The 121,896-nt window shown below is 38.7% G+C and overlaps 2 protein-coding genes and 1 long non-coding RNA gene across 4 annotated transcripts; 1 reads left to right on the plus strand and 2 right to left on the minus strand.

Moving 5' to 3' along the window:
* Window positions 1-68,972: 68,972 nt before the first annotated feature.
* Window positions 68,973-94,283, minus strand: LOC124163740. The gene is made up of 7 exons (XM_046540816.1): window positions 94,079-94,283; window positions 93,065-93,908; window positions 90,882-91,390; window positions 89,470-89,721; window positions 83,464-83,839; window positions 81,401-81,793; window positions 68,973-70,364 (listed from the first exon to the last, which is right to left on the minus strand). Exons 2-7 carry the CDS (start codon window positions 93,879-93,881, stop codon window positions 69,916-69,918), a joined length of 2,796 nt encoding a protein of 931 aa, XP_046396772.1. The 5' UTR covers window positions 93,882-93,908; window positions 94,079-94,283; the 3' UTR covers window positions 68,973-69,915.
* Window positions 94,284-106,306: 12,023 nt separating this feature from the next.
* LOC124163747 (protein tamozhennic) lies at window positions 106,307-115,882 on the minus strand. 2 transcript variants are annotated; one of them, XM_046540828.1, is made up of 6 exons: window positions 115,651-115,882; window positions 115,174-115,385; window positions 111,715-111,974; window positions 111,366-111,545; window positions 110,978-111,262; window positions 106,307-110,181 (listed from the first exon to the last, which is right to left on the minus strand). In XM_046540828.1, exons 1-6 carry the CDS (start codon window positions 115,671-115,673, stop codon window positions 108,706-108,708), a joined length of 2,436 nt encoding a protein of 811 aa, XP_046396784.1. In that variant the 5' UTR covers window positions 115,674-115,882; the 3' UTR covers window positions 106,307-108,705. The 2 variants fall into 2 exon arrangements, with proteins under 2 accessions (XP_046396784.1, XP_046396790.1); XM_046540834.1 differs by having other exon boundaries at window positions 115,605-115,882.
* Window positions 115,883-115,952: 70 nt separating this feature from the next.
* LOC124163758 lies at window positions 115,953-118,281 on the plus strand. Its single transcript, XR_006865837.1, has 4 exons — window positions 115,953-116,207; window positions 116,327-116,522; window positions 116,637-116,718; window positions 116,987-118,281. It is a non-coding gene; the product is annotated as an uncharacterized LOC124163758 (long non-coding RNA).
* The last annotated feature ends 3,615 nt before the right edge of the window (window positions 118,282-121,896 follow it).

A 121,896-nucleotide genomic window follows, 5' to 3' on the forward strand; every position in this document is an offset into this window, starting at 1 on the left:
GAGAAAAAATCTGAAAATGCCAAAAAGTGCGATACTTTTCGAGATATATCGATTAACTTTAACATGGGCTCTTATGGAAAAAAAATAAATTTGCGATATGACCCACTTTACATCGCCGGACCCACCAGCTCCAACACATCGAAGTTCTTCGTATCTCTCCCACATTCTAACTTCGTACTTCGGGTCTTGTTTTGAGTACGAGTTTTGAGTAGCCCTCAACATATTTTAGGAAGTCGACGTGGTGGAACTATTCCATAAATGCATACGGTGAATAAAATGTACTTTTTCACTTCCTACGAAAAATTTTCCGAAAGCCTCATAAAACCCTTAGAAAAAATTGGTTATTTCATTCAATTTATTAGTGAAAGATATTAACATATTAACCTATTAAGCATCAAGCACTCGACACAAATTTCTGTTATTTATTGAAGTGCCCTATCGATTAAGGTACGATAACGTATAGAATTTTGTTAATTATATGGACCTGACTCCACTCACAAATTGGACACTCTATTTCAATCACTTCCCTGAACAAGGAGCAAATTTCAATAAATAAAAAAAACTTCTTTTCCCCCACAAACGAATCTCGAAAATCACCCTCCGAAACATCTCCTGCATATTTCACTTCCTCGTTTGCTATGCAGCCCCCTTTTTCTCCTCCTGCTTTGCTCCTCCGAATAAGCCAATATCCACAATAGCTGAAGTTGCGACCGAAGGAAGCCGAGAGTACCGCCGATGAGGCCCGCTAGTCAATCACTCCGCACGAGAGACCTCGTGTTTACAGGGATACAGAGGAAGAGGCGGGAACGTGGGGCGGTGATAGGGGGGGGGGGGGAGACCGTGCTTGACGTTTGAAGTCAAGGAAGATTGAGAGAAGAGGATAACAAGGGGAATATCTCCAAACGATAACATCCTCCATGCCTTCAACCCCTTAGCACCACAATCTCTACTCCATAAAAAAACTCGACTCAAGCCACCTCCAGATGCCAAAACCCTGCTGTCAATCTCAAGGTTAGCAGCACGTACGCATAGTGGAAGAGTATTTTGTCAACCTATGGCGTTTGTAATTCTCTGTTTCTAATTCTGCCAGTGCGCATTAGATATTTACATAGTATTCTGTAGTATTAGACATGTATATAGCATAGAACCCTATTTAGGAAAATTTCCTCTTCAGGGCTTGTCATAGTGGCATTTCAAGTTAACATATGTTTATGATCATGTATCAGCAATTTTTATGCAAATTTTCTGCAACTCTTTTCCTCTGGGATGCTTATTGGTCCGACATTCGTCCAAGGCGTGAGGGAAATCGGTAAAACCCCACGCAAAGGACGGCCCAAACGATAATTTATAGTATTGTGCGAAAATTCCACAGGGAAAAAATCATTCGCCTTAACTAGGAATCGAATCTCCCAATTTCCGGTCGAGTGCTTTAGTCACTTAAGCTACCGAGGCCCTGTGGAAATTTGAGGACTATACCGGATAAGGTAGTGTGGACCGCTGAGCATATTATGCAATTAGCAGTCCAAATCATGCGCACTGCGCCACAGCCAGAGAGCCGAATTTTGGACACAGAGAGGTGTTCGCTCTTGACTAATTTGAGTATACCACGGTGATAAATTTATGAAGTCACCCGAAAAATTCTTTCAAAAATTTTCGAATTCAATGCATTCTTTAATTTTGCGTCTACGGTACAAAATGTAACATAGCAATATATAAAAGCCTTTCTTAAATTTCAAACCGTTCGGGTATGGAATGTGAGGCTCATGATAACAATAGGTGGGCACAAACTTAAGCTGGTAGAATAATTTAAATATTTGGGCAGCGCACTACAGAAAAAAAAGATATAACAATAAGGAAATGAGAAAGAGGATTGCGCGAGCAAAGTAGGCGCTCATGAACAGGAAAGAGCTGGTGAGAGGATTATCATGTCAGCATTTTAGATAATGAAGATTCTGTGTGATTGGAGTGTAGCGATTTGCAATGTGGAAACATAGACGTTGAGTAAGGAGGACTAAAAGACAATAAATTAGTTTGAAATGTGGATGTAGAGGGGAAAGTAGAAAGTGAAGTGGATGGATAGGAATAAGAATGAGAAAGTGCTAGACATGGTGGGTGAGGAGAGTCAGCGTCTATATGAGGTACGGAAGAGACAGAAGGTTTGGTTGGAGCAGCGCGCAGTGGATGTTGAAAACAGTGTTAGAGGGAGAATTGTTGGGTAAGGGAGGGAGGGGAGGGAAAATAATAGGATTTTTATATAAAATCAAAAGGGATGGTCGTATTGTTAATTAAGGTTACGGGCATATCATGTTCTAATTAACTCTTAGCACACATTATTCATCCAGCCCTAATCCAGAGCACAGCTGGTTCCGTATACACATCTTAACCCCAGGAAAATTTCCGCGACCTTTCTAGTGTAGCAATGCTCGCAAAACATCCCGATGACGAATAGGCGCCTCATATAAACCGGCGGGGGAGACTGGTGACGTCATTGGGGGAGGGGAATATTTCGGAACGAGCTCTAGAAGTTAGGGCAATGGGGAGCGTCCGTCTCTGTTTATTCACCGCGCGACGGAAGAGTCGAAACCTTTGCAACAGCGAGTCTGCTGCGGCGGCTCCTATCCTCCCTGATTAGCCCCCTACCCTTACAAATCACTCCCCTCCTCACAACCTCCCCTTCTGCCCACTCTGGAATAGCTTCTTACCTGTCCGAAGCTTCCCCCCTCCACAGTTCCGAATTCGCGCCGCGGACGCCGCGCCAATGGGTCCGTCCACGTCACGGCGGGGAAGTTCTCCCTAACTTCGTCCCCAAACCATTAATCCCTTTTCCTTTCCTCTATAAATCATTTAATAACTATTTATATATAATTGTTTGTTTACTGTTTTTGTAGACTGTTTTTTGTTAAGTACACAGTTTTTGATAGTTTTTTTTGGAACTAACTAGTAGTTATGCATGGTATCATGATAGTATCATTAGTACTGCCCTAGTTTCTTGTCTGACCATGTGTCGTTGTCCTGTGTGCTTGGCATGTGCCCGGCAAGCGAGCCTATTTCTGATTAAGGCTAGGATGAGTGCTGTATGCCTGGTGTGGAATCAGCTCGTGCAACACACCCTAGCGGTAGCTTGGACGATACCTCGTAGATGTAGATACTATCCACTCTCAAATTATGTTCTAACATTTGGACCCTTATGCACTTAAACAATTAAATTATTTCAAGACATTTGGAAAATCAACCCAAATAACAAGTAAATAAGTAGCGCTAACTACTGAATTAAGTTTTCGTGCATTGTTATTCAAGGTTTCTTGCAAAACATAAATTAATGAAATATTCAGCTATAGCTTTTACGGCTGCATCTATTCGAGGAAACATATTACTTTTCGATAGATACGGCACCTCATACAATAAATAACGCAACTGTTTCTCAACTGTATCACCTGGTAAACATACACATGTCACGCCCGTTCAAGTGGCAACAACGTCTAGCTACCATATAGCTGAGAAACCAAGTTCTCTCAAGGCGAAAACAATTTGTCTCCCGCCCATACATTCCCTTTCCTATCCTAAAAATATTCAAAAGACCTGATAAACTAACTCCTCACGGATCGGGAATATTTTAAGTGAAACAGACAAGCGTTTGGCAGAGATTATCAAACCCCACTCCGCGCGAATGATCGTTTCAATAAAGGATTTCGCGCGGTAAGGTTTCTAGCTATTGAAACAGGTTAGCACTCAAAGAATAAAGTAATTCGGATTAAAAATTACTTCCAGACTAAACTAGACGGAATCATATATTTCTACCAGCAGAAGAAAAGAAATTTCAACTTCCACACAAATATATCACTCACAGTTATTTAGAAAATGTATGCGAATATTTAAGAAAATATAGATCCTGTTAGGATTAACGCTGTTTAAATGAAACTTAGGTAGTTGCACTTTTCCACAATTATAATGGGCCTGATATATGTTTGTTTACCAGGAAACAGTGGCGTGAATTATTATGAAGAGGTGCTTTATCTATCGAAATGGAATATGTTTCATCCGATAGGTGTAGTGAAAAAAACTAGAGCTGAATATTTCATTCATTTAATGTTGCGTAAGAAATCTTGAATATCAATGCACGAAAACTAAATTTAGTAGTTGGCGCTACTAAATTACTTGTTATTAGAGGTGATTTTCCAAATGTCTTGAAATAACTTAATCGCTTAAGTGTATTAGGTTCAAATTATAATTGTGGAAATGTGCAACTACCTTTAATTTCAATATGTCGAACTTCCACTATATCACTCCTGCAGGAGCAATTTCCACAATTTTAAATTAATCGATACTACCGGTTTCGCTCTGATACTACCGAAATCAGCAGGTACCTGCTGATGCTGTAAGCGAAACCGGTAGTTTCGATTAATTTAAAATTGTGGAAATTGCTCCTGCTTCTTCATTATGATCCGTTTCCACTCCATCTCGCCTGAAACCTCAGATTATACTCCTGAATCGGTTGAACTTATTTGGATAAACGCTGCTTTAAATCATCTCTATTCGATCGATACACTTAGAATAACAAACAAAACGATGACCTTCTTTATCTGCGAAGCCCGAAGCTTCTCTAGTCTCTCGGCCCGTCTCCCGCGAAAATGTCGCGTGATGCACAGAAAAGCGGATGCGGATTGCCATTTGTGCGCGAGATATCTCGAATTGCATGCGGCTGGTGAGACAGAGAGAGAGGGAAGGGGTGTCGAAGGCTCTCCCGGCCACACGTGCGATAAAGCCCGAGGACGAACACGTTGGATGCACGGTGATAGAGAGCGGATTTCTCGAAGGGAAACGGGGGGGGGGCGGAGGAGAACGATTCCGCAATTGCGAAACGGTCCGAGGGCGTCTTCCCCATAGCGCAAACCGAACGTCGCCACTAGGCGGCTCTTTGAGAGCACTTCAAAAGGACCGTGACGATAATGGAGACAAGATGGTGGGCTGGAGGGTGGGGGATTGGGGGGGGAAGACGAATAAAATGGATGGGAGAATATTTCACGCCGATTTATTTTGAGAAATCCTCCGCACTCCACGACCATACCATTTCCTATGCAGGCGCTTCGATGTGAGGCGAGAATCAAAACATTTGAAGAGGTCCCATCGCGACAGCTACATTCAAAACATATAACTTATTCCAACTTTATACATAAATTGATCGAATAATAATTCTCTCGCGGATGACGTTTTTAATGATGAAAAATAATACTTTGGGTATTTAGCACCGAAACAAGGATTGAGTCAGTGAATGAATTTCTATATACCAATATATTTTCTAGCCATTCAAGTTAACACTGTGGCTTTAATTTAATCAATTTATTTCAAATTTAAGTATGATGATAAGATCAAAGATCCCAACACGCAATTTAATATTATTCCGGATCATATCGTCACGAATATCATGTCAGTATTTTTTCAGTTTACACCCACTTTTAAAATAATATGTTCAAGCATTCTACACATTGTCAAACATTACCAAAAGAGCCGTTAGAAATTTTAAATAAGAGGGATTTTCAAAAAATATAACTGACAATTCTCAACTTTTTGAATATATTAGGTAAAAACAACGTTTTTGGTGGGAATTTTTTTGTAATTTTCACAAAAATTACGAACTCCGCTTCGCTTGTGGAATCCATATGAGATATGATTGGAAGAGATGACTCAAAACCAGTTACGCAGAATGTGAATTCGCGTAAACTTGCTTGTAATTTTCGTACCTATAGCTATAACTTTTATTTTAACATTTTCGGCGAAGAACCCTTTGTGTAAGGGGAGACAGAGTACGCGTAAAAAGTTGAAATTTTAAAAAAATCGTGACTTTCTCTGTGCACGCAGTATGAATTTAAATAAAGTTTAATGGCAATTTCAATACAGCATTGAAAATTTTAATTCGAAAAATGTTTTTCGCGAAAAATCCGAATCGCTAAACGTGTCAATATAATTTTTTCCGCGCTTTTCTCCTGAGATAACCATATTAGGACCAAGTATCAATGGAGGGATATTACCATTACCTATTTTAAATTATTTTCAGTGGCGGAAATTTCAAACGGGAAATTATTTAAATGGCTACACAGGAAACGGAAGAGTCGACTGTTTTGGAGGGAGCATTGCTCAAAGATCTCTCTCGTTCATTAAACCTTTCTAACCCAGAGCTGCCTCTGGGAGAAACTGAATTTCAAGACTTCTCATTTAAAAATATGTGAAAATTTTCTACTCAATCATACATAATTATTGTGACAGCTACATATTTCACCATTAAACTTTACAGCACAAAAGAACCTGTATTTCAAATCTTTCCTGAATAGAGCTGACAATGTATCAAAATTTGATGTTGCTTAGAAGGAACATTGGGCTATAATTGGTTAATAGCAATATCATTAGGCCAATACGCAACCACCGCGTCGGTTGAAGTCAGCGGAAACAGAACCCTAGGCGAGCCCGCAGGCCAGGCCACCCCTAAAGCCATGCCATTAAGTCAAAAACTTTTATTCCCGGGAACCCAGGAAGATGGAGACGAAAGGAAGAAAAAAATTATAAAGCCGCCGCCGCGATAAGGAACCCGCAGCCCCCTCCGGGGATAGGGCAGGAAGCGGAGGAGAAACGATGAAGAATCTGAGGCAATAAGGCGACTCGGGCTGCCAATAGCCAAGGGCGGATCTTGGATTTTTCTCGGGGGGGAACCAGGGTCTGATAAGCAAACGGTTCTCTCGTATTTTGGATTAAACACCAAATGCAACAATTAATCCACGAAATATACTCTTAAATTTAATATAAAAGTCATTAATATGTATATATTTTTGACTTTCACATTAAAATATAATATTTATTAATATTTGTACAAAAAATCTCGTCTATCTTTTGAGCGTCTGGGGGAGGTACGTGCCCCTGTGCCCTTCCCCTCTAAATCCGCCCATGCCACTGGCAAAACCGAATTTACTGTTCCTAGAGAAAAGACTGAACATTTTATTAGAAGAAAATTTTTAAAAATTTTCTTTGCATCGTATGGTGAAGAAAATACAATAATTAGTTGTTTATTAATTACGTAGGTCAAACCTTTCATGAAAGCGTTTTAGATCAACATTTCAAATAAAAGATTGTCCCACCATCAATTTTCAGTTATAAAAAAGGTTTATACGTTGCAGATAATTTTTCACAGATTATGAAAGTAAGGTGAAACCTCTGTTCACGGGCACCTCTGACTTAAGGACAGTATTCAATTCCCCGGCAGAAGGATATGCATTTGTGTAAGGATAGAACCTCTAGTACACGTATTCTCCCACTTACGGACACGGACAATTTTTAGGCACAACTGTACTATTTTACGGACACCATCGCCGTGAGTTTTCTGACTGACCTGTCAAAAATTAAGCTTTTATAAATAAAAGTATTTCATTCAGCTGGCATAAATTCCTACACTATAATACTTTCGGGGTAATACTAATTGTAAGCGTGGAAATGAGGTTTTCTTTAGGTCACCTCCGACTTTCGGACATCTCTCTCTTACGGACAGATTTTCGAAGACCGTTAGAGTCCGTAAATGAGAGGTTTCACTGTATTACAAATTAAAATATCGTCACCTTAAATTTAAAACCTCGTAAATAAAAAATTTCATGAAAATTAAATTTTTATGCTACTCGCTGTAAAACCTCGTATTTCGCATAATACAGCTAAAAAATTTATTTACATTGAATTTATTAATTTTAAAAACCAAAACAGTTATTTAAATTTTGTATGACAAGAAAAATAAATTGTTCGTCAGTGGCGCAGCGGGGGGGGGGGGGATTTTGGGGATAAAACCCCCCCAGAGCTCCAAGAAATTTTTAATTTTAATCAATTTTTACTTAATTGTATTTATATTAGTAATATAATAGTGTGAGGATTAATAAAATATCCCTCAGAAAGCCGTAAAACTCACCGTTTTGAGCTATTTATCTTTAACTTCCGCAATTTATTAATCTCGCACCTAACACTTATCCTGGTGGGTATAACATACCCCCACACAACCCGGTATTAATTGCACCTAAACCCCCCCAAGCCTTCATTCCTAGCTGCGCCCCAGTTGGTCGTTGTACAATTGTTAATACTGTACATTTTGATATTTTCGATTTAAGAGGTTTAACATTTAAGGTGATGAAATGGTCTTACATGTCCTGCTCCAGTATCGAATTGATGTACTTGAATATCCATTTCCAACTCTCTCCATTCAATTCATTCCGCATGCCGGATGTGTCTGGTGAGCACGCTGCGATCCAGTTAAACCGTTTAAACTTTCACTCGCCACAAGGGGATGAAGCAACAGGTGATGGCGTAACATTCGTGTGCCAGAGAGGGATCGAACACGTGACCGTGATATCAGTGGGCGGGCAGCCAACTCCGTCACAAAGCGAGAATACATTTTTTAAGTAACCGCCACGGAATAATAAAAAGATTATCTTCAATATCGGAGAGAAATTCTGGAAAAAAATATGGAAATCCCCTGAAGGACAGAAATTTCAGCCCATCGGAAAGGTTTCCAAATACTCTAAAAGTTAATCACGCAGGAAATAAGGTGAAAAATAATCGCATCGGCGCCTGGGCCTTACACAATCATCTGTCCTACCTAATAGCCGATTAATTAATGGAATATTCAATAAAACTATCAATTAAAGGAAGAAAAAACATTTTGAGCAATAGATTAAAAAAACGCAAGCCCAGGAAAAATATGTAGCAGGGCGGAAATATTTAAAGTATTACCTTTTCCCTAATGCATCAACGAATATATGCGCAGCATTCAACGATATCGGCCACTCGCAAGGGGAATTTAACTTTTTCAAAACTTTCGCTGCCAATTTTACAATGGAAAAACAGCCTTATAAACATGCGTTACTTGGAGGCTGAGGGTATCACATACAGATGAGGGCACTCGGAGGGCGCAACCCGTTTAATAAGTAACTCTTAACACTCTCCACCTTTCCTATGGGGTACAGCCTCGTGGTGAAAAAATTTTTGCGTCCCATTGACCGCGCTGGCGGGAGTTATTTCAAATTAATCCCCGTAGGGCCAGCCGGACAATATAAGCCGGAGGGTTGGAGCTAGACGGAAGTTAGTCCTCGTGATGGGACCATGAAAAAAATCACTGTTATAATAGACGCTGGAAACCCCACCAACTATTTCTTCCCTTAAAACATGGAATAGAATCAAATGAGTCTCGGAAACTCATCCAATAGTATCAGACCCGACTGATAAAAGCCTCGTAGTATCGAAAGCGAGTACATTACGAGAAAAATTGTAATGTAAGACAGATTCAATTATAATGCAACCAAAGCCTCACCAAATATAGTGCAGGCGTTAATCAAAATTCCCGCTCTCTTTTCCACTCACTTTTTGGCTCCATGCGAGTGAAAATATTAATCGACCGGATAATTTATTCACCAATATGGTTATTTGTTGCCTAAAATCACGTGCAAAATATTTTATTTCCAATGTATTCCATATGTTTACACCAAACGGAACCGGCATAACGAAAGGAGTGAACACTGCCTACGGAATGAGATTAATATCATCTTATCAATTTATTTATATTTAAAGCATCACTCAGTAACTACAATCATGGCCAAGCTTTTTTACGAGGTAAGCGTATAACTGTTGAAAAAGTCGAACTTGTTCTGATGAAGTTCACATCGGATTCCGTAAAGTTGGAGTGATGCACCGAACTATGCTAAAGGTTTCTAAAAATATAAAATTTTATTCAAATTAGGATTCCTAGTTATAAAAAATTTTGCATAGCTCATCACTGTTACCTTTTATGTATCAATGTAATACAGCAAATCACAAGAATTTGGATGATAGGTACTCTCCTTAGCGGTGAAATTTCGTTCACCCGGACTGAGCGATGCAACAAAACCACTTCGCCAGTATATTGAGCCCACTCTGCTGATGTTGATACGCGGAGGCTTTACTTACAAACCCCATTCGAACTACTGCTGTTGCACACACCATGTACGAAGCGGATATGAGTACGTCATGAAAGAAGGACGAGAAAAGACTGGAGGCGTTCGAGATTTGGGTGTGGAGGAAGGTGGAAAACATGAGACGGACGCAGTGGAAGAGGGACGAAGAGGAGATGAAGATAGGGGGAGAAGAGCAGAACCATTTAGAAGCGATGATAAGGATACGGAAGTTCTGGATACAGCGGATATTATGCGGAGAGGAGATTTATAAAACCGTGTTGGAGGGAAGAAAGTTACGTTAGCGGGGAAGGGGAGAGAAAGAACAGGGTTTATAGACAGAATAAAAGTTAATACTTAGGGTAAGAAATTAAAAAGAATTTAAATCTGGTAGGTGATTCTGTCAACCTACCTTCATCAGAAATAATGCTGGAGAAGGGGGAGATGTGCGAAGAAGAGTAAGGATTATGGATGGAATGAAAGGTAATAGGCCCAATGGCGAACTAAAGAGGGAAGCTCTATAAGGAAAGGGAGCAGACAGGGATGATTAGTCACAATTCCCAAGTAAACCTAAATTAATGGTAGAATACCTGTAATTATAATATCGTGCACAAGGCAGCCTAGTCTTCAAGTTCTCCACTGAATCATGAGAAAGGTAACTGTGGGCTTTAATTGGTTGCAATATCCAGGCGGAAAGCGGAACAATCGAAAAGTAATAACAGTGCATAAATTTGTAGTCCTTTTTCGCATGAAAATTCTCGGCGACTCTGCATTTGTAATGTCAATATAAAATACTTAATATACTAGCTCATATTTAGATTTTAGTCGATTGCACCGTACGAACGTCAGTGAAAAACATCGTAATTTCCTTTAGCATTTCCATCAATTATTCATGCAAGTAATTATTTTTTCATTGATGAAATAAGACATACTGCTTAAAATTGGAGAACTAATACTTGCAGCTACCCGCTGTATCTTCATTTTTGGGGTCGAAACACTCTTATTTTAATATGGAAAACTGATGGAAAACGTTAATTGCCATACTAATTCACCTCAATTTCAACGTTAAAATTAACAATGTCTCGTTATTATTGCATAAATTATTTTATGCCTTAACATATGCTAAATAATATATTTGCGAAAACCTTAATAAGAAGACGGAACAGCTTTGTAGGCCACATCTTGAGACATGATGGCCTGATGAAGACAATCGTCGAGGGAAAAGTGTATCGCCAGAAAGGAAAAGGAAGGCTTAGAACAAAATATATGGAACTGCTAAAGAATGGTGCGAAAGAGAAGACATGTAAAAAGATTAGCTGATAGGAGAATTGAGTGGAGACTTGCGTCAAACCAATCTGCTGACCAGTGATGATGATGATGACTTTAAGTGCACTATGGCTTAGGTGAAGCGACTAGATGTGAAGCTGTGACGGTCTGCAGCGACGCTTTTTTCCAAGGTAGTGAGCTCCCTTAAATGCGAGGAAGGGACAGAGTAGAGGAGGGGTGGGGGAAGGGAGATAGTGAGAGGGAAGCGATTCGCTGGGAGGGGGATGAGACGAGGCGGAAGGAGAGGGGAGATGGCGGGGGGGGGAGGGGAGGAATGGGTTGAAGGCTTTATCTGACGCGAGACCTCTTGGCGCAAAGTGCCTGTTTCGACGGCGCCAAAAAGACTTCCGCCAGTATTTTTTCTACATCTTTCTCCAGTGCGAGTAGGTGAGGTGCGTATTCGGCGACCTCGAATGCGGATAACGCGAATATTGCAGAGGAGGAGGGGTCCTCAAGTAGCCGCCCTAAATGCGTTGTCTCCCACCGCGCATTTAAATGGGTTTACAAGAGTCGCAACTCGCGTCTCTGATGGACAAATCCATCCGAATTTCACGGGAAAATACGGTATAATTATGGATATTTACCCATATTCATACACATGATGATGTGATCTATCACATTATCAATAACTTTTCAATGCTATTTATAGCAATTGCAAAACGCTATACTGCAAAATATTGGAAAAAAGTGGATCGCATTGCACTCATCACCGTGCCGTGGACATTTTTTAGAGTCGACTAAAATGCGACCGAAGTGGCAACAGAAATCGGCCTTATATGGGATGAAATTGGGCCTCTTCTATTGCAATCCCCTAGCAGAGAATTCATCAGTAGATGGATTATCAAGTCCCTAGATATGATGTCAACCACCATTTTTGAAAGCCGATTAAAATGCGACGGAAATGGCAAAAGAAATCAGTCATCTACGGGATGGAATATCGCCTCCTCTATACTGTCCCCTAGACTAAACACATTATATATCTGTATATATCCGTTCGCATATATATATAATATGCGAACATATCCTTATTACATATGCTTTATATATATCCTATATATGCAAAGTGGCAACAGAAATCATCCTTCGATGGGATGAAATTGGACCCCTCTATGCAGTCCTATTGGCGGATAAGTTGAGTGGAGACGCGAAAGACGATATCTTGGGGAGCATGAGGGGAAAAAGTCGCATATATGAGAGGAAGGGATCCAGCAGCAAGGGTGACAGCGTGATGGATCGCGTCTGTGTAGTCCGGCTTCTGTCTCGTGTACCTTATAGGTACCACACCCCACAAACAAGGAATCAAGCGCGATACACGCATCTTCAAAGCATATTATAGGGCGATATAGCTTCTTGCTCCGTTGAGAACACACAAACAGACGTCCAGACTTCCGTGGGTAGATTGGGTACTAAGCATGAAAAATTAGTGAAATTTACTTTTAAACGGAAACGTTTAAGAATTCATATGTCAACCGATCAACAAAACAGAGGAGATATAAACAAGTTCGCTCACAGGCTTCTGCGCACGGGTCAAAAATGGAAATGGCAAAACCTATAGACATGACGGATCTAATTGGGTGACTAAGACGATCAAGTTTTCTTTATACAGTTTATTACGACTGGAAATTTTATATCAATTAAATTTTATGTTCATGAAGAAGGAGAAGTACCAGAATTTAAAATCTATCAAAAATAATTTTTCTGTTTTCATTTGCCATTGAAATAATACGGAAGTTAGGGTTCCAAAGTTGACATCGGGTTTTAGCTACAGTGGGCACTACGCAGCCATCAAGTGCGGCCTTCTTTATATTTCCTCTGAAATCAACAATGGCGATTATTTAGATTTCAACACGACCCAATTGCTGTTAATGAGGTATCAAATTATGCCGCCTATAATATTGCGAAGCAATTTATTTGATTTCGTCTTGAGATATTCCTAGCATTGCCAGAAACACCGAGAAAATGGTTCTCATAAAAACATCTGACTCCTTTTTTTTAATAAAAATACACACTCCTCGGTTTAAAATTATTTTAGCGCATGAAAAATTAATTTTTTTAATAGCTCGCCCGGTCACAAGAAAGAATACATTATCAATGGAGAAGCTTCAAGAGCATGATACCCTGAAATGCATCTTAGAAAGGTGAAAAATCACCCAGCGCAAAGGACTCTCACAAGGATTTTGAGGTGAACGGTTAATAAAGCAGAGAATAATACAAAACGCTATCTCAATACAATAACCGTCCAGTTAAGCTTCAAAATTATCGGTGTAAAAATAATTTCTTGGGTGTTTTCTACGTATTTCACCACCTGTCTTTAAGAAATTGGAGAATGGGACAACGATTGCTAATTAGATAACCCACAGTAAATTAGAAAATAAAAAAAACAAGATTCATCAGTATTAATAAGCTTTTGGAGCTTATCCTGAAAATTTCTATCCAAATGAGAGCTCAAGAGGTATTACTATCGCTGATGTTAAAGAGAAATACGTTTCAGCTTTCTCTTTAATCTGCTTGGCCTGTGACCGAGCTGCTCCTGTGTGACATTTTTTTAACCCAGCAAACATCTACCCGCATCAAAAATGGTCACCAAGTTGAGTCCTTTCACTTGTGATATAGTTCACACTAATCTGGAATTCTAATCACTTAAAGGAAAGCGCAAAGACCATTCCATCTCGCAATTATATAAGGACTTTCATGGCCGAAGGGGATACGGCCCCCAGAATAAATTACGAGAAGACTTAGAAATGAAGGACAACCTTCGGTATTGACGACTCTTTGTCTAAATCTAATTTTCCAGCTAGGAGAGGAAGTGATGCAGCAACTTTGGCATTTTTAATAAAACATGTGTCACCACAAAGTTCGAGACATACATCATAAACATGATATTTTCACAGACTTTCCCCAATTCGGGCAGAAATGCTTCATGAAGACGCACAGTTAGATATTTTTTTTAAAACATCAGCAAGCAGGATAATAATGATATCTTGGAATAACTGTAATTGGAATCAGGACAACGTAATATGGAAATTACAATCAGTAACAAAATCAATCATTTGAGATATTATTACGGTGGAAGAAGATGGCCTGATTGAATTCAATCCAGGTGAAAAGGAATGGCGAAACACTTGCACCGATATCTTTCATTTAAGGTACTGAAAGGAAATGCTAAAGTATTGTCAGCCTCGGTGGCGCCGGGGTAAAGTCCTCGCCGGCTAAAAAGGAGGTCGCGGGTTCGAGTCCCGCCTGGGTAAGTTACCCCTATCCAGGAAATTGTTGTTTGCCCACGTTACAACTGTTAACATGATAATTACCCCGATGTAACAGGCTGTATAAAGCTGTTTTCGGCGGTATGTAAATGAATAAATATATAAAAATAAAGTTCCACGACTTATAATAAAACAAACGACCAATAAAATAGCACATATTTCACCAGATAAAATAAAACGGGACATCGTAAGAAAATTTCAAGGAGTAATCTTATAAAAGTGAGAAATAACTTTTATAACGGTTGATTTTTAGTTATTGATTCAGCATGAAATAAATCTTGCTCTCTTTCACACTTCCACAATCCACATGTCACAACAACTTAACTGCTGGGGGTTGCTCACTAAATTATGAAGGAAAGGCAATAATTCCTTACACTTTACCCTTGCTTTCCGAAAGTTTCCGTCGACGGTTTTTTTTCGGAGAACTCAAACCGAGAAGTTACCTTTAAAATATCTCCTGATCCACGAATTGCAGAAAAATAAACACATTGTGGGAAAAATGACCCATTTTTACGCATTTATGACGTGACAAGACTTGTGCGTCGACTTTTTCCTTGAGACGAGCCACGCGGGGCCCTCAATTCAATTTTTCTCTTTTTCTTCGCTCACGACCGAGATGAAGGCAGTCAATTCTCCGCTGACAAAAGAACCCCGTTGGCACAGAAGTTTCTTTATTGTTCCCGCTCACTATTACTCCCACTCTACCAGACGAGACATCAAAACACATCCCCCTCTTGGCGGCAATAACATATGGAAGCCTGCCCTTGGCAACGAGGTTAATACCTCGCGGAGTTAGGTAAAGAGGAAAAGGGGAGTGAGGAACATCCCAGCGGAACCAAAGGCGTGAACAAAGGCGTTCAAAATACGTTTCCTGGTAGAAAAACATACGGGAGAGAACATGGTCAACATAATCTGTGTGAAATGAAGCAGGATTTGCAATTTCCGAGAAATATTTTGCACTTCAATGTTGCTTCTATGTAATATAAAATATCTATACATTTTCAGCTCTATTCAGGAAAGATTTAAACTGAGTGTTCTTTTGTGCTGTATAGTTTAATGGGGAAATAAGCGATTGCCAAAAAATTATGATTCAGAAGAAAAATTTCACATTTTAAAAATGAGAAGTCTTGAAATTTTATTTCTCCCAGAAGCAGCTCTGGGTTAGAAAGGGTCAAAAAGTCCAATGAGATGACATTGAGGCTTTAAGTCGGCCAAAAATAAACTTTAAATCATAACATTTATGATATAGTTCTACTTCCACTCACACTTCATTGGAGCTTTAAGTACCATGAATAAAATTATACTTCACAGTGAGCAAGCAAACGAATATTAGCTTAAACATTCAACAAAAACTCCCCTCTATTTGTGGTTTAACTATTCTGGTCGAGGCATGATTGGATTGTATATAATATCTAATCTACCTTAGATCTATGTATTTTTTAACAATGGAGCTAGCAGATAGGTACATTCCTGTCACGCTTTTCAAGCTAACCAAATACTGATGAAACCAAAACACCAAATCGTATGTCTTTTAGATGCGATCCAGTTTATTACTCGTAATATATTCATGTGTCCACATCATTTTTGATCAATTTTCGTTCACCCTGTCACGCAATTGATTATCATGGTTATATTAATAAATGATTTTTCCGTTATTCCTTTATTTTACATGTTTTTGATCAAATGTTCCCCTTTTTCTTAGCACATACCCCTCAAACAAAATAAAGTTTGACGCAATAATTTTTATACTTGGAGCCTCCATGATGAATGAAGTTTGGATTCTACCAAATCGATACAACAACCAACAGAGTGATATACAATTCATCTTCAAACTATTTCTTATAGAACGAAGCCGAAGATTTACTGTTATTTTCTCAGACCTATTATAAATAGCACCGGAGGGCAATGACGATCTGAGTTACCCCATCCATTCTCGTCCGCGCAAGTATCCCTCTTCTGTCATCCAACATAAAAATTCTCACTGACAGAGTAAAAATATTACCCCGAAAAAGTCTTAATATCTCTTTAAACAAAATCTATTATTACATTTTCATGAGACTGCTGGTTTTTTGGTACTACGTACCCGCGTTATTACAAGCATAAATGAGGAACACTGGGATCCCACGTTTAGCATTTGCGCTCATGGAAATGGAGAAGATATTTGGTCACTCCTGACTAGGTAGAAAATCAGGCCATCGCATTCGGAATAAGTAAGTCAAATGGGCTCTAATGCCTGTATTCAATGAGACAAGAAATCGTACAGAATGATGCAGAAACCAACGTGCAATGCAAAATGTATCGTGCAAATCCGTGAAAAAAACAAATGCACGAAAAAATAGGGCCTGTTTCAATTCTAAAATGACTGCACGCCCGAGTGGGGAAAAGATCACCACTTAGATTAAAGAGGTGAAATTTCATGATTTGTGCTGAGCTGCAATAAGGAGAATCGGCAATACGGAAAAGTAGGAAGGTATTTTATTAGTTCTCTCCGCTCGGCGCGAGTCATGAAGTAACCAACAACTCATGTTCGTAAACCTGAATAACTACCTTTCCATTCACGTTGCGCATTAATTACTGCTGGTCGCTGCTGGTTTCATGAAATATCTTAGTTATGTTTTTTTCATAATAAGAATACTCGCTTAGGGAGATTTTCGAATATTCGAGTAATTCATCACAACGGTCACCCCATATATTTAAAGAATTCCCGTCGAAAATATACGGAGTACGACTGCATTGCGGTACCCAGTATCATTGTAGTGAGTAGAAACCAACAAATACCAGACGCATTCGCCAAAGAGATAAGAAATTGGGTACTTGCATAAATAATACCTTGAGCATTCTTCTACGAACGTTTTTCCTCGATGCCAATCTACTTCGCCCTTGTTTACTTCTTTCACGACGGTATTTTTCAGAATTTTATGTAAATGAATGGCTTTCCTGGGACATAGCACATTTAGTTGGGCACGACGAAGTCAAAACAAGGTAGGTATCCATAGAATCATCTAGCTTATAGCCCTTCCCTTAATATCAAAAATTTGAAATATGCTTAAGAGTAATTTCACTTTTTCTCGATTCAAATAGAAGTCTTATACAATACAAAATACATTTTGCCAGATTAAAATCGAGTAAACACTAATATTTGATGACGAAGAAAGGCGAACTTATGCGGCAGATGAAGGCTTCCTCGACGAATTGAGTGATACATACCATATAGCTATCTAAAATTGACCGAAGTCTCTATTCTCTATAAAACCTGAAATACTCTACGCAAAGGTAAATACTATCAAATATTTGTACAAAAATACAAAACGGATTAAAGGGGTTTTGACCATTTTTTTACTCTCTATTGCGATAGTGTTTTAAAAAGAAGAATGAGACTTCCGTATTTTCCCCGTTTCTCGTTCCGTGCCTCACTTATCGAGGCATGAGCGTCAAAAAATCGCCTGCCTCAACCCTTTCGAAGAGAAGTTGGTGACGTCACCAGCTCATGCCGAGTGGGTCACCGCTACTCTGCTATTCCTCGGCCTTGCGCATGATATCGTGCGGTTCGCTTTGAGTGCCGGCCGCTAATTTCAAAGCCGTACTGAAAAATCCAGTCATTTTAACTAAATTCGCAGTTTTTTTAAACATTAGCATCAAAAATATATTTATATCGATGTGTATTTCAATAAAATTGGACTTTGCTCTTCTTTATGAATGAGTTGAACAACATTTCTTGCTAACTTTTAAATATATATTTTAATAATGAAAACCTAATGATTTTGAAAAATAAAACAGTTGCAACAAATGACGTACCGCTATAAAATGCATAATACTTTTTATTACGCTCAATTTGAACTATATGGAAATCATACAAAAGCATTGTCCCAAGCAAATCATTCAAAATCCTGGATGACAAAAAGGGTCACTGCACCCTCAACGAACGGTTCTTTCCTCCAAAGAATTTTCACACAACGTAGGCTGAGAAAAAGGTTCCGGTAGCTACAGAGGACTTTTCGTCCTCAAGACATTAAAAGAACCCTGTTTCCATCGAGCAGTTGATTTTTGAAGTAACAGAACCGCTAAGCAGTAAACTGGAAAAGTACCATGGGCGAAATATTACAGCTTCACGCAAACAAAGTCAATAAAATAGAAAGACGTAACATTACGTCCAAGGCAATCTTCAGAAAGATTAACAGGACGTAATATTACGCCCATGGCACGCAAAGTGTTAAACTTTCGAGAGAATGGTTCAATGAAGGAGGTTTAAAGATTAATCGTAACTTATCTTTCCTTTCCGTCGACCGAAATTTTTATATGAAGTGCGATTTTGGATCTGAGTGAACGACCCCCAACTGCCAACCTACATACACCATTGAACATGAGAGTTTGCGTTCATCAACATAGGCTGAGCTTATTTTACTGTTGAGACGAATAGGGTGAGTTATAGCTGATAAAATTTGCTTTTATTACAGATAGATGTAGTACCATGCCTTTCAATCGGTAGTCAATCAGTGGTTGAAATTTACAGAGCAAAACGTACTTGACACCGAAATAATAACGGCGTCTCCCGCAGTTAAACCCGGAAATATTCCGTAGCTCTCAGCACGAATATTAAAGTACTCGATCCTCAAGTTGGCCGCCACTAATTATTTGTTGCCTCCCACCGCAAATTTAAATGGTTTAACCAAAGTCGCCATTCCGACGGACAGATTCATCCGAGTTTCACGGGGAAACCAGGTGTAGTGATCCGGAAATGTAAGATTTCCATTTCCAAAATATGCATAAATATGTTCTTGTGTGATGTCTCAGCATAGCCAACTATGACAAACTATGCCTCGGGATTTGTACCTTTTCACTTTGAAGAATGCCTAATCTTCCTTTTCCCCTTCCTCTTTGACGAAAACATCCTGGTTCCACTTCGCTATATAACGGTGCGGTGGAGACGCTATTAAGGGACTCACACTCGCTTACGGGACTCTGTAACTCATACTCAGTCACTGGTCACTCGTTTCTCGTCAGTCACTATGTAGCAGTCAGTTCCAGTCGAAGCGTGGGCCGCATGGCCCGTGCGACCTAAGCGCCTCCCTATCCACCCCTGCAATCACCAGCAGCTCCTTTCCTTCCCGAGACTTTGGTAATATCTTAACTTTTGGCTATTCTAGACGCACAAGTTCATTATTATTTAGTGTCTTTTCATTGAATTGATTTGGAAACTGGGGTTTTAAATGGGAAATAAACTTTGGGTTAAAACTTAAAACATTTCCGCGTGGCGGGTCGCACCCTTACAAAGGTATAATTAGTGATATTAACCCAAATTTATGATGTGATCAATCAAATTCATAACTTTTCAGCGCATTTCTCGCAATTACAACCATTTTACTGCCAAATATTGGAACAAATTGGATCGCTTAGCACTCATCACCGCATCGTGGACATTTCTGAAAACCGATTAAAATGCGACCGCAGTGGCAACAGAAACCAGCCTTCTATGGGGTGGAATTGGGCGTCCTCTATGCAATCCCATTGGCTCGCAGCTTCATCCGAAGCACCTATAGCATAATATCCTTCACACCACCACCGGCCACGAAGCCCGAAACACATTGTTTAAATGGGTGAGGAGTAAGCTCCCCAGATCTTTAGCCTCTCGGCGTACTTCAAATCCCAGCATTGCGTCCGGAGCCCTTCCCTAAGTCACCTATGGTTTCCCACAGACACTCGATACCCAGCATGTCACAGCGCAAGGGAGGACGACCCTAAAAGGGCTTCGAAAGGATCAGAACCCGGATGACATTTCCGAATTTCAAAGTGAGAAGCGAGAACGATACGCCCAGAAGATAAACTTATGTGTTACGATAGAGGACTAAACAAATGCAAAAATCTAGAAAGCCATGATAACAAGCATAAAACGAAATTTGCATGACATTACGTAGAATACGAAGTATCAAGGATTTCAATGAGTTTTTATGGACAAGGAAGATTTGATCACCAGCATCCGTTTTCAAAGATGGCCGGATAATCAAATTACGAGAATAATAGAACCAATTGTAAGGGTAAAATAACGATTTGGAGTAAGACCTGCTCCCTCGTTTGTTTTATTCTTTGGCTTTTTTATTATTATCATCATAAATTAAATTTTTTAAATAGAAAAAAACTAGTCAATGTGACACGACAAGGGAATATAAGCTTCGTGATAAGTGCTCACCAAAATGTATCATGAGAGAGAATAAATATTTCGGCAGTCGCTCTCGTGCGATGCAATCGTCGGAAACGATTTAAACTGTGAACAGGCGCCAAAATATCATAGGATACTTGATAAACCACTTCTATAGGAGCAATAACGAAAATGTGATTGAACTCGATATTATAGTATTCATTCCATAGCTTGAAAATACGCTGATAGTTCCCTTTCTTAATTCAGAGCCAAAAATTGATCGAATTGAAGCATAGAGTTTGTGATGGTGCTTTGTGTCTTTCAATTTTAGTATCAATAATTCGTAGACGTGGTAGTGATCAATTTGTAAATCTTAGCATCGTACAATGTAAACAATTTATTTTTTTTTTTCTTTTTATGACCCCTACCTGTTTTTTTTATTATTGATTTTTTTGCTTTCCTTTTATTATTATTTACATTTTTTCTATTTGGTCTGCTGAAAGACGTTGAACATTTCACAGAGCTCCGAAAGAATTTCCTCTCTACCAAAATAATCCCAATCATAATATCCACCAACTAATGAACACGGCATTGGATAATTACTTTTATTTAACTGTCAGCATTAACTTCTTCTTTGCAGACAAAGAAATAGGTCTACACTAACCACGTTCTACAACCGTTTTAAGTTGTTGCCGACGTTTCCAAAAGTAAAATATATTTGAATGCATAAGTAAAGCAAGAAGAACGAAACTCATATGATTCTATACTTTCTTTCACAGCTACTTTCTTTCGCAGGTCGATAAAAAATTATTTGATTAAATTTAACGTCTAAATACTGAAATTCCGCATCAAATTTATTAACTTAAGAAATAGCAAGACTCTTTCATAATTTATACCATTCTTTACTGCTACTAAGTGATATGAAAACGAATGCGGTGGAAGTTAATTAAGCCTAAAAGGCAAAGCAGAAAAACGGATTTTATATCATACTACTAATATATTCGGTAACGATAAGAGGTTTGAGCAAGAAAGGATTAAGTTTCCTCATTAAAAGGCAGCTCTTTCCCGGAGGATGGAATCGTTCTGCTTTCCCACGATTTATTTAAGTGGACAAAACATTGCAGCTCATTTAAAAAAAAACACATTTCATCCACTATCGTAGTTTAACAGATTGGCGGAAATAGGTCTCTCGGAAAATTCACACGATGCGACTTTCAATTCCAGGTAATGGGAAGAACAAAAGATAATCCTAGTCGAGACAACATCCAAGCGCGGGGAAAAACTGTGCACGGAGACGAACATCAGGATTTCGTATTCGTTATTTCGTGCCGTGCATGCATGCTTTTACGCAGGGAAGAAAATAAAGAGCTTGCACCAAGCGAAGAAGAAAGAATTTTTATTGATGGGATAGGCTGGAAATATAAGAATACATAGTCCGATTATGCCAAGCCCGTAAGTACCTCCAACCGGCCATCAATTTTTTTCATTCTGAACGCCAACTAGTGGATCGCCTCAGCGCACATATTCGCCAACCACATTTATAGCCCATCACAATTTATCACCTTAATCACCTGCCAAGCAGCTCCGCCCTTTGGGGATACAGCGGCGCCCTTGGGTGTCTTCAAAGATCTCACTTTAGGTTAGGCACCGTCCAAACCCTTTAAGAATGTAAACACTCATAAGTTACACCAACGTATGCACATTTCATCAAATTATTCCACCGATTTAAGTAGGCGTAGATACCCTAACGACCTCAAATCCCATATGATTCCTTCGCAGAAATTGTTAGACGCAAGCACAACGATATAATTATTTGTGATAGGAAAATCTCATTCTCATGACGCGACGTATGCATGCACATCAAAATATGAAAAATTAATTTATTAGTGGAAATTATTAAGCTTGAACATCTTTTTATGTAATAATTTGCTTGTGTGCAGGAGTAAACCCATCGATTTCAAACCCGAACACTTTCATCAGTATCAATGATTTTTATACAATAATTTCCGTATGCTTTGATGACTGCAGTTATAGCAGCAGTTAAGGTTAAAATTATAAGAAAAAATATTATTTAGTCGTCCGAAGGCTAAAATTATATATAATTTCGTCAGAGCGAGGCGACATAATACGTCACCATGAAATGAAACGTAAAACATTACTTTTTCACATCCTTCAACTACAGCTAATATTTCTAAGAATTATGTTAAACCTAACATAATATTTGACTTTTGGTTATGTCTTCCATAATCATGCACTTCAAAACCCTTCAAAAATGATGTAAAAGCTATTTTACAATGCCTAGAAGAAATCCCTGGCCAGAAAATTTCATAAATAATGAGGCAACAGTAACTTTAATAACAGCTGGAAATTATTTGTTTAGGTTAGCACAAATACTTTATCGCGCATTTTAGTGTCATTTATACCACTTTCAATTGCCTAAACACAGTAAATAAACAATAAACATACGAATATTACAAAAGGGGATCTTCAATTCGGCCTCTAAATGTGTTCTCACCCACCGCGCATTCAAATGGGTTTACAAAAGTCGCCACTAGTGGCGCCCACGTACAAATTGATCCGAGTTTCACGGGGAAATAAGGTACGGCCAGGGGTATTAAGCGAAATGCATGCACATGATGATGTGATCTATCAAATTCATAACTTTTCAATGCTATTTCGAGCAATTACAAAATACTATACTGCAAAATATTTGAAAAAAGTGGATCGCATTGCACTCATCATCTCGCCGCGGACATTTTTGAAAGCCCATTAAAATGCGACCGAAGTGTTAACAGAAATCAGCCTTATCTGGGATGGAATTGGGCCTCCTCTATGCAATCCCCTAGCAGAGAGTTCATCAGTAGGTCTCTAGATGTGATGTCGACCACCATTTTTGAAAGCCGATTAAAATACGACCGAAGTGGCAACAGAAATCAGTCTTCTATGGGATGGAATTTGGTCTCCTCCATGCAGTCCCTTTGACTACACACATTAAATATCCTTTAGAAAATCACAACTCCGTTAGTACCTACCGAGCATGGCAACGGAAAGAGCAGCACTTCGGTTACGCCGAAACTATGATGAGGAGAGGATAAAGTGCGATTTTGAGGGGAGCAGGGGACGTGTAATGGCCTACTTATCCACCCTGAAGAGGAAGAGAGATGCAGCCTTAGAAGCTCGCTCGACCAAGTTTGAAATGGGATAGAGATGATATGGATGCAAAAACGTGTGTCAGAAAAAAAGGAACAGGAAGAAATGAAAATAAGGAGTGCAAGCCAACTGGCCCATGCTGAGGTAATAACCCCATTAAATGCACCTCCCATCCAGTCAGGAGGGAAGGCCGCAAGCACTCCCGAGTTATTATGAATCAGGCCGTTGAAATGGCCAGATTACGCGAAATAAATTGATCCTTAGGCAATTACATTAAGGGAGCGCCTTAAAGGAAAAAACTCGAATCTATTTTAATTGGACTAGGTGACGTGTTTAATAAGACAGTGCTTTAGAAGAGTCCATTTCTGCTGCAGACATAAAGACGGCATAATTAATCGAGTATCTAAGTTTTAAAGTTTAAGAAATTTTACAACCCGATTTTATTAATTACCCTAATGGAGAAAAATTATTTTACCCTGATTGATTTTTAAGTAATCGCCTTAATGTGGTGCCACCAGATGATAGTATCTTTTCAAGTAGGTAGAAGTAAGGTATCAATAAGCATGGCGGATCCCATAAAGCGTATAAAAAAGTAAGAAAAAATGGTAAAAAATCGATATTATATTATATCATACGATTTTCAGAGAAAGAGAGGCATTCTTCAGCTACCACAAATACTGAAATATATATATTTTAATAATTTACGTAGCGATGAAGAAAATTTTATGCCCATAATATTGTGCATTAAATAATTCACAGGGGGGCATATAATATGCTGAAGTGCAAAATTATAAGGTAGCTCTTGCACCTTCAATTGAAAAGGTAATAAAGCCATAGGTTAACTTCGATGGGACACCCCTTTCCTTAACTTCTGAGTCTTAACTACGCAACGATTATTATGCATTTTACAGAAGAGACAAGTCTTATTTCCCAGAGTAACCTAACTTCTCTGGTCAAAACTAGACGCCCAGTTCAAAGTCGTTTTGTAATACGAGGACACTACTCGTACAACGTACATCTCACATTTTCTTTTCGCTCAAGGACTAAACGTGGTATTTTTGTTTAGCCTGGGAGCAAATGCTTTTCACTGATCGAAATTATTCCGATGTTTTTTTATTACGAGTGGTTGACGACGCGATTGGAATCTGGTGACTTTAAAAATTTTAATTCCGACGACAATGAGCTCTGAGAAAAAGTGTAATTGATTTCAAAATTTTTCACGCAACGGAACTCGTGCAGCAATGGGAACTCTGACACGCGCATGGGGATACGTAGGAGCAAGGGGAATGCTATTAGGAGGCAACAGTTACTTCTATTTAAGCTTCATTTTTTGCCATTTAGTTTCCACATTTTAATCGGTTTTCAATCATGCCCGCAGCGCGAAGATAGCTAGAGAGCGATCCGTTTTTTCTCTATACTTGACATAAAAGGATTTAAAATTGCTAAAAAGTTGCGTTTAAAAGTCATGAATTTGATAGATCACACCATCATGTATATAAATTTCGGTTAAGACTCCTAATTACACCTTATTTCCCCTTGAAACTCGGATCACTTTGACCGTATGCGACGCCAGTGGCGACTTTTGTAAACCCATTTAAATGCACGGTGAGTGTCAGAACATTTAGAGCCCCACTTGAGGATCCCCTTATGTAATATTCGTGATATAGAGGATGTCTGGAGAATTATCTGCAATAATACAGGTACTTGTACCTTTGAGGCTGCCTAAAGGTCCGAGTTATTTGTTCTAAAACAACGTAAACATTGATGGAGTAAATGTACATTATTTCATTATATTCGTGCGCACGAGAATGGCGAGAAATCGGCGACACACATGGCATCGAGACTCCTGAGGGAGAAATGATTTTTGTGAGCGAGGCACGTGAGCGGGGAAAGCGGATCAGGAAGTGTGCGTGGGAGGATTGGTTACCTGGATGTGTTATTGCACTCTGGGGCGACTGGGGCTACTAAGTGTGGCGGGGGATCGAGACGGGCGGAGTTGGCGGCGATCCCGGGCGGCGAGGCGGACAGTCCCTCTCTCCCGGCCGCGAGGAGGAGGATGAGAGCCCCTCGGGATTTCTAAATAAAAGCGGGCGGGGTGGTCGGAAACAAGCGGCTGGGGGCACCCCTCCTCCTACTCTCCAAACCTCTCTCTCCGTCTATTCTCTTCCTCTTTCTAATCTTCCAATCTTCACCTTTCTCACCAGACGATTCCAATTGGGTTCACCAAAATCCTCGCAGTCACGCATCATAGAGTGAGGTTGACCTATATCTTCGTGGACCTATCTCACAGTATTTTATTTTACGGCTAAATATAAATACAGGAAACGTTGCCACGGGAATTTGGGGTAAATAAAAACTGTGCCCTTTTCTTCCGCCTGTCTCCTCCATGTTGTCGTTTGATTCTTACCTATATATATCCTCACTCCAACATTTCCTCTTTCTAGAAATTGATTATTTTCTTCAGAAATTTCGTACATCATACCTTTCCTCTCAATTTACTGCATCACTATTATTTCCCTTTAAAATTAGTCTAACTGCGAATTTTATAAATAGAAACTTTGCTTTAAATACCCCATATAGTATGCATACATATTTCCTGGTAAAGACTTAATGTTGCCACTGTTGCCAGGTTATTATTATGGAACGTAGCATCTGCTATTACCGATTTTTTTCGACGTACCCCTATGGGGTACGCGTACCAACGGTTGGGAACCGCTGTGCTATATGTACAGCCAATCCTTCGATATCAAACCCGAGTGCACTTCTATTCCTCGCACTCCTTTGCTTGCATCTCTTCCCTCACCCTCTTTTCTTCCCGATCCCTTCCGTCTCACTCGTTTCCCCTCATTTCTTCATTCATAGTCCATTCGATCTGTCAATCTCATTTTCTACCAATCCATCTCTCTTCCCGCCCTTTCTCGGCCTTCTTTCTACCTCCTAACTTCATTCCAATCTTACCTCTCCACTCTCTACCACCTTCACTCCCCTCTTTCTCCACCCTTTTTCATCCCTCCCATATCCTCTCAGCCTTTCCTCTTATTCCTTACATTTCAGCCTTCCTTTCTCCGATTTTCTCTTCTTCTCCATTACCCGACCTCCATTCCTCTGTATTGGACGGGGAGAAAGAGGAACGACGAAGTACTGGTCACTGTGGGCGATGAAGAGAAACTACTAGATGAGATACGGAGGAGACAGAGAGTTTGAATAGAGTAAGCACTGAGCGGGGAGTGGGTTTTAAAATCCGTGTTATAGGAAAAGATGTTAAGTACGCGGAGAATAGCGATGAATAGAATTGGATTTATTGATAAAATTAAAAGCAGTACCCCTTATTCTGAACTGAAGACGAACTCAATTTTGTCTAATTTTGCAGGGGATACTTGTTTGGACTAGAATGGATATGGGGGTAGAGATTTTTCAGAAGTTATCCGATCCCTGCTTGAGTGCCTTGAGGAGGGCACTTCAAGTCCAGCACTTCGTACGTCGCACGGGATGTTAAGCCGTGGTCCCCTTGGCGCCTTTCATTTGGAGTAGGCCAATGCCGACGCTGGATTTCTCTCTTGACGGGAGACCAAGAGCACGCATATTGAAAATTATTGATTATGTAGAAAAAATAATGTTCGAAAAATGAAAAATATGAATTGAGAGTAATACTCCGAAGCAGCAGACGATATCCATCGGGTATCTGTATAAGGTTGATATATCCAAAACACGTTGTTTTTGCACGATGGTTATTTTGACAACGTTACATCGACATCATGCTTGTAAAATCCACGACGAGTTGTTAAAACAACGTCACATACATATGCACGTTTTAATATCATTGATATTAAAATATTGTTGTTCCAAACAGTATTCTTAATTAGCATATGTTCTGTATAGAATTGAAGAGCACAAATGTTTTGTCTGCAAGTCTGGGGATTACTAAAAACCATGATAAGCACAACCATTATCTGCTCATTAGATGTTGTGGAGATACCTAAAAGATGTTGTAATATGGACCTAAATGTCCACTGCTGGACATCGCTGCAACGTTGCTTGGCGGGTCCTTTGGGTATTTGACAGATATCCATGCAACGTTAATTGGATTAACATGGATATTGCATGGATATTATATGGGTGGGTGAGAAGCCAAGGGGACAAGTGATTTCTTTTTTTAAAAAACGAAGTTTGGTACAGAAATTAGGTACAGATAACGAACGAGATCAATTAGATATTTAGTGGTGCACTTAATTTTTCACTCGATGTCAACACATAACAGAGACTCACTCGTATCCCTTGGCAACCAAGTTTTCGTTAATTTCTTCTCAGAATTAAGTTTACCAAACAATTTTAAGAAAAATATCACTTGTACCCCTTGGCTTCTCATCCCCTCATATATGTTGTCTGGATGTTGTAGGGATATTGATTGCTGCTTGGCCTGTTTTCATTTAAGCCATGTTCAAAACCGCACCATTATGTTATGATAATCCTGTATTTCTCCTGTATTATCACTCGATCAATCTCTCTCATCTTCTCATCTCACCAACCTCTCACAACCATCCTGTTTTCCTTTCAACTACCCCATTCCCTTCTTTCTCCAGTCCCCTCTACACTCCCTATCTCCTCCCATTTATTATCTGTGACGTCAATATCCTCCCTCTAAAATCCATGTTCCCCCATTCCGACTCTTGTACTCTCCCGGCCTCTTTGGAGCACCTCTTCATCCCGTCATACCCGTCCACTCCCTCCCGCTCAAGACCGCCCTCCCTCTTCTTTGGAGCGTGGAGAAGGGACGCAGGTTGTCCCTCCTAAAGGGCTCTCGACTCCCGGACAACGAGTGGATGGCATAATCATTGCCTTTCATCTCCATTGCTAAAGCGAGCCCTCGGTAAGAGCGACACAGGATACCTCAACCGCTTTAAGCCGCATGCTCATAGTGCTGGGTTTGCCAACAAATATTCACATTAAATTAAAATACATGACTAAAATAGTCATTGAGCATCAAATTAAAGTTAAACTTATATGAGACACATAATATTGCAAAAAAGCGTTATTCGTAATTTTTAGTTGTGTTCTATGTTTACGTCTTAATCGCTGATGCTTTGTCCTCGTTGGCTGGTGATCAAACATATTTATTTATGTACCCTCAGCAACCGTATCTTTTTTAAATGGATTGTCAATCGATCTGAGTTGAAGTCTTATTATTCATTTACGATAAAACTAGTGTCTTCCAGCAGGAATATAAGTCTACGTTAGGAAACTAACACAAAAAATAAACCACGAGTGCTAACGGTCAAAATGGATACGTAATAAAAACAACATTGAACATAAGATGTATTGGGTAAGAGGTGAATTCACCTCTAAGTCGCAACGAAACGCAGAATCCAAAAGCGACTGTGATTTTATGGTAAACTTCTTATCTACCTCAGCTAGTGTAAAGGAAAAAGTTTGACTATTCGAAAAAATCGAAATTTATCTGGCATGTCGAAGCAAAAAGCAAAATACGCTGTACATTGTAAATCACCAACTACACTCCATTTGTCTCCTCCACCCTCAACGACCTGACTCCTAGCCTTTCCCACCTCCCACAAACCGTATAAATTACCTCGCCCATGAGTATTTCCATAAACATTTTAATGACAAAGTTTCTGAAACCCGGGTTGGTCAATGTAAGTCTGAGGACAATGCAAAAGAGAATTTGTGACTATTTTATCCATTAGTGGGGCATTTACTGCATTATTCAATATCTTCATTCCGCAGGTACCTAGATGGGAACAACGCTTTTTTTATTTTTCCAATATCCTGTTTCAAAAATTATTGGCGTCGCTTAAGATTGATTCCATGCCCTCGAAACATTTTGCCCATCGCAATTTCATCAGCTCCTTGTCCCCTACCCTCAAGTCCTTAAGTAGCAACCGATCTTCGTTTTTTCTCAAGGTAATTTCCTTGTGTACAGATTGAATATCCAGATGTTTACATCGCATTCAGCAAAGTATTTGTATCCACTCTAACAAAAATGTAAAAAGAACTGTGTACTTATTATCACGAGGACTGGTTGATTCTTTCTAATTCCACCAACTCGATCTCTCCTCGACTGAAATCCCCGCTCACATTGGTATTCTTGCTCCACCGTCAACTTTTGCAAGCTTTTCCCCACAAACTAGTATTAAAATATTCTCTGTTCCACATCAGAGAACCAATTCACATTCATAGAACGAAAGTAATAAAATCTCCCTCGGTTAACGCTGCTCTTCATTAAGAAATCATAAACAAAATCATAGAGTTCAAAGAATTCGCCAGGTACGAAAATAAATATTCAAAAATACTGGAGGCGTCTACGCTCCAGATTTCATGATGGATAGATAGTCGCTCAAAAGAATAAAAACAAATTCATGACGAGATTAGCATCTAATACAACTCGAATGGTAATTACAAAGAGAATATACAGAAATGTTTGTGTAAAGCGAAAGGAAAGGAGAGGGGGCGAGGAGAAAACGGGAGAATATGAACCAATTAGTGACGACTGGGATGAAGCTATGGGTTTGACGCGTGGGGGTTGTTGAGGTGGACGGACAAGAGTTGAGCTCAAGGGGACTGCATAGAGGAGGCCCATCCCCATCTCATAGAAGGCTGATTTCTATTGCCACTTCGTTCGCATTTTAATTGGTTTCCAAAAATGTCCGCGGCTTGGCGATGAGTGAAGCGCCATCCACTTTTTCCAATATTTTGCAGCATAACGTTTGTCATTGCGAGAAATAGCATTGAAAAGTAATTAATTTGATAGATCACATCAGCGTGTACATAAATTTCGGTTAACACCCCAAATTATACCTTATTTCCCCGTGAAACTCGGATCAATTTGTCCGTCGGCGACGCGAGTGGGAACTTTTGTAAACACATTTAAATGTACGGTGTTTAACAACACATTTAGAGACCGACTTGAGGATCCTCCTCCGTAATATTCGTGGCTGAGTCCATTGTAAAAGAGGGCAGGGAGTTAATTTTAAAACAAATGCAGCGAGATATACGGACAGGTGAAACTGATGCATACATTCATAAGGAATGGGGGGAGAGAAGCGTGCGAGAGAAGAGAGAGAGAGGCAGACGGATCGATAGGGTAATGAGGCGAGGTCCCCGAGACCACCTCCGAGAGAATTCGTAATTACGGCCTTTCCGCGTGGACAGGGCCGTGGAGACGGACGAGGCGATGGCAAGAGGCCGAGCAAATTGGAAGCGCGACGCCGTATATACATGCCGTCCGACTGAAAACCGCGATAGTGAAATAAAAAAAAGGCCAACATCGCAACAGGGAGACATATTCACGTGAAATTTTGCAAAATAATTGGGGGAATCATTAAGAATGGAAGTATAAAGGAGCACGTGACTCGTCCCCATCTCGTGAAAACTGACACATGAAGGCTATTTAACCTTTGACGCACCAGAAAAGGGAGTTATAGAAACGAGGCAATATTTTGAGTAAGAGCGGGAAAACAGTAACGAAATTCAACCAGATATATTTGGAATGATAGGATTTTTTTTATTGTGTTCCTCCAAATTTGGAAAAAATAATCGACTTTAATCTGACTGTGAGAGTCAATTAACATAAACTATGAGGTTTCCATATTGTCAAATTATGTCTCAATTTGAATTTGGCTATAAATCATATCATTTCACTTCGAAATATAGACATTAAAATTTAATTTTTTCCCGGTATAGTTCATAATTTACAAATCCATGTACCAGCCATCGAGTTGAAAAAAAGGGGCAGTGATCTACAAGCATAAAAAGGAAAACTAAATAAATACTAAAACTTGATGAATCACTCACGCATGTTCTTCCATTGGCGCAAAGAGTAGTTTTCACCCGAGGATTGAAAAAGGTGGGTATAAACTATAATGTTTCCTCCTTCTTCCTTCTCACGGAATTTCCTTCGATATAAATGAAATAATTTTAGTCCAACGCATGAATATCTAAAGTCTTTATTCGTTATCAACCACTCTTCCTACAACGTGAAAGTAGATTTGACGCCATGTTAAGAAGACAGTAATTGTATCACGATAAAAGAGAATATAATCGGGTGTAGTCATTAAATATTAAGTTAAGACCTTAATTTTCAAAGAAGCGAAACGGAAGCTAAACTATGAACGAAGTTAGCATAAATTTACACCTAATCAACATATCGTGCGATATTATATTCATGCTTGAAGGGTAGGATGTAGGATCATTGGTATATGAGACGGAGGAGACTAAGAATATGACGTAACGTCCAACAGCGACGAACGATCCAGTATTAACAAGACAAATATCAAAGAAAAAGGCTGCCTACGCATAAAATACTTCGAAAATCTATTTAGTAAATATAATCGGAAAAATCAGTATGGAAATACGGTCCAAATTTAAATAAATGAATATAGTAACTCCTTCGAATTCTTGCAACCTTCAAAAACTATAAGCACTGATAAAAATAGGACGCTTGATTACAATCTGGAAAGTGAAACTATTATTAGTGTTATTGATAGTATAAGAATCAGGAAGAGACATAAAAGACAAAAAATATTATTTAAATCCATAAAAAATCAGGGTAAGAATTAAATGGGTCAGTACAATTTGCAACTACAAGGTATGATTGGATTTAAAATTATAAATGCTGCCTGGCTTTGAAATGAGTCGCCCGCTTTGCATTTCAAATTAACTCTCCAACTTCAGCATACGAATATCTCAATAAAGGATAAAATAAAATAAACGAAAAATTGTGTGGATTGACTAGAACTGAGAAGAGGCGACTAGAAGGAATAAGAGAGGTTGCCTGCATTTGCATGGCATCCTTTAAGCTGCCACATATGCGCGTGGTCAAGAATGCACCTCCCACTCTACTAGCGGAGGAAAAACACCTACAAGTACTCTTTTCACTCCTAAAAAAATACTGGGTCACCGAAAGAGAAAAACAATGACTACTGCAACCTTTTCACCTAAAAGTATGGAGAAAAATCGACGAGAAACTAAAACATGTCCGAATAATGGCCCAAACTACGATCGCGATCATCCCGACTCAAAACTTTTCTCTAATCGAGGAAACAATTGGTTCTGAAAGAAAATTTCTCGACTGAAAGCTTTGCGTCGACCGTTGATGGATCCGTGCGGAAATTAACGCCGAGGATCGGCCGACAGCACTGGGTGTGAGGATAAAAAAAAAACAAAGAAAGAAAGAGAAGCGCGGGGATACGGTTGGAAGCGACTACCCCAGCATTTGCAACGAGAGGGTGAGGAAGGGTGAATTTGTGGCTCTGCCCTAGAAAACGAGGACGTGAAAGAATGTACAAGGGAGAGAGCGGGTAATGAGGGCAAAACGGACAGAATGAAGGAAGAGGAATATGAAAAGGCTGAGAAAAACGGAAGTAGTTGATAGAAAAAGAGAAATGGCCACTGTCTACCGAGCAGGTTCTAGTGCATTCATGGTATGATATTTTATTTGGAATAGTAGGTCATATTCACCATAGGGATGGGTAGAGAGGGATAGGTGCAGAGAAACCCGGCGTAGGGATCAAGGAAAAATTATAGGTACATACGACGGACAGAGTCGTGTGCGTACTTGAATTGCACTCCACAAGGCAATAAAGTAGGGAAGTGAGGTAAGTCTCTAAAATATATTCGCCACGACCCGACTTTGAACCCGGGCCCACGGGGTGGGGAACCAACACACTAGCCGCCACACCAACCCGAACCCTGGTTATTGCATTCATCGACGGTTGAGAAAGACGGAAGAAGTAGTAGAAAGAGGGAAATGGCCTGTAACTACCGCGCAGGTTGTACTTCATTAATAGTTTGAAGGTCGTTTTACACGGAGCACGGAATTGCGCAGGTTAGAGCTGCATTCATTTCTAAAATGGCGCGGAATTGCGCGAATGCATGAACGAAATTAGAACAGGGGCTATTTTGCCGGCTCGTATCCACGCATTCTCGCATGTGTTCTAGCAATTCACCGCTTCATGCGACGAAATTTTGATTGCGCCTTCGCACGTACGTCAGATTGTGCAATTCCGTGTACCGTGTAAAACGGGCTTTATAGTGTTTGAAATGGTAGGTCATTTGTTCTACTTTGAACCCGGGTCCATGGGGTGCGAAGCCAACACTCTAGTCACCACGCTAATCCAAATCCCGAGTAAGGCATTCATCGATGGATAACAGATAACACACCGATCGTTCCGCGTGATGTAACATTAACCCTCGCATCGAACGGATATTTTCGATATGTATACTTAAATATATGTGAATACAGAAAGAAAGACCTTTTGTTCCAGGGGGAATACAGGGAGTAATCAAAAGGTATCAAAGCTTTTATAATTAGTGTTTCAACACGACTTTTAAATAAAGTAAACGCTAACCTCTTATTTCGCTCTCTCGACGGGGGTATTCCTCATCTGAACTAAGCATCGCCATTAGATCCCCATAAAAATATCTTCACACCGTAGAAAATATAAATATGATATCAATTATAACGTTCGTTAATAAATATGATCTTATCATTTTGCGTTTGATATGTACTGGTTTCCATAAATCCGAGACACACCAAAAAGTATCTTCTCTGAAACACAGCCTATAAATAATGTAGGTAGTAAGCAATTGTTTATAACTGAAAACTGCCCACCCTCAAAAAACTCTTATCATTTAAGTCATTTTGCATTGATCAGTTTTTTCACCTTTACTTTTTATAGCTGAAAATAGATTTCACCCGGCAATTGGTGGAAGATGGTCAAGTGCAGATGGATTTTACTAGAAATCTATTTATGATGAATGGAATTTCCGAGATACAACAAATATTTTTTCATGCTATTCACTAAATTCATCATGTTCACCGAGCAATCACCGATAGAATAATTTAAAAAACACCCAAAGGGGCCAAGGTGGATGGAAGATAGGCAAGAGACAGGATATAAATTATGAAATCTAAAATTGAAGCGCTACCCGTGTCCCATCAAATACATATCCTATCTCCACGTAAAAACCCATCTCCTTTTTATTCATGGAGTCGCATTCATAATGTTGTGACCACGAATATTACAAGAGAGGATCCTTAAGTCGGCCTCTAAATGTGTTTTCAACCACCTTGCATTTCAATGGGGTTTATAAAAGTCGCCACTCTTGTCGCTAAAAGACTGAGTGATTCGAGTTTCTCGGGGAAATAGGGTATCACTATTATGGGTGCAAACCGAAATTTATATACATGCTGATGTGATCTATCACATTCATAACTTTTCCACGCTGTAACTTGCAATTACAAACATTATAATGCAAAATATTGGGAAAAAAATCGGATCGCATTGCACTCAATACCGCGCTGCGGGCATTCTTGAAAACTGATTAAAATGCGACCGAAGTGGCAACAGAAATCTTGCTTCTATGGGGTGGAATCGAACCTCCTATATGCAGTCTCCTTGGCTGTGACACAGGTAAACTCTGTTCACTTCGTAACCGGCAAATCTTTTATATAACAAGCCCCAACTTCACCACCCCTTATATTCGCAAAGTGCTTGGTGTAAACCGAGCATCCAACGGTAGAACACTTTAATAAACGCCTCTTGGAAGGGGTTGGAAGCAAAGCAAGGGACAGGGGATCGACATGGGCGTCGAAGCGAGGCAAGAGGAGAGCGATCCCCCTCTCCCCCCCCCCCCCCCCCCAGGGGGAATGTGGAGGCGATGATGGGCGACCGAGATGCGTCGACAGGTGTGAAAGGGGGGGGGGCGAGAGGGAGGTGGACGCTAGGAGGAATAGGCGGGGTGGGGAGGGACCCGGGGGAGTGGCGTGGCGTGGAGGAGCGATACGGTGAGAGTCCCGTGGAAAGAGCAACTGGGGCGGTTGGTCCGTCACTGAACACAACGATGGGTCGAAAAAATCGATTTTCCGAGTATCGAGATCTAACGCCAACCAATAGTTGCATCCACGAATATTACAAAAGAAGATCCTCCAGTCGACCTCTAAGATGTAGTCAACTACCGCGCATTTAAATGAGTTTACAGAAGTCACCACTCGCGTCTCTGATGGACAAATTTATCTATGTTTCACGGGAAAATAAGGTATAATTCGCGGTTTTAAGCGAAATTTATATGCATATTAATGTGATACATCAAATTCAGAACTTTTCAATGACATTCCTCGAAATTACAAATATTTTAATGGAAAATATTGGAAAAAAGTGGATTGCATTGCACTCATCACTACGCCGCGGACATTTTTGAAAGCCCATTAAAATGCGACCGAAGTGGCAACAGAAACCACGCTTATGTGGGATGGATTTTGGCCTTCTCAATGCAATCCCCTTAGTTGCTTTTTTCAGTGCTGATCAAGGAAAAAATAATGAAGTAAATCTTAAGATGCATATTCAGTTTACGCAAAATGATCCTAAAGTTTAGAAAGTATGAAAAAACAGTATGTTTGACATCAATCAATACACGTCCCTCTGTCGTGTAGCAGTTGAGTGAAATACTTCCTCAAGGCCGTGCTCTTACGTGGGTAAGGTAAGGAAATGGCTGTGGAAAAGGACTGGGTAGGGAAAGACAAAGAAGTTTTAGAAATACGAGGGATAAAAGGTTATGAAAAACGGAATAAAAATAAAATTGGCAAAAGAAAACAAACATGTATTCGCTCGCCTCGCGGTTTTGCTCCTAAGAAGTTTCACTGGAGGTCTTAAACATACACGCACTTAGATTTGTGAAGATTTTCCTCACGCCTGTGAACTCACTCGTACATCCACTTCGCGAGATGCGCACTATTTCACGGAGAATATAATTTTTCGAGTAAAATTCCGAAAAGCTTTGACACATCACTGTTCTTCGCATTATTTACTTGCAGATGAACATAAACTTTTCCATGGACTTTTTCCATGATCGTATATCGCACATCATTTGTTTTCTATATGATGCAGAAACGAATTTCTTTTTCTTTAAATTTGCTCAATTAAAACATTAAAACGCGTTATAGTTTCATAAGAACACAGGTATTCCTTTAAAAAATATGAAAAACAACCGATTATCATGAAAGTGAAAATAACTTCGGAGCTACGCATCCCATTCTGACTCATCCATGATACTAATGAAATAGCGTGGTTGCGCACTCCATTGGTCGTAGGTTTCAATTCCCGAATGATATAATCCATCAGCCAGAAAGTAATAACCTTATTTAAGGTTTCTGGTGGATTTAAAATTATTATATTGCAACACAAGATTATATCAGTTAAAATTTTACGATAAACTAAATTATACAAATATTCCTATGATCAGACAACTAAAAACAAAGTTATTGGACGCCGTGGAGCTTTAAAAAAACGCTACCTGCATATATAATAGGGTGAAAGTAAAATTTTCTATTGTGGTCATCTTCACTAAACTTCAGGCTCTAAGCATGAATTGAAAATCTTTCGCTGAGTTTAATCAACATTTTTCCGTAAATCATAATGGAAAGACGCAAATTTAGAGTGCTATTAGAAGTCGATACTCGGAAAATCGATCGATGCTCGATCGACCCCTTTTCACTTGCACTGACCCAGGGGACGAGTAAAGAGGATGAGCGAACGATCTCCGCTGCCGAAGGCCGGGAAGCTACGAGGGAGGATTGCATGTAACACTCTTTTCAGCACGGTCTTCGAAACTTTTATTTTTATTCTAAACTCACTTTTTTTCCTTAAGGGATGCTTTTTTCTGGCCCAAACAAATGAACTGAACCTCTCCACCGTTGGCTTAGTCGAACAAGGTTTGAGCTTGTCGTTCAAAGGCCTCGGCTTCGGATACGACTTTTAACACAGGAACGATGGTTTGTAAACCATTCGCATATGGAATAGTTGTCTTTCATTCAGCATAACATGCATGCCTTATATTTATTCATTCGTATTTATTACGTTTATTTATTAATATTTGACGGAGGGTGACCTAAAACCCTCTGTCACAAGTCTATTGAGGCGATTTGCGGAGAAGTGTGGGAAAGTAGACGCACACCTACGCATCATTTGCAAAAAAAAAACAATTCCTGTTGATAATGCCATCCATTGAAGTAAACATTATATTAGATGAAAATAAAAACTACTATATATATCTTATTTAAATTAACTGCATTAAATATCTCATCCATGGCAGGAACGGTACGGTAAATATTTCAATTTTTCTCAGCCATTTGTGAACTATCCGGTGGACTCTGTACCACCCATTACCATGCATTTCAGATACGTATTTCGTACACAATAGCCTTTAAGTCAAAATTGGTAATACATTAGTAAAAGCGCGCCACTTCTGGACAGAACTGGTTGCAAACTACCAAGGGCATATCACCAATGATACTAATTGATGATGAAACCAACCGAATTCCAGTGTGTTGCTTTTCATCATGCAGACAAAAAACTTGCATACTCCTGAGCTGAAAATATATCCCTCCTTTTCCCAGGGTAGCCGAGTAAAATCTCGCGTTCAGTTTTAAGTAAGTGAGTAGTGGTTCTCATAGGCTGATACTAGCCGATGATTAATATCATTCGTAATATTATTATATCAGAAACCTAGAAATCAATAAGCATTCGTATGGACTACCGCGTCCCCTCAGATCTCCAGTCTCTAAAGGTACTATATCTTTCTTTGTCCATTCCCTAACCACGTCTCATCTATCCCTGATTATGTACTGAGTAACTAAGCCTTCAATATTATCATTTATCAATTAGACCTTAAGTATTCACAAAATATGTTGAACAATTTGTGAACTATATAACATCCTAAACATAGGAATTGGAAGCCTAGGAAATTCTAGATACTTATGAATAATTTCGATCGGTTTTCATTCCGAACGGTTGATTCCGACTGGTTTGCAACGCAATCGAAATTTGTTGTGCTTCAAACTTTTCACTCCAGCGAACTACAGCGAGGGCTCATACCGTCATCGGAATGAAAATCACCAAACACAACAAATTGAAATTGTTTTGCAAATCATTCGGAATCAACCGTTCGGAATAGAAACCGATCCTAATAATTACGAAAATTGTCAAGCACACCCCTTCACCCCTCAGGAAAATTCCCAAGCAGAATGAGAGGATAACTAGCGCTTAAATCAGTTTTACTTTACCCCTAACCCAACGATAACTTCTATCCAAAACGATGCACAAAATAGTATAGCATGTACCAACAGAATTGGATTCTACTTGCATACCAATGGAAATCATCCTAAATTTGGGTTGTTGAAGTAGTTCAAGTTTGGCGGTAATTCCAACAACTGAAAAAATGGATTTGAATGGCAGTCATTTGAATGCTCGAGAATAAAAGTTGAGTACGGTCACCCGCAAGGGGCTTCCCGCGGTTTGCCTAACCCTACTTCCTAGGCTTCTTTAGTGCAACTCACTTCAAGGTGTTCGGTGGTGCGTCATCCTTTTTCCGGAACTCCGGAGTGAAATGGAGAACTTACATTCGACTGGACGATGAGGCTCACAGGCGAAAGAATGTAATCAATGTGAAGGTAAAAGCAGCAACTTTCCATAAAATACGCTCCCAGTCCAGAGATGCAAAAAACGCGATGTAGTTGTTTGAGCGAGGGGACTGCATAGAAAAGGACCAATTCCATTCCAGATTAGGCTGATCTCTGTTGCCACTTTAGTCGCATTTTAATCGGTTATCAAAAAAGTCCGCGGGGCGGTGATGAGTGAGTGCAATGGAATCCTTTTTTTTTCAATATTTTGCATTAAAACGTTTGTAATTGCAAGGAATAACATGGAAAAGCTATAAATTTGATATTTGACATCATCATGCATATAAATTACGGTTAAAACCTAAAATTATATCTTATTTCCCCGTGGAACTCGGATCAATTGGTCCGTCAGCGACACGCGTGGCTACTTTTGCAAACCCATTTAAATGCGCGGTGGGTGAGAATACATTTGAATTAGAGTACGTATTCATGTTCTACCGCAGATTTTGCCTTAAATTAATAAAGAAAAAGCAACAAAAAATATACCATTGGAATACCATCGGGGTATCCATGGAAGAAAAATGGGGTCGATTGCACACACTGCCACACTAGGCCGGCGCTAATTTTTCAAAAACGATACGATATAAGAGTTCGTGGTCTCAAAATATGCGAATTTGTGAAAAAAATATTATTAAAAAGTTTCAGGTTCGTGCGACGTCGGACAGCCGTGCCTGAGGCGTCTAAAGGCGCCATATGGGCCAGCATGCAGTGCAGTTACTTTCAATTTTAGAGTTTTTCGGCCCGAATAAAACGTTTCTTGGGGAAACATGATGTTCTAGAGTCCTGTGGAAAATTTTCCTCCGTTTTTTCGTATCGGCTCTCAAATGCCGGAACGCTGCCTCAAAGGGGCCCGCCGCACCTTCCACGCCTCCCTGCCACCAGCCGCGCCGCGCGTTTCTTGATTCGCGCGACACTCCTCTGTCCCGTCAATCTCTCCTTCTTCCCGTTACATGCTTGTAGAGTGGATGTAGAGTGAATATTAATGACAATATGATTCATTTGTCAATGCAATTGTATAAAAAGTCCACGTGAGAAGTAGGAGGAAAACTATGATTTTCACTAGGTAAATACGTTGAAACAACTCCATGAGATCTCGTTTATTTTCATGCCTTACAATCAAAGATAACTTTTTGTCATCGGGATAGCTTTTGCTGTGGTTCTTCTCTCCACTTTAACTCTACCCGTCTCCACAAGTTGGTCTCACTCAGCGCCCTCTCTCCACAGCACCGGTTGATACCTTCCGTGTTAAAATATTACAACAAATGAAGAAGTCAAGGGGTGTTCTACATAAAATTTTGCAACGGTTTGTAGCAATTGAAGTCGTCTAACCTTAACACTTAGTACATCCTTGTTGGTAAATTGCAATTACATTAGAATAAAGAACGTCAGGATTCTAGAAGAAGAAATAAAATATCTGCTGCATCCGTACCCAAATTTCAAGAAAAAATGGAAAATGCTTGCATCGTAGCCAGTCTCCATGCCTTTCACGGAAGAATGGCTTTTTGTCTCTTATAATAGCGCGAAAACTTCACAACCGATTGGACCGCACTCGGTGGGAGAACACTCGGTTGCTCATCGGAGGTCAAATATTCAACCGCGAGAGATAACACTCGAATTGACCCCATTTTCTCCTTTAGAATTCGCCAATATTTTCCGAAATCGTTTTCTATCCCTCTCAAAAAGATAATTCAAGAGAACTACCATCTGCGAGTCTTTAACCACACTACAGGAAAAGTATAGCTTATTATGGGAGAAAAAAAATATTTTAAACTGGAAAAATACAAATATTAGCATCAACGAGCCTCATAAAATCCTCATATCAAAAAATCACAACGCCTTCCCTTACCCCGGAAATGAGGTACTAACTTTAGAAATGCCTCAGTATGAAACTTTCTACGCATGGACCCCATCCAATAATCATCCGATCAATAGGAAGCTTAAACATGGGAATGTGGCGATATTTTAGCGACTTGCCACAATCGATGATCGACGAGTAAAAAAATCGGTAGGGGTGAAAGATAAACAGCAGAAAAACACGGGATCATGGATATTGAAACCCTGTCTACAATTGAGCTAATGGCTAGTTTTTATAAATTGTTGAAGAGGCACTTCAAATATTCCGGTTGCAAACAATCTCTCACTTCAGTCTAGAACTAATTCGCAAATTTGGTTGAAATCATAGATTCATTGAAAATACGATAAGGTCAAATACGTGGCTATTTTTGCAGCCGGGATTTTAATAAACACTGTACAGCAAAGGAAACCACATTCAGAGTCATCGCCAAGTTTTAAGTGGCAATGCAACAAAAGCTGCCGCAAAGCGCCTGACTGGTTTGAAGAAGCCAGTGAGGAACTGATTGGTTAACCTTAATGATAATGAACTTTAAAGGGGGAGTAACCCTTGTAACTTACACACATCACTCTCTCAAAATTCGGAGCGCAGGAGGAGCCAATTAAGAATGCCATTTAGCTATTGGATTCAACTCCGCATAAAATAATGTCAAGACAAGAAAACTACAATATTCAAGGGATAATTCATGCTGCGTAGTGACTTTCGCATGGAATGGTATTTGGAGGAGGCGACCGACAGCTTAGGTCATTTGCGCCATAAGGAAAGGTTAGGTAAGGAAAGGTGGAGAGAAACCGGGCGTCGGCATTAGCCTGCTCTTAACTAAAGCCGCCAAGGGGATCATGGCTTAACGTCCCATCCGACGGGCGGAGTGTTGCGCTTGAAATGTCCTCCACAATACATTCAAAATCAGGGATCAGGCGGTCTCTGAAAATTCTCTGCCACCTCCGGGATTTGAACCCGATCTCACGGGGTGGAAAGCCAACTTTCTATCCACCACACCAACCCGATCCCCGTGGTGACTTTCGCCATAAGAAACAGGCATTTAACAACATTTACCTAACTGTTATTAAAACCAGCCACAAACCTACAACTTTTGGTTACAAAACCCGATAAAATCAATTACCCTTCTTCCCAGTAAAACGTCAAGGTTAACGCGTATTAATAAACGAGCAGAGGCGTGGGACGCAAGTCGAAAATTTGACTGAACTGAAAGATCAAACGCTGAAAAATAAAGTTCCACATGCCGCAGACGCCCACTGAGAATGCGAGACATAAAAATGACGAGGGCACGTAGAAAGAGCGAAAATAGAAGCTTTGTACCTCGATCGCAGGGTCAACAATATACAAGTTCAGTTAGCAACGCCAGATGATCGATCTCCGTGCGGATTCAAGCAAACAAACTCCATCACAAAATATGCACGCTGCTCTCCAGATGAACGGGAGACGTGGAAGAGGTAACCGCGTGAGAGAATAGGCAGTTGGAAGCGATGCAAATCAGGTGCCCCTCGAGAGTTAAGAAGATTAACTGGTCACGTGGAATGACTCAGACGCAAGTTTTACAGAGAAAAAGGTAATTTCAAAGAAAAAAGTATTAATTTATCATCCGTATTATTGCTCTAGTTTGATTTCTATTGATATTCTTGCTAATTTTTATTTCCTTACAAGAATTTTCTCATATCCCAAGCACATTCTTGATTGCGCTGGCGATATAATTCAAGAATTGTAAATTCACGATTTTTCACTATTTTGTTACCTTTTATTAAGCAAAGTAATTGTGTTTTTACATTTCGGGGGGGCCCAAACTCCCTGGACCAGCCCCCTAGCTACGTCACTGGCCTGTGCTATTCTACTGACTTTTTCTTTTGTTTCGTCCATCGTTGGTAATTCGGCTTACTTGGTTACAAAACTCTTTCACCACTTCAAGCTTTTGTTTTCATAGTTTAATGCTTGTCCTTGCCCCCTCTCTTTTGATGCTCGCTAATATCTTTACATTGATGAAATGGATGGAAAAAAACAAAAGGGACAAAAAATAGGCCTCTAACCCCATCTAATTACATCGAATAATCGCTTCAATGGCGTCTGGCAAAGCTGCTAAGAATACCAGCCACGGAGACGACAGGTAACGAAAAGGAACCGCAAGAAGAAATGAAAGCAATTCCTGTTTTTGATGGATTAGCTTCTCGCTCTGATTCCGTAGTGACTTTAAATAGAACAAGCAAAAATAAAAATAATTGCTTAACTCGTTAACTTTCGCGGATTCTCTCTCCAACAACCATTCTTCCGGGATTCAATCCGGGTTTATTCTTATTCAAGGCAAGGAACCATAGTCCCACCACCAGTTTCCGTTAGTAGTGTGATGGAAAATGAAAAGTTCAAAGCAAAAGTTTTTCCCAAGCGCCCAATAGGTTCTTTCATTTTTTATTATCATCGATATAATATACCAATAAAACTTTTAGATTTCTGTAACTCGCGATTAAAAAATAGCGCAATATGATGGCAACAGTACTCCTTCCATGCATGGCAACGGGATAGAATAGTCTCCGTAAATGTGAACGTCATTAACCATTAGATTTTTAGCTTTTCATAATTCATGTAACTATGGGAAGCAATTAATTATCATTACTATTGTTATGTCATGCTTTCCTCAGAATAAAATTATTCTGGCAAAATCCAAAATGATGGGCAGGAGCAAATTCATCTTTTATTTTGTTGCTGCAATAGTCTAACAAACAATTTAACTATACTGCATGTCTTTAGCCATATACTTTCATATCAGAGTTTGTGGATTGGTAGTATGTACCTATCCCTGATGAAGCAGTTACCGTCAGTCCCAGGAATCGGACGGGTGAAAATCCGCCGGAAAGAACAGAATTAGGCTCTGTTAGTAGAACTTCACTGCATTATTTAATTCGCCCGTATCAAGGATAACTTGATCCTTATCTAATTAATTATCATAAATATTATATTGCGGTATTGTCTTCTCACGGGTTGCATAACTCTAGGTGATTTACTAGTTCTTTATATCGATGATATCGCGAAAACTATGGTTCATTGGACGATGGAGAAAAAATACCCTTCAAAATTTCATTTTCTATCTATGGTTTCAGTTAGAGAAAGAAACGACCCTACGTTGAATAACCTCATAGCATTTGCATCATTCCAGAGAGGATGTTTTTAGCGCATTTTCTCACGTACGGGAAAAAAAGGTGAGTACTATGAATTTTTTGCGATATTTTTTATTACGTTTAGATAGATATATTGTGCGGTAAACATTAATTTTACAGTATTGTGAAAAACTGATTCCTTTGAAAATTATTATTTCTAGTTTTCTTTACCATCAGCAGTATAATGCACTGATAGCTGTAAAAAAACGGATTTAGATTATCCTTCGCAATTCACTTTTTTTCGGTTAATGTTAGCATTTTATCTATCGCAGCGTATTAAACTAATCGCAGTTTAATACACTAATCACAGTAAAAAAACTTATCTATGCAAGCAAAAATGCGCTAGATGTCACTCACAGCGGTGAGTACTGATCTATTTTTTTAAAGTACCCATCCGCTTATATAGAAAGCTATTACGTATCACAACGATTTTTGACGCAACTCGAGAAAAACTTTACTCCCAGGATGACATGACATTGATCACGAAACGATTGAGTCGGGAATCTCTGCTCACTAACACACGAATCAAAAGCAGAATAGATTTCGATGGCTTTGATCGGCTAGATAACGATTCATGTGCGGCATCGAGCTGTCACTAGCTTGAGCGATTTTTCTGTCAGTTGATGACTGCTCCATAGACCTTCCAGTGACTACATCAGCGGTCGAAGGAAAAATGATCTAGCTTCTGAGAAAAAAGATATTATGAGTCTCCTACTGGAAATTTAATGTATATCTCTATATAGTATCCAGATGACAATTATGTGACAGTGAAAATTCATTGACATTTTTATTATGGAGTTGGTGTTTCCAAGAATAACAAATTTTTAATTTTTATAGTTTCCGAGATGAAGAGATTATCGAAAATTATCTCTCTCTATCCACGTATTGAGACTAGGAAGTAGATTAAATAAAAATTTATTTTCTATAGGCTACAGATTTTCGTATTTTTGAAATAACACACATACCTGAGAAACTGTATACATTATTTAGTCGTATTGCCAAGTTGGAAAACTTCATTCGTTTTCCATGATAAACATTCCACATTTTTCAATTCTTTAAAATAATACATGATGTCATATCGAAGTAGATACAGTTTTCAGTTATTTTATTGACATTATCCAATTTAAGAAGACTACGATTACTCTGTATGGTGGTATGATATATGGAGGAATCGACCTACAGCTAAGGTCATTTTCGCCATGAGGGAAGAGTATCGAAGGAAGGGTGGAGAGAAACCCGGCGTCGGCATTAGCCTGCTCTTCACGAAAGGTACCAAGGGGTCCACGGCTTTACATCCCATCCGAAGGACGGAGTGGCACTAGAAATGTCCTCCACGCATCATTCAAGCGAGGATCGCGCAGTCTCTGAAAATTCTCCGCCAACGCCAGGATTTGAACCATGGATGGCAAGTAAACGGAACGAAAATATTTCGTTTCGACCCGGAGGTAAACGAAAATACGAGGCCTAGGTTCAGTTTCGTTCCCGTACGAAATTAAAATCACCAAGGAGTTAAGTTTCGATCCGGGTTACTCCCGGGAACGAAACTAAATTAATCGAAAATCCGCTGCTCTTAGTTAAGTTTCGGTCTCAGAAGTTGAGTGGAGGGGGAGAATGGGGAATAGTTTCGACCCATTACGTTTGACATACGTGTGCACAGGTTAAAACATCGAGCTTAAAAATCGAATGGCCAGTTTGCATTCATCGTTCTCCTGTTAGTGGTAAAAATGTAAGTGCCCCAAACTTTTAATGGCGATAGGCCCAACCTCTACTTCATTCAACCGTACTTCGTACTCGGGGTGTGGGTCGAAACTAAACTGTTTGAAGCTGAAGAACGTGATCTCTCCGGTGCGAAACATTATTAGCGTTTCGTTTCGCCCCAGAGTTTTAGTTTACTTTCGACCCGAAGTAGTTCCGACTCCGATTTCGTTTCGACCCTGAGTTTACCTCCCCGGGTTTAAATCAATTTCGTTTCTACATTTCGCTCCCGGGAACTAAACTATTGAAACTTTACTGATTTCAGCTTTCTTTTAGTTTCGATTGCCATCCCTGATTTGAACCCGATTCCACAGGGTGGAAAGCCAACACTCTAACCACCACACCAACCCGATCCCCGATTCCTCCGTTTGTTCGTCCGAAATCTCTGTCAAAAAATTGGCTTTCGTTCATCACAGGAGAGAGATTAGATCAACGAGGGAAAGAGTGTGACGTGTTGGGGAGGGATGGGCAGGGAGGGAAGGAGATACGGGAGGAATCGAAAGAGGAAACACACATGCCTCGCACGAAGCCATGCAATCGCCAATGATTCTCCCTCCACATCTCTTCCCACTCCCCTCGCCCTCTCTCACCCCTTCGCTCCTCCGGACTCAATTTGTGAATACTAATTCCGTTTGCGAAGCCCGAGACGTGACACTATAGTCTGTCCAAACACGGAAGGCGGGTAAGAAATTAAGGCACCGATCGAGAGCCCAACACTATCCGAGTACCCGAGGTCCGCCAAACAATAGCCGGGGTCTGGTCGACCGCGTGAATTGTATGATTCACGAATCGCACTCCATTCGGAAAAATTATCACATAAAGATAAGAGTGATTTACAATTTTTATTATCATTTTGATGTTCACGAGTGATTTCACGAAAAAGAGTATTTCCACGAAGGAGTTATTTCAATTAGTGATTAAACATACAGTCGTTTCAAATAATTGTATTTTTGCTTTTTTTTAAGTGTCACACTAATTGTAAGTGTTGCATAACTAAGTGGCATAACTCCGACGTGTTTCGAGTCTTTTTTCGTGAAATCACACGTAGAAACCAAAACTGTTATAAAAAATTACAATTTACGCTTACTTTTGTGTGATAAGTGCGATTCGTGACTCAGTATAGGGAACGCGATCGACCAGACTCCAGCTAGTGTTTGGCGGACCTTGGGTACGCGGCTAGTGTTGGTCTCTCGAGCGGTGTCTTAATCTTTTACCCGCCTTCCGTGTTTGGAAAGACTATAAAGGTGCGGAAACCTCAGTACACTGAGGAGGAATGAAAGACGAGAGAAATGTCTGTGTGTTCTCTTTATATGCGCGGTGAGACTAATTTACAACAAATACAACTAAGAGCAGTGGCGTAGCTATGGGGGGAATAAGGGGATAGATCCCCCCCTAAGCCCCTGATAAATTAAAAAATATATATTTAAAACTATTTTCTGGTTTTGACGTATAATAACTCCATCCTCTTAAAGCTAAAGATCATTTATTAATATCATGTCTTGAGACGAGCCACTGAATACCGACCGGTGACTAACCCCGGATCCCCCGTTGCCTGGGGGGGTCGCCCCCTGGCCTTCTATCACCCCCAAAGCAAATTTCTAGTTACGCCACTGACTAAGAGGATACAGGAAGAGAAGGAAATGGCGAAAAAATGAATGTATGGGAGTGAATCAGAGCGAGTCGCGTCGCGTGTAGTGTTCGGTGCGTCGATGGAGCGGTTTTAGAGGACGAATTACTCCCCCTCGATTGGTAGAGGTGGGATCGGTTTGTTTAGGCGCGTCGACGGCTAGAGCCATTTTACACCACTCAAATTTTTATTTACATATTTTAGTAGGTTATTTTTTAAAGTAATTCGAATATTAACATTTCATCTGATATAGAAATTTTTAACAGATATTGGGTCCCTAAAACGTAAATTGCAAATTGTGACTAAAATATTAAAATATCTGCTAAATTATATATGCTAAACGATATTTTGATGAGTAAAATAAACGTGTTCCATAATCATCATCACATGTATTTTTATTTTCATAGGTTGCCTCTTTCATAAAATAAAATTAATTTTCTCAATTTTTTATTTGATCAAATCATGTAAATTTTAGTTATAATTTTTAAAGGATTATTTTCTCCAAGAAATTAATTCAAAAAATAAATTTTAAATATTATTTCTGATCGACAGGTTCCTGTGGCACGGGAGAAAACTCATGATAGTAATGGCATGCAGATGATGGCCACACGTGAAAGCATCGTAGCCGTTAAAAAATAAGACAAAAACCCAAGCACCGAGACTCGTCCGTCTTCCAATTCCATTCACTCCGAGACATTTTCTTCCGGAACGGAGAGAGGTATTCCCACAAAAAGATGTTATCAGACACTGAGAACTCGTATCGGGGCTGTCCTTGGAATCGAAGTCAGACAAGGGTAAGAAATAAGTCTACGCTGATGTCATCGCTGGGTTTCATCACTCCCTCTAGTGGCCAAAGGAATCCACGCCAAATATAACTTGCAATAAACATACGGGTTTGCCAAAGCAGGGTCCTTGAAAATTCCTTATTGTTAAGAGTTAACGAAAACGGGATCTTACATTTGGCCATCTACAACTTCACTATGCACGCATAAGTAAAGTTTAAAATGTGATACCTCGAGCAACAAGAGAAGCTGTGACTTTAAAATGACATATCGCTAAGACTGTGCAACATTTGACGTCTACCGCAATTAAAAAAATTATAAACCGCCTTTAGACAGTGGGAACTTATTAATGAAAATGTAAGATGTCAATAATTCCGAATTCCGGATAGTAATTATTCACACTCCGAGATTGATTTTAAACCAATATGATTTGATCCCAACCATCGCCAGAGCTATACATATGCTGATAACCATCATAGTGCCAAACCTATATCGAATAATATAATTCAAGAAATAACTAATTTGGGCTGATCAATTATTATTTCGGGCAGACTCACTGAAAGAAAATTTGTCGGCAGAAACTACATAAAAAATAAATGCCAAAACTCTCAGCCATTTCTTTACTCCAACACAAATTCAGAATTTGAGTCCTGATTTTACTGCATCCTTCAAACCGGTATGAATTATTTGGTAGGGTAAACTGAGAATGATTATTAAGCATATTGAGAACAATTTCAAGAATCGATCGTAAAAGAAAATTAGAATGCCCCAGAGTCCCCAGAAAAATTACATTGGTATCACGCTAGTCACGAGTATTAGATCAATCAATTTCTCACGAAACTCAGAAATTGAGACAATAAACGTTAAGTTTTTACCCAAAAACAATAAAAATATATTAATATAATAGCAATAATGGCCAGTTTTATTACGTCTGGTTGGTGTGAATCGGAGAATGATACGCCGTAACCTTAATTTGGGAATATTTCAGAGCTACCTTTAAGCAAAGTAATTCAGAATAATACTATTACTCTCAAATGGAAGAATAAGATAACTGCAGTTTTCGTGCTCCGCAAAAATTTGACTTGGCACTACAAAACCGTCCTTTATCATCAAAATCATCATTTAAATCATAGCAATAAATAAGACTACTAATTATGACCCCTACAGGAAATGCACTACCATTTTTATGCCGATTAAATTTTGGCACCGAAGGTAAAATGCAATGCAAAAGTAATATTTGAATACATATAGCCTACTATTTGAAGTAAAATTTTATTCCGATGCGTTTCGTTCAGACAGCACTGTTCTATTAGAGCAAGCATGAGCACAGGAAGTTCGTCCTCAACTACAATTACAAGTAACGAGACTCGTCTTCTCTCGTCTCCCATAGTTTCGGAAGTACGTAACTTTCCAGAAGCTCCTATAGGCCAGTAGAACTCTGAAATTAATTTAACAGCTTTATCAAACTGAAGCCAAGATGTAGTGAGAAGTCTGACGGCTCAGATCGGTCACAAGTGCCACAGGTCATACACGACACTCTCAAACGACGTCACTTACTTCTTGCAACGGTTAACCGATTAAATAATAAAGTACAAAGTAAAATTACAAGTGAAATAAATATACACCAAATATTAAGCACACATGAATTTTGAATCGTCAAAAATAAACGGAAATTCCCATTTTCGTTATTTAAGGATGTGACTCTCGAGAAAAGAAGAGGCAAAAATATGCTATGAGAAATAATAGTAAGCAATTTCTTCAGGATAAATAAAAATTAAAGCAATTTTAAGGCAATAATTAATACTGAGCATTAAAATTTCAGGCTTAGCGCAACCCCTAAGAACTTTCCTTCTAGTTACTATTAGGTAATGGATTTAATGGAAATGGATGGTAATCGAAATTATCAGCTGTGGCATTTACGAAACCACCGTCATATGGCTGCATACAGGTATCTCAATGGTGGCCGTGTCGAACGAATGTTTTACGTGATCAGCCGACTTAGGCCGCATCGGAAGCACGAATCAATTCAAAATCAATACCTTAATATAGCTCGCTCACCCTGCGATATTCCTGACTGCGTTAAGATCGGTATTTCGGCATTCAGGATAATCAGGCAATATGAACCAATGCTAAATTTGCCTTGAGAATAACGAACAGCTTGTAACAGGAATAAAAATCAGTAACACATGCATTATCGCTCAACTTCGGTTCACTAATGCACACGTGAATTAAGTATGAGAATTAATAACGCAGCAAACATCAGTGACGCCGTCCTACTTTATGCTACTCTTTATTTCCAAGATATTGGCAAGGTTTTCAGTGCGATATGCGTTTCTTGTGTCCTAGCAGAGAAACTTGATATGATAATTCTCAACGGATAAACTTGACTTACGGTGCCTATCAATGTTTATTTGAGCTCCGTAACCATTCTCTTCCTACCGCGATTTTTCTATTTGAACAGGTTGCAAACCTAAGATCTCAATGATTTTCATTGGGAACAGAGTGTAGGTACATGAAATTTCTTGCTAAAAAAACTAAATGAAATGGTAATTTATGACCATGGCTATATGACCATACCTAGACTCATACGACAAAGTAATTCAATAAGTAGGTATAAAATATAATTAATAATTTACAAAGTATAATATTCAACGAAAGACACCATAGAATTATTTACCATTGCACTATGGCAGTGTACCCACTGGAATATCCATTAGTCAACAGAGATTTTTAAGATATCAATGCAAAATATCCACCCATGCTCAACGAAAGCTAGGTGTTTATCAAAAAAAATTGTTGTATTTATCAAGCTGTGCAACAAATACTATAATCTGCATTCGAAATGTAGCTTTAATTATTGCTCGACACATAATCAAATGGAGCAAGAATGATACGGTTATGTACTATTAAAAAAAGCCACGAAGCAAGCGAGATACAGAATAACCACTGCACTAAAAAAAACGCATAAGCAGGAAGAACAAACGCACAGCATTCGATTTTTAAAATGTAGAATGAGTATTCTAAATTAATATTTCTGGCAAAAGCCTAGTTAACGTTATAATTCATTAACCATATGATAAGACAACAGGTAGGATGGATCTGCTATGGATCAGAAGGGTGAAGGCAAAATTAAAGTGATTTGCGTAGGTCAGCTCCGAAAACTTGTAATACCTGAGCGTCAAGTATAACACTTAGCAACGATCTTTTTCGCACAGATAAATAAATCTCGAAAGTAATAAGGAATAACTCTCAATAAACTCAAAATAATAACAGGAAATATACGAAACGCTTTCCTCGGCAAAAATGTAGCAAGGAAAGACCTTCCACGAAGTCCAATAACAGGTTTATGTTTCAATTATCGTGTAGCAACCGCACTAGAATGAAAAAAAACTAATATTCTTTCAATATAATTGTTTTAAAATTTTATTTCAATATGGGAAGTGTGCTGAAAAATATATCAATTATGCTAATTTTCCATACTCATAAATCTAAATTTTCAGTTTCTTAAATTCATAGTACTGGATTCATCCTTACACTATTCTCCCCATATATTTATCTTTCTCTAACAAAATATTCAACTAAAGTAAAATTAATAATGCATACGATCCACTACCGCTAATTCTATCAATAGAGCAATACAGTTATCCTCAGCAATATCAGTATTGTACACTCACAAATGAAATTTGCATCGCGTGATTTGCTAACTAGTGAAGATTATCCTCAAAATCGTCGCGACTAGAACCAATGTAATCAATACGTAAAATTCATAACCCGGATATTCACCTTCTCATTTTCAAGATGACTCAAACGGAAAAATAATTAAGTGCAACATCAACTTAGGTAAACATTAATTTAAAATAATTCGTAAAAAAACAATCTGTGACAAAATAAAAATGATGCAGTACTGATACATTACTTCGTCGATTAAAGACGTCCATTATTTTTTTATTTGATTGCAGATTGAAAATTGTCGCGCCCTTTTAATGACAAAGAAAATGTCGTTTTTAACTTAATAATCCTAAATAAAACAGTCAACAAGAGTTAAAAATAAAACACTTAAAGAGAAAATCAATAACAATTTAAAATTAATAATGGTTATCATAGCGGAACTTCCAAACAGTCGTTTCCGCCAGTATCCCACAAACTACACTCAACGCACCGTGGCAAGATGCCAGACTTTGAGTACGAGAGGGAAGAAATATAACATCTGATCTCAAGGTTTTCCCTAAAGTGTTAGCTCACTTTAAGAGACGTCGACGACGCAATCTGTACATGAACCAGAAAATTTTTAAGCAATAATTTGGAGCGGAATCCTAACAATGATACGTCGCACGCGGAATCCGCTAAAAGAGTTGTAATACTTACTGCACGACTTATTAAACACGCACGTGACAAAGGAGCTTGCGTCGTGCGGAAAATAAAAGATATGTAGCAGACGTAATATCGGTAGTGCTTTTAAAAATTAACAGTCAAAGAGACAAATAGTCGAGACGATTTAATAAAAACTGCTCTCCAAGTCCGAAGATGCGACAGACAACTAAAACCCCTATCGCTGTCTTACAATCGCATTTATTTTTCTAAAAATCTTAAGGGATGTATTTCAAAAAGTGGAAGAAAGACACGTTATACGCTTGACTGCATCTTCTATGGTACAATTGAATATTAAATTTTAAAAATCGATTGCCAAAATCAAAACAAGGAAGATTTACATACAAAACAAAGTTAAGTGACAGAAAATCAGATGTCACCAATTTTTTGTACGAGATAATCTACCTAGGCCGGTTTAGGTTGATATACCAAGAATCTCACACAATAATTATATACACCGCAACACGTACGATGATTCAAGCTCAGAGAAGAGCTCTATCTTTGAAAAGGATGAATCACGTGCACTCTTGGTGTCTATTGAGGAATTCTTCGTATCTGTATGTTTTTACTGCAAGGTTACCATCACCACATAAAGGTAAAGTTTCCCATTCTCTTGCTTGATTTTTCGCGAATTATGGAATCTATTCTCGTCAGATGCTCATCAATCTAAAGACGCTATTGATTGATATGCATTTTCGGGTTCTCCATCTCAAGTCTTTGATTAGGGGTGACATCATCGCTAACCAACCAGCTATAGTTTTCAGACCGAAGATCGACCTGAAGATCCTAGCAGCTTAGCTGGAGACATTGCTGTCACCCAAAGCCAACAAACGCCAATGAGGAACAGAAAAGAAATACAATGCATAGTCCTTGCTGAGTTTTTCTATTCGGATAATTCAGGCAACTCATGGAAAATGGGTTGTTGTTGCTTCTGACGAAGAGTTCTGCGGCGTTGTTAAACACTTTTTTTGGTTTTCGAATGTCATCCGCTTTGCCACCATAGTGATGATGACGTTTCTCCTACACTGCCGCAGGCGTCCTCAGCCAACGATGAATTCCAAACGAGAGACGCGTTGCAATAGCCTTGATGACAACGCGGACGAAACCCGAAAACCCATTCAGTGAGTCGTTGTTGCTGTTGTGGCTGCAACGCAGGAAATACCTCCGCTCGGACAATGAATTCTGCTGGAGGGCAACAACGAAGACCATTCGATGTTGTTCGTCCTCTCCGCGGTATCTCACTTTGAAAGGAATACCGTATCTCACAGCCTATAACACGCACTGTGATTTTTTAGGTCAGATTTTTATGAAAAGCAATTCGGCTATAGTTCGGGAACTGCCGTTCGGTACGACAACTTACATTTACCACGCACACAACCGTTATAACATTTATTTGAAATATTTTGAAGAAATCACTGACATAGAAATGGTGTAATCCTTTGGCATTGCAGTGGCTCAAAACAGAATAATCATCGATAATCGTAATATAGGCAACAATATCCTCAGCAAAGCCGCTTGCGTTGGTAACGGAGGAAGTTATACCTTCAGCCAACAGGACGCAGTCTGATCTTAGGGCACATTTGCGAGCAAAAACAAGTGCGTCTTACGGGCAGGGAAATGCGGTAAGTAATGGGGCCGAAGTCGTCTGTCTCACCTGTTCGGACGAGTTTGAAGGCGACCGCGGAGTGTGCCTTGAGCGCCTCGTTGAGCGCTGGGTGCGCCAAGTCGCGCAGAGAGAGTTCGCCCGCCATGCCTCTCCTCCAGAGGGCCTCAGCCAGCCGACCCGCTTCCGATGCCCCCTCGCTCACCGCCACCAGCTCCTCCGCCGGGAAGATCACGTACATTCCACCCCCGCCCCCCCACCCCCCGCCCTCCGCGCCCCGCCCCCCTCCAGCGCGACCCCCAACTCAGACCTGCAAGCTGCGTGGGGGCACCCCGAGTGCCCCGCGGAAGATAAACGCCACCACCACCCGGATGGCACCCTCGCGCCCGGCCGACGCCGCGGCTACGGCCGAATCCCGACGCACGCGGTCGGTGCTGGAACTCTCCCCCACTAACTTCGCCGAGACTCGTGGTACGCCGTCGGCGGGAAGGAGACAGGCCGCTTCCCGGCGAGCCCGGGACGACACTCCCGGTAGTCCACGACGCGTCTCCCGCAAAAGGTCCGAGGAGAATTTTCCTTTTTTTTCCTCCGACTTAACCGCAGGTAAAGCAAACTTCGCACCACCGCCGCGTCGACTCACACGCGGCGGGTCCTATCGATCTGCGTGCGGCACTTTCCGCGTGTGTTTTGCGGCTCACGATCAAGAGGACAGAGAGAGAGAGAGAATTCTTCTAAGCCCCCCTTACCACCGCACGCGTGATAAGAGGTTTTTTTCTCTTCGCCGCCAGCAAGGCGTACAGGCCTCACCTCACGTTGCCCCCGAAGAGCTGTAGGAGGACGAGGATGGAACAAAGGAATACAAAGTTCAAAGAGTAAGAAAGTTTGAAACTGGCAAGTTTTCTTCAAATTCGGCGACTTATTAGGATACAGGTACGCACTCGAGAAATGACCAGGGAGGATTTGATGCAGCCCAATAATTTCTGCCCACGTGTGGTCGAATCGCCGATGGCCGTTCCTCACAATGGGTCAAATACACCCGGGAGCGGAGAAAGAAATCACTGACTTGCACACAAGTTGAAAGCACACAAATACACTCTTCGACGTCCCTTGGCCAACTCCTCCGAAGCCTGCTTCGGAAACTCACTATCTCCCTCTCTCTCCACTCCTCTTCGATACAGTTTTTCTTCCCTTTCCCAACACTCCCTCTTGTCTGTCTCCAAGGGAAAAGGTTAGTCGCCCTTTTCGCTGCAGGACGGATTCTTTTCGCGCGACACACAAACACAGCCGGCGCCGCCCGTCAGCTGGGGACAACTCACCGAGCGACACTCTTGGATTGGAAGGGAAAATAAAAGACAGGCGATTAAAACGGATCGAAAATAAATAGTCCACGCTTGCTTAGAGGGGAAAATCGCGAAGCCCCTCCACCACACTCTTCCTCCTCCCACCCCAGACAAGAGTCCGCCACTTCTTTTTCAGATCGCACTCGTGGCCTATTCCTCAAGGCATCCTTCCCATCAGCCCCACTCAAACGACGGACTCGAACCTCATCGTCAGCCGGAGCAGAACCCGACTGACGCCGGGTGGAGCCGCATGGCTAGCTCCGCGGGCCGAAACTTTCGGCCGACCCCCGTCTCTCATCCGGAAAATAATACTTATCCGCGGCGTGGAAGCGCGCACGTTTCTAATTATTATGATTGAAAGAGGAAGGAAAAAATATATGTATAAACATATATAAGTCCGTGAAGAGGAGATGATCAAAATCGGGACTCCGAGAAGGAGAACACGAGGGAAAGACGTGGAGTCTTTCGTGGAAAAAGGGGCCACGGCACGAAGATTAATGTAGAAAAATAGGGTGAGTGGGAATACAACTTCGAAACAGTCGGAGCGACCGAAAACTTCTCCAAAATCTTCTCCTCCTCAATTATAGTCGATGGAAAGAGTACTTTCCGAATCTTCGGGATGAAGGAAAGTTCAAGGTTTCTTTTTCGTACATCCTGAGGAAGAGAAAAATAATATTTTTTCAAATGGATGCGACGATAAAATATTTTTCCCCCGAAAAAAAGGCGAGGTTCCTAAACATGTGAGTAAGAACTATCGCTCGGCTCGTCGTCGTATTTGACGAGGGAGGGCGAAGTGGAGAAGAGGCGACCTCCCTCCTCGCCCGCTTCTACACGACTCACGATCCGCGGCGGCAGCGTCCCTACGGCCGCCAGAAAAGTGGGGGAGTTCCCTCCCCTCCACACCGACCTACCCCCTCCGACGCCCCCCATTCCTCATCCCCCCGACACCCCTCCCACACCCCATTCCCCTTCCATACACGCCTCTACCCTACTAGGTACTGTTACCCTTCCTACCCCATCCGACACACGCTGAAAAAAAACACTTCTTTGCCTCGTCTCCAATACGCTCTTCTCCATTTGTGAAGTCGTCAACTATCCAGGGTGGCAACGCCAAAAAATACATTACAGATTATAAAAATTTATTACAGAATAGACATTATTCCCCTTGACCTTTTTTCTAGGGCTACATCAAGGACAGAGTCTTCACCACACTAGTGGCTGACATTGACGAACTTAAGGCTAGGATAAAAGCTGCTGTGGGTACTGTGACAGAACACATGTTACAAAACATCAGGCGGGAATTGGAATATCGCTTCGACATTCTCCGAACTACCAAGAGTTGAAGTTTACTACCGTAAGTGGTCTTATAAAAACTAGTAACACTGTCCTTTGTAAAAGCATCAAATTTAAATTATTATATCAAATGATGATTCTTTAATACATTTTATAATCAGGGCAAGACTTTATTATCACCCTGTATTTTGTGATATTTATTGAAGAAAAATTATGATCCCGGTATGAAAATTTTGGTGCAAATTTTCATATAGTGAACAACGGTATTTAAGTATTCTACTGGTTAAGGTAGGTTTAATGTTTTGCGTGTTAGTCAAGCCAATCGAGATTGGGCCTCTCCCTCCAGTTCACAATTAAGTTAAACTCTCTTTCATTCTATCAGTAAATCCTCCCTACCCCTTCCTTGATAACTTAACATTCTTCCTTCTAACACGGATTTCAACATCTCCTCCGCGCTCAGTCCTCCGTTCATCTAAATCAGTGTTTCCCAAACTTTTTAGAGCCCCCTTGAATCCATAAACCTATACTCAGCATCCCCTAATCGGTAACTTTAAAATAATAATTAGAATCATAGACTAAATAACCAAATGAGTAACATTGTAATAGTTAAATTAAAAACAATGAATAATCGAATACTTATTTAGAATTCAATACACGTATCGTCTTCATAGCACATTTATGTAAAAGGCGTGATACACAATAAAAGGAACTTAAGTAAGAATATACTTTTAGCATAAAAATAAATCGTCCCCCTGCCGCCTCCTTAGCTCTTTTCGCCCCTACAGAGTAGAACACCGCCCCCCATGGGGCAGTAGCGCCCATTTTGGGAACCGCTGATCTAAACCTTCAATCTCTTCCTTATCTATTCTGGAAGTTTCGTCTCCTTGCCCACCACGTCGTTGTTCCTCTTCCTATCTGTCCAATATACCTTCTACATTTTTTTCCACAACCACACCGCAAAGATATCCAGTGTTTTCTCGTCCTCCTTCCTAATTGTCCACGTTTCCGCATCGTCAAGCGCAACACTCTAGAGTGAACAGGGTAAATCTAGTATTACTTATTACATCTCTATTTAATAAGCGAATTTAGGACCGTCATATTCTCTTTTGCAAATGAACTCGTTAATCGACAATCACACTTAACCATGTTCTGGAGAGTGAAAATGTCCAACAAGGCGAGATTCGAACCCACGATCTTAGGGTACAATTTGGTATGGTTCGGCAAGAACATAACCCCCCTCTCCATCGCAACCGAGCTAACAAAGCTTATGGGCATTTATTGCACTAGACTGCATAAGTGAAGGTAGCCGATGAAGAATCAAGGTGGCGGAAGTGAAAGGAGAGGCGGAGTATTAATTCAACAATTTAACAGTTTATTAAAGCAATTTAAAAGTGATCAATTTAACAATTAATTATGTTTAAATCAGTCAGATACGCGGATGATCAGGCGCTGATTTGCAAGTCGGTGAAAGGGATGTAGGTACATCAGGTGCACTGCACCTGGATTCCTAAGGTAAACAATGCGAGGGAAAAGGAATGTAGATTTATTACAAGAAGACTAAAGGTATGCGATTCTAAAGCCTCACCATCATCAATGGTCAACAGATCCTAAGATTGGATTGAAGCAGCTCCCCACTCAAATCTCCTCTCAGGTAGTCTTTTCACACCTACGTATTTCTTCTCTTCCTCTTATATTCTCTTCTTCCCTTCTCACATACTTCTTTACCTGTCCCAAATACTTTGTTCGACGCTTTCCTTTTCCGGTCTTACCATATATTTGTCCCTCGACGATTTTATTCATCAGGCATTCATGTCTTAATATTACCTTTAAGATTGTTCCGTCTTCTTATTTATGTTTTCATGGGGCTTCTCATTTCTCCTACTCTTCTTAGGACTTGATCCTCATCACTTTCTTGGTCGATCCATTTGATCCTCGTCTTTCTTCTGCACCATCACATTATGATGGCCTACACAGGCCTCTAAAGCCACACGAAAAATAAATTAAGGCTTAGCATAAAAATTTATGGTTAAAAATTGAACAATGGAACTGTACAACTATTTGGGCAAGTGATAAATAGGAAAACGGCCGTATCAGTATGCATATCAAAAATAGAATGGGGTCTGTCACTCAGACCCGACATGTTATTCATGAAGAATTCGGAAGATGGAAGCGAAAAAAGTTTCGGCAAAAAATTCTTTATCAATCAGCCACTCTCTGGCACGTTTCAATAGGAAGACACAAAAGTTGCCGCCCAATTTTCATGAGTCAGTAACGTCATTACAGTTCTTGGTCACTTACTTGTTCTTGGAGAGCCTTTCATCGTGCGAAGGAATCGCTCAAAAGAATGTAAATGATTAATAAACACGCGGGAACGATGGAAGGAGTATCTGAAAACGGTATCCGAATTGGAATGAGATTGTCACATCATCATCAACGCGTCTGAGAAAGAGTAAAGGCCGCCGATTTTTCGTCGCGAATAACTCGAGATGAGTGCAAAGGATAGGAAAACGGTGGAATAATACGGCCATCTTTAACTAATTACGCTATACCACAATCACCAAAACCACAAGGGCATTTTGGACTAGGAAAAAATAGTGACCGAGCTGATTGTATTGAAATCCTGTTCGAATATCTTTGCGGCTGGCCCAGTCGTACAACCTCGTAATGTTTCGAGCGGCGTCGCTTCGCGGCGGGAGGTGGGACCTGCGGCACAAGGGGTGGGTAGAGAGAGAGCCGAGCGTTAGCATGTTTTCTAAAAAAATCAGTAAATGGAACCAAAATACCTTCTCAAAAACCTCTTCCCACTTGGAAACACAGGTAACTTTCTCACGAAGCGTACACCGCAGAAGTCTGAAAGCGACTGGATTTCCTGGAGGCTAGGCTCCTCCTATTGCACTTGGATTCATAGGCGGATCCAGGGGGGACACGGTGTACGTGTCCCAGACCCTCAAAAATATGCAAGATTTTTAATACGGTCCCATTATCATTGCGTTCGTTTTGTATTACGAGATATCCTTGTGCCCCCCCCCCCAGAACAAAATCCTGGATACGGCCTTGCATGTGCCCCCCCCCCCCCCCCAGAAAGAAATCCTGGATCCGCTCCTGCTTGGATTGGTTTTCAGAAAGTCACGTGCCCTTTGCCCTTACCCAAAAACACTTGAGCATGCCCCTCAGTCGCAAAGATATTTGAAATTAACTCTAACGAAAGAGCATTTACGAACAATTAAGAAAAAACCGGTGAAAGGACTGCGGAGAGGAGATTAGAAAGAGGAAAAAAGGAGATTAGTAAGAGGAGACTGCTAGGGTAGATAGCGTAGGTTATATATAAAAATGGAAACGCGAGTCAATCAACACTGCGGCTAATTGAGTGACCTCTCATTCCATCAAGAATTCGTCATTCATTCGCACCATTCCATCAATAACTTGATTACTACATATCTTTCATTTCCAGCAGTTTTTCTTGAAAGTACGTTCTGGTTGAATGGATTGATTTCGCAATCACCCCAATGCTTGTCGAAAGAATCGCCCTCTATCCACTGCCCAGCTTGCGTCGTGGGGACAAGACACTAATCCCCCAGGGAATTCTCAGCACTTACAGGAGATTTTCGGAGACCCAAATAACGATAGTAGATTCGACGATAATCACTAAGTCAAGGAAGTAGATTTGAGTATGGGGAGTTTTTAAAATTCACTACTCCCGCAAGAGATAAATACCACCATATGACTCGCCGGAATTAAAAACCGCCTTAACGTCACTCATTGCAATTAATTACTTGATTTAATTCTCTTTTGAACCGAATAACATTCACAGTTGTATTTAAAGGTCTATCTTTATATTGCTGGTCCTTAATTCGGGATTTTCGGAGATGGGTTTAACAATTTTTGTAGCGGTATTGTGGTGTTCTCAAGGAGAGAGCAAATCCCTGCCACACACGAGCCCGTAACATTGTGGTAGCACCTCAAATTAGTAGACCAGTAGCACATGTTGAATCACTCCCTGCCAAACACTCATTAGGCGGCTCGCGAGCTCACTTTATCTCTTTAAGCACATGCCTGTCCCCACTCAAAAGAGAAAACTGATTATATCTCTAAAAGGTAATCCAAGCTGAATCAGCGCCGGTTCTAGCCCATTTTCTAGAGTAAGCGAGCAACATTCCGCATCTCATTCCCTCAAAAATAACCTGACTGGTAGTAGGGATTCTCTCTGGATATATTTGAACATAATTACAAATTCTTTAGGAATAAGGGTCGAGACTTAAATATCAGCGTGAGCTTATAACGCACTTTCTTCTGAATATTGCATTATGTGAATATTTTGCGGTTTGAATCAACCCTCTACCTTTAACCTCCTTGTTTGATTAGTACTGAACATTGGACTGAGCGCTTTGGCGCCCCGTTTAGATAGGCGCCCTACGCGGCTGCGTATCTACTTTGCTTACTGATTAAACCCTGAGTTTATAATCAAAAGTACAATGGAACTTCTGCTGACGGGCAAATCTCCCTTGAGGATACACTAAAAGCGCCTCCTGCCGCACGAGGGTCTTGTTCGTAGCCGATCTTTATAATACGGAACGACCATTTTACCCCTCTCTTCTCTTTCTCGCTTTTCAAGTCTCGTATCTCGAAGGGTGACCTAATATTTTTTTCAGTTACAATTTTCATCCATTACCATCCTTAATTAGAAAGCAATATTTTTCTTATTAATATTTCATGTTTGATGATTGATGACAAAATATCACTTTCTGTCGCCGTTAATTGCTTTTAAGTACTCTTGCGCAGTAAAAAAGCATGAAAAAAGCTTTTCTCGCGTAAATTTTTACCTATGGACACCTATCGCATGTGGACTCATTTTCATTGACAGATACCGTCCGTAAATGAGAGGTCTAGCTGCATTTAGCTTTTTTAAGTTGAGCGACCTAAGAAGCCGAATCTGAAACATCATGCTCTCGCCTTTGATTCTGAGAATATTCCAAAATAAAATTAAAACCCACGAAAAGTTCACTACGTCGTGGCACTGTCTATGTTAAATACTGTGGAATAATTTGGCGGATAAGGCCGTGATCAACTCAAGTGAAGGAGATTTAAACTGGGTATTAATTAAAAGTTTCCACTATCTTCGGGAAAAAGAGCTAATGAAACTTCAAGTTATCAAACACCCATGTACGTAGATATAATGAAAAAACAAAACGTAGAATCGGCCTGCAGACTAAGATTTAACTGAACTAATACTCTCGATTGATCCCGATAAGATACCTGTCTGATATTACTGAGAAAATACTTGACTATAATGCTGGGTGAGTAGTAAGATAAATTCTTCTAAACGAATGACAGCACATAATAAAAAAACAACACAGCACTACCCGTTCTGACGTCAGAGTCAAGGCCGTCACTTGAACACACTCTAGATAAAATGGAAATTTTTGGAGGTTGCCACTTTCTACAAAAGTATTTAGTTATATTTTCCGATATATTTACATACTTGAACGAATTGAAATACAAATTAGTTCTAAACTTAGGGCCTATTTTACACGCTTTTGGTACGTTATAATCCAATGGCAGATCCAGAGAGGGGCTACACGCCCCCTTTGGGTATCTAATTTACACTAGGTAGAATGGTAATTTTGTTCGGACCCCAACTAATGCTGGGAGATTACCACCCAAGAAGCCCCCCCCCCCTGTCCCGATCTTGAATCCGCCACTGACAATTAGTACATCCAAAGAATATTGGAATCCGGCTAGTCTACCCTTCCGAAGAGGAACGCGATCACGGTTAACAGCGACCCCATTCGAAAGGCGGAGTATATAGAGTAAATCGTGCCCTGCCCAACACACTAATTCCCGCATTAGGATCACAAAATGAATTTTTTGTCACCGTCAGGTTGAGAAATCGGGCCCTCTGGAAGGGACCCTCACTTAGAAGTGTGCGCCGCGGCCTCGTCGTTTAAATTTGATGGAGGCGGGTCCGGGCACATCTTTTGCAGCCCACGTCGGCTTCCACGCCGATAGTCTTATCAACGCGAATTGGTCCGTAAATATTTGATAATAATTGAGTGCCAAAATTGAATATCTTGTATGTATCTAGTATATTCTGAGAGATTTACGATCTTCTTTTTAGCAGACAGTGGCGTAGCCATGAATTTCGTTCGGGCGGGGGATCCGGGAAAAACTTTTCAAAAACAAAGTACTAATTAGAGGGTTATAAGGTAATTTCAACATTTTCTATAATCGAAAAAACGTCATTTTCCTGATAAATCTTTTGTAAATTTATGATTTTTCAATATTTTGTTTTAATTTATGATGAATCCAAGTAATTGTGTTTTTATATTTCGGGGGTGGGTCTGGACCACCCCTTCGCTAGTCGCAGACTGCGCTGCGGCGTGGATTGTTAACAGCGGCGCGGTGGCATCCAGGGGCGCAGCTAGGAATTAAGGCTGGGGGAGGTTTAGGTGCAACTAATACCGGGGTGTGTGGGGTGTAGAGTACCCACCAGGATAATCGGTAGGTGCGAGATTAACCCTTAACCGGTGACGTGCGGTCTGAGAGACCGCTGCGTTTGTAAAATTATGAATATTTTCAAAATTGCTATTTCAAAATATCTATAATCCTCGTGAGCGTCATAATTTTATATAATAAGAACATAGCTCTCTTGAAATTTAACGTCTTTAGTATTTATTTCTGAAAATTTGCAACTGAATTTTAGTAGCGGTCTGTGAGACCACACGTAGCTAAATTGGAAAAAAACCGATATACGTAAAGCTGGTGGAAATGATTCAAATAGTTATTAAAAACAATTCCTAGTGATCTTTCAGTAATAGTAATAATTAATAATTTCTAAGGAAGTATTTTTATTTGCATAACGTGGATAATTAAGTGCCTAATCAAAAAAAAGTACCATAATAAAAGTAATAACTCAAGTGTTTTGATATCAGTTTTCATTGATCCTGTTTCAAATAACAATTTTTACTGAAAATTTTGGTTCGTATTGGGAATGCATAATATTAAATATAAGTTTTATAATAGTTGAGAAGTCAATGAAACATTAAACTGAGCAATAAAAATGACTTTGCAACGTTTTACGAATTTTTGTTTTATTGCGGTCTCCCAGACCACACGTCACTGGTAGTGTAACAAGAATTGCACGTCACTGGTTAAGGGTTAATAAATTGCGGAATTTTAAGATAAATGGTTCAAAATGGTGAGTTTTACGGCTTTCTGAGGGATATTTTATTATTCCTTACACTATGCCATTAGTAATATCAATCCAATTAAGTAAAATGGGTTAAACTTCAAAATTTCTCTGAGCTCTGGGGGGGTTTTATCCCCCAAACCCCCCCCCCCCCCCACCCTCGCTGCGCCACTGGTGGCATCCACCAACTCATCTCAACTAACACTCCTTCCTTCACATTCTCTGCGCGGAAGTCTCGCGCTCCGTTTTTACCGCCAGGTGGATGGCGATGACCGGTAGATGGCGAAAAGAGAGCACCCGCATTTGAAGTCTTTAAGCGATGGGAGCGGATGAAAGCGCTTAGGGATCACCTCGGCCGAGTTTGCACGGAAGAAAAAAAAGTCTGAATGAGCAAGGAAGTCAAAGAACGCCGTTGGACCGCGGTGAGGGACGTACTCTCCCACAGTGCGCAGGAGATGACAAAGAGGAAGGAAGTGACCCGCACATAAAAGAATGGAAACAGGCGATCAGGCATTATATTACTATTTAAGCACAGTGAAACCTCTATTCGCGGACGTCTCTGACTTACGGACACCTCTGGCTTAAGGACAGTTCCCAGGCAGAAGGGTGTGCATCTGTATAAGAATGGAACATCTAATATAACGCTCCCACTAACGGAATTGGATACTTTTTAGGCATAATTTTACTCTATTATGCACACAATTGCCATGGGTTTTCTGACCAATCTCTCAAAATTTGAGCTTTTTAAATAAAAGTATTTCATTCACCTGGCTTTCATTCCTACACTATTACACTTGCGAGGTAACATTAAGCGTAAAAATGAGGTTTTCTTTAGGTTACCTCCAAATTATTTTTCCCAATGATGACACATTTATTTTAAGTCCATTAAGATTGAAGGATGTCTGGCGATCTTAAAATACAGGGGCTAGTGATCACGGAGACTAGTTCAGATTTTAGTTTCCGAATGAATGAATCCAACCACAAAAGCAGGCTAGCCGTGAGTCGGGGGTCGACGTCGGTCGAGAGGTGGGAGGGAATGGAGCGGGAGGAATAGCACGTGGTGACAGGAATCCTTACGAATTTGCACGGGTGAAGTCTCTTCTTTCGGAGATCCTGGATGCTAATGCAGTGGCGGATCTATGGGGATTTATTGCCCCATTCCCCCCCATTGGGTCAAAAACCACATCAGATAAAATCGTAACTTTTAGGGGTTGCCACTTTGTACAAAAATGAGTACTTATATTTTTCGATATATTTACCTACCTTAACGAATTGAAATTAGCTCAACTTAGGGCCACTTTTACACGCTTATGGTATGTTACAGTCCAGTGGCAGATCCAGAGGGGGGCTACAGCCCCCCTACCCCCTTTGGGTATCCAATTTACACCAAATAGAATGGTAATTTTGCTCGGACCCCCACTACTGCTGGGAGATGCTTATGCAGGGTGGCGGCGGCGATTACAATGAGCGGCTTGCAATGACTCTCACCACTTCATAGCCCTTTGAAGAAATCCCGAACCTCGAGAGACGTTTCCCATGCACATTGGCTTTCTCCACCTCTCTCTCTTTCTCCTCCTCATTCATCGAGTCAGTCCGTTTCTTGCCTCCTGACTCCTTTTGCAGATGATGGCCGTCTTACTTGGCTCTGGAATAATGCTCACACTATAAGTAGTGTTCAACCAGCGTTTATAGCAGTGTTAAAGCAGAAATGCCTATCCAGGCAATATGTCTAAGGGCCGTTTTACACGGGAAACATCATTGCGCAGGCTAGCACTGCAAAAATGTTGAAACTGCGATAATGCAAGCTTGAGATTACAGCAGGGGCTATTTTGCCGTCTCGCATGTGTCCTAGCAATTCACCGCTTTACATGACGCAATTTTGATTGCACCTATGCACATTCGTCAGATTGACTATTTTTTCGTCGGTCTGAGCAAGCGTTATACGCCCTTTCCAGAATGCCTAACTTTGCCTAGTTTGCACTACTTCGATGGTCTTCTCCGCCGGGATTTTCGAAATGTGGTTCACGACACTCACTCAAACTATCACTCGTTTTTTTCACTTACTCTCACAAATATACATTTTTAAATTTGAAAAACACAAATGAATTAATAGATCTTACAATTTTCTGCTGCCAAAATCACTGACTTCCATCGATCGGAGAAAGATGGAAGATACGGGTCATCTAAATACGGATTTTCATCCCATCTACAAATCCTATATAAATTCTTCCTCCCCTATTCCACTTACCTTACGTTGTTCCCTCTAAGGTGGTTTTTAACATCACCTTCAATACGGACTTGCTCCACCCAAAAGCTCTGTCGCATATGTAAATCATCCAGAGATCACCAATCTTCGCCCACCATGTACGATACAAGGTCGTTCCATTGCCCCCCATTCTTCTACACCGCTCAAGAATTAAAGAACATAAATGCGATGACCTTTCCCTTGGGTTACAACTTTGTCGCGATGGAAAAATTTGGGAAGGAAGGAGAGGTAGGCGCATTCTACGCAAAAGTTAAGTCGCTATCAGGCTGCTGAGGACAAGTCATTTAAAAATTAAGGCTAAGGATGGAAGGATGCCATCCGAGCGAGAAGAATTACAGAGTATATGGAAGGAATACATGGAGGATCTACAGATAGATAGACCCTAGAGGAGGATGGGGAACCCAGACGCAGAATCAAGGGAGCCCTCAGGATTATGAAGGCTAGGAAAGCAGTAGGTATGGACAACATCCCGTATGAACTTCTGAAGAATCTAGTGAGAGGTGGTAAGAGAAGGTTTTTCGAACCAATACGCAAGATCTAAGTGGAGGGATGTTGGCCGGAGGATTTTGTGAAGTCGGTTCTAATTCCGCTACCGAAAAAGAAGAAAGTGCTTGAAGGAAGGGGGGCTCCCAGAATGCTTAAGAGCTCCATGGAAACTTACCTGAATCGGTAGGATACTTTAATAATAACTTATGTGATGAAGGAGGGCTGCATTCATTAGGAAAACAAAAGACTACCGTTGGTTTTTCTCTCCATCAATTATTCTCTCCTTCCCCGCATACGTAATAGCTGGAACCAATTTTCATTCTCTTGTGATAAATTATATTACAAAATTAAAATTAATACTGTGACCCCCCAAGACTATTGAAAAATAATCAAAATTATTTATATGGTTATCATTATGTTTGCATTTTTTTGTGTATAACGGAGCATCAATAATTTTCATACTTATATGTTCATATTAAAACAAAAAGAATATTTTGTACAGCAATTGTTTTTAATCTCAAATATGAGAAGATCCTGTGCCTGTCAGATGCTTGTGCCCACCTCCAGAAAAAAATCCTGGATCCACCCCTGCAACAACCTACATTGCCTAGTTGATGATGAACACATTTCCTTCTGATGTACTGCCTAAAAACTTAGATGAACAAAATCTCAGGATTATTCTTCTCATAATATGGTTAATCATTTCTACAGGAACAGTAAATTGGATTTCACCAGTGGTAGCCTCTGTTGTCCACCTCATGACAACATAGGAATTTTCCATCCTCACCCTCTGAAGCATCCTCACCTCTGAAGCGTTGTCAGGCTCCTATCACAATGGCACCAACTTCTTTCCTCCATCCTCACCCCACTAAGGTCAAAGAAAAAAAGTCTCAGACTTATGAGCCTAACCTCATAAATGTATCCTCAGCTTTTGAGCCTGTCCCAGCGTGCCTGCCCAGGGTTGTTTCAGAGGCAAAATACTAAAATAGTCCCACCTATTCCAGTAGCTATCTACCTGTGTACAAATAGATACCACTGGGTTGAAAAAAAGACAAATATGCCAGGAGAGCAAGTGTTATTCCTCAAATTACTATATCATTACTTTCTGAAAACATACTGATTTGAAAATGATATGAAATGAATGAGCAAAATCACACCATGCATGGATGTATTCAGCTAATCAAGTAAGATAGTATATATCATTCTCCATTGGGTCACAGTGATAACTGCAGACCAATTTAATCACTTCCTTAACAACATTTTCATTCAACTCATTGTTATATATAATAAATCATCATTAGAATGACTACTTAAATGTCTTATGCTACTGCTAATGGTGAATAAAAATTTCCTAGTTAATTATTCTAAAAGTCAGTTGTACCAACCCACTAGGATGATTGATTAATATTTTTATTTAACACTTAATCAGTGTACTACCAGTAATTATTTAAAAAATAGTGCACGGGTAATTAAGTATTAAAATAACGAGTTTGTTTGTTGTCATAGTAAATTTATTTTGATTGAACTGGTATTCATACAATTATTATAAAGCATAATAATCAAATTTTTGGCTAATACTCAGCAAACAGTGGTTCACTTTCAATAAAATAAACATTATTTAAAATAATTACAATAAACGCATCATATGATAATTCAGTCATATCCATTAATTCCTCTCAAAAACGTCACCATATCTGAAGATACAAAAACCTTTATATTGAGTACACAAACCCTCTTACTAACATGACTATGGCTGGAAATTACTAATTAGTAACAAAGCTGAGAAAATTATAAGGCAACTGTTGCACAGCACTCTAATACGTGGAGGAGGAGAAATGCAGAAAAACCAGGGGTTACAAACAAAGCATTCATTTCAAGAAATTGACAACTTCCCACAGAAAGACATAATGGAATTCACTCACCTTATAAATACCTATTACTTTGTTGTCAACCCATTTTCGATTTCAGTCAAAAATAAACTTCATGGAGATCAGAAATTAAGATACCTTATAGGTAGCACTGCTCAACAAATCAATACAATCCAATGGTTAGGGATATCAGTGACACACAATAGACTGATTCTGCACTCATGCTAATGTTGATGTAAAAATGGCTCACTAAAACTGAGAGAAAAATAATGTTGTGTATTTCATTATGTTGCATTGATTACAAGTCTGCTAAATGATAAACTTTCATTATTAGTATCATGGAATACTTACCACAGTATTCCTTGCGCATCACTACATACAAATTAGCACTAGTCAAATAAGAAGCCCTTGTCTACATCACAGCCACACTGGACAGCTGCACTTTTACCTCCAGATGCACTCAAACGACCTACATTGGGCTCAGGCCATAAAAACTAATTTACCTGGCATTCAACTGCCTTTTTGATTTTTCAGATCAGCAAGATGATTCTATTCAGGTTTTTAAAGCAAAATCTCACATTTTTGATTTTTTTAATCATCAGTCAAAATGAACGAACTAATCATCAGGACTTGTTCCCAATCTTTGGTACACATTTCTATTTTGACACATCACACATGGCTTAGTGGCTATTTGCTTTTCACAACACAGCTTAATAGTGGCAGTCACTTAACTAATAACCAATATATACAATGGAGTTAAACGGTCTTTACATTGAGATAATAATGGTTGGCACCATGGGAAATAAGGAATTGGGGGAAAAACCATAAATAAATATATATATTACAAATAAAGTACAACAATTTGCTTCCTTTTCAAATTTTTGAGCCAGTTGGAACAACAAAAATCACACAAATAATTCATTAGATGAGCACAGATAAAATAATCATGTACTCTCAAGCAGCAAGGAGAACCTACAAAGGGTGCAAAGGAAATTCAAATACCTCAAACAATAAAAGTTGTTGCAGTTACGGGAATTTCAGTTAGAATCTTGAGATCTTGTCTGAGGCTTGGGCAAGGAGGCATGGGAGGAAAATGGTTTCCCATTAACAGTGGGAGCACACACAGTTGTTTTGATGGCATTTGAAGGAGCATTCTCGAAGGTGTGAGGGATACTGTTGCTGTTTGGAGATAGGATGTGGGATAGGGCTGCATCTGGAGCTGCCAGCAGCTCTTCAAGGGCTTGAGAATCCTTGCGGAGGACAAGAGTAATCCCCGTCCTGTGCCTTGCCACAGGAAGGACGATATAAGGTGAGTTGGATGAAGGGGAGGAAAGGGACGCAGAAGCCGACACACCCAATGGGGAGGCTGGAGAAATAGCAGGTGGAGTAGCCGACGTAGAAGAGGATGATGAAGTTGACGCAGAGGAGGATGAGGTTGACCTCGATACTGAAGAACATGACTCCCTGACAGCTGATACAACTGCCCCTGTGGGGAAAAATAATGAGAGAAATGAGAATTTGATAGTGGAGGCAGTAATTTAAGATTCCCTTTGATATCTGAGAAATTATTATAATATTCTGTTACTTTTAAAAGATGGAAAAATATAATCCTTCCCTTCCCAATCTAAAATTGGAAACCATAGAAGGTGGTGTCATTTTCCCTATCAATGTTTTAACATATTTATGTCACCATATGAGCCAAGAAGCCGTACCTTCAGAATCCATTACTTGGTTGAATAATTTGTTTTTTGCGTTGATCGTCTGAAGAGATTGATCCCTAAGCAAGAAACATTGTATGTATTTCAAAGGTAGAAACATTATATGTATTTCAAAGGTAGGTAGATGGAAGTTTCTGCGATGACATAAATTTTGTGGAAGCTTATCCTTCAAACATTTACACAGCCTAAAGTACATTTAAATTGATTTCCTTCACTTATGCTGCCTTCATTCCATTCGTTCCTAATGCCTTAGGTTGGACAATCTGTCATCACCAGGGTGTAGATTTTATGGAGGTTCTGTCAAAAAAGACTTTGCCTAAATCCTGATGAGATGATTAAAGATCTAACAAAAACTGCCTAGAGGGAATTGGACAGCAGTGGATTTTTTTCTGATTATTCAGAAGAAGAATACTGTAATGAATGTAGTGATTCTGAGTCTAGCGGATCAGAGTAAGAGAAGAAAGTGCCAGAGATCCATTAATTTATGGTAATAATAGTGATTATAATGGTCAGCTACACTTCCAGATTTCTTTCTTATTGAGTACACGGCAAGATTTTGTGCATGTCAGTAAATGGCCACTAAAGACACAAATTCTTATGCTATAATTCATTTATCCATCTCTATTAGCACATGCAGATAATCAAAGGAGATTAATTTTATGAAATAACCCTTAACCCAGTGGCATAGCCTATGGGGGGTCCGGAGGGTCTGGACCCCCTCCCCCCAAATATAAAAAAACAATTATTTTCCCCTTCATAAAAGAAAACAAAACATAGAAAAATCATCAATTTTAAAAATATTTCTTAAACAAATGAAGTTTTTTATAGTAAAAAGTGTTAAAATTAGTCTAAAAACTATTTTTTTACTTTGTACCCTGCTTTTCAAACATTTTCCCCCTCCCTCCCTCCCCCTCCTCTTTCATGCCATATATAGATCCCATTCTCCTTCTCCCCCTCTTCCACTTCATTTCATTCTTCCCTCCAGCAAGGTTTTTTAAATACTCTCCCGTGGTTTCCAGCACTCCCTCCATCCAAACATTACGGAAATCTTACGGTCAAGACCTTACCTCTTAGATCCACCAGACTACTTAGTTCAAAAAATGCTCTCCTACGAACCTTCCCTAAATTCTTAAGAAGCTCACATGGCATATTGCTCACACCCACCGCTTTCCTAACCTTCATATCCCAAAGAGTAATATCAATTTTCAAATGCAAGATCCATGGTCCGAGATCATCTCCTCCACCTCACTTTCCTCCCATTCAGTCTTTCTGGTCTGTTCCTGCTGTCATATAGATCCTCCACTTATGTATTTCTTCCATCTACTCTGAATTTCATCTCGCTCTGTAACCATTCTCCCATATTTAACTTTAATATCTGTCATGAGTTTTCCTCTTTTGCCACTTGATAACAACTAAACCTAGGCATACAGCATACCTATCTCTTCTTCACACTGTCTTTTCCATTCAAGTTTCTCTCCCGTTCTTGGTTCCCTTGGTAATCGATTGTTCATTTCCATACACATCGTTTTGCCTTGCTTTGTGTCCTCATTCTTCCATTAACTAGCTGGTCATCTTAGCTCCAAGTGTTTCCTAATCAGATCAATTAGATCCACTGTATCTATTGATGTTCTTCTAATGGGGAACTTGCATGAATTTTTTTTATTTCATAGGCGGACAGAAAATTATTTTCTGAATACAACAAAGAAAACCGCATGTAAATCTGAGTTTTCCTTCGCGAGATATTTAATGATAAATATAACGAATTTTAAAGCGCGGGAAAAACTCCCTCACCCCCCAAGCCACTGCCGACGAAGCCTCGATGACGTCAAAGGTGCCTAAACACCACGCGAAGCTATTGTTGTGATTGTTTGTAATAGTTGCCAGCAGTTGTGAGAGCTTCGTTTGTTAGACGTGTTGAATATTTTATATTTAAAGATAAATATCCGACGATAGAGGCTTGGAAGCTCTCGTATTTTGCATTATTTATAATATTAATATCTGAGTAAGGGCATAAAATATAAAACTGGAGCAGTTAAACCAAAAATTTGATAATACCTAAATAACATCGTTGTAGGAGTCTGAGCCACGGCCATTGGAAAGGGGATACGTTAATTGTAAGTTGATGTTATCGACGGCATATCATTCATTTAAGTATGTAATTAGAACGATTTTGATGTTTACTAATGTCCGCTTAGCTTTTATATACAATAACTTCATCCGTTTATTCGTAGGTACCGGAGAATTCGTCGTTTAGGACTGTCTGTGCTTGTATTATGAGGTGAATTCCAGTCAATGCAACTTTTGCTCGCTGATTGGAGACATCTAGGAACATTTTTGTGCCAAAATAGTGTTATTTTCAACGTGACATCTCCCGTTAAGCTACTGCTAATAATCACAGTGCCAGTGGTTGTAATGCACAAAGTTTGACAAGGTTGAAAAATATCGGCCATGAGTTATCAGTGTTCCATCGTGATTGAATTGTAAAAAGTGCTACTACGCTATCGATAAATGTCTAACAGTAGTGAAAAAATTGTCAGTGGCGTGCTAATCTCCGTTGTTCACCGTAGATATGACATTTCACGATCACGCTATTGAAATAAAAACTGTGTGTGAAGTTTGTTATTCCATTATTTCAACGAATAGTAGTGAGAAATGTCACCTGTGTCACTTGTGTGGGATAATTTAAGGGTTTAAATCAGTGAATAAATAGTTGTATTCATCATAACGAGTTCTGTTATTGTAAGTTGTACGTGATGAATATAAGAATGTGATAGTGACATCCAGTTTTTGATAAGAGTATTTGCCTATTTCCCACTATATTATTATGGTATATGCTAGTATATTGTTTATGGATTTACCTATATTATTGAAATAGGTTGTAGCTTGTGTGTGTGTTGGCAGCGGAACCGATTCGCGATCTCACATGTGGATTGTGTGCAGACTGTTTTGCTGTGAATTCGTACCGTAGGGCGGAAAGGACTACCTTCTCCGTTAATCCGGCGTTGCCAAATTCAACAGCACAGCTTACTCTAATGTCAACAGCACAGCTTACGATCGTTATCCTCCAGTATTACAAGTTTCTTTTACAACTCGATTTGCCGCCGACGTATAGCAATAATTTGTCTTAACAAATTCCATGAGGGTCGTGGCATCAATTTTTGGTGTCCTAAAAAAAGGCTGGTGTCCTAACACCCCATGCCACACGCCTTTTAGGCGGCTTGCGGGGTATTATGTAGACGTAGATGAATTTCAGGTGTACTATTCGAACGAGTGGCAACGTTATCATCCATTTTTCTGATAACCAAAACACACGAAGTGAAACGCTTGTACTTCATCATCCCGATGCCGCATTATTAATATCCCAAGTAATAATCTAGGCACAATAGCAATAGGAAAACTTTCCCAAGAATAACAGAACAAAATAAAGTGACGATGAGCGGCTAAATACTCCCTCAAAACAAATTTTACACCATGCGCTCAGCGTATTTCCCTACTCCCTACGGTTGTTTAGGCACCTATGACGTCACGCCTGGCCTCGGCAACGCTCGGGTGTCTTCGCGCAGTGGTCGGCTCAGAGAAATTTTTCTCGATTTTAAATGCAATTTTTTTATTTCTTTTGATGTTGAATGGAGAAACTGAAGGTATTTTTGCGAGCTAATGTATCCATTTGACTTATTCAAAATAGTTTTTAGAGCAATCTACGACCCATGCAAGTTCCTCATTAAACGGAAGAATGGGGAACTTGCATGAATTTTTTTTATTTCACAGGCGGACAGAAAATTATTTTCTGAATACAACAAAGAAAACCGCATGTATATCTGAGTTTTCCTTCGCGAGATATTCAATGATAAATATAACGAATTTTAAAGCGCGGGAAAAACTCCCTCACCCCCCAAGCCACTGCCGACGAAGCCTCGATGACGTCAAAGGTGCCTAAACATCACGCGAAGCTATTGTTGTGATTGTTTGTAATAGTTGCCAGCAGTTGTGAGAGCTTCGTTTGTTAGACGTGTTGATTATTTTCTATTTAAAGATAAATATCCGACGATAGAGGCTTGGAAGCCCTCATATTTTGCATTATTTATAATATCTGAGTAAGGGCGTAAAATATAAAACTGGAGTAGTTAAACCAAAAATTTTACAATACCTAAATAACATCGTTGTAGGAGTCTGAGCCACGGCCGTTGGAAGAGGGATACGTTAATTGTAAGTTGATGTTATCGACGGAATATCATTCATTTAAGTATGTAATTAGAACGATTTTGATGTTTACTAATGTCCGCTATGCTTTTATATACAATAACTTCATCCGTTTATTCGTAGGTACCGGAGAATTCGTCGTTTAGGACTGTCTGTGCTTTCATTATGGGGTGAGTTATAGTCAATGCAAGTTTTACTCGCTGATTGGAGACATCTAGGAACATTTTTGTGGCAAAATAGTGTTATTTTCAACGTGACATCTCCCGTTAAGCTACTGCTAATAATCACAGTGCCAGTGGTTGTAATGCACAAAGTTTGACAAGGTTGAAAAATTCGGCCAAGAGTTATCAGTGTTCCATCGTGATTGAATTGTGAAAAGTGCTATTACGCTATCGATAAATGTCTAACAGTAGTGTAAAAATTGTCAGTGGCGTGCTAATCTCCGTTGTTCACCGTAGATATGACATTTCACGATCACGCTATTGAAATAAAAACTGTGAGTGAAGTTTGTTATTCCATTATTTCAACGAATAATAGTGAGAAAAGTCACCTGTGTCACTTGTGTGGGCTAATTTAAGGGCTTAAATCATTGACTAAATAGTTGTTTCCATCATAACGAGCTCTGTTATTGTAAGTTGTACGTGATGAATATAAGAATGTGGCAGTGACTTCCAGTTTTTGATGAGAGTATTTGCCTATTTCCCACTATATTTTTATGGTATATGCTAGTATATTGTTTATGGATTTACCTATTTTATTGAAATAGGTTGTGGCTTGTGTGTGTTGGCAGCGGAACCGATTCGCGATCTCACATGTGGATTGTGTGCAGACTATTTGCTGTGAATTCGTACCGTAGGACGGATAGGACTACCTTCTCCGCTAATTCGGCGTTGCCAAATTCAACAGCACAGCTTACTCTAATGTCAACAGCACAGCTTACGATCGTTATCTTCTAGTATTACAAGTTTCTTTTACATCTCGATTTGCCGCCGACGTATAGAAATAATTTGTCTTAACAAATTCTATGAGGGTCGTGGCATCAATTTTTGGTGTCCTAAAAAAAGCTGGTGTCCTAACACCCCAAGCCACACGCCTTTTAGGCGGCTTGCGGGGTATTATGTAGATGTAGATGAATTTCAGGTGTACTATTCGAACGAGTGGCAACGTTATCATCCATTTTTCTGATAACTAAAACATACGAAGTGAAACGCTTGTACTTCATCATCCCGATGTCGCATTATTAATATCCCAAGTAATAATCTAGGCACAATAGCAATAGGAAAACTTGCCCAAGAATAACAGAACAAAATAAAGTGACGATGAGCGACTAAATACTCCCTCAAAACAAATTTTACAATGCGCTCAGCGTATTTCCAAACTCCCTACGGTTGTTTAGGCACCTATGACGTCACGCCTGGCCTCGGCAACGCTCGGGTGTCTTCGCGCAGTGGTCGGCTCAGAGAAATTTTTCTCGATTTTAAATGCAATTTTTTTATTTCTTTTCATGTTGAATGGAGAAACTGAAGGTATTTTTGCGAGCTAATATATCCATTTTACTCATTAAAAATAGTTTTTAGAGCAATCTACGACCCATGCAAGTTCCTCATTATTTACTATGGGGAATTCTACCCCCATTTACTATACACCATTCTACACTGGGGCTCTTCACCCCATGCAGTGACCATTTTTAAAATCCAAAAAAGAGCTATACGTTTGATTGCAAACAAACCATGTAGAACCCCATGTCGCCCTTTGTTTAAATGTCTCCGCGTGCTACCCATTCCCTGTGTCTACATACTTTCTGTTTTATTATATGCCAAGTCAAACTTTAAGGACTTTGCGCTAAACTCGGATATTCATAACCAGGGTACTAGGCAGCAGGGAGACTTGCATATCCCATTTGTACGTACGAAGAAAGCTATCTGTGGCTTTAAAACAATGACTCTAAGGCTTTATAACAAGCTTCCGAAGAACCTAAAAGCTCCCATGAGTTTGTCGACCTTCAAAACTAAGTGTGAAAACTTTTTATTATCCAATTGTTTCTACTCAGTTGACGAATATTTATCTTTGTAACTGCCTTTGTATTTAAACTGCCATTTTGTATATAACTTGATTTTGTATTCATGACGTGCCATATACAATGTATGTACAGTACTTGTCGTCTGGCAAATTAATAAATTATTATTATTATTAACTTCTCTCCTACGTTTTCTTCAGCATTTCTTCTGTGATTTATGGTATCTTTATCCTTTAAAACCTACATATGAACATAAATCTTATCTGCTGTATTCATTATAACTCTTTTAATCGAATTCCACCCTTCCACTACAGTCTGCAGGTACCCATCTTCCAAATACTATTTTCTATTAGCTCCTGGCATTCCTTTCTCTTAGTCCCCTTCAGAACATTCAGGTTCCATTTTCTTCCCATTCTAATTTTCCTCATTTTCCTCTCCCCATTAATAAGTCTTTTGAATTCCGTGCTGTATTTCATAAGCTCAAGGTTGTGTTCTAAATCCGCATGCATAGCAGGGAAGTTGCAAGATTTTTTTTACACTATTCCTAAACCTTTGCCTTACAATAATACATATAATCTACCTGGTATATCCCTACATCCCCTGGACTCTTCTATGTGTGCCTCCTCACATAATGTTGTTTAAACCATGTATTTTATAAAAATAACTATTTCCTCCCATAAAATTCTAATGCTTACTCCCCCTTATTTCACAGTCCAAATCCAAAGTCTCTTATTTCGTTTCCATCCCTGCTTCTCTGACCACAGCATTCTAGTCCTCCAACCCACTATTAGCTATCTTTCTTAGACCTAATTATTTCCTCGAGCTTCTCAAACACACCCCCTACTTCCTCCTCCCAAGGGTCGCTAATGGGCATATATGCATACTACAACCACCGTAAGGTTGGTGGGTCACACCTAAATTTCTAACAGAATCCTATCGCTTACCTGATCTGTAATCACCACCCTTTTGCAGAGCTTCCCGCTTAATACCAAACCTACTTTGTTGACATTCAATTATATAAAACCCTGCACCCATGACTCCAGTAATCTCCACTATCCTTTCACATCACCTTACATAGTCTCAAAATAACTATTCCCCCTTCCTCCATTTCCCTATTGATATTTCATAGTTTACCCACCCTCATCATTGCCCTAACATTCCATGTTCCAACATATATCGTTACCTTCTTCTTCTCCATCTGAATTTGCTCTTTCTTGGATGTTGCCGATGATAAGTATCTGCAAGGGTTTATCATAATGGTGACCTCGAGGACTAAGCCAAACTGGCTGCCCTGAAAGACATCAGCCCTAGCTAAAGATAGTTGATGGGGTTCTCCCACATCCATTCTGACAGTGTTTTATACGTAACACCATCATGTAGACTTCCTGCTGCCTGGCTCTTACCCTTCAATCTATCTGACATGGGTGCCTCTATTGCTAGTAATTGAGAATTCAGCCCTAGGGGTCACAGTTATGCCCAAGCCATTCCACCCTCACAAGTTGTAGCCCAAAGGAAAGGGAATAGCAAAGAGAATTAAAGAATTTGTAATTTTTTCTTCTGCCATCAGATGAATCTTATTTCACATTTCCAATCTTGGTTCAAACTACAATTCATATTCTAATTTTTTTGCTTTTAAGGTAGTTATATTACTCAAATTTTTTAATGTTAAAGTATTATTTTTTTAACTTTCATTCCGTCATTCCTTCATCATTTCTCTTAACGCACAATTTCTATCAATGGTATGAGTGAATTCTTCTATGGAAGGTAATATTTCAAAAGTTATGGGTTTTCATTCTTTATTTTTCAATATAGCCATTCAACTTCAATTAATGGTTTCATCCTATTCTGGAGTAGTATGCTAAAAATGGTGCTTCATAAGCACCTTGTGGGATACTTATCAGGTAAATATGCGATCGAGTAGCTGTTTCCCATATTCTAGTCCATGTGCTTGTATAAAAATGCTTGCTGGCTCGTCCACCATTAGTTGTTGGACTGATTTTCAAAAAAAATGTTTACTACTAGTGATGGGTCGGTTCGATTCCTCGATTCTTCGATTCCTCGATTCTCGGCCAAGAACCGGAATCGAAAACGAGTACTTGCCAAGGCGAAAAATCAATTCCGATTCCAGTAGTACTTCAAACAACAAAATAAACGACCGCGTTTCCAACAGTCATTTGAATTTTCGCGCCACGTAATCGTAATAACAAAACACATATCTTCTTGGGATGTGCGAGTACTCGAAAATTCAAGTCGATCGAGTAGTTGGTACTCGACTCGAGTGTTTCGAGTCGCATTACGAATGTCGAGTCGAGTAGTTAATGTTACTGAGCTTTCGAGGCTAGTCGGTCCAGCAATCTGCCGACAGGAAGCGCTATCATGAAACTCATGTAATAATGCAGTTTTTAAAGCCGATAAGTCATTCTAATGCCTTGGCCTGGTAGTTTCAGCTTGCCGAATACCATGAACATGCATGTTCATTCCGAATACACTATAGTTGTCGACGTGGGCGCCGAATACCTTAACGCCAGCCGCAGCGGCCGATCGTCTTCCTACCCGGCGCACACTAGTCTGAAATCGGAAAAAGCTGGAATAAAGTCCAAAATTACCTTTTTGGGGATAGAGACTTGAAACTCAGCGTAAATACTCATAAATTATTACCAAATATTGCTTTATATGCCATTTCACATAAATACGAACCTTTAGTGAGATACAGAGGCCCAAGCATGACCAATTTTTCAATGCCACGCGAGATATCGTTTTTCCTCAAAAAATCTTTGAATTTATCCAAGTGGTTTTGCGTTGGTTTGAGTTTTATGGAATATAAAACGCAATATTCCTTTGATCTGGTGCTTTGCCTGTACTTTCAATGACGTTCGAAGATTTTGGCTCTCATCTGTCGGGTTTTACAACGCAAAATGGCCGACCCGTTTTTCACGTGAAATTTCACATAAAGTAGACATTATCTTTCGTTTACGAAAAATATAACTCGGAAAATTTGAACCACGATATAAAGTAGAGATTTCTAAAGAGTACTAATATGAAATCTTGAAAAAAAAGTTTGCGCCGAAGGAAATAAGAGCGATTTTTCAATCGCGCGTCAAGGCTGAGCTACACGCTGCGGAACTTTAAGGCTCGGTAACTGAGGCCGATTTTTCAAGTTTTTTAAAACATTAGTCTTGAAAATCGTCATTTAAAGCATAGATAATCGTCTTCATTGACTTAAAACACTAAACTGAGGATGTTAAAAAGGATTATGTATAGATCGACTTGACCATTTAGCGCATTACTCGAGTGAAAATTCTAAGGATTGGATATTTTTTGGAACCATCCCACGCATAAGAAATATGCCTCGGGTATTAAAGTAAAGTGAAGATATTAAGTCAGCATGCTTAAGAGAGAGAAAAAAAGAACTATTTCCGTCAAAGGCAACAACCAATACCCTTTTTCCCTTTCCACCTTCGCCGAGGAGAGTCGCGCGGTAGGGGGAGTTTTCACACCACAAGGCTCTTTTAGCCTTTTTTATTACTGCGACCGTCCGATGTGATATTCATTTGTAGCGTTTAGTTTCTTTCTTGAACTTAAAAAAAGCAAGAGATTTTAAGGCTGATTAAATGACGTGAGAAGTATAGCATTTTTTTGGCTCTACAAAACTAAAGTTTAGTTCTATAGTTGTTCGCTTCGACCACTTGAATTTCATGAAGATTCAAGATCCAAAAAAATCGTTGATATAATTTTTAATAAAAATTCCAAAGTCTCCGAAATCTTGCAATTTTGGTGGGAAAGTACTTGCCCAATAACACACATGTGTAGCAAAAGGCAATTTTCTGCAGGCAGTAATACTATAACATGGACACGTCAAAACCTGCTGGCTGAGCATGTAGAATAATTGGTTTTTCTGCTTGAGAATTTGAAAGGGCCAAATATTACATGATTCATATACGTAGTATGTAATCTTTATTACAGATATGAAAATTTCTGTACTCAGGTATGTTCTATTTTGAAATTTAGCTATTATATTTTAATTACATAGTAATTCTTTGAAAGATGTTTTGTCAACTGACTTTCACAGAGTAATATGTTTAAAGTGGTTTTCTTGTTGCCTGGAATTAAGTGATATTTTTCTTGGTGCCTATGGCATCAGAATCGATGGAATCAGTATCGGTAGAATCGGAATCGAAATGTCAGAATCGGAATCGGGATCGGAATCGATAAAATTTTGGAATCGACCCATCACTATTTACTACCAAAGCTAATTTAGAGAGTAAACAAATCCTCAGACTCATATGCACTCTGAGCCTATTAATTCACATGCAAAATGAAACAGAACTAATTATTTACATTCATTGCTTCCACAATATTAATTTGTTCAATTCAGTTTCCTTGGAACTTATTCCCAAGCTATTGCACCGGAAAAAATTTCTTTTTTTTAAATTAAACTTCTCAATAACAAAATTAACAATAATGAATCCGCTTGGTATTCACCATATCACAGTTTTACTGTAGTTAAAAACTGAGTCAAAATAAAAGTTAAATAAATAAAAAAACTATGCATGCAATTAATAACAGAAAATATCAGCAGGAACTTACCTAGCACATTTGCCCTGCGCCACTCTGGAATTTTAGGATTTGTGAGTGGCCATAGATCATTTGAGCCAGCTCTCCACCGGGCAACGACTTCGGCCCTCCCAACATGAACACCCTTGGTCTCTCCACTCACAAGAAGGCAGGCTAAAGACCTCACTTCAGCACAACACTGCTCGTTAGCACAACCACTCAGATATGCACCCCTGGGTCCCAACCCAATCACCATTTGATGCACCCACCTCTCCCCTTCCTCGACACCACCCCTGAAACAGTTTGATCCACCTCCTGATCGCTCGCTATACCCACACATTTTATTATGATCCGGATTCTCTGCACCAGAGGCCTTTATACAGTCAATCCAGTCTTGAGAGTTAAGGGTCACAATAGGCACCGCACCTTCAGAAAAATAAAATAGCATTGCTTCTAAACATCGATTGGATAATATGATTAGCCATACAAGAATTTTCCTTCCTCCACAGATAAATACATTCTATTAGACATCAGAAAATATTGCAGCACAATAAAAATAAGATTTCTAATAACATTATTAGGAGCAGCAAGTTATCTATTAAAAGTTCATATTAAGCAGGACAACAACCTAATATGTATAAATTTCTTACATAGTTGAGCAACCTGAATCTGAACACCCTGAATCTGGCCAAACATTCATGAAGTGAAGCAAAAATTTAGTTATTAAAAACATAACCCTGTCTCTATCTTTAGTCTGATAATGCCAGTAACTATGATGTCTACATATGTGCCTAGATTGCATTTTTGGTGGAACTGGGGATTGCGTTCCTAGCGCTGAGGAAATACGATGGGTTGTAAGAATATTTTTCAAAAAGCTCTTCTCCACCTTAACTGATAGGTCGTCATTACTCCTTGGCGAAACAAGGATATGCTACTGATTTCACATACTGATTTTCTTGAAAAATCAAACAGATTAAGAAGCTGCTGATGCCACAGGTATATTTTTATGAGCTGAAAAATGGCATTATCTATTAATACAATACTTGCTCTTTATTTTGTCTAAGTTTCAGATACTTATAATGGTTTTAGGTGCCATTACATTACAAATGCCGGGCATCAATTTTACAAGACTACCACTTAAATGGTGCATCTGTCAATTGGTGATTTATTGAAGTGTATTCAAGACTTGCCCGAAGAAAAATAAAAATCTGCATGTGACCCTAAAAGTTTACCTGATTTTTCTAACACAGATCCAGAACTTGGCAGTACATGCTGGGAGTAGACAACATGTGACTCACCTATTTCAAATGAGGACGTTTTCGGTCAAATTTTCCATATTGTGAGCTGTTCGTGTTGTCACAGATATTTAAAGATCATACCCCCAATGCAGAATATTGTGCGGAATAAAATGAAAGTTATACACTTTATGATGCTTCTATGCACATTTTCCGCAAACACTTAATGCAATCGAACTCTTCAACCCAACGTTCACTGTGTTTTAATACAGTCTAAAATGAATTATTGAGCATTTCATTTACTTAAAAGCCTGTTTTCCAAGCACTAACTCATGAAAGAAGGTCACGCTAAATTGGAAATTTTTGGTATCACTAAGCCTTTGAGAGTATTGAACAGCAATTCAAACCATTTTGCCTTCCACTATCCTTTCACTCCCTTATCTCATTATCATTAATCACACGATCATATGTTCATCAGAATCATACCTTATATTTATAATCCATTGTCTTAAATATATGGAATTGGGTCATTCCACCCAAATTTGACCTGATGTTTGCTACTTGGTCCATCAATTTCAACCAAATTTGGCAAATCATCTTCATTTTATCAGAAAAGAAAACCCCTAGATCATTTTGTGCTCAATGCAATGGTTTACAGGATATTGCAACTTTATAAAATTCTGCTTGATCAATGACCCAGTTAGCACAGCCCTACTTTTTACAATAATGAACAGCCCCAATATCAGCTAGTTTTTTACAGCTACATTATCCTAAAAACAATGACTTTAAAATATGAGTTCAAAACACTTATTTTTTGCTCAAGCTTTTTTTTGGCTCAGAGCCAAAGACTTGTTGGGTTACCTCGTTTCATCCAATAGTACAGCCAATCCATCAAATTCACACCAGCCATTTGTGCTTTACTGGAAAAAGATGATGAAGCTGATTCTGGACAGGTGGAGTTGGATGATGAGGAAAATGAGCAACATCTTGCAGATCCACAGCCATTAGAAGGTGAAGACGATGCTGGGAAAAAACGGGACACCACAGCACCTTCAGATGACCACTCAATGGTCTTGGCAATTTCTATCTGGCTTGGTGCTCCTTTACAGTTGGCCCTCCACTCTAGATATTCTACTAAACCATTGGGTGGTGCAGACTTTCCAGAGTAGCCACTGGGCATTGCCATGCAAAGACCTTGCTGAACCTTAGCACATGGTACAGGCACGTCCAAAGCAGACTGCAAAGAATGAGCAAATATGTTTTAGTCTGAGAGAAGTTACTCCAGAATTAATATGTAGTTTCCAAGTAGCTTGGACAACATTCTTCTTATAAATTCACATTATAAACAGGAAATACATACTTTATACTTATTAAACTTAAATTGATTGAATAAAAAGGACGTTATGAACCCAACACACCCAAATGTAGAGTGATAACCAAAGCATTACAATTTCCAGCACAAAGAGAAAATCGGATCATTCAAAAGACAAGGAATAATATGAGCGTTGAATATGCCATGATATGCAACTAAATGTTTGAGCCTGGAATATCCAGTAAGGATTTGGGATGTGCAAGTACTTGAGTCGAGTCTATGGTACTTGACTTAAAGACTTCGAGTACTGCCACGAATGTTGAGTCTAGTCGAGTAGTTTCTGTTATAGAGCCAGTAGGACCAGTATGTTCAAAAATTTGCCGACAGGAAGTGCTATAATCAAACTCGTGTAAGAATCAGTAGTAAAGTTGGTCAATTGTTTAATTTCCTATGCTTGGGAGTTTCAGCTGGCTTTATGCATAGCAGTCAACCACTATAACAGTTGACCTAGGTACCAAATAGGTACATTTTTTCCACTGTGGCAGCCAACCCTTTTCCAACCAACTTGCTGCATATTCAGAGTAATCAGAATGGAGGAATGCCGGTAACTGATGGTGTGCATACTTCCAGTATCAGCGGCTGAAAGATAGCAGAAGGAATGAATTTTGAACATTATAGAGGAAAATTAGGGAGATAATTGTGGTCTTCAATATTTCCCGAGATGCAAATCTGGTCGGTTGTATTTAATCAAACACTTCTAATCTGCAGTTTTTTCAGAAAAAATTTCCAAATTTACATTTGGGTTTCATATGCCTAAAAGATGTTTGGGTAGCCCATTGAAGTTCAAGTCTTTCAGTTTATCATTGGTATTAAATCTGGTCATCAGTGGGCTAGTAGGTTACTCTAAGGTATTTATTCATTCTTTATCACACAAAATAGATCATTAAGAGTTTGGGGCTATATACGATATGGTGTGCTGTCTATACTTCTGTCATTCACAATACCTTTGTATAATGAAATCGAAAGGACTGGGAAAATGAAGACTTTTACATTTAGGGGGTTTGGAAGATTTTACATTTAGGGGGTTTGGTGCATGCATGTGCTGTGCCGGTTGCATGAGTTCCTGTAGGTTGAAGACATGTGTTACAGATGTAGCAGCAGCAGAAAACCTCTGTTAGGACATATTGAGAAGAGACGAGAAATTCTAAACGTGGATTTGGAAGTGAAACTTAATACAGACAAGCAAAAAAATAATTTCCAATAGACAAATTTGCGATTGAGAAGTAATTTTCCTGACTAGGGCCCATGTGCAAACTTTGCCCAAAAGGCAGAATTCTGATCATGGCTACTGATGATCATCCATGTCGGCAGCTCCCGATAGCCTCAACTGCACTGATAGAAATGGTATTCTCAAAAAACCCCTACCAATACTCATTAGTGCAACCAATAACTTTGTGACGTTATGCTTTTGTTGTTAGGAGAGTGACTCCCACATACAAGGCAAGGGCCCTTGACCAATCATATTTCACACTTTGTTGCATTAAACAAATACAGCTCCATAAATTCCATACAGGACTTGGCAATCTGCGAAGAAGTTTAAAGAGATTATCATTGTTTTGTGAGATATTTACAGTGTTTATTTATCCTACGTACTTAATTTCTTATTCCCATAGGGGTGATGTGTTTTTACTTTGGAGATTTTGCTGTATTTAACATTGTATTTTTTTCTAGCCAATGAAAATAAGCGTGTATAGTCAAGGATTCAACAGTCATCGATGATGAATATCAGCAACTTTTGGTGCATTATGTATTGTAATTTTCGAGTATAATTGTCTTGAAGAGGGCTCTGTCTGCTACATATGTGGTCACCTATGTATATAATTATTTTACTCTTGTGATTAGTTGTGAAAATATTACTTTTTGTCTCAGAGAGCATCTCCAACCATGGTAAGTTTACATCATCAGCATTAACGTGTGCCGCAACTCCACGACTTCAGGGGTTATTATTTAATACGAAAAACATTTTTGCTTGAAATCACAGTTGGGGCCATTAGAATACATTTGATGAAGAAACACCTAGGTTACAGATGTCATGGAAGGAATTATTGCGAGTGTTGTGATTGTGATTTTGTGTGACATACCTTGCGCTATATAATGTCAATTTTTTTGTAACAATTATGGAAGAGAATGAATGTTTGCCTTTTGATACCAATTGCATGTTACTTCAACCAATTTTGCGATGATATGACTCTGACCGAATAGATCAGATCAGGGTAAATTTGTGATAAATATAACTGAAGGTATGAAAACTATTCCCTGTTCTAGCTAACCCTTTCTTAGAATGATTTCACCGTCAACTTTTTGTGTTACCAGTATTTTTTTAAACCAAATACCACATTTTATTTTCAATAATTTACTCTTTTATATAAATGACTAACAGTTTTTTTAAGCACAGTGGCATTTTCAACGGATTTCTAGCATTGGCAACAACAAGGTATTAAGACTTCAAGTTTAGAAGTCCATTACTCATTACACTAAAATTTCGTTTGAAGATTGCTTACATACAGAGCAAAATGATGAATTCATTTCAAAGTATTTTTTAAAATGTAGTTTGCAACAAAATGTAACCATGCAAAAACCATTGACAATATAACCCCTTCACAACGGATTCCTGCGGCTAGGATGATAATAAAATAATGGAAAGGTCAGGCTTAATTGCCAAGGAGTGGCCCTAAGGTCTCGCTAAGCTGGATCTCAGGCTGGGCCTGAATGCATCCGACAATGACTACCTCAGTGGTCTCTTCCCTTTCCCTGCGACGGCTACAGCCAACGTCTGGTTGTTTGCATTGAAAAATCCACGATAGCTGTACCCGACGTTAGGTTGTCTATGCATGAAAATGCTCATCCGATCCACCTGACGTTTGGGGTGAAAGGGTTTAGTCCTGTAACAGAGTTCCCACCCTAACTAAATTATAAAATTCACGGTTTTTTCCAGGTTTTCACGGTCTAAATTGGGTCAAATTCACGGTCTGTTTGATAAGCCATTTTAGGAAGAAATATTGATCTCATAAAAATCACTGGCAGCACGTTAACTAAAAATATAGCAAACGCGATAAACGCCGGGAATGCAAAATGCAGCAATGAAAGTGCTCTTATGACATCGCCCATCGTTGGCAAAAATTAGGGCCGGCTAAAGGTTGTGAGTGAGAAAATGGAGGGTGACAGGGAAGTGAAGAGGTGTCCGATTCCTCGCCAGGGTTAATGATCACTTTGGTTAAAGGTCATCCAATCACAGCCTTAAGGTCTGAGTGTCGTCATGACACACAGACCAATATTTGCGCTTCGAATATACGTGTGCAGATAAATGCGAGGACAGTATTTGCGAGTGACTGCCCTATTTTTCTTTTGATCTGTCAATTGTAGATCTACACTCAAGTTTGAGAGGTTTTTAAGGTTTCATGATGAATTTCACGGCTATTTCCAGGTTTTTTCATGGTAGATGAAATTCACGGCTTATTCACGGTTGAGTGGGAACCCTGAGTAAGGTGTTAGGTTAGAATGGTGGATGAAATTCTGGATTGCTGGAAATGAAATTTATTGGCACCGATATTGGAATTAACACATTCACTACTGCTGATGCCAATTGGCATTGTGCCGTGTTCATCGCAGAGCTGCCCGACACCAATTGGTATAAACAGAAAAATAACTTTGCTCCTCACCAAATTACATTAATTTGGTGCCGCAGTGAATGTGTTAATGAGTGTGAGGATCTATGAAATGCCATTGGCATTCATCTGAAATGTGGCAGCAAGTTGAATTTTCAATTGGCGTTGCTGCCTTTGCCCATAAGCAAATGCTCACAAGAAAAGGTATTAATTTGCAGAATGAAGGTAGGACAGTAAAAGGTATTCTCATTAAAAAGCCCATTCTCTGCTGCTCACAAGGTGTATTGAAGTAACGCAGGAAGTAAACAGAAAGTGCAAGAAAATTTTTCAATAACGCTGCATCAATCTCACATAGTAGACCAGTCACTTTTGTTAAAAATATAGTTCTAATATAATATGGTTTCAGATACAAACTTTACATAGTCAACCATGGATACCTTAGGCCTCTTCTGATGAGTTATGTCAAAGCAAAACAATATGTTATATTTGTAAAATGAAGGAATAACGATAACGTAAAAGACGTAACACTATTGAAACGGATTATAGTGTAATATTAGTGTAACATTGACAAAGTTAAATAGTGCTTCGACAACATAAATTTTAAGTTTTGAGTGTTTATTCATTCACATGTTATATAAAAAACATAAAATGTGAGCAATCCAATCTCTCTAGCTTCAGAGATTATGATTTAAATTCATCAGCTTGGGCCAACAAGGGTTAGCAAAACTCTACCATATTGCTTTAAAAGTGTTGCTAAGCTCTACCGTGTGTTTGTAAATCATTGGTAGCTATCGATGAGTTTACCAACTGCTGTCCGCGGGATTACCAACAATCGTCAGTATGACGTGACCCCAGAATCACTCATATAACCAATAGCTGTCACTAGGTTACAACCGATGCCGAAAATCATCGGTAACATGTATAGAATTCTGCCCCAGATATGTTAAATTATTTCTGAGGTTTGTAATAGGATATTTTTTTGCATGTATTATGCATTGGAAGGAACCCAAAACCATTACTTCATTAAACTGAGGCTTATGTAGAATTACACTAAATGAAGATTCACGAAGAGGGAACTCTCCCCCGTAAGATAAATCTTTTTATTCTTTACTATGTATCTGTGTAATGAGGTGTTAGGGTCATTCCATTTCAAATCAACCAGATCCTGACACCCACCGTCTCGGATTTTCATTAAACTTGCCATGATCATACATTCCCGTATGATTAGAGATTGTGTACAATTTTAGCCTCCAACTGTCGATTGTTTATAAAATATGCCGGATATGAATATATAATGCCGGACTCGTGATTTTTTTTCTCAGGATCTTTGCTGATACATTAATGATTACTTAAAACTGACCGATGAGTCTGTATTCGCATGGCCTTTCCCTGTGGATGCTAACAATGAAAAAAACGGTACATGTGAGATTTTTTGGTAAACTTTATTTTTTTGCAGCTGAATTACTTCATGCAGTTAATATTTAATGATAATCTTAGGATCATTATGGACTACTTAGCTCTAGAAAAAAATCATGACTTTTCATCGCACAGGAATGGAGTTATGGATGAAATAAAAATCACCATGAGTTGCACGTTGCAGCACTTCAGGGGTCACACCCAAATTTCAATTTTTCATATTTCATAAACAATCTACAATTGGAGGCTAAAATTGTATACAATCTCTAATTATACCATAATGTATGACCATGGCAAGTTTCATAAAAATCCGAGACGGTGGGTTTCATTTGGTCAAAATATTTGTTGATTTGACATGGAATTACCAGATTTTATATACCCACCCAAGAGCAAGAAGGTGTTTTTATAAAATCATATATGTACATATATATATTAATATTTCAGGAATGCATTTTTCCCAAAGTAGTAACTTACCAAAGCATGAACAATCACATCAGCTGCTCCACGATCAGACACAGAAGATAGATGGTCACCATGGACTTTACGGTGGCCTCGACAGTTAGCAAGAATGGAGTTGGTTTGTATTTGAAGAAGCTTAGGCTGACTCTTATTGGGAGAATGCTTTTGCATCGGGAGGCAAATATACACAGGTACATAATAAGAGGGGCTGTTCACTGAAGAATCAAGCAAATTAGTTTGGTGCATTGATTCTGCAGGCTCAACAACCTGTAGGGGTAATATAAGAAACATTCATCACGTAACCAGTATAAAATATTGGTGCAAAAGAGCATTTTAAAATCACATTGATCAGAAGCCAATTCACTTACAATACAAACAAAGTGGATGGGACGTCATTAAAAAGTATATTTTTACATTTTTTATTTCTTAATAAGTTAATGCAAATTATTTATAAACTCCATCTGCTGCCTTGAAACTTATTTAGCAGAAAATCTGATGAAAAAATGCAGCTTCCACATTACTAATTTGCTCATTTTTGGGTCCCATGGATATAAGAATACAGTGGTTCTAATGTAATTCTAGACAGGTTTTGTCATTAAAACTCCATCAGTTTGGTAAAGCTTAGAGCTGTACGTTAGATAAACACAAAATTAGATAAATTTATTAGCCTATTTGGGCAGCACATTTGAGGAAAAAATACACAGCAGTAGGGCCATCCAGAAAAGAATTTTGAGTTAGCAAAGCAGGTCTTCATGAACATGAAAGAGCAGATGAAAGGATTTCTGTGTAATGTCATCTTTTTTTTCAAGCGAATTTAGGACTAGATAGTCCTTCCTTACAATTTACTTGCTTGACAATCACATACATAAATGCCCAAATAGATGGTAAACACACCCAGGCAGGATTTGAATCAGCAACCTTTAGGAAGGCAGACAGGGACATTACCCTGGCATCTCCGAGGCCAACAATTTAAGATTGTGAAGCAAAGAGTTTGATAAGGAGGTTTGTGCATTACAAAGAGCAAATGTGTGGAGTATGAGTAAAAAGACTTGAGGCGTTCAAAATGTAGGTGCAAATGAGAATGGAGAAAGAGAAATAGACAAAGAGGAAGCGGAATGAGGAAATGTTAGACATGGTGAATGAGGAGAGGAAACTTGTTGATGAGAAAAGGAGGTACCACGATGATCTAGATGGAGCTAGTATTCATTGGAAAAACTACATTAGAGGGAAGAACGACATAAAAGGAGGAAGAGAAATAGGATTTATGGATATCCTGAAAGGGGAATTGGCCTTGCAGTGAATTCAGGAGAAAGTTCCTTGAAGGAGGGTAAGGAGACAGATTTCCAAAATGATTCACGTAAAACTTCCATAGCCAGTAAACTACTTAAATAATTAGTGAGATAATAAATGTGAGATTGATTACTTACCCCATGTGACTCACAGCCATTCAGCCCTGCAAATATTAAACCACGTGTGGGCCTGTCCATGTCTTGTCTTATTACCCCAAGGCACTGTCTTCTACGACATCCCTCAAAGGAGGAATCAGCAGTCCAAAGAGAATTAGAAGGAGCTCTTGCTTCAGTAACCAAGTTGAGCTGCATGACTTTTGGTACAGCTCCCTTACTGTTATCTGCACCAGAAGTTGGTAGATTAGGTTTGGAGGTATGGTAAGACATTGCCCCTTGTGATGATACTAATAGATTCTCTTCCTGGTTCTCTTCTTTTTCCACATGTGGAAGACTCAGGTTATTGGAAGATTGTTGATAGAATGGGGGAGGCGAAGGAGACATTGTCGATGGAGGAGAAGTACGTCCAACAGAAAGGCATACTTCTTCATTGTGGCATTTTTTCTGGGGAATATCCTTCACCTCAAGGTTTATCTGCTTGTTAGCTGCAACTTCTGGGTTCACAGCGCCACAAACTACTTCAGCACCATCTGGGTAATTAGATAAGATAGAAAGCAAAAGATGATCATAAATACCTATTATGCACTTTTCAAATTCTTAGTATATGTCCAGATAATCAAGGGCACACCAAAACAAAAACACACTGCAATATTCCATACAGCACCAAGTACATCCTATGATTACTCCACTATGTCAATAAAATGAATCCACCAATACATGGCATATTCCATCAGCTAGAATTGTTTTAGTCACATGAAATATTGGGGAATTTGTCCAGTAATTTTCTGGTTACAGTCAAAACTTTATTGGCACATTATGAGCACAATCTTAATAATGCGCACACCATAATTTAAATGTGTCATTAAAATAAAATGCATTAAATATGTCCGAAATCTTGGTCACATGATGCATGTACCAGCAATTAGATGCATAAGTTAGTCACTAAAATTTACAAAAGGTAGGTACTCCAACTTGAGCATATTCAATGATGCAGCAAACATTTCCATTATGCACTGGAATTAGGACATCCATGCGTTTCAACTTTTACAAAACTCACTTTTAATTCAATTTTAAGCCTATAAACACAGCAAAGGCTTTAAAAACATGTATTTAATTTTTTAATCATTATAGCCAACATTTCCCAAAATGAAACTTATTAAAACAGATTAAAAACTTATTCAAAATGAGGTGGCAATTATAAACTGACAGCAAACCCATCTGTGGTGCGGAAAATGACACTGACATTGAAACCAGTCATCACTTTTAATGAGTACCACTGTTTCATTCATATTTAACACTATCATTCCACAAAATAACACCCAAATCCTTCATCTTGAAAGTTCCATTAAATTATAGCTTGGACCAAAAATATGAATGTCCATTCAAAACTAAAATGTCTTGAAGTAATGCCCGGTTTGAAATGGATGTATATATTTTGAATTCACATATACACAGGACCACCTCATTTTGATAAGTTTCATAGGTTAAGTTTTAATAAGTTTCATTTTGGGAAATGTTGACTATAATAGTTTTAAAAAATTAATTATACATTTTTTTAAGTCATTGCTGTGTTTGCAGCACACATTTCAAAAATTAGCACAAACCAACTATCATTAAGTAAATCCACTCCCACATAAAATTGAGCACTGACAGCACCAAGGGTCTTTCTAATTCTCGAGTCAATTTAATTAAAATGTATACAAACAGTATTGCCCTTTTCATTGTACAAACTGTTTTCAAACAAAGGATTTTGTGTCAATAGCATAACTCTCAAGTAATATGCCTCAGTAATTACATCTTTTTATTCCCTACCATAAGATACCTTAGATGCGAGTTTACATACATCTGGCTTCATACATACTCTATCTTAATCATCTTTCTGCATTTCTACTTTCTTTTTCAGTAGCAATCAGGGTTGCTCCTTGAATGAATTCATTCATTTCCATTTTTCTTTAGTGAGCTAATGCAAAACATGCTTAATTCAGATCCTCCTATAAACATTGGAGCTTTATTGTGTGCACGTTCATTCCTTATATCCATCAATTCAAAAATAGCAGTGGCATACCAAAAGTCAATTGATAGATAAATGATATAAGATTTCTTTAATTCAATGGAGTTCATCCTCACATGGTATATCAGAACCCAATAATAAGAAACTCTAACATTTTAAACTACAGTGTATTTAGAATAAAATAAATTTTTACCACATTCTTCCTGGCTGTCTCGTCCTGATTCATCAGAATCCCTTCCAGTAGGAGGTCCAGGATCGAAATCCATCTCCAGGAAGTCCATTTCTGGAGAAGAACATCTAGGAGGTGGAACATCCCCTAACCTCCGCCCAATATTGACCATTGCGTCCACATTAGCCACATTGTCTGCTTCTTGACCATCTACGCCAAATAAATAGGGTAGATCGGCCACCCCTTCCCTATCTCCACGATATGTGTAAATGCAGCACTCGTCAGCTGAAAGTCCATCATCTTCCTCGTCTTCCACATCTCCATCATTATCAGAATCACTAGAGAGGTTGACTTTTGAATCTGAGTCTTCTTTCTTATCTGGGCACTTATTGAGATTCGGCTCAAAACCAGCGACATTATTCCGTATATACGAATCAAGTTGGAAATCATTGGGGTCTTCAGTTTTGTCATTTACATCGACCCCTTGAGCACTTTTAACATAACCATTCCGCTGTCTAGTTGGGCCATTAATTTCATCTTCGTCTGATTCGCTAACATCTTCTTCATGAACTGAATTACCAAGGCGGTGAGATGTATTCACTTTATCATGATCAAGTATCCTTCTTCTTCTGCTCCTTCTCATACTATCAGCATTGTTCAGCTTGTCAGAGTTGTTAACACTTGGTATGTTGTAAGGGATACATTTTTTCTTGCGTCTGGCTCCAAGTTCACGACTAGAATCGATTGATGATGTAGAGGCATCTTCTTGTTTACCGCAATCGTTGTTGTGCTTCGCGTCACCATTAGTCTGCGAATGACGCTCTTCATCGCCGTTTTCCATTTCAAAGGCAATATTCACGCCGTGACACTACAAAATAAGAAAAACACGGCTAATTCAATCAATCTACAATATACTAATTCCATTTTCTTAACATTACCACGCTCACAAGCTTCACACAATCTTCTAGTAAAAACTTACAACAAAAACACACCCACGGCTAAGGATATTACGACGAAAGCGTAATGCAAAGTAATTACCTGAGGTTATCCATGATTCCAATTCCAGTGATAGATAATGAATTAAAACTCGCCTCTTCCTTAGATATAGATCCTTTAAAGTAGCACGCTTGTCCGTCAACGTTAATTACGATCATTAGAGAACACGATCTCCAAAGTTATCCCTCAAACGTTTTCACCGCCATGTTGTGTAACGTGACGTCACAAAAAATATGAGCCGAGAATGCAAGCATGGGCAACAGCTTGAAATGGGGTTGATGAGAGCACTTCGATCTGGATGGACTTTTCATGCTCTTGACTCAATTCCACGAGGTGTATACATACACAATTATTTTTAAACTTGGTATGTTCGTAAATTACCATATAATTATATTTCTTCTATGCTGAAATTCTTGGTTTAATTTACTTCAGCGTATGCGCGAAAGCCAAACATGTATGCATAGTTGGAGAATTTATCTATTTTCCACAAAAATAGGTATTTACCAATACTAGTGATATTATATATTCTAATCAACATATTTAACTTAAATGGAGAAACTCCAATTTTAAAAATTCATCCAGGTATATGCGTGGCATGCCAGTCTCACTATGCAATTTTAGCTAGTTTGCTGTCACACTATGCAATCGCCTTGTTTGTTATAAGGTAGGCAACCTCACACGCAAACTTGTTCGAACCTCGGCTATATCGCCCCCATCACATTCGGAATTCACATTCTCCCTGTACCTACAAAAGATTAACTTATTGTTCGCTCCATAGAAACTTTTGATCGAAATATCGCAGAAAACTGAAAATATGTTTTGTAAAAAAAAATTTTGGACTCATTTTCATTCCCCCATAATCCCTGAAAAGAATTCAGCCCGACCAGAAGTGCATTTTTCCGTAGGCAGCTGGTCTTCGGAATGGAAAATTTTGCATTTTATAAGCCAAGCTTGGTCACCCATCATCTGTGAGAATTCTGCTCGGAAGCAGTAGTCAAGAGGTTGATGGAGGATACCCCAAAACTCTATTTTTACTTGGGGATAACAGGGGTTTTCAGTCTCTTAGGAACCCAGAGAAAACCCGTGCAATTTGTTTCCCAGAGGTTTTAATCGAGATCCACAAAATCTCTTCAATCTCAAAATAGAAACTTTCAGAACCCGCTCAAAATCTACTTATTTTCATTAGGGCAGTTATGTGATCCCGTTCCTCACTGCTCTCCTAACTATGGATTCTGCACCACTTAAGGTAGCCACTTATGTATCTTATGCAACCCCAAGGTGAGGCAACATTTAACTCCACCATGTACAGTCATATTTTACCATTAGTAATTAACATGCATGATCACCAGTTACCAGAGACGGTGACTGGGACTATATCCCTTCTGTGAACCACCACATACCAAAAGGATTTTACTGAGTTGTTGAAAGTACATGTTACAAAAATATGCTAGACTACAGACTCCCCAGCACCTTTTTAATTACAGCCAAAACAAAAAAAAATTACTTAAAGGCCAAAGAGAAGGACTTTTCATGGTTATAATCATCAAAAAACGGTGGAAACCCATTGAAATATTTGGCTAACTGAAGACGGAGAATCTCTCTTTTGTCATAGAATATCTAATTCCATTCTAACACCTTACCTCTCCATCCTCCACTGTTCTGGAAACCTTTCCATAAGATTTCTCTCAATCACAAACTCAGTCTAGTACAACTTACAGGGGATATCCCTCAGGAAATGACCATCACTCTTCCACACTCCCTCTACCAGTGCAATGCTGCTGAACACCCACATTTTACACCCAAAAAAAACTTCTTTCCCGGGCACTGTCCCTACTCTCAGACTCTGAACCCTTTCCCTACGAAGGCCGTGTTTCCATGGCTTGAATATTTTGATGCTATAGGCCGTGTTTTCATGGCTTTGCGGTCAAGTATGCCAAGTGGGTCCCAAGCACCATTAGGGTCCCTAGGTGCGAGAGGTCCGACCCTTTCTTATTGTGCGTCAGGAGATTATCTCGGCCCCTTCCGGCACGTAATGTCCCACTCAAGGAAGGTGCTCATGGTCACTTATTTGTTTATAAGTGAGAATAACTACAAATGTACATGTTGCATTTATTGAAAATCAATGCCAAGAATTACATTCTGGATGTTCTGCTGATCAGTTCCAAATTTTAAACCGAACTCTAGCGTTCATATTAACGGAGTACATCATCACCTAGAACAAATTTTGGAGACGCTAAGGTTAGATGTTTAATTTTTATTTTTCAACCTTACTAGCAAATTTATTGGAGCGATATTGTTATGATTTACATATAAAGATTTACGTTACTATGTTAGCCACATTCTAAGTGTACATTTTCGGTGAAATTTGGTGAAATATCCGATTGGACTCCTATGAAAAAAACCTCTTGTAATGTAATAAAATATGATTCTCTCAGTTCTTTGTCGTGAGCCAAAATTACAGCAACTATTTTTAATAACCTCTTATCAACCTTTGAATACAAACGTATTATAAATGAATTTTGCTATAAATGCTAATTAATGCATATCCTAAAAATTCGTAAATTTTCTGTACAAGTAAGGAATGTTTTACATAGACACATGTTGTGAGAAGCAGTCCATACCATTCCAGGAAAGAGAACTGCTCTACCCAGGTAATTACCCTCATATCTTAGTTCTCTGGACAGGTTACATTAAGGTGGTCTGCCCTGTGCACCTCACAGGCTTTCTTCAGGACACATTAGTGCATTAATGTTTTCTTGGGAAAACATATTACCCTCCAACTGGCACATCCAAGAGTAGATTGGTGCAAGTAGCCTCTTACTGAAATATGTATGTGGAAGATGATAACCTCACTCTTCTTGGAATAGCTCATTTTCTTGGTGAGAGTGTGGATTTGGGCATCATGGATTTAAAATATGTTAATATCATAAATCGTAAGTACCTAGCAGTATGCTAGGTACATTGAAAGATTTCATTCCCTTTAAAGTATTTGTTGGTCTATGATATGATGCCCTTTTGCTGAAAACCCTAAAAATAACCGTAGAACTTTGTTTAAAAGTTCTAGAGGCATTGCAAAATGAAAGGTATACATTGATGAACTGACATTTGGTGCAATAGTAACAATTTACAAAAAATTAAAATCGCACTAGTAACAATAAACTGACCGCAAAAGTATACCGTGATGGGCTGCCTTCGATAAAAGGGTTGAGGATTATATTTGCCCAGTTGCAGAGGAAAGGGCCCGGCACCTCGCTAGGCAAGGTCATTAAGTGGAGGAAGCGACTACCTGGACAATTCCTTGCTGAGAAACAACTCTGTACAGGGTGAAAAAGAAATGCTCAAAGCCTTCGTACAGCCAAAACCAACTTTCCGCGAAGGAGCCCGGCGCGAAAGAGTTAAGAGCCAAAATCCATTGATCACCAGCATGAGCCTCCTCAGAATGGGCATCATCCACAACTAGACACAAAGCTAGTCACTGACAAAAGAAGAAGCTCCTTGAAGAGATGCTAGAATAGTCTTCATCGAACCTTGATCCCTCTCCCATGCTAAAAATTCTCAAGGTGTTAATCCATCTCATATCACACTTCACCATTTCTTTAAAATAAAACAAGAACCTATAGACACGAGATTCATCTTCATAATACACTGTGAGCCACCTCTAAGCAGTTTGTTAGGGGGTTATTGTGTTTTGAAATTGGTTGTCTCTTTAACCTTTTTTGCTGAATGTTGGGTGAAGCCGACGGGCATTTTCATACACGGAAGACCTAACGGGTATAGCTGTTGTGGATTTTTAAACACAAATGACTGGACGTCGGCTCTAGCAGAAGTGACTGCTGAGGTAGCGATTGTCGAATGCATTCAGGTCTGGCCTGAGACCCAGTTTAGTAAGACATTAGTGCAACTCCTCAGGAATTAAGTAGTTCGACCCTCCCGCTCATGTATTATCATCTTTTGCAATGATATATTTTGTTGCAGACTACAATATTTTCATACTTTAAAATTAATTCTTTGTTTTTTTTTCTGTGGGTAAGCAATTTTTAAACGAAATTTTAGTGTTAAAAATAACAAACTTGTGGACTTATAGTCTTAGTACCTTGTGTTCACTAACTTTGTTGTTATCAACACTAGAAATCCATATAAAATACCACAATGCTTTAAATAAATGTTAGCAATTCTTATAGAAGAGAAAATTACTGAAAATCAAATGAGCTGACAGTGGATTTGTGCTAAGATAGGGTTAGAGGATCTAGTCCAGTGGCCGGAGTAAGGGATGGGCACCCCATTGAGTTGAGTCCCAAATCTGAGGGACGAAAATGCCAGGGCAACTCCACCCCTATAATGAGCTCCACCCAGGGAGGTTTCAAATATTCTTATGCTACTTGTAGCATGGAAAAATTTTTCCTCTTGTATGAGCCATTGGAAAGGGTTAAATTTATTTAAAAATAAGTTAATAAATTAATATTTTATTTACCACTACACAGTGAAAAGGGACCAGAAATGTAAAAATAGGTGCATCATGTTTGACAATTCTAGGCGCAATAATGTACATATACCTAGATTAGACAGCATGATGCATCAAGGACTCAATCTCCAACTGCCTGATACCTGCTTAGAAAAGAAGTCCACGTAGAAGAAAATGTCACTTAAAAATGGTAAAAATATGTGGGATATATTTTTAGTGTGAACATTTTTTAAGCTAAATAACGAGTTAAAGACGTTAAATATTGCCCAAGGAAACCAGAGAGATTAAATAAAAGGTACAACACAATTAATTATTAATTATGCTCACTGCATTGATCAGAAAAGAAGTCAAGAATTTCAGCTAAATTTTTAGCTAGAAATTAATTGTACATATGTATAATGAAGTGCTGCTGATGTAGCTACAGAGGGGAGAAAATTTTGATTGAAAAGAAGAACACTAAAATATACCATTGTCCAGTCAAAAATGTAGGAATGAAAATATACGACCAAAAGCGAAAAAAAAGGTGGTTGCATCATGCAATAGAGGGATGAAGAGGGAGGGGAATGAGGGCACATGTCCCCCCCTCCCCGGACGCTTAAAAATAGACAAGATTTTTAATACAAATATTAACGGATTTTATATTTTACTATAAAAGTTATAAATATTTACATATTAATAACTTTTATGATAAAATTGAGATTATATATTTTGTAGAATAATGTTTGCATACACATAGTTTTTAATCCCAAATTTGAGAAGACTGTTTGCCAGTCAGAACCTGGCGCACAAAAAAAATCCTGGATCCACCCTTGCATCATGGTCATCATTTACAGACTCAGTGTGTATGTATGTGTACCCCATTGGAAATATTCAATTCCGTTCAATTGAAAAGTGACTAATTTCAATTGAATACATGGAAATACTTTATTGAATTTCCTCACATTCAATTGAATTTCCATTTATTGAATATTTCAAATAGGGTACTCATAAAAAGAAATTTCTAATTCTCTAAATAATGAAAATTGACAAATACAATGGATGATGAAAACTTTAATGGTAGGTACAAATATTTACAGATGCATATGGCATAATTTACAGGCATTTGATCTTTAACATGTACGTAGTGAGAATTCCAGAGTTGAAAACATACAAATTGAAAATAATGCATATAATAACATACATATTTTTATTCTTTCACATTTTCTTAACATCAAATAGAACTCCTTAATCTTCCTCAACATTACCATAGAAAAATACTTCTTTGCTGATAATACTCTGCCTAAATATTTTTTAGTGCATTAATATATCTATGCTAATTGAAATTTTAGCATTTGTTTCAAAAGATAGTTGTACATTTATTTGGCTAATATGTTCAAGCTAGCTGTTAACAGATGAATGTAATACTTATCTTACATTTCATTGATGAAATATATGCAAAGCATCAATTCACTTACATTTCACTACTAGGTACATGACTACTTTAACACTATCTAAGTATACTCACTCTTAAAGGTCAGTCTTTTATTAAAATGAAAGTACCTATTATATATTTCTAGTTAAAAGAGGCTTTATTTTTCTCTCTAACATATCTAATGCTTAACACCCCACATTTGTTTCTTATATCCTGATTTCCTATGAACATCCCAGGATTTTTTTACTCCTATTATTATTTGAAGTAAATGTTTTTCTAGGCCCATGAGACAAGTACTTCCCTTTACATCAATGTATACAGCACAAAACATGAAACATACAGTGAGCCAAATGTTCACCGACATAGCAAGTAGAAAAATTATAGTCAACTTTCTCCTTATATTTATGGTATGGTGATAAATCCCTCGAATTGTGCTAACTCTAAGACAGTATTACAAGCTCGCTGGAGTATACGTACTTACAACGATTATTATTACTGGTGTATAGTGCTAGAGACCTAAAGGTACACTAGGTGAATTGATAGTAAGTGTACTTTTGAACCAAAATTTATAACAGAGAACTTAAAATTGAACAATACCAAATGAAAGACGCAATAACTAACAAGTAAAGAACTAACGCCATTTACAAAAATATAGCCTAGGCCATACCTAAGCTTCTATCAGTGATATTCAATAAGAAAAACTTGAAGAGGTACGTAAAAATAACAATATTTCTATCTGATCAGACGACCAAAGGTACTTCTTGAATCTTCAAAGTAGTCCAGTTAAAAAATTAATTAGTGAACATATATGTCATAATGTCACACGCATAATAAAATGTGGAAAATCTCAAAACAAAGGAATTTCAGTGGAACAATTGTTAAGTTGCACCAAGGTATGAGGCTATAAGCTAGCCAGACAAATGTGTGACATTTGAAAACCTAAATTTTATCAACAAATAGTAGTCAAATTATCGAATGTACAAGCAAAATACTTTCAATGACATTGTATATGTATGTTAATGAAAATAATAAATTTAACACATTCCCTGCCCAGTCCTAATGAAGGCAATACTACATATGCCACAAGATATTTCTAAGGGGCTCATCAACTAGAATTTGATATTATACAAGATGCCATAAGGCAGCATATTGCAGGGAACACATTAAGTTAACATACCGAAATAGCCATTAATTTGTAGCACGCAAACCACTCTTCTGAAGTTTTTTTGACATATGTAATCTTGCTTATTTCTTATTATGCCTAAAAGAGGAAAAAATATGGAGAAATCCAGATGAGAATTCCAGGGAAAGATTGGTTTTCATGAGAGTTCCTTGAATTGCCATACCAAACTTTAGACATTAGGGCTAGCTCGTGTTATCGAAGTCAAAAACTACAGTTTCTCAATATTGATAAAAATTATGAGCAGCATGAGAACTAGGCTGATGTGACCCAAAAATTTTACTTTTGTAGTACTATAAACATAAATGTTTAAAAATATTTCACATCAGAGAAGTTTGAGTAACATACCTGCTACTAACGAAGATGGGTGGTTCAGAATTTTTCATTTTTATTAGCTACCCTTGGATACTTTAACCTTTTGAACACTGTAACAGGTCACTTGAAGCAATGTCCATGAAATATTACTGAGGGATTCAGCATGGTTTAACACTTTCAATGCCCGATTTTCATGAAAGTCGTCAAAATCGACCGTTACAATAATAAAGAAAAAATGAGGGAGGTTTCCGCACTGTAACTTCCGTTCAAATACTGCTTTTTACAAGCGGTGCACAGGATTCGAAAGAGGGAAGCTTGCTGAAGGCCATATACACAATCAGAAGACTCAGAAGTGGATATTAGTCACATGCGGAGGCAGGGGAAGGGCTCCCGCCCCGACCAACAGACACTGGATGTGTTAAATCATCCTATCCCTCCAAGGAAAACTGATTACCTCAAAAACAAAGTGAAGGTCTGTATGTTGCTTACAATCTACCAATATGAACTATATGTCATTACTCTGCTGGACAAAGTGCCAAGGACTGAATGCATCACTCATGAAAATCACAAGAATGGAACACACTATTAGTAGTACAAGTCTGTATATGAGATAATCACATATTTCATCCAAGAATTTCCTTTCTATTCACCCCTTTGACATTTTTGTTAATATGGAGTGCCTATCAACTTTACAAAAGCACAAACTCCAAGAGTGAATAAGGCTTTCCAAAAGACAACTAGCTGATTGGATTTATTATCAGTTCAACAAAGTAAGGACATTTCTGTTGAGGTTTCTTCAGCTATGAAAGCTTAAAGTATATCACTGAAATTGACATCCTTTACTAAGATGATTAGCTTAAATTGTAAATAAATTGACCTTTTTGTAGTGGAATTAATTAAATTTGGTGTCAAGAAGTTGTTAATGAGTAATTTTTGCAAATAAAACCTTCTGTCTGTCAGAATAATAGAAAAAATGCAATTGCATCATATGTTTACTCCATTGCCATATTTCAACTGTAACGCGAGAAAAATGATGATTATCACATATTTTTTTGCAATTTATAGAAAAATATTTTACTGCGAGATTAACACGTTGCGTACGGATGGTGAGAATTCTCGTCATTTTTTTCCCGAACGTTTTGGACGGATGACGAAGATTCTCGTCATTTAGGCAGGTCAACCTAAACAATTTTGAAGCTTACAAAACGTATTTGTTAGTACGTTTTCAGTTGTTGTTCGTTATTCATAATGAATTGATGCATCATAACATTTGATTGGGTAAAGTTATATCCTAAACATTAGCTTACCCCGGTACGCAACGTGTTAAAATTTAAAGCTTTGAAGGAAAACTTAATTTAGGTAAAAACAAGGACCAGAATAAAATCTTAATTCCAAGTGTGAAAATTGCAGCCTAATATCACAAATGCAAGTAACTTTTAAGAATAAATGAACTGGACCCAAAAGCCATGCATGAAAATCAGAGGAATAGATGAAGAAGAATACACTTTTGCTATGAATCTCCAATTTGAAATTTATTACTAAACACTCCTTTGTGTAACTACATCAATCAATGAACTCCTCCGTTTGGTTGATATAATAATATGTATCTACACTGAAACTGCTTCTTGCTTAACCACATATTAACTTTTGAGAACATATTTTTTTTAAGGACTTGGATGAGTTTGCAGGGAAAAACCACAAGCATTCTAACTTCCCAATCCACATGTCAAGGCAGGAAATTCAGATTCTAATGATGAGGTGATGTCACTTCCGCTAAAATCCTCAAATTTAAGTCAAATTGTATCCAATCGGTGGATCTTTAAGGTTTAAATATTCATTATAAGCTTCTAGTAAATAATAAAAATGGTCCTTTCTTTTCAATGAATACTATCCACATGACAATAAGCTTGCAGAGACCAAGTGTGCTTCAATAGAATTCTCAAAACCAGAGGAAAACTTTACCGCAAGTAAAGTATCAATGTATAATCAAAACGTATCTAAATTTCAAAACCACAGCCCCACAAGATTTCAGCTTACAGCAGCAGACATAATTACTGGTTTTCTATGGCCAGTTTCGCCTTAATAAAAATGAGAAAACTCATCCTTTGAACCCACCACAAAGAGATGGATGATATGTTGGCTTATTAACCCTACAATAGTAATAGCTTTTCACCGATCCTCTGAGAACAAGATTCAAATATTTCATTCAGAATCCTAAACCCATTGAGGAAGCCATGCTTCCAAAATTACCTAATGAATGTGGATTTTCTCATTCCCTCAATCAGGCACATAGCCAAGGAGAGGTCTCTAAAATCATTAAGCATAACTGAAATTGATATTATTTTACATACACACATAGTATCAGTAGCGCAGCAAGGGAAGGTTTTTGGGGAATAAACCCCCCCAGAGTTAAGAAATTTATTAAGTTAAATCCATTTTACTTAATTGCATTAGAATACTTATAGAATTTTGTAAGGATTTATAAAATAGCCCTCAGAAAGCCATAAAACTCACTATTTAACCTAATTTTTCCAGGGGAGGGCCCCCACACCTCCCGCTTACCCTGGCAGGTATGCCATACCCCCAGACACCAGTGGCACAGCGAGGGGGGGGGTTAAACCCCCCACAGAAATTTTTAAGTTTCATCCATTTTACTTAATTGGATTGATATTACTAATAGAACAGTGTAAGGATTAATTAAATATCCCTGAGAAAGCCGTGAGACACACCATTTTGAACCATTTATCTTAAAATTCCGCAATTTACTAATCTTGCACCTACCGCTTATCCTGATGGGTATTCCATACCCCCACACACCCCAGTATTAGTTGCACCTTAACCCCCCCCCCCAGTCTTAACTCCTAGCTGCACCCTTGTCTGACAGTATTAGTTGTGCCTAAAACCCTAGCCTTATTTCCTAGCTGCGCCCCTATGTAGTATGTATACTTCACTTCTATAATAGGTTCCCTCATGGGCTAATATTTCTCCAGGGTTTTTTGCTCTGGCTTGCCCTTGATTTTGGTGCACAAACTTTTACCTCCATTGCTAAAGGTGGCATCATCAAAAGAACAAATTTGGATTGCAATTATCTTCAAATTACAAAATAAGTCACTCTCCTGATGATGCTGCCAGAGATGGAGGCTGAAGATCAAGAGCCAAAACATAAGATGCAGCAGACTAGTTAGTTTCTATTGCCTAAGTAGGTAGGCTTTTTATTAAGAGCCCTCATTATGCTTAAATCATACCCTTCACCAACAGCAAATTGTCATATCCTTGCTGGATTACAATAATATACCTTATGAAATACCTACGATCCCTGCTTGATCATATTAGTTTGCTTCACAGCATCACTCATTATGTGGATTCTATTATATATATACCGTACCATAATACAGATTAGAGAAACAATAACTGAATAGTCTTTTTCAGTTCCTAGTTCCTGAAGTGTTCCTTTATAAAGTCAGCCACAAGTATCCAAAAAGTTCAGGAGAGCCTGTTTTCATATACATACATACACGCCAAGAATACATTATCCCCACTGGAATTTTAGCACTACCATAATGTCAGATGGATAATTGTTTTTTATGTTGAGCCAGGGTATTCAGAGACTTACAATTGAAACATAAAATATGCTGAGATCAAATTACCACCATAAAAGTAACATTTACATTTGAAAAGGTTATATTCAGAAAAATGTAGCATGAAAGCCTATAAAACTCCTAACATGAAGAAAGTCCTTCCATTGTTGGGTGCGTAATTCCAACCTTTGTTTTTCTCCTAAGAAAACCCATTATAGTATGCCTCTCCTGTGTCCACAGTGAATCAGAAATCTCTCTCGAATGATATTAAACAGGTATATACCCCGATTAAATTGATAAATTGGAAATTATTTTTGGCATGCAGTAAAACTCAATTAAATCAGATGGCATAGGAATAGTGGCTGAATGGTGTAGAACAGATGTGTCCAAGCAATGACCTATGGGCCATGAATAAGATTTGTGTGCCTCGTTCGTTTATACTCATGTGTATACTTTTTTCATTGAAGAATTTGTGTGCTGACCTGCAAGATTTATCTTAACATACAGAATTAAATAAATCTATACCAAATATTTTTCGTGATTTTTCAAATACTCCAGAAGATGACATGATAATATATAACGGAATGAGAAAATAATTGATTCTGAAACTTGGTTATCCGATTGCATGAAATTCCTGTCAATGCATCAGCAGTTGAAGTAATGACAGAAGAAAATTACTTTACTTGAAATTTCATGACTGACATGAAGAGTGATTATCCAGGAAAGTATACGAAAATCACAAACCATGTGATCTCTTTGATAAACAATGATTTCTGGTTTAGTAAATACCATTACTCCATTAAGAAATGTTTATTCCATTTCCAGGGTTATCCATAAGATAGATATTACTTTTAACTGACGGGAAATACAATAAAAAACAAAAATGGAAGACTTCTGAGTGAATTTCCATAAAAATATTCCAGATAGACATGGGAAACTGCAGAAAAATACTTTTACACATTTACACACCATTTCAAAGGTACATTGTCAAATATCTCCCCAAAAACTTAAAAGTAAAAAAGTCTGTAGGCAACAGAAATATCTGCACAGATTCCCAGGTCATGCAACATTTAGAAACTCAAAATTTGTATACTCTGGCATTTCATTCAGTCAAAAAATTATGGAGGCCTAACAATTTGGAACCAAGTGAGCTTAATGAAAATGTCTCAGTAGTACAACGTCCTAGACAGGGGACAGAACTAGCATTGCAATAACAAATATAATAAGCATCACCAAATAAATGACTGAAATAGGTACTAATGAATTAGGGTTTCAAATAATAAACAAAATCATTGAGATACTCCTTTCACAAAACACAAGAGGATAAAAAAGCAAAACAATTTTATTTACATGGAGGAACCATAGGAGATACCAATTTCCAAACTTTTGTACATTATGAAAGTAATTAACAAGAATCTGTATAAAAAGGTGACCAAATATTTTTTCAACATGAATTATTGAGATTTCCTTCTAATAGATTTAACTGCTAGGCATTTTTTACATTTTTCAATACCCAGGGAAAATTAGGTATTACTCTATCACTAAAGTATCAATAAACTTTGAAATTAGTAAACATATAACTATGCATGTACTTTAGAAAGCCAATTTGTACATAGTAACAAATATATTTTACAATAAATGCTTTTGACAGTAATGATACAAAATTTCTTTGAATGCAAAATGTAATAAAATGATACACACGCATCAAATCAAAACACCATTCAACCTTTTACCAGGTTTATGGTGCAAATGGACTAGAAATGAATGCTGGCATAGTGAATTAGCTAGCTTTCATGAACAGCTAAAATGAATGCCACACAATACTAACAATATTGAAAAGAAATACAGAATTATACTTGAAGCAATAGCTTTATACCACACCATGTAACAAATTGAGAAGTATTCATGTAATTTAAATAAAATATTAAAATTAAAAGGCACATAAATTATACTGTGAGGGATGAATGCTCATTCTATAGGGGATGAATTACACGAAAGAAACTCAAATTACCACTCAAATAAATAACTGGGTAACTGCAAATTTACAATTCCACCTGACTGATTGTCACTTTGCATATCAGCTTGTGCAGAACTTACGATAACGGACAGATAACTAACATTATCACAATCTTCAACTATATTTCACAGGTTTGTCAGTTAGCTGCAAATTACAAACATGATCTGCATCACCACTAAATTACAGTTTGCATAATTGAACACAAACCAATTAATGAAGTGACACACATGACACAGTCTTTAATTGGTTGTATGTATTTCCAGGCAAACCTTACTATGGGGTATAGCAAAATTAAATTCCTCCCAATTTTGTGCACTACGGGGGAGACCAAGGCATATGCAAAAATAGCAACAGTAAGAAAAAGAATAAAATCAGTCATTTACAGTGTGAAAAAATGTTTAAATGTAAAGGAATATTACCCAATTAGAAAGGGAAAGAACATGATGAAGTAATAACTTTGTGCACAGGAGGTTTCATTCGCTACTAGTTTGTATTAATAATAAAGAAGTATGACTTGTACATGTAGGTAATCTAGAATATTCAAATAAATTCAAAGAGGAGGATTTGATACACAACTTATCCCTCAAAAAGGCAAAGGCAAACTGTCATCATACCAAGATATGTGCATGTTAAAAGTAAAAAAATGGAGCATTAACATTTGGATTCAAACAATGAAAACAAAATAAAACAATATAGAGTTCAGGGCAAAGCACACATCACTAGCAGATCAGAATCACTTTAGCAACACACTTAAGTTACTTTACTGATGGAGGTCATAGTATTATGCCAAAAACTAAAGTGGATATCATAGGCAATTGTACATGTCCACCCACTTTTATAAATAAACAAATATTGGTGCAAATATGGATAATATAATGTGTGCGTGACTACCTGTTTAGTGAAATGAATTATGAAAAATTCAATACTCGAGGGATAATAACTTTCGAATTGTTATCTTTGGCAAATGCTTTGGAAAAATCAATGCTAGTACCTTAAAAAATATTATATTTTTAATTTCTCCCAGAAAATGATGTATACTTTAATAAAATTTTACTCTCAAAAAAATCAATTAATTATACACAATTGGAGTATGCCAGAGCAAGATAAATTTAAACATGTTTCACTATTAGTACTAATTTCTGTACATCTAAGAAACTTCATCAAATGTATCATTAAAGTATTCAAACTCCTAATGGTACTCTGTAACATCAGGCAATGAGGATTATTTTCAAAAATTAAAAAAAAAAACAATAGTGTACAATAGACAGCATTTCTGCAGTCCCAGATAGACTTTCCAGATTACTGATGCTAAATTGAATTTCAATGTTTACCTCTACTTCTGTTCCAAGAAAATTTTCAAAAGTCTGCTTGATGTAGTATATATTCCTTTTGTGCTTCCCAATCCAATTCCACATTCAAAATCAACAAAATAACTTAATCATGAATTCACTGCAGTAAGGCAAGTCTATCAGCAGAAATATGAAAATATCTATATGTTGATAATATTAATCATCAATTTGAAATAGGTAAAATGAGAGCATCTCAACACTAGTTCAAACTTTCCCATTAATTTTCTCAATTTTCATTAGCAAAAATAAGATGGAAAATAGGTTCAAAGCCAACACAAGTGGACTATTTGGCTTTAAATTGAAACATTCCATACCTAGCATATCACAAGGGAGAGGTTGCAGTACAGAGGCAGGTGATCAGATGTAGGTGGGTGAGTGTGCCAGCGATGCTCCACAAGCCTCACAAGCAGATGCCTCTTTCACATTGACCAAGGTGCATTTTGGGCATTCCCTACCGCCACTCGCCAGGGGCCTCTCCTCTGCTCCCCTACGCCTTGATTTTCCACAGATTTCGCACACGTCACGCTTAACACCACCAGCAGCATTCCTGAACGTGCAATAAGTGCACTCCCAGTCCTCGTACTTCTCTTCACTAGGCTGGCTAGCCCTGCCACTTCCCAATGAAATTCTTTCTGCATCGTGGCTTCGCGTAGAGTTGGAGAGAGCAGAAACCAATTTTTCTGAATTTCTATCTACACTATTCCCTCTGCTAACTTCACTTCCGGCAAATTCTTTAGCCATGCTGGTGGGCTTTTCATCCATGACATGACTTGCAGTTGAAGATTTAGAGACTCTTCTTTTCTCCTCTTCTGTACCACCTGCTTTCTTAGGATCCAATCTTAATTTTTGTAAAACTTTTCCCATTTTCTCCACTGCAGGATCAGGTAATGGAACAGTCATATTTCTCTCTGACATCACATTTTTAATCTCCAATTCAGCAGCCCGAGCAGCCTCTTCTTCGGATACCGATTTATTAGCTTCCTTGTACCTAGGGTTCAAGACGTCTTCCCTATCTCCAAGATCTTTTGAATAACCTTGGGTCTCCAGATCTCGAAATACATAACTCCAACTTCCAAGGGTATCGCCATCTGCAGGAGCAGTACTATCAGAAACATAACTCATTTTTGCCTTATTATAGCCTCGACCCATTGTGGCAGTAACTCTTTCACTAGCTATTCCATCAGTTTCATCCCTCCGTGCATGAAGGTTAGCCCTTTGACGCTCTCTATTTTCTTCTCCAATGACTCCCCGTCTTCTGACAGCTGAATCGAGAGTAGCATTAGCCATAGGCACAGCGGTGTAGGACAAAGAGTGAGGGATGGTCATGTGAGACTGCTGACAGTAGCCACTTTGTGAATCAATACCAAAGGCTACATTGGCTTGACATGGAGACACAGGCACAGACACAGCAGGATGGCTCTGGATCTGTGTAAAGTAACTGGGGGCTGATTGCGGACAATATGGGAGGCCTCTAGCACCATCAACTTCAACCAGCTGAGCAGTTGGAACAGCTGTTGCAGCAGTTGAGGTATCCAATACATGAGTGTGGTACCCATTAGCATGTGTGCCACAATGGTATTGATCAGTGCATGGATAAACTAAACCAGACTGCCCACAATCATGGACTGTGGAAAACCTGTGAGAAGGGGCGAGAGTATTACACTGCTGCAGCAGATGTCCGGGGTGAACAGCATAACCGTTTGGGTAAAAGTCATCCGATCCCAGAGCAGATCCCATAGGAGGAGGTCCCTTTTGCTTAGGATTAGGTAAAGTGGGCACCTGCAGGGGCCACGCATAAGGGGCTCCTGACTGAGAGACTTTTCTTGGTGGCATCTGCAACACAATGTACATAATAATCACATAAAGACTGAAGGAAACCAATAAAAGGAATTGAAAAATTGCTCCATTTTTATTCATACTTTTATTTCAAGAATATTACCATTGCGATATGTCACAACTCTATGCGAGAAGTGCATGTATGAAAGTAATTGAGAGGCCAGATAGACACTAGACCTGTTTTCAAATATGAAATTATATCTTAGACACAAAGGAGCAACCTCTGTGCTCCTTTAATTGCTATAGACAATAGTTTCCATACACATACATATAGAGTGATTTTTCCCATAGAAAGATGATGACTAAGTCATTACGGGATGAAATAAATCAAGAAAAATAAAATACAGCTAGTGCAAGGAACAGTAAGCAAAATGTCATCCATCAATTAAAAAAACGTCATTAAAAAAAGAACTAAATCATTTATAAATGGTGTATAAATATACACTTCATAGAAAGAGTAAAATAATAGAAGAATGAGTCAATAAATAAAATATACATAAGTATCTAATAATTAGTATAGGATAGATTGTGACATAGAAGAATGTAATTTTGAGAATTAATAAGAAATAAATAATATAAATAGTTAAATGCTGATTCTTTCAAGTACAAAGTTACACAATTGAAAAGAGATCCAATAAGATATATTTTGCCACATTTTATCTTTATTTCAAGATTAAAAAATAATACAAGATTCTTGGCCTATTATAATGGGTCTAATAAAGAAGATAAATATGCATTTACTTGTTTTAATAAGCAATCAAAAGAATGCACAAACCATAGGAATTTTACTTACTGCCAAAGAGTTTGTACATGAGCTAGCACTCGCAGGTATTTGATGGTAAGGTGTGGAGTAGTTGTACTGATGATTTTGATGTGCTGCCATAACTTTCCTGTGATGCTCTGACCGTTCAGTACAGTAAGAAGGAATTGCTGGAGGAGTAGAAGATGTGGCAGCTAAATACCTCATGGTAAGGACTCGAGCAGCTGCTTCAGGAGCAGAGACATGACTTTCTCGGAATTCTATCAGATCTAACCAAGAGAACTTCCGTGGGACCATACCCCAGATAGCACAAAGGATCTGAAATGTAGGGATTGGTAAAGACCTTGCAATGCATTTCATTCTTACACAGTAATTACAATCAATAAACAGTCCACAAGAAGCTTCTAAAGAAAATACTCACTTGACACTCCACATAGGCAAAAAGGGCATCTCGGGACACACTCGCAACTCTGTCTGGATCAATAGGCCCTTCTAAAGACATGGCTCCTGCACCCACCTTCCGGTATCCCATCAATTCAAACATCACCTCTGCACCAATCAAATTTGTTTCAACCTCATACTTGTAAAACCCACTGTACAACTGGAAGACAAGGGAATTTGAGGTGATAATTTACCACTCGGAACCAACCAGACAGCCATTAGGCAAAGTACTCCTTACGGAGAGGAATCATGACACACTCAAATGCAAAAAAATTAAGAACATGTGATAGAAAAATATCATGAATTCAAATTTTTCAAAGCACTAGTACCTTCATTTCCCTAAACTCTTTCCTCCAAGGCTGTGACAGAAGGTTGGCAGCATACTGATCAAGAGCATTCCATGCAGATGCAGCTCGAAAGCCATTGAAAGAATAATTACTTGAATGAGAAGTGCTATCATTAGATTGATAGGGTGTTCGAGTTGAAGGTGATGTAGACACTGATGCTGACCTGTGAAGGATCTGTGCAGTCTGAGGAAAAGTGAACTTTCGATCATGAGGCACTTCACACAAATACTCCCAGATGTGCCCTGAAAAGAGATAATATTCCATTAAAAACTATTATAGATTCGTACATACTTTCAAAAACAGTGGTCATTAACCTGGAGGTATTTTAAAGTTTAAAAATTCACAGCCATGTATAGCAAGTATCCAGGAAGAAAGGAATATAAATGCTTTACAGCAGGGGTCTCCAATTTACTAGGCCACGAGGGCCACATTCCAAGTTTCGAATCGCCCCACGGGCCGGATAGCAAATTTGCCAATGACTGAAGTATTCGATTCCAACGTCTACTGAAGTATCCAGTGGCGTATTTCTTATTTGCGAACAGTTGAAGGCGACTTTGACGTGTAGTACAGCGCTGCAATGCTCCTAGCGGAGTCTCACAGAGTTATACGAGCGAGAATCGCTCGCTACTTGAAACGAGTGTGCGGGCCGGATGAAAACCCTCCTCGGGCCAGATCCGGCCCGCGGGCTGTAGTTTGGAGACCCCTGCTTTACAGTAATGTAAATGGTAAATTAATATTAAAAAAAGTTTATGGCTGCCATATTTATAGACTTACTTCAATACAAAATACCATTCTAATCACAATGCACAATGTCAGCATAAACACAGGCGATGCTGATCAATAGGTATTGGCAGAAAAGCTCTGCATATTTGTCAAATAAACCCACACATAAAGGATCTAACTCACACAAGAATTATGTGTTCTCAACAAATTTCAGTTTAATGAACACAGCATTTTGACTGCAGTTTTGTCACTTCGACTGCAGATATTGAATTACTTAAGCATACGAAATGTTATACATGTAATATTAAATATTCAACATAATCTTCCATTTGATCACTGCTGTTGATCTTTTGTATATTATCCCTCAAACCTAAGCAAAACCCTAAGTTATGGGGTTAATCTTATTGAGATAATGAGGATACTCCACTCATGTATACTAATGGAAGAAATTAGTGTATTTAAAAGATGATACTAAGATATAACACAGTACAAGCGTGATTAAAAACAACTTTTTTGTTATTCACAACTAAAAAAGCATTTTCCACTGATCAAATGTTTATAGCCAACGCACCACAAACACTACCATCTCTTCTACCACAAAGGCATGGGAAGGTTTTACAGGAAAGAATATAATAAGACAAATGAAAAAGTCTAGGATAAAAAAACCTCCGTCAGCTGCTCAAATAAACGAGACCACAGCCTTCTAATTGTTCAATGGCTTGTTTCAAAAGAAGACTTCAGACCAATCTTCCCCGATTGGAAAGCTTAAGAGACACCATAAAAGTAAAGGGAAATTACTTGGAGAGTCACCACCTCCTATTTTCATTGAAAGAATAATTACTTGAATGAGAAGTGCTATCATTAGATCGGTGTTTGAGTTGAAAGTGAAGTAGATTTACATAAACTAGTGGTTGCAACCCTTTCACTTCACCATCAGCAAATAGGACTGATTTAAACATCAATACTACCTTCACCTGACATATATCCTTCCATGCAAATCTAATCATCTCTTCTGCAAGCTAATACTACAGTAGTCTCCGCACTAAAGAATTTTCTTCTATTTACTGGAGCAGAACAGAGAATTTCACTATGGCGTCTATGCTGAATCTCTTGCTGCCTTATTAAAAAAATTATTCCCATTCTTGAGAGATGACTTACAAACTAAATAAAAAACATGATAACTACACATAGTGTATTATCACATGGGAGAGGGACTCACTAGGTCACCTCTCACAGTACAGATTTTGGGGTGGCTTTTCCTTCCTGCCTTCCCTGAATTATTCAGAAGCTCACACAGAATATTTTCCATGCCCATAGGTTTTCTCGCCTTCATACCTTGAAGGGCTCTCTGTAGCTCACGTTAAAAATCCCCTCTGTGAGATTGTCCACCACAGATTTCTCCTCTATCTTAAATCCTTAAGGCCTGTTCTTACTGTCCAACATCAGCATTGGTGACTCTCTCCGTAGACAGGTTACAATGGAAGTGTTGCCTCCACAGCACTCTATCCTTGGCCTCTCTTATCATCTCTGCATCATTCCCTCCTTCTTTGTTGTCAGTAAGAATTCCGTGCCTCCTCTTCCTCTCTTCCTTGCTATTTTCCCTTCTACTACTAACTTCTGAACACAGTCACTCCTTAAAATATGTCCTATACATTCTGCCTTTCTTTTAATTTCCTTCAGTCAGTATACTTCTTTCTACTCCTATTCTCCTTAGAACTTCTTCATTCATAGTTTTATCTTTCCATCCAATCTTCTACATTCATTGCCATGGGCACATTTCAAAGCTTTTCGTCTCCCTTCTTCAAGGTCCGCTTAAGTTTTTCAGGTGAACTACTGGCAGTATGATACATTTTAGAGTGATCTGAGAAAAATATATACCCATATTTCAAATGGATCCATGCTGTAAACAAGAAGAAACTTACTCCAAACGGAATTGATACATCAAAATTATAAGACAATATACAAGGAATTTTTTAACAGAAATAAAAAAAACGATTAATCTTATGAACTCAATTTTAAGCATATTAGATAAATTAGTTGCAGGAGGGGTTTTCATTATGATCCAGCAATACGGTGCACACACCTTCTGACATACAGAACTAATCCACTTTTTCACGATTGAAGCCAAAAAACATTTTAAAAACGATGCTTCATAATGCACATCCTGTATGGAGGGGGCTTCACCACTCATTATTTTTTGTTCAAAAGTAATTACTCACTGATTATAACAGATCCCACATTCAACTATGAAAATGCTTTCTCACGGTTAATGTTTATATTTAAAACTACGCACAACCACAAACAGAAACAAAATGAACTTCTAACCATCGGGCGCTAATAATGTAAATTAACTATGTGTACAGATGTGTTGGTGACATAGAATTAGCTACTGTTAAAAATACATGCATATATAAAACAATAACAAGGATTCAAAACGCAGGGACAATAAATCACGGCTAATCTATTTCAAAACATCAACTCCAAACAAAAAAGGGATGGAAGAGAAGTAACATAAGAGGTTTATCCAGAACGAAGCAAAAGAACATGATTGAAATGTTAGTCGGCATTTCCGCAGCATACTGTCATCAATGACTGCAAATTACGAATTTTTAATGGTCATAAGTGTTAAAGTTACACCAAGATATGTACCGAGTCAACATACATAAAATACAAGATGAAAGAAAAATAACAAATACAATATGAAGACTGATTACTCACTTTCAAGTTTATTCCGCTGCTCGATTTTGTGGGGACTTGCTTCAGTGTGAAGGTAGGACAAATGCAGCTGGTCAATAAGCACACATAACTGGGTAATACGGTGATCCGAGTGAGAGGTGTGAGAATAATGATGGGCACTGGGTCGACTTTGGCCGAAGCAATACATCTGTTGCTGATGGTGGGGTAAATGCACTCGAGTCTCTCCCATTTTCCTGAAATTTCATTCAATCCCATTCGCCTTACAGATTTCACAATGGCAATTATGCTGAATCTCTTGCTGTCTTGTTAAAAAAATATTCCCATTCTTGAGAGACGACTTATTCCGACTTCGTCGCAGTATGCAAACATTTAAATAGCTACATATGCGTTAAAATAGGTATTAATTCATTATGACACGACATACGCATAACTATGATGTTCCATAAATATACCTATTGAATGGCAAGATTCATTTACTCCGCAATCCTGAAATAATACCTGGCTGGATACCGTGCAACCATCAAATCACCACAAGTTTAACCATTAAACACATGAAGCGAGGAGATTTCTCTTCGTAGACGTATTCGCATGTAAGAAAAATCTTCTTTCGATATTCGTTAAACGACGACAGATATAAATTTGTCCACAAAATAATAAATTCACTATTCTCCTTACGCACCTAGTGACATTATTTCTGTCCTCCTCTTGGTGGAAACATGGGCTACTAAAAATAGATGAGTAACGATAACTCCGGGAATGCCAAATTTCAGGATCGAAATTGTGAGTGATTCTTGAGGCATACAGGGCGCACTCCCCTTCCCGAAGTTGCCCCCGCGACGTTAGCGCCAGGGCAGTAGGCACGTATGGAAGGGTACTACATGAGCTCTCTTGGAATTTGGAAGGAAATTTCGCGCATGCGCAGTAATACAAACAGGCAGTTCAAATTTGGGAGGCCGAGAAGGAGGGTGGTGGAACCGGCGTTAACGGTTTGTTAACGGTCGCCGGCGGATTCAAGCAGGGAGAGCATCTCAGGAGGCCAGATATTTGTGAACAAGGTAAGTGATCCAGTGTATTGTTTCAATGTTAGGTTCGTTGAAATTCGGCCGTACTTTTCACTAAGCGTGAACCTAAAATATTGTCATTGAAATCTTTATTATTCATTATACCGTTTCAGACTATCACATTCGCCATCCGATTTGGAGCAGTTACATGGCTGCCGGGAGTATATGGAATTGACGAAAAGGCAGACAGTTTTCAAATATGTCGTCAAGATCAAGTGAAGAATGCAATTTTTAATATCGGGCTTGATTTAGTGAAACTACTCCCCAGCTCTCACAAGAAGAAAACTTTAATGTTACTCGGGCATTGGCGTGAGTATTATTCAGTGATTTGAATACATCAGTTAATTATTTAGTCTGTTTGGTTTTTAGTCTGTTTTAAAAAGTGGGGAGGCCTGCTAAATTTCCATTTGCCTTTTCTCTTAGATTCCCCATTGGATGCCGCTAGAGAGGTTATAATGAAAGAAGTCCCTTCCACCTCCAGTGGGATATATACCTTCTCTCTTGCGTGAGTATTATTCAGATATTTGAATACATATGTTTATTATTGAGTCTGTTTTGTTTTTAGTTTGTGTTAAAAAGTAGGGAAGCCTGCTAAATTACAAAATGTTCTTAAAATCCATAAAATTAAATTTTTATCACACACATGCATTCAGGATTGTAATGATGAAGTAGCAATTGAACTCTGCCTCTAAATAAGACCTTTTCTCCTCATATCTATTTGATAGACAACAATGTCCCTTATTTTTACGGCAATTTCCATGCTATTTTTCCAGCTGCAAATGGAGATCTGGGAGTCGAAGCCGGGGAGACAGCTGAGCTCCTATACTTCTTCGACAGGCTTTTTGATAGCATAAATGGTGATTCCCTGAAGCCACTTGCTGGGAAGCCATTACGGTGTGCAGTGTCTCCTTCATCTCAGCATGTGCAATTTTGGGGTGAGGCTCAGAAACTCCTGCAGTCAATGGTGTTCATTCATGGGCAGAAGGAGAGTAGGACTCCCTCTTTAATTAATTGGGGTAGGGCTAGGAAGTAATATTAAGGCCCTTTGGCAAACTTTACACAGCATTGGATTTAAAAACCTTACCCCAAGGAATTTAAATCCAGATCCACTTGAAAATAAGTGTGGGAGCATTCGAAGCTATGGGTTTCGATATAATGCTCAAACGTGCTTCCAAGTCGTGCTTCTGCTTCCACTTTGATTTCAATTTCATTGAAAGGTTATTTGTTTTCAATGTATTTCATTTTTCATAAAATAGTGGTTTTCTATTATCATTTGTATCATGAGTATATCTGTGTTTCATTTAATTTAAATTTCTAATGTAAAACAAGTGGGTCATAGATGTAGTTCACAAGTCCTACCCCAAGTAATTGTTTCATAGGATTACGATTAGGGATGTGTTGATTCTCAATACCATTGATTCGTATACTTGGTATCGGTATCGAGAATCAATAACTTTAGGCATCGACACATTCCTTAGGATTATAAATTTTGAACATGGGTGGCCAACCTAATATCATTAATAAAACTATTTTTAGTGGTGGTACTAAATTGAACCTAAAAACTGATCAATACAGAAGAATTAACTAATTTTAAAAAAAACTTGTACAGATAATCAGTTATCTTTAAACATACACCTGTTACTGGTGAAAATGATCGATAACCAATATAATTCACCATTTACTCATGGTAATTGACCAGTACTGACGGATTTTGCCAGTATTTATAATTAAATTTTTGTAATTAAATGGCTTACAACAGTTACATTTGTCATATAGGTTGGCCATCCCTGGTTCACTTGGTGATTTATAATGTTAGGAGTTAGTATTGGTGCTGATAACACTGAAGCCTGCATGTTGTGTTTTCACAACCACTTTGTGATGCTACTGTTATAAGCCTTCCTTCGAATGCTACTTACCGTATAAGTTTAAAGTGTTATCAAAATACCACTTTGCAAAACTGAAATCTTCTTGTATTTAAATATCCATGCTTTGATGGCTTTCATGATAAGCCTAATTCAAAAGTATTTTTTATGAATGGTAATGAGTGTTATGATGTGACTTTCCAACACTGAAACCTCCTTGTATTTAAACATCCATATGCTTTTATGGCCTTCCATAATTATAACTGACTTTAATACGTGATATTTTATGAGTGGTATTGTAATATGTAACTTTCCTAAAGAATGTCACTAAGTGTTACTTGTATTTGGTTTAGAAGTCTTATTCATATTAGCGCTTAAAGTCATGATGCGCTAGGATACAACTTAGTATTGTGCTTTATGGGTTGTATAATGAACTACTGTTATTCTTAAAATTTAACTCGATTTCATTGTACCGCATTTTAACTTTGCGTGTGTTACGACATGCTTTCGATGTTTGCTTTCATGTTTTTGTGGTTTGTTTCTGATATCCTGCTTGTAACTACATGATATGTGATTTTTGAGCAATAAAACAAGTAAATGTTATTTTGTGTTCTCATTTTCCCTTTCGAAATACGCGGCAATTGAGGTATCCTATAAAGTAGGCATCTTGCACTACGAAAGGGGGCGGGGCTAAATCGCTCTACTGCTGATAGTTCCCTTCCGCCCGCAGTGGCGCTACAAACGCTGGTCCCGTTTTTTAGTATTGAGTGTCCCATGTATGTCTTGAGGAATCAGTTTTGATCTGCTCATGGTCCTTATGATCTGCAATTAAGGACTATTCATGGGTATGTTACTTCAATTCATTACCATTTTATCCCTCATTAGCGGGTTGAGCTCACTCACTCGAAGTAACGGTCACATTACGCTCGAGGTGAATGTGATTACGGCGCTCTGGAGTGTGTACATAATTATTTTTATTTGAAGCCCAGGAGTAGTTCTGATATGACATTTCTAAATCGTTATAAAAGCCATGATTAAAAAAATGGTGGCAATTTAATTTTAATTCTATCCTTGCGGCTGTAGCTAATAGCAGTTGAAATTTCTATGCGGTAGCTGTATGGGTAGGTATTTAAGAGAGTGATTATCTAACGGTAAATGAAATCTCACATCTACCTTAGGTCTTTCCAATTTCCTTTTCTCGTTGAAGACTTAAGAAAAGACTTCGCACAATTTCGACCCTCACCATGGGTGGGAAATCCAGAAGATGAGGATTCTCGAAGTAGTTACCAGGTTAGATCCGGTCCGTCAAAAAATATATATGGAGAAACTTCAGCTTACTTCCTTACTCCCAATAATCTAATTATAGTCTGGTGATAAATGATCAATTTTGGGAATAAATTACTATTTTATGGGCATATTTTTATTGAAAAGTTAAACTAGTTGGCCTCCTCGAATACTAGGAATCACCGACTACAGCTTCAAATAAGTGTAAATTTCAACTTGTTTTCGTTTTGAAACCGTGATCTTTGGATTGTTATTGTGAACACTAGAGTTTATTGAGGACTTGCTGATATTCAACTGTAGTCTTTCATTTCAAGGTTAAGTTTAATATGATCATATTCAAAGCTCGGTTGGCTAATGTATCTAACACATGAAATAGAGATGGGTACTGCAAGGGTGGTTGGGAATAGCTAAGTGGCATGAATAGGTAGAGAAATGGAGTGTTCAGGTCAAGGAGGAGAGGCATTTTAGATGTAGGGCAGGCATATGAAATGATTTCCTCCTTCCACTTACCACTTTATTTCATCTTGGCCACCTCAACCATGGCTGCAGTACCTCACTCTCTAATTTATGTTATTTACTTGAATCAACCATATCTAGGATGTCAAATACCTTTAAAATTATACTAGTGTCATAATAGGTTGGGTGCCTTACGTATATAATGTGGAACAACACATTTGACTGTGTCATCTATATTGGCTATCACTAGAATCTGTTCACCTAATAATAAAAAAAACTGTCTGGTGATACAATGTGTTGACACCAGTCACTATCTATCTATATTGCGTGGAACTGCAGTGTGTGGTTACCCAACTTTGAGTGCCCATAAGTTATGTTGGTTACATCATCTGTCATGTCATCCATTCAAGTTATATATTAATTTGGCAGTGGCTATGGAACAAATAAATTTCATTTTTACTAGGATTCCTGCATGTCAGCTTCCTCTATATGGACGAGTGAAATCAGCCAGCCTCTGATAACCACCAGCTTGAATTTTCATCAAACTTACAATGGACTTTCATTTTTGTATAAGACGTTACAGAAAATTTTAGTCTCTAAAGGCCTTTTTACATGATACATTAACACGTACGAGTTAATGTCTGTTTGCATGAATGATTATTGTAGACCGGAACAGAACATGTACGAATGCATGAACCAAATTAGAACAGGTTCTATTTTCTGTGCATACATTTGCACAAGTTGGGTGGTTACACGGTGCATTTTGGCATTCATTCTCACGTTCATACATTTAGACATTAACCCATACGTGTTAATGAACTATGTAAACAGGCCTTAAGTGTCAATAGTTTATGATGCATGGGCGATTGAAATTTGAGAATGACTCCTACAGTGCCACGTCATGCAATGGTGATTTTTTTTGTTTTCACCCATAAACCACTCTTGTAGATTGAAAAGTAATAATTTCTTTTTCCTCAGCTAAGACCTCCAAGGCAATAACATGAATATCACAAAATAACCCAAATAGTTGAACTGCAATAAACAATATTTGCCAAAAAATGCCACTCGCACCATTTCCAATTGTTGGCATCCTCAAAGGAAGGCCATATAAGTACAGACTAAGGTCCCTTGCACGCGCACACACCTATTTTAGAGGGCCTGTAAAATACCGACTTTTTATCAGTGGAGCACTGCTTGCACACATGCTGGATTTTATCCAGTGAAACGATCACTTGCTTGGTGGTTGTGCCAGCGTTGGTGATTCACAATGGCAATGGCCGGCTGCTAACTGGCTTTTCAACCGGTTTTGTATCCCTGTAAGGGAGCAAAGGGAATTTATATTGAATGGCTACAAGTCCCAAACGTGAGAGACGTTCGAGTTGTATTTTTTGCAGAACCTAGCAATTCCTACTGTAAAAATACCCCTCTCCCAGGGTTTCTTGTCATCTTGCAAAAATCTGCATTTTGCAGAAAATGTAAATCTTGGCAATCCTGTTCCAATAGAACCCTTGTATAAAATCAGACACCTTCTTGACCTTTTAGCTATATTTCGACAAAAAACGTATGCTCCCGATAAGGTAGTAAGAATTGATAAATAAATGGTATTCTGAAGGGGTCATTTTGGGTCAGTAGTGTAGCCAGGATTTTGAAATGGGGGGTTTCCCGTAGATTTCTGGGGTATTTGGGAAACACCACAGGGCAAAGGGGGGGTCTGGGAAAATTTAGGGATTTTTTGATGTTTAAAACTTCATTTTTAGGACTCAAAAACAGTAAAATCTTACTTGTTTTTGGCACCTCTTTAGAAGATTCAAGGGGGGTTGTAATCCTTAAAATCCTCGTCGCTTTGCCAATGATTGTTGTTCAGGACATTCATGAAAGGGAAGAGGCAGAAGTTTGTGATAAAACTACACCCACTGGCTGAACACAATGGGTATATCCTGAATTTCCACGTGCATTCAGGCAAAAAGGATCTTTAGTTGAGTGGTCAAGGGCATTCTGGTTAGCTTGTTCTTAAATTTATCATAGGAAGATTACAAATGAGCCATTCCCTGTTAAGGAATATCTATTGTAACTGTTATGTA

This window comes from Ischnura elegans, chromosome 1, assembly GCF_921293095.1.
Source record: "Ischnura elegans chromosome 1, ioIscEleg1.1, whole genome shotgun sequence".
Classification (NCBI taxonomy): domain Eukaryota; kingdom Metazoa; phylum Arthropoda; class Insecta; order Odonata; family Coenagrionidae; genus Ischnura; species Ischnura elegans.

Bases quoted from the DNA above. Each gene is read 5' to 3' on its own strand.
- LOC124163740 (XM_046540816.1), bottom strand. From the start codon at position 93,881: ATGGAAAACGGCGATGAAGAGCGTCATTCGCAGACTAATGGTGACGCG. The intron at 91,391-93,064 runs GTAAAAATTTAT...CTAATTACCCAG, and splicing joins AGACAGCCAGGAAGAATGTG to ATGGTGCTGAAGTAGTTTGT. The intron at 83,840-89,469 runs GTAAGTTACTAC...CATTCTTTGCAG, and splicing joins ATGTGATTGTTCATGCTTTG to TCTGCTTTGGACGTGCCTGT.
- LOC124163747 (XM_046540828.1), bottom strand. From the start codon at position 115,673: ATGGTTGCACGGTATCCAGCCAG. The intron at 111,263-111,365 runs GTGAGTATTTTC...CCTACATTTCAG, and splicing joins TTGCCTATGTGGAGTGTCAA to ATCCTTTGTGCTATCTGGGG. The intron at 110,182-110,977 runs GTAAGTAAAATT...ATTGTGTTGCAG, and splicing joins CATGTACAAACTCTTTGGCA to ATGCCACCAAGAAAAGTCTC.